The sequence below is a fragment of the Barbus barbus genome (assembly GCF_936440315.1).
Source record: "Barbus barbus genome assembly, chromosome: 19".
NCBI classification, from domain to species: domain Eukaryota; kingdom Metazoa; phylum Chordata; class Actinopteri; order Cypriniformes; family Cyprinidae; genus Barbus; species Barbus barbus.
This window is the reverse complement of record NC_136747.1, coordinates 204,204-348,382: the sequence shown is the minus strand read 5'-3', so window position 1 is coordinate 348,382 and position 144,179 is coordinate 204,204. Positions and strand designations below refer to the sequence as shown.

At 40.2% G+C, this 144,179-nt stretch overlaps 6 protein-coding genes across 7 annotated transcripts in view; 4 read left to right on the top strand and 2 right to left on the bottom strand.

The window, feature by feature from the left end:
- kpnb1 (karyopherin (importin) beta 1) overlaps window positions 1–12,240 on the top strand; it is a 32,170-nt gene extending 19,930 nt beyond the window's left edge. The window contains exons 19-22 of one of the 2 annotated variants that reach the window (XM_079442501.1): window positions 6,768–6,873; window positions 6,949–7,063; window positions 7,990–8,151; window positions 10,544–12,240. In XM_079442501.1, the coding sequence (XP_079298627.1) occupies window positions 6,768–6,873; window positions 6,949–7,063; window positions 7,990–8,151; window position 10,544 (384 nt within the window). In that variant the 3' untranslated portion in view covers window positions 10,545–12,240. The remainder of the gene's footprint in view (window positions 1–6,767; window positions 6,874–6,948; window positions 7,064–7,989; window positions 8,152–10,543) is intronic. The other variant, XM_079442502.1, reaches the window with a different exon arrangement.
- Window positions 12,241–17,221: 4,981 nt separating this feature from the next.
- Window positions 17,222–20,437, top strand: LOC306885870 (uncharacterized protein). The gene is made up of 3 exons (XM_079442663.1): window positions 17,222–17,393; window positions 19,174–19,330; window positions 19,520–20,437. The coding sequence occupies exons 1-3, from the start codon at window positions 17,324–17,326 to the stop codon at window positions 20,220–20,222; spliced, it is 930 nt and encodes a 309-aa protein (XP_079298789.1). The 5' UTR covers window positions 17,222–17,323; the 3' UTR covers window positions 20,223–20,437.
- LOC306885869 (uncharacterized protein) lies at window positions 18,073–21,101 on the bottom strand. Its single transcript, XM_079442662.1, has 2 exons — window positions 20,591–21,101; window positions 18,073–19,121 (listed from the first exon to the last, which is right to left on the bottom strand). Exons 1-2 carry the CDS (start codon window positions 20,704–20,706, stop codon window positions 18,224–18,226), a joined length of 1,014 nt encoding a protein of 337 aa, XP_079298788.1. The 5' UTR covers window positions 20,707–21,101; the 3' UTR covers window positions 18,073–18,223.
- An 8,457-nt stretch (window positions 21,102–29,558) lies between these two features.
- Window positions 29,559–31,231, top strand: LOC306885215 (uncharacterized protein). The gene is made up of 3 exons (XM_079441606.1): window positions 29,559–29,681; window positions 29,803–30,082; window positions 30,178–31,231. Exons 1-3 carry the CDS (start codon window positions 29,590–29,592, stop codon window positions 30,826–30,828), a joined length of 1,023 nt encoding a protein of 340 aa, XP_079297732.1. The 5' UTR covers window positions 29,559–29,589; the 3' UTR covers window positions 30,829–31,231.
- A 15,549-nt stretch (window positions 31,232–46,780) lies between these two features.
- On the bottom strand, window positions 46,781–55,422 carry LOC306885386 (26S proteasome non-ATPase regulatory subunit 3-like). Its single transcript, XM_079441855.1, has 12 exons — window positions 55,129–55,422; window positions 53,907–54,097; window positions 53,051–53,188; window positions 52,643–52,779; window positions 52,378–52,568; window positions 50,677–50,780; window positions 50,492–50,606; window positions 49,469–49,588; window positions 47,993–48,096; window positions 47,761–47,916; window positions 47,084–47,134; window positions 46,781–47,010 (listed from the first exon to the last, which is right to left on the bottom strand). Exons 1-12 carry the CDS (start codon window positions 55,262–55,264, stop codon window positions 46,933–46,935), a joined length of 1,521 nt encoding a protein of 506 aa, XP_079297981.1. The 5' UTR covers window positions 55,265–55,422; the 3' UTR covers window positions 46,781–46,932.
- A 7,873-nt stretch (window positions 55,423–63,295) lies between these two features.
- On the top strand, window positions 63,296–97,999 carry LOC306885348 (uncharacterized protein). Its single transcript, XM_079441798.1, has 9 exons — window positions 63,296–63,548; window positions 64,314–64,466; window positions 77,716–77,821; window positions 77,945–78,065; window positions 78,219–80,258; window positions 80,638–80,806; window positions 80,899–81,061; window positions 97,266–97,398; window positions 97,498–97,999. Exons 1-9 carry the CDS (start codon window positions 63,487–63,489, stop codon window positions 97,659–97,661), a joined length of 3,111 nt encoding a protein of 1,036 aa, XP_079297924.1. The 5' UTR covers window positions 63,296–63,486; the 3' UTR covers window positions 97,662–97,999.
- Window positions 98,000–144,179: the final 46,180 nt, after the last annotated feature.

Genomic DNA, 144,179 nt, shown 5'->3' with positions numbered 1-144,179 from the left:
TTGGATGGTAAACGTTGGTGGACAGCCATTTTTAGGTCTCTCCAGAGATGCTCAATTGGGTTTAAGTCAGGGCTCTGGCTGGGCCATTCAAGAACAGTCACGGAGTTGTTGTGAAGCCACTCCATTATTTTAGCTGTGTGCTTAGGGTCATTGTCTTGTTGGAAGGTAAACCTTCGGCCCAGTCTGAGGTCCTGAGTAGGGATGCAGCGATTAACCGGTTCCGCGATTAACCGCGCTTTAAAACGTCACGGTTAATTAATCGTAAAGGTTCCACAAAACCGAGTGTTTCTGTTGCACGGAGCTGAACTGTTGCAGCTTGTGCAAAATGAAAACAAAGTCACGCTAGTGGTGCACCAGCTTAAAATTACGTGCTTATCAGAGACACTGAGGCTACTACACTAATTATATTAGTGACAGAGGGACCAAACAGTGAAGCTTTATTTCCACCAGAGAAATGTCTGTCGAAAGTGTGGGATCATTTTGGGTACACCAAGAAGTCATTTAAATATTGCCGTAAAAAACTAATGCTAAAGAGCGAATACATAAGGGATAATGCACTGCTAGCTGTACATTGAATGATTTTAATGCACAACATGAAGGCAAGAACCACCTGACGCGAAGCTACGGCTCGTTAGCTCAGCATTCTGCCCGCTTCAGATCAGAAAGAGATTAAATAGGAAGAACGAACTCGGAAGGACGCGAGAACACAGAACGCACACTTATGAGAACTGAGATGTACTGCGTTCCTGCTTAACTGACCGCATAGTCTCAGCATAAGCAGCGGCCAATGAACTATTACAAAATGTCAGAATTTATTAAAACATTTCATACTATATATATATATTACTATATATTACTTAATTGTATTGTGTTTTATTTTACAGCGTTATATGTTTTATTGTTAAGATTCATTTTAATATGCCAATAAAAATACAGACTTTCTCTGGGTCTTATAACTTTATTAAAATTAACCAAAACAAAACGATAAATGTTTACTTTCAACTTCAAGAGCTGTCAAGTATTTGTGAGAGCGACTTTAAAGCTGACAGGCTTCCGTACACCGGCCGCCCACAGCGTCTTCTGGGATTTCTAACGGCTCGATTCTCTCAAGTCTGCACTCGATGCATCCTCAGTTTCAAGAACATATCCGGGCACTTTCATGCATCCTCTATACTTGCGTTCTTGAGAATTGGAACTGAACTTCGGCGGTTAATGATGACGTAGAACGAGAACACAAGTACGCAAGATCACCGAAGAACGCATATTGAGAAACAGCCTGTGTCTCTCCAGTAGGCTATTTCATTTATTGAATTAATAAAAGTCACGGGCAGCGTTCTCAAGACGTTTGTCCTCATGAATGAATCCCCGATCTCACAAACCAAAACAATAGACATGATTTTCTCAGGCTACATGTAAAATAATATGAATTATTATAAAGATTATTCAAATGAATACGTATGGATGACAGTTGATTACAATAATATGTCACTTTATTTCCATAATTAGTAACAGTTTCCCCTGTGGGATAAATAAAGTTAATATTAGTTGTATATTAATAATACTTCATTAAATTTATTTACTATCCCTGTTGTAGTATTATTTATAAGTAAAAACCAACAAGATTTTTTTTTCACCATGTTTCCAAATTCTCTACCCCAGGTCCAAAAGAAATGTAAAGAATGTACAAACTGAAAACATTAAATACTTTTGTGATCTATTTCCATTTCTTATTTTCAAAAGAGAAATACTGTCATGGATGTTTACGGAGCAGCGGTCACCTTTTTTAATTCTAATGGGAGAGATGGACTTTTGTTTGTTGTTTGTTTATTATTATTTTGTGCTGTATTGTTGGTTACTGTGTCATTTCTGTTTCAAAAGCCAGCAATAAATAACACTTTAACATCTAAAGAGTGTTCATGTGATTTTATACATTATTAAATTTTAGGAAATGAATTAATGCATAATAATCGTCATAATCGTAAAACCGTGATTATTCATCAGACAATAATCGTACCAGCAAAATCTATAATCGTTGCATCCCTAGTCCTGAGCACTCTGGAGAAGGTTTTCGTCCAGGATATCCCTGTACTTGGCCGCATTCATCTTTCCCTCGATTGCAACCAGTCGTCCTGTCCCTGCAGCTGAAAAACACCCCCACAGCATGATGCTGCCACCACCATGCTTCACTGTTGGGACTGTATTGGACAGGTGATGAGCAGTGCCTGGTTTTCTCCACACATACCGCTTAGAATTAAGGCCAACAAGTTCTATCTTGGTCTCATCAGACCAGAGAATCTTCAGGTGTTTTTTAGCCAACTCCATGTAGGCTTTCATGTGTCTTGCACTGAGGAGAGGCTTCCGTCGGGCCACTCTGCCATAAAGCCCCGACTGGTGAAGGGCTGCAGTGATGGTTGACTTTCTACAACTTTCTCCCATCTCCCGACTGCATCTCTGGAGGTCAGCCACAGTGATCTTTGGGTTCTTCTTTACCTCTCTCATCAAGGCTCTTCTCCCCCGATAGCTCAGTTTGGCCGGATGGCCAGCTCTAAGAAGGGTTCTGGTCGTCCCAAACGTCTTCCATTTAAGGATTATGGAGGCCACTGTGCTCTTAGGAACCTTAAGTGCAGCAGAATTTTTTTTGTAACCTTGGCCAGATCTGTGCCTTGCCACAATTCTGTCTCTGAGCTCTTCAGGCAGTTCCTTTGACCTCATGATTCTCATTTGCTCTGACATGCACTGTGAGCTGTAAGGTCTTATATAGACAGGTGTGTGGCTTTCCTAATCAAGTCCAGTCAGTATAATCAAACACAGCTGGACTCAAATGAAGGTGTAGAACCATCTCAAGGATGATCAGAAGAAATGGACAGCACCTGAGTTAAATATATGAGTGTCACAGCAAAGGGTCTGAATACTTAGGACCATGTGATATTTCAGTTTTTCTTTTTTAATAAATCTGCAAAAATGTCAACAATTCTGTGTTTTTCTGTCAATATGGGGTGCTGTGTGTACATTAATGAGGAAAAAAATGAGCTTAAATGATTTTAGCAAATGGCTGCAATATAACAAAGAGTGAAAAATTTAAGGGGGTCTGAATACTTTCCGTACCCAGTGTATTTCAGTTATTGGTTTAGTAAATGTTCTTGTTATTGTGTAAAAATCTGAAGTATGTAACAAACAGCAACTACTAGTTTGTCATGCATGGTTCATATCTGAACTGTATTTACTATAGTGTGTCTCTAAGAATACATCCTGAATTCAATCAGTTTAAGATGTTATTCATGATTATAAAGTGACCGTATCTGTTCAGAAGACTTTAGGATTGCCTTCAACAGCTTGTGAGAGAAGCAACAATGCATTGAGCAGTGTTGTCATGGCGAATCTCCATACAGGATTGCTAAGAGCATACCTTCAATTGAGTTTGCTTTTGCATTTACAGGGATCATTGATGTGTACTTGGCTTATAAGTATGTGGCTTAGCAACAAACACAGTATAATGACTGATGACAGGCACTTGTGTTTACACAGCTGAATCAGTCCGAGTCCTGATCTGATTACTTCTGTTTTCCTGATCAAAGGGACATCTATCACAATGGACTAATTTCACAATAACAAGTACTACAGTAATTGAAAAAAGACCAGTGTCTCCACATTCTGTGTGCACTTTGTACTTTTTGTAAACATGTTACAATTGTAGACATTGTGCACAGGATGTGTGGTCACAGTTATGACTACTAATAAACTGCTTGGTGGAGATGAGGTTAGAAAGCATGATTCTTGCTGTGTCAGAAGCAAGACGCAGAAATTAAAATGATATGCTAGCCAGATGCCTTTTGTCAATATAAGGTGGCATTACCTGGAAAGTCAGTTTAATTGATCTTCCTTGCAGGAACTTTATTCTTGCACTGTAGCTGATTAATGCTGATTCATGGCTTTTATTTGGATTGGTATTTATAGTTCAACCAGTTTTCTCTTCTGTTTAAAGTCAATGCCATGTTCACTCTGTACAACCAGTCTAACTAGTGCTTCATAGTTTATAACTTCCCTTAAAATGGAGCTGAAAGTTAAGGTCATAAAGTCTTAAATTGTACAAGAAAGCCTTATGATTTCAAGAGGTCTTAAATTTGAGCACGGAAAGACCAGAATTGCGATATGCTCAATGCTTGAATTTCAGCGCGGGATTGCGGGGATCGCGCATAACTTAAACCATTCCCGCAAGTTTAACTTTTATAATGCGAGAAATTCCCGCACAAATATATTTGCTTCATCTCAGATGAAATGCATCTACAGACGTGAAAATAAATAAATGACTGGTTCAAACAGCCTGTCTTTTTTTTAAACCAGCGCTGCACCGGCCTTCTCTGTCGTTGAGTCCTGTAGCAGAGCATCGGCGTGTTCTCCGCGGCCCGCGGCGCACTGATGCACACAAGGCTGTGTAACGCGCTCTAATATTCTGAGTCATAATGAGTTGCTTGTGAAGATGTTATCGGCTTCCAAATTATATTATTTTAATCCCGAAATTCAAACATCAAATGCTGTTTTGCTCTTTATAGTGTGTGAGTGGATAGAGCGCGCCCGCCGACTCAACACAGCAGCAGCGAAGCGCGAGTAAATCATCATCTCCTTGTCTTAAAATGCGCATTTTATCGAAAGTTAACATGAATGAACATAAGAAAATAGACTCCTGTTCACTGATCGTCATCATCTCTCACGTAACGACCCATGTTTCAAAAAGCAAAGAACTGAACTGATCTGAAACCCATGAAATACACTGAAATTGAGAGACCTTAATATATAGTTCTTAATGTCAGTTTGAAGGAGAGCATGGTGTATTTTGTATAAAGTTTTTTTTTGTTTTTTTTTTTTAAACAAAGAAATTGAACTTAAACTGGAATATACAAATACAGTGATTCTTAATATATAGTTTTAATACAGTTCTTAATGTCAATTTGAAAGAGAGCATGACAAATTGTTAATTCTTTGAAAACCAAGATACATTAAAAACTGTAGACATAAATGAAGATGATTAATTTAGCCCGATGTGTCAATTTATTTTCTCCCCCCCCCCCCCCAAGAATCTTTAAATCCCCCCATGTGACCCATGTAAGGGGGGAGTTCCCCCCCAGTTTAAAAACCCTGAATGTGGGGATTAAACTTGACTTCAATAAATGCACATGACTGCATGTTTAGGTGCAGCTGCTTGTTTACTGCCGCTGTATTTCTGCTGTTCTGAAAACACCTCCTGCTGGCAGAGAATGAATGTGCATCTTCTATTAGCCTGCTGTTGTGAGTGGGGTATTCCTGTAATAGGAGAGGCTGCTGTTTCAGGAGCGCATTTCTAATAAGGTCCTAGAACTGCAGCCTCTAGTATTGCAGGAATATAGTATTGGGTTGATTTGTTCAGACCAATGTGAACATTGACCCATGTTATTACCCTGCAAACACGCGGAGCTGTGAATGTGAACTGGTGGATGGATGAGAACATAAGTAGTGCTGCTCATGCCTGTCCTGGAGCGTTTCAGACTTCTCTTACTGGACTCACCTGTTTTCTGAGACCGTGCTGGAGCTGCAGGACAGCTTTGAGAAGCTCTGCTCAAGCGCACATGCGTTCTGTTCTGTCTGAAATGAGTTTCTTGTCTTTTGTTTCTCAGTTTCCCTGCATGCTGAGAGATGATTAATTTTGTGTGCTGTACTGAAAGCCTTGCATCGAGTCTGTTCGTTACAGATACTTGACCCATAAGCAGACATGGTTGAACAGGATACTTGGGTTTTCCCTTGTGTTTAACAGCATAAAATTAACCTTTAATGAAAACTATAAATATGAATACGCTTCAGAGCATGCATCATATAGGGCTATTAAAATGACTGAAACTACATTTGAATTTTGTACTTAAATATTATCAATATTATCTCTATTCTAATTTAAAAGGCATAATTTCAGTTTGGGGTAAAAAGCTTTTGGCTTCTCTCCTGAGGACACAAGAGGGCGCATCAAGCTAAATATTACTAATGCACAGTTATTCAAACAATAAAACACGACTATCTTTCAAAAAAGTGCATAATGTTTATAAACCAAATATAATTAAGTTGCTTAAACTATTAGAAACAAAACAGCATCACGTATGTAAAGCTTAATACAAAGGATCAAAAACCAATCACAAAGTACTTTTTCTATTTAAAAACATGAGATGCAGTGGGATGGGAAACTGCCATAAAGTCTGGAGACGTGTTTTAAAAGTTGCACTTGCATTAATTTGACATGCTTTCTAAACATGTGGCTCTCTTGAGTGAGACGCGAGTGCAACGCTGATAGAAAATGTGATAAATATGCGTTCTGTGTGAACGGCTTGGTTTCAGTTTTGACTTCTCCGGACTGATGTTCTGATGCAGCAGCGGATCCAGGGCTTCGACTGGATAGGCTAAAACAAGCATTAAATGCAACGACACCTTCAGCGTCGTCACAGATAAAGCTGCCTGACGCACACCTAACATTAGAATGCAACGCTTTTGCATTCGAGTGTGGATTTATATTTTAAATTCGAGACACATTCAAAATTCCAATTTTTTTTGACAGCCCTAGCATGATTGTTCAGAGGATGTTGATTTATCCCTGGGGTCGTGTGGATTACCCTCACAATGGCTGCGAGTGCGTTTAAGCACTGGCATTTGGGAGTCTTGGGTGTTCTGAAATGCTGAATTGAGTTTGCCTGAGTTAATTGTTTGAATCGGCACGTCCCTGAAGTTAAGCCAGGCTGCCTGCTGTCTTGCAGACGGACTATGATATGGTGGACTATCTGAACGAGCTGCGAGAGGGCTGTCTGGAGGCCTACACTGGGATCATCCAGGGCTTGAAGGGAGACCAGGAGAACGTGCACCGTAAGTTCAGCTGGACCTCCTCATGCACTCCAGTGTTCAGTGGGCTCATGTTATAAACCGTGCTTCCTCCTGCAGCCGATGTAATGCTGGTACAGCCTCGTGTTGAGTTTATCCTGTCCTTCATTCACCACATCGCTGAGGACGAAGACCGGTCCGACGGAGTGGTGGCCAATGCTGTCGGACTCATAGGGTAAGAATTTCTTGCTTAACAGATCACTAAACCATGTTACTCTACTGGTCCAGCTGTGGCAGAGCTTAAGATTGTTACCTGCCCCGTCAAAATAACTTATTAACCCATGTAACCACCTTATCTATTACAGTGTTTCAGTTTGACACCAACATTTAAATACCAAAGCAGCATCACAGTTCTCGATCCCAGTTTTGGTACCACAGCAAAAACTACTAGTCTAGCCAAATATAAAGTTCAAACGCTAAAACTTGTAAACTGTCAGCTATAAAATAAATACAACAGAACAAAGATATAAATGATTGTTTAAAGTGTTTGAGGTTTTTCAGGTAGGTCTGCTAGTACTCTCGTCCTGTAGGATTTCTTTCTTCTGCACTGAAATACTTGGGTTAGTTGATCGTTTCTGCTCGTTACTAACAAAACTCTAGGCGTGTTCTGCAGATATGTTCATAGCATTAGCTAGCTTGGATTAGACTTTGAATAAACCAATGTATTTCCATTTTTCTTGCACAGAGAAAATCAGAGATGTTCACAGCTTTCAAACATAACTGGATTAGTCTACTTCATGAATGAGTCCTCAGCTTGCGTTGTGTTAGCCAGTGTTATCACGGTGTTTAACCTATTGGGCCATTATGCTTCAAAGTTGAGCTTGGTGACCAGAGAACGAGTCTCAGCAGCTGTCTGCATTTCTCCAAAGATCGTGTCAGGCTGTTGACACTGAATTCATGCTTTCTCTGCTCTCGTGTGGATTAAAGTCATTGGGTTTAGAAGGACGGGAATGACTACATTACACTTTTCCATTTGTGGGCCAATGCTTTTTAAAATGGCAGCTTGTTCATTGCTCTGGTATAGGTCTTCTGTTGCTCTGGCACATAATCAGGTTGATCATTTCTCTCTCCCCCCCCCCCCCCCCCCCCCCCTCCCTAAAGTGACCTGTGTACAACATTTGGCAAAGATGTGATGAAGCTGGTGGAGGTTCGACCTCAGATCAACGATCTGCTGTCTGAAGGCCGGAGGTCCAAGACCAGCAAAACCAAGACCTTAGCCACATGGGCCACAAAGGAGCTCCGCAAGCTGAAGAGCCAAGCTTGGTATGTGATGCACCTCACGTAAACCTCACCCGAGAGGTCACATTTGACCCCTAAAGAAGCATGTTTTGCACTGAAATCCTTACGGCCTGTTCACACCGGCACAGAGTCAGATTTCTGCGTGTCACTCGTCTGTTGGCAGACAGGGTTAGTGAAACTGCAGTTTGAGGAGCGCTTCAGGAGGTGGAGCTCTTGACAGAGAGAGCATGCTGACATGCTATGCCTAGTATTTCTCATTACTGCCCTTTGTTCACTTTTGGTCTGGGCATGTTACCCAAAGCATGACTCCTATTGGTTGGCCAGTTTTATTAGTCGTGTGACCAAAGATTAAATTACTATCCTTTAAGGCAGGGGCTTTCAAACTTGACCTAAATTATTTACTTGAAGTACCCCCTGAGATCTTAAGTAAATGATTCAATATTTGAATGGCACTTTTGCATGTTTAACTTTAAAAACATTTTTATCAGTTTTAAAGTTTCAGTAATATTTACAAAGCTATTGCTTTTATTACACAATTTATAAAAAATCATATTACAGTAATTTATAATGCATAACGTTTTTTCCACTTTTTGTTTTTAATAAAAGGTTTCCTAAAAAGATGATAATTTTTATACATTTAAGATTTTACATTTATATGACATTTTGTAAAAACCTGTAACATTTCTTTTTAATGTAATTATTATTATTATTTTGTATTTATTAATTGACTAATGGTATACACTCGTAGGCATGCCATGTATAGGGTGGCCACCTGGCAATAGATCTGTTGCGGGACACGTGTGAGACGGATACATTTACTACAGTTATGCTATGTAAATACTGATGTCATATGTGCTTATTTATGATTCTGAGTGCGCACAAGTAAGAGAGAGAGAGAGAGCGTGTCCGTTTGGTGAGAGTGAAGAGAATCCCCCTGAGGGAAGAGATTTGTGCTCACGCATTACAATGCGCTCTGGACATTTGTCATTAAAATAACGCCATAGAAACCGCCTCAAACAACCTAGTAAAATAAGACGTAAAATAAGAATCTTTTTTTTTTTAATTGGTTAAAATTTATGGAGAATATGGTGTTTTTCCGTGTGCGCTTGACCATTTCCGTCGGTGGTGCTAGATCACTTGATGAGGTCTGCACGTCCTTTGTGTGAAAACTAGGCTACGTTAACCATGTACCAACTCACGAATTCCCTCGCGAACCCCACTTTGGGAAACCCTGGTTTAAGGAGAGGGGTTCTGCTTGTGTTGGTCTGTTCATTCACGTTAAAATTAGTGCATATTTACGCTGGAGCAAGGCTTGGCCAGCTCACGCACAACTGCTGCTTCTGTGGGGTTTTTTCTTGAAGAATTGTGTTTTAGACACAGAACATCTAGTTGAAATATTATTGCTGCAAACAGTCCTGGTGTGAACAGGCCTTTATTGCTCCTGAAATTAGTTTAGATAACAGAATAAAAGTGAAGCCCATTTGTTTACAGGTAAGAACGTACGTGTTTTTATGAAGTTAATCTAACATAGTGACTAATATGTGCCATTTTTTCCAGACGTGTCCTGGCCAAGATTTCTCTTGCTTTGATTCAAAGTAGAGCCCTGCGCGGGACTGTTTTCTTCATCCCGCTCCCGCCCGCCGAATTTCTGACCATTACCGCCCGCTCCCGCAACGTGTGTGTTACACTCCCACCCGCTCCCGCAATATGTATGTCCACTCCCGCCCGCATCCGCAAAACTCTGAGAATTTATTCCTGCACGATAATAGAGATGCATTGATTTTGTCTTCTCCCGTCCCGCGGGGAAAAAAAAACCGTATTTATTGCTATTATTAAAGAGATTCATGTTTGTTTGTTTCCCTGACCTGCATGTATTCTGACGCACTGGTAGGGAAGAGGAATATAGCCTGGGCTATCGGGGACATCTGAAACGCTTAGGCTACCGCGCGTTTCTTTAGACTTCAAGTACTTTGATTTTGTTGACAATGACATCATGTCGCTAGGCTACCTCCCGATCCCGCAGTGTTTTTTTTAGCCGCCCATTCCCACCCGCAGCAAAGTTCAAACCGCCCGCTCCCGTGAGATTTGCGCTGGGTCCCAATCCCAATGCAGCCCTCTAATTCAAAGTACCTCGAGCGTTTCGAAAACTTAAGGAACCGATGTCATACACTGAGTGGTCTGCACACACAAGCAAAGCCAAATCCTATAAATATTTTAGGCAATATAGAAATCCTGGCCAGGATGCGTCTGGGAAAAATAGCACGTATGATCACCCTAATCTAACATTTTACCTTTATTGAAGGTCTTCAAACGCCCGAGTCTTCCACAAACCGTGTGGTTTTGCTCCGTGTAACGCACAGAGTCGGTCTTTTCAGCTGTGTGTGTTCTCCATTGTTTTCTTTTGGTTTGTTTTCAGATTACCGGCCGTGGAAATTCTACCCAGAATAATGGAAATCAAACCCACTGAGGTTTCTTCTGTCTTTTACACATAGACGTCAAAGCAGAAGTGACGTGTGCGCTGAGATGAGTGTCTGAGAATGAGTGAGAAAGAGTGAGAGAGAGAGAGAGACATCACACCACCTTCAGAGTTCAATTCCAGCAGCTGCCAGCAGAAAAACTCAGCGGCCCACGACCTTCACCTCATCAAGCCCTCTTCTCCATGTGTCTCTGACCCCACTAATAAATTACTCCACGTGATCCACTTTCTCTCTTTGAAAAGCTAGTGCATCATATTAGTACACGCCTGTCTGCATTCAGCTGGAGAAAGGACCGCTGTGCATCTGCAGAAAACCTCTTTGGGTAAGACTGCAGATGCTCCCTATCACGCAAACCATTTGTCAGAAGATACGAACCGAGAAGGAAATGATGCTGCTGGAGTTTCTAATGGCGTGACTGGAGTGTGAGTGTGTGAATGAACGGAGGGGGTCGCTGTTTCCACATCCCCTCTTACTATTTCAACCAATAATAAATAAACATGATAAATTCAGTGAGATGCACTTATATAAACAGGAGAGCGACAAGTAGTCAGGGGTGGGCAGCACTAGGGTGAACTGGCGACGAGCGTTCATCCTGCTTTCTCAATTGCTGCGGTATATATATTTTTTTTTTCCCCCTCCTTTTTAAAAAAAATAGGATTAAAAATAAATGGTTCTGTTATTAGTATGCTAGTGTGGATGGTGCAGATAGACGGAGCTTTCTCCTGGGAAGACTATTGCCACTCGAGGTGCAAGTTCTAGCAGAGCGATCTATGTTCAAGGGGTACAGGAATTAGACGCTTCCACTTCCTCCTTTATTCTCCTTCATTTGTTTTGCAGGAAAACGAGTGCCAAATCCATGCGGATACCAATGGACTTGAGCTTAATGTTAACACGTAGAAGATGCGAAATAAACATGTCAACGATGTCATAATCTGATTTGCATTGATGTGCTTTGGTTGTATTTTTTTTCTTCTTGCGGCACTTAATTTGGAGTCATTCCACCAAGCTTTTAAAAAAAAAAAAAAATGAACCGAATCAGACGTTTGTATGAGGTTATATTTTTCCATTGATATGAAAATAAAATAAATTGAACCTTTCCGGTTGTACTTCTGATGCGTTTCCTGTGTAATGCAAACAGCCGTCGATTACTTCCTTTCCTAACTTCAGATCAAATGGCACTTAACGTGTTGAAGAAATGGCCTTCTGACGGTGGTGTGGGTCACTTGCTGGATGTCTCTTCCCCTTTCTCCACATGTATGTGGGTCATGTTGATGTTCAGCATTGTTCTGAAATGTTCTTCATTAAGTTTCTGAACTAATGAGGACGTGATGGGAAGCTTTCCAAAAGCAGGTCGATGCTGCAAGAGCTGTTCGCCCACAACTGAAGAATCTGCCTTGACCAGAACCAATCAGTGATGATTCTGAGGTGCTTTATCCAGTAGTGAGATTAAAGGCAAACAGCTTTTGCATGACTGATATTATATAAAAGAACCCGATGTGAAAGTGGTGCGGTGTACTTGTTGATGGATTCACCTTTGCAATGTTCGCATAATACAGATTGTGAACGCGCAAGCCACTTAATGCTTTTACAAGTCGTTTGAAGTCAATAAACGAGCGACTTAAAAGCTTGGTGTTTCATGCTGTTTTCTGCGTTCTTCATTGCCTGCTGGCTGTTTGAATGAAATGTGGAACCAAGGTCTTGATGAGCACCAGTACTACCTTGCATTTGGGAAAGCTTTGTAAAACATTCTTTTGTTTGAATAAAATCTGTAAACCTGTAGAAAGGTCTTACAGATAATTCAGGTAAGTTGATGGGGCTGTAAATGTGATCAAATTGACCTGCTGCTCAAACAACTTCATGAGCTTTGTCTTTGCAGTGGCGACGCAAGCAGGAGTTTATTTCAAAGCAAAGCATTGTTGACATCTCTTCTCTTATGCACTTTGAAATCATACAAAATAAATCTCAGCACCACTGAGCTGTCGGGGAGTTCCAGAAAGCTGGTTATGTGATTTGCCCTGACATGTTTACTGTCGAGCAAGCGGATAACCTCAGGTGTGTAATATAACATGCCTAACCTGCTCCAGGGTCAGTTTACTACAGCGCATGCGTGTCTCGAAGATGAGGCTCCCGGTGGCCATGGACAATTTTGTACAATATATTATTTCTTATATTAGTATAACCATTGCTGTATGACATAAATGTGCATTTATTCATATTGTGCACACATTTGGTTAAGTATTTAAAAAATGGTCAAAAAAAGGGAACATTTAAATCACATATTAGAACTTGAACTAAATATACGTTGAAAATCTTTACTTATACATTGTGAGTTTGGTGAAAACCCGTCAATGAAAACTTGAAATTACACGCTGATCGAATTGAATTTCATCTCAACATCTCCAAGTGTAAGTCAGTAGCTTTGTAACCTCACTCTGACCAGGTCTAGACATGCTCCTGATGTGATGGCGGATGGTGTTCTGTGGGATCAGACCCTGTGCTGCTACTTGGTGGCTTCATATGCTTCGATACATAGTGTCCCAGAGGTTCTCAACTGGATTCAGATCTGGGGAATGTCAGAATCAGTTAATAGCATCAATGCCTTTGTCATCCAGGAACTGCCTGACCACATGAGGCTGGGCTTTGTCGTGCACCAGTGTAAGCTCTGACAGTGGCTCTGAGGATTTACCTAACAGCAGTAAGGCTCGCACATTGAGGTCTGTGCAACTGAGCCCAGGTCCCACTACAGGAGGTCAGACCCTCATGGAGTCTGTTTCTGACAGTTTAGTCAGAAACATGCACACTAGTAGCCTGCCGGAGCTCATTTTGTAGTGCTCTGGTGGTGCTCCTCCTGTTCCTCTTCGTGCAAAGGAGAAGATACCTGTCTTGTTGCTGTTCTACAGTCCTGTCCAGCTCTCCTCATGTAATGGCCTTTCTCCTGGTATCTCCTCCATGCTCTTGAGACTGCTGGGAGACACGCCAAACCTCCTTGCAACAGCAAAACACAAATCGGTCAGGAAGGATAAGGAGAAAGCAGTTGTCTGTGGCAACGACCAGCAAATCATTCTCATTTGTGTAAGGTGACCAAATGTGCCACTTCCTCGTTCAGCCCAATATTTCTAAATGTCCTAAAATAATGATCAAAGTACCACGAGAGCGATTCAAAGGCATAAGAAGCCATCTGCTCTGCTCTCTCGCGGTACTTAGATGTCATACAACGGTCGATCAGGACAGAACCTGGTTATTTCTGGCAGAAACCCTGGGCAGAACGTGTTCCTGGGAAGTGGCACGTCTGGTCACCTAACTTTTGTGGGATGCTGTTGCTGTTGCTGGTGCTCCTGTGGTCACATGCGTTTGCACTAAAGCAGGTGAAACTGAATTTCCACTATGCATTTTAAAGCATTTCACCCCTTAAATAAATCAAAAAAGAAAGACCAAACATTCATCAGAAAAATACATCATTGATCATAACCAAGACATGAGTCCACGCTACCTTACAATACACTTCTTGTAGGGGGTAGAGGATATAAAGGGATCGTAAATAAACACTGATGAAGCAGCACCCAGTGGTTAATATCCATATTAAGAATCCAGTCACCATTCCAAAACCAGCATCAAGGAACAATCAGTCTAAATGAGTCCGGATGAAGCAGGCCTTACACATTACAATACTCCTAGTTAATGGTTGGTACAGCCCATGCACCCATAACAGAATACCCTCTGTATACAATCAAGATTAAATGGTAGTTAGACCAAACATGAAACATTTCATATACATAATACACAACCCAAACCAACCAACAAAGCCAAAAACATCACTTACACTGAGCTGAAAGAACAATGGTGTTCCTCAGCAGCTTGAAGAAGAGATGAGCTCCTACTCTGCATACTGTGTAGACTGGACTTAATCTCAGAAACGTCCTGTAGAGTTTAGTTACAAATACAAGTAAGATAAAAAATCACACAAAGTAACACATTTATTGACAGTATTTTATCACTATACAAGGGTGTAAATCAGCCACTGATGCTCTGACACAAGGTGCTCCTCAGGGTCCTTGGTTCATTACATGTACCATACATCCTGACGAATGAAAATAAACATAAGAGTGCAGGTTTCCATTGTACCAAATATTCTGGGCTCAAATATAGTGTTAGGTAACTACGATAGTGTTCAATTTCATAGCATACACATGTGGAGCATATATTCAGTGTTACAATCTGTTCCAAAAAAATATTAAGCAGCAACACTGATAATAAATCAGTATATTATAATGATTTCTGAAGATCATGAGACACTGAAGACTGCAGTAATGATGCTGAAAATACAGCTGCAGATCACAGGAATACATTACAGTTTAAAGTGTATTAAAATAGGAAACGCATATTAGAAATTGCAATAATATTTCGCAATATCACAGTTTTTTTTCTGTATTTTTAAAATAAATACAGCCTTGATGAGCAAGAGACTCCGTTAAAAAACAAGGTCAATTATTTATTAGGTTTATAATATAGCCCTAACATAATATAATATCAAAACAAACTAAAGCATTCAAACTGACAGAATAGAAAAAAACGTGAACGTGAATTCTGCTATAGTTATCTAAACATTGCTATGAAGTAGAGGTCTTCATGGGTCCAAAGATTCGTACCCGAACCGTAAACGTGCTGCACGGAACCGACCCGGACTCGTATTTTATTTGAAAGTGGAACCCAAACCTGTGCAGACCCAAGAAATGCCTTAAATGTACTACCCGGACCCGACCATTACTCGAAAGTTAGACCCGAAGCCGGCTGGGAAGACACAGAGCCAACTGCACCTGATCACATTGCACAGCAAACTGCTATTAAGTCAATAAACAAGTTGCGGAGGAAAAAATCCCTTGCTACTGTTAGTAGCCTTCTCCCTGACAGCGACGCATTCAGTCCTCCAAGCCAATACATTTCCATCCATGTTAGACTGTTCCTCTCTCTTGCCGACTGAAGGAGCCTTCTTAATCCACTCATTAAGCTTATTTGCTGTCACGGATGACTGATGCAGTTTTTTCTTCATCTCAAGTCAACTTTGACTGTTGTGTTTACCTTATAATAACTTTTTGTTGGTTGTAATAAAGACTCGGAGCAATAATTTTTTAGTAGCCTGATAACCTGGATCGAAAAGCCCCTGAAAAAGAACATCAGGTAGGTCTTTTCCTCTTCCCTTTCGAGGGGGTAGGGTTAAGCTTTTGTTGATTTTGATTGCGTCCATTGTCTTCATTTGTAAGTCGATTTGGATAAAAACGTCTGCTAAATGACTAAATGTAATGTAAATGTAACCATCACAATCTCCTTCCAAAGCGCAGCCGATGGGGTACAGCTTCTCCAGATGTACAGCTCAGCTAAGGAGCTACTACTGACAGAACAGAAGCCTTGTTTAAAGCTTGGAAAATGGAGGCTGAGAAGTGGTCCATTTATTGGCTTGGGTGGCCAGTAGACCTCCATAAGAGGGGTTAAGGTGTCTGGCAATCGAGGACTCGATGTTGGGCCAGCGGGGGTCTCAGACCACAAGCTGCAATGTCTTTAACCTCTAGGCCAGGGGTTCTCAAAGTCTACATTCAAAGGTCCAAATCTGAATTTTCATCAGTGTCAAAGGTCCGGAACAATTGGTTATTACAAAACGTGTTTTTAATAAACATACATAACATATAACAAATAAACACTCATTTAAAAAAAAAGGTTCCCTTTGCATTCAAAATACTTTAATAACAAGTGCAAAAGTGGCAAAACAATTAATTTAAGTATCAGCAGTAGAAGTCGACCTATAATGTTTTTTCTCTGGCCAATATTTAGAAATCAGGGCAGCCTATGGCCGATATATGATGCTGCTTTTTGGGGCCGATTTTCTCTTTTTTCCCTTTATATCAAAAGAGAGTTTGCGTAAATGGTTATTGCAGGGCACAAGATAGTAAGAGTAGTAGTAGTAGCCTAATTCATAGTAATAATACATGGCTCAAAACTTAAGCACCTTCTCAAAACAGTTCTGAAGCATGCTTTTTTGTTTCTGTTTGCTGACAGACACCAGTGTTTCCCGCAGACTAGCAAATGCAAGTTGATTCTCTGCCAGCAGGAGGCGCTGTTGGAGCGTGATATATAGCTGTTTCCCCGGTAACGACTGTAATCAAATAAGCGCTACTTTATCAGCCATTACAGGAAAGACCAAATGAAAATTGACATCAAAGCTTTTCTGAAGAAAACGGACGGTTCTTTTAAAAGATACATTCATATAAAAACACCCGCGCAGCATTTTATTCAACGAAGTACAGCTGAGCAGCGATCGTTTCCGCACAGAGTCTATTTTTGCTGTGCTGCACCGCAGTGAATTAAAGTGGCAGCGCATTGCTCACATTAAAATAAACACAGATTGAAAAGAAACTATAATAATTGCATCATATAAGCATTTATAATTGCAGTTAATGTGTTCTACAGTTAATAAATTACAGGGTCAAGAAGTAAAAAAAAGTAAAATCAGTATAGTCCCAAGAGTTGCAAAATGCGATCAGATATTACTATTTTTTCCCTCAAGAAATACATAATATATATGTTGGGGAGGGGTTTGGGGGGAACACTCGCTGGCAATCACGTGACAGGCTGTCGGACAGAAAAGTACTCAAAAAGAAGGTGATATGGATGACTCTCGTCTCATCGTGGAGGTGGACAAACACTAAATTCTTTATGACCCGCAGAATATGTTGTACAAAGATTTGAATGCCAAGGAAAAGGCATGGGAGGCAATTTCCTCGGCTATTGGTGTCGATGGTAAGTTTTAAAATGTTTGTTTCAAGTGCCGTTTACATAGGCCTATATTTTTCCATTGCTTGACTATGAATCTATAAACCTAATGAATATAAGAAAAGTTATTTAGGCTATATTATGGTTTTTAAACTAGAATACAAATATATTATTGCTGTATGTTGTTCTATTTAAACTTGAATACTTTACTGTTTTTTCATCTGCAGTCCCTAGAAAGATGGTAAAAAGTCTGCCTAAAAGGGAGTAAAATTACATAACAATATAAAAATGGCAATACATTTAGTAATAAATACTAATATGTTAAAAACTATCTATAAAAACTATAAGTAAAAACTATCTAATTGTAAATCAAAATGTATAACCCTATATGTATGTATAACCTACAGCCAGCCTTTTACACAGCAGAGGAAAATAATCGTTTTGTTGTAGATAATTGACATGTACTGACAATAATTAATATATTACAATATCTACATTGATAGATGTATACATGTGTTAGATTAATGTTTTAATTACAAAAACAAACTGCAAGAACAGCTGTTTATTGACATGCCTGATAATCTAAATATATTTTCCTATTTAAAATTATATAATACAAATTATCACTTTATTAAAAAAAGAAATATATATATATATATTACACATGGGTGGGTGTTCTTACATTACAAAAGAACTGAGACAAGAAGTGGTTAAATCTATTTATTTGTTTGATTTTCTTTCTAAAATATATGACAGGTTGTTTTTCACTCAGAAAGTAAAACTATTTACAAGTCAAAATGTTCTGTACACTCAACACAGTTGTATTTTCCTGTCTTTGGAGAAGCTTAATACAGATCTTAGATCATTTGTTCTTGCCAGGACACTCTGCCTTCTGTGGAGTTGAAAAAAGTGCAAAGCCTCTGGCGAATGTCAAAGGCTTCCCTGCATCCCCTGTTGCCACCTCCATTTCTCACACATGGTAGCACTTCACCTCTTTCTTCAGACTCCTCCAGCCACCTTTGGTTCTCTGAAGGATTCAGGAGGTAGTTGTGTAAGATGCAGGCTGCAGTGACCACAGAATCAGCATTGGACGGATTCACGTTCATCTTTGTGTGGAGCACTCTCCATCTAGATGAAAGAATGCCAAAGGCACACTCAATTACCATCCGTGCCCGAGACAATCTATAATTGAACACTCTGCGCCATTGTGGAATTTGTTTCCCAGGAAATGGCCTCATCAGATATGTCTTCAGGGGAAATGCAGCATCTCCCACCATGGTGAATGGCATCGGACCTTGTGCCCCAGACCCTGGCAAAGGGCAGTCTGCAGGCACAGCCAACTTTTTGGCCTCCATTGCTCTTCCAAGTGCTGAACCACTATATACTCCTCCATCACTTGTTCTACCATAGTCCCCCACTTGTAGAAAAGTAAATCGGTATTCAGCATCTGCCAGCGCTAAGAGAACAATAGAGAATGTCCCCTTGTAATTAAAATACAAGCTCCCAGAATGTGCTGGTGAGACTAAGGTGACATGCTTTCCATCAATTGCACCTATGCAATTTGGAAAATTCCATTTCTCCCAAAATTTGGTGGCAATATTTCTCCACATTTCCTCAGTTGGTTTTGGGAACTGGGATGCCATCATTTGCCTCTCAATAGCTCTGCATGTCATGTGGACAGATTCAGCCTCGGTACTTATCCCAAGCCTATATTGGAATGCTAGGCTGCTGAAACTCTCCCCTGTGCCAAGGTATCTGAGAACAAAAGAAACAACAATGTATTAAAATATATATGCACTGTTTTCAGTGAATGAATGCAAGCCTAGATGGAGACTACTGAGAGATGCCTTTGTAAGGAGTAAAAAGCCAAAGAAAATGCCTAGTGGTTCTGTTGGTGGTACTGTGAAGGAGTGGAAATATGAACGGGTGATGTCTTTCCTGTTGCCTCATATGCAGGCCAGAAGGTTAGTAAGTTTGTAATGTTGACAAAATAACTCACCAATTAATTGGGGAAAACAAGAATTGTTTAAAGAATTTTGTATTACTATTTTTGGAATGTTGTTATACCGTATGTTTTCAAAATGCATAACTAATTTGTTGTTGTTATATTACATTGTAAATGTAAATTAATATAACGCCTGTTGTTATTTCAGTTCAAAAACCACTTTGCAGCTAGAGGATGAACCAGTGGATATGAGTTTGGCTGAGGAGGATGTGGATCCAGAGATATGCCAGATAAGCAGACCATACAGTCCCCTTACTGTTGTACAAAGCTCTGCAGCAACTGTGCTGGAAAGTCAAATATCTTTAACACCCACTCCACCCCCAGCCACCTCTACTCCTCCATTATCAGCACAAATAGTTGACACCCCTGCCCATCCCAGAGTGCAGGCAATAATGAATGAAGGTCGACAGAGACAAAAAAGGAGAAGAGTTGCATCACCAAGTCCAACAGAACAACAGCTTCTGGATATTATAACTCAGCCAACAACTACAGCTCCACCTCATGTACCAAGACAGGAGGATGAGATGTACTATTTTGCCCTCAGTTTAGTGCCTAAACTAAACAGGCTTCACCCAAGGAACCGAAATAGGGCACAAATCCATATCCTCAACTACCTTGCAACTATGGACTTAGAGGACGAAAATCAACGACATCAAGCCACACAAGCCGGCCCTGTGTTCTCACATAGCCAGCCCGCACAAACAACAGGATTTCAGTCAATCCACCCCACCACTTCCTGCCATGAAGTCCAGACCCATCACCTCCACCGTATAACACCTTCCCCAACTACATCCTACCATCAGCATGGATCAGAACAGGACTCCTCTCCTGTTTATCATCAGTTCCCTTAGCTCTATAAAGTATTTAGTTGTACACAACACTTAGTTTTATTGTGAATTATTAATAGGTTTGCAATATTTGTTCATTTAAATAATGCCAATAAGTTACTTTAATGTTATTTTTAAGATCTAAAGTGTTTTATTACTCTTACTAATATGTATAAAGTTTTACCATGTATGCATGACTGAGTTGTAATGTTTAGATATTGTACTTAATAAAGATATTTAAATATATATTGTGTTTCAGATATATATACACACACACATACATATACATATACATATATATATATATATATATATTTTTTTTTTTAACAAACATATAGCATTCTATTTATTAATTTATACATGGAATTAATGTGTACAAAATCTGTCCTTACCTCAGTGTAACAGCAAGCCTCTGCTTGGGCTCGATGGATGGACGATGAGTTGTGGTTTGCCTTGTGATGTCTGATCCAACCAGAGAAAGAACATTATCCATCTGTTCGGCACTCATCCGAAAGTATTTTAGGTGCCGGTCACTGTAAAGTCGTAGTTCTGAGACAAGATGGTAATAAGCACCAAACTGCCTCCTGTGCTGGTTGACTGAGTGAACCCAAATGCGTCTCTTTCTTCTCCTTTTTAGAAACAGATATAGCGCGATAGCTTTTCTTCTGTCAACAAATCGAACTACATATAAAACAAAGAATCATAATGATTAAAATAACTTTTCATAGTGTTTCAATGTCTTTAACAATGTCAGAGTTAACGTTTTGGATTTAAAATCAAAATTAATTACCCATTTTTGAATTTGTTGCACACAGAAACTGCGGATCAGTAGCGCACTGCAAACGTGTGATGTGTGAAAGCACAATGGCTCGTCATGCTTCCGCACCGCATACGCACACGAAGTATGTGTGAAACGGGCGTAAGCCTTTTGGAAAATCTATTTGTAGCGGTCAGGTTTGATATTGTGACAAGCCGCCACAAATAAATGTATACACTGGGCACTGCTATAAGACACATTGCCATAATATAAGTGATAGCAAAACAAAACAAAAAAATTGAAATATTAGCGGTGAAATGTCGCCGATTACGTCAAACGTCATACGCTCACTAGATGTTATGATGACAACAAATGTCATGAAGGAAAAGTTTCAATATCTCGCCTGCAATTTCGGACCTTCTCCAAAAAGACATAAAAAATAAGAATAAATAAACAAATGATTTACAAGTTTAACGTGCGTTTATCAAAGTAGGAAATATAATTAATGTTCTTGAAATATGAAATAGAAGCGGGTCCGGATTGAATTCCCTCCGGGTCCGGATCCAGACCGGAGTCCGGACTTTGAGAAGCACTGCTTTAGACCCACCAAGCCATGCTTAAGATCAAGCAGGTCCTTCCAATAATGATGCATGTGCTTTGCGCAGGCAGGGAGGACAGGAACGAGCTGTTTACAATCATATATGTCCCTCTCCTGATCAGCCGAGCTGCTAACTAGGGAAACTTGGGCAGACATTGTCTCAGCCCTCGAGTAAAGCGAGGTCCTCATCCTTGCCTGAGCCAGGTGTCTCATAGTCAAGTGAGGAAATGCCAGGCAGGAGTTCCTCGAGTACACCCTCATTAGATGGGTCAGCCCAACTGAGAGCAGGCTTGCTCTGGGAGAACCCCAGAGATGCAACACTTTCACCAGCTCCAACAAGTCCTACTGTTCATCTGTGCTTTGGACCGAAGTGACCTTAAGCCAGTGATGAATAAGCTTTTTCAGAAGAGCATGGCCCGAGAAGAATCGAGGGTGCCTTGCAGAGGCTGATCGAAGATATGTGAAGTCAGCCAAAAAAACAGTAAAGCTGCGTATTTAAGGCTGCGTTTACACTTGGCATTAACGTGAACTGTATCCGGATGTTGACCATATACACATTGAAAAGACAAGTGTAAACGTGCTTCTGATCGGAATGTTATCCGATCAGCGTGTCCTGGTCCAGAGGTAGTCGAGGCTGCATTGTGATCGGTTCTCAGTGTAATGTAAACGCAATCCAGCCGTCATGTCTGCATCCGCAGGTCAACGCCACACAAAACACCACGCTGTGGAGCGCTAGTGAGACTTTGATTTGTAAAATATCCCGTGACTGAAAATGTTTTTCAAAAGAAAACCCACCACTCCAGGTCGACACGGCTATCCTCTGCAGAATCATTTTAATATTGAGTGGGGAAGACAGATCTGATCGGTTATCCCGGTCGAGAAGTCAGTTGATGTCGCCGAGTGTAAATGTGCCGTGTCCTGATTGACTGATGATGCAATCTGCTTTATCGGTTCAGAGTGATCACATGCTAATGCCAAATGTAAACGCAGCCTAAGAGGTCACAAGAAGCGAGTATCAGCTGCGGAAGGGTAACGTGTGCATGTGTCTTTATGCATTAGGTAAGGGCTTGATCCCTTTCCTGGCATTGGACACATGCTCCTGTCTGTCAAGCCACACTTGGTGCAATAAGATGCTTCTGCAGAGGTCATCTTCCCATAGGTGGAGATTTGTGAGATATCATCAACTTGTTGAGCTTCGGATTATCAATACAAGGAAGACACGAGTGTAATAAAAGGAATTTTATAAATAAAAAAAGGATAGACAAGAGTAACAACTAGGGGTGGGAATCCTTAGGCACTTCACGAGCTGATTCTGGGAGGCTCCATCTACTTCCAAAACTATTCTAGATATACATCTTCTCCCCTAATTTCCTTCTGCTCGGCAAATACATCATCTTTACATTCACGTTTATAGTTGGAATCTCTGTATGACAGTATTGTCATCTTAAAAATAATGATGAAGATTGCTTTCATTACTTTTATGTTAACAACGTTATATTCAGGGTGAACAAGCTCGGAATAAACATTGAAAAGCCACAAAGAAAAATGATTAAGAACGGAACTTCTCAATCCACAACAGATTATTACATTTATTTTTATTTTTTTACCCTTTAACAAAGAAATGCCTTTAAAGCAAAAATAGTTTGGAGCCATAAAGAATGATCTTTAAAGCATATAAATAATAAAATAGCACGTGCCAGTGACCGAGTAATTTGCTTTGCTTGCTTGAGTGAAACTGTCAGGGTGCGATCGGAGCAGAAGCCTGTTTCTCCAGCTCTGGGAGAAATCACATGATATCTTTCTTCACGTTAGTTTGCACACAGACAACACCTTTCCCTGTGTCTTCACAAAATACTAAATGTTGCAGTCGATTTCAAATTTGATTCATAGTTTGTCCATCTTTATCCAAACCAAGCGACTTGGCCAGCATACGTGTTTATTTGTTCTACTTCTGGCACATTCACTGTTATTTGAATTGAATGCAGAATTCATTCTGGATTGTTGAGAATCGAGTCTGAGTTTTTAGAGAATTATACAATCTGTACAATCTCATGAATAACTGTAACCGCAGTTAATACATAATAACACTTAATTCATTGTTACACTATACATTTTAAATTCGGTTATAATTATTTTCAACAAGATATATAATGCATCACAACGCACATTAAGAATAATTATAATCCTTTATACCCTTTAATAACCCTTTGTAATACACTATACATAAAGGCTTTAAGTAAATACTTACCAAGTTTTTATCTGCCTTTGTCATTCTTTGTCTCTTTTACACCCACAACATGGAAAGAACTGTAAAAATGAGGGAATAGTACACTTAAAGGAATAGTTCACCCATAAAAATATGAATGAATTGTTAAAGTCGTTATTTTAGTTTTTTTTCACTGATGTCACATGGACTGTTTTACTAATGTCCTTGCTATGTTTCTGGACCTGGGAACATTGCAGTTACGTTACTGTCTATGGAGGGTCAGAGAGCTCTCGGATAACATCAAAAAATCTTAATTTGTGTTCCGAAGATGAACGAAGGACTTACGAGTTTGGAACGACATGAGGGTGAGTAATTAAGTGTTGTGAACCCCCCCTGTTTCAGCACTGGTCTTTCACACCTTAGCTCTGAGAAAGACTCGAGAAATGGGTGTGGAAAACTGGAAAACTGTGGAAAACTGGAAAACTGTGGAAAAGTGGGAGTGTAGAGGCTGGGAAGAGGGGAGAAACCAACCAACAAAACACAGGCCAACTCATTATACAGACAAATGAATATTAAAATATGAGCAGAGAAAGAAAAAAACAAACAACAATGGAGATAGGGAATAAAGAAATCTTGTCATTAGAGACTACTAACAACCATCGTGAACAAATCAAATATGTTTTGATTATTATTTGAAGTAGACAAATAAGTGGAGATATTGGTCTATATGAAAAATGAACAATAACAAATGACACAAATCACCTTAAAACAGAAAGAATAAAGGCATAGTTATGTTTTGTTTACCCTTCTTTGAATTTTTGGTCTATATCATTGTTTGTTATGTATCACAGTAGTCCGTTGCCATAGCAATTATGATCAGAGGTACCGCCATATAAATATGATCCATGCAGCGAGTGTTAAACTCATCATGAAACCGCTCGTTGTTACATATTAATTATTGTTACAGTCATGTTTACAGAAATGAACTGACAGCGGAGGAGCTCTTTCGTCAGATTTGAATTCTTCACTGTAATACAGCGCAGTGATTTAACACTGTGTCAAACAGGAAAATAGTTAGTCAACGATGCAAGAGGACAATAACAGAGTAAAAATCAGCTAAAGTCCATTAAATGATTCAGTGATGTTATCATCCAGTTCAGCTCTCTTCCAATAGTGTCTGTGCAATTAGTCAAGGGTCCCCAACTGAGCAAGCCAGAGGAGACAGCGGCAAGGACCCAAAACTCCCTCTGTGACAGAATGGAGAAAGCAACCCTGGGAGAAACCAGGCTCAGTCGAGGGACAGTTCTCCTCTGGCCAGACGAAACAGCAGTTTGTGCTGAGAACTCCTCTGGTTCCCAAGGTCTTGTCCTGATGGCTGTCTAGGACACCGGGTCTTCAATGGGGATCAGTCTCTGGGGCTCTTCTAGTTGTCCTGGGGCCTCATTTATAAAATGTTGTGCAGAAACCTTAAATCTTAAATGTGATCTTACGATCATATCTCGAATACGTTTGATTCATAAAATGAACGTATGAACAGAAAACTATGTTGCTGTCTGGGCTGTTTCTTTCTTATTCCGAGGTCACTGTAGCCACCCAGATCCAGTCCGTATGCAGATCAGATGGTGGATCAGCACCTAGAGATGACCTCTACAGCCCTGAACATCAGCGGAGACCAGGGGCCTCATTTATAAAGTGTGTGTACGCACAGATTTGATCATAGAGTGTGCATACGCTTAAATCCAGTCAGGGCCGTGCACAGGGGGATGTCCCGGAGGCTAGAGCCTCATCAGCTGAGGTGCCCCTCTCACCAAACGCTATCACCCCAGCTCAAAGCGTTCAGTTACCGCTCCGCTGAAGAGCCACTGATTCCCCGAAACCACTCCGTGTTTTCCCGCGCTCTCTGGAGAAGACAGTTCTTCCAGAAGTTCATTGCATTACAGGTAGATGCTTTGCAATCCACATTACAGTCATTTAATACAGGAATTTGGTCGTTTGTTTTGTATTTCTGTCGGTAAGGATTTGCTCTCGGTCTTCTAAAAGTCCTAACAACTTGTACAGAATATCGATGTACTGCCCCCTTGTGGGAAGAGTTATTTGTGTTTTGAGTTTCTTGCGTTTTGTCCACGCAGAGCTTCCGTAGTTCAGTGATTCTCCTAACAGTCCCACAGCAAGTCGAACTCCAGAGTGTTAAAGTCTGTAAATTATTATTTTGGTCCCTAAAAAAGATCTGTCTGTAAGTATTTGTTTGATAGTGATCTTAGCTTCTTTTAGATACCAAATTTAGTCATTTTAACATGTTTTCAATTCGTAATTTGTAAGGAAATATGTGGCGCTAGTATTGTTAGCTTCCCTATGGCATTTTCCATGTATATTGGCATCGTGCTAGTCGCTCGCTAATGCGATCGTTTTTTGAGGTTTTAGTTTATTCTAAGCTACTTATTTTATATGTGCATTGTATATTCACCCTATTGAGATTGTAATATGCATTTTCTTTATTTCTGTATGTTACAGTTTTACAGTCTTTCCAGTAAAACACACCAACAAAACAAGATGCGTCCTGGTTCTTTATTGGAGATTGTTAGCTATCTGTAAAGCTAGTTCGCACACACTAGTAAAGGCAGAATAATCGACGTTCTTAAAATGTCTAATCAAATTATTGTATCCAATCAGATCTTATATGAATAACACCAAATTTTCTGTTGGCACACTTTGTAAAAAAAAAAAAAACAAGAGCAAAGGGAGGCTGCTAAAGGCAGAATTCAAAGCTCCAGTAAGCCAGCAGGTAAATCATCATATATAATATTTGATTAAAACCATATTAATAGGCCTGTAATAGTTAAGTAATATAAATGTTCTAAATGGACTGTTTATTAGTATATAATATAAATGTATCTTGTATAATATTAAATGATATGTCTAATACTTCCATTGACGATGGGCAGAAGCAGGTTTAACAACCCTTTAAAACTTCAATATTAGACGTGTCCATTCTCAAGCAAAGTCAACATGATTATATTATGATCAGATGAGCCAAGAGGTGGTAGTGACAGAGACCTATAAGCTCCCGGAATCGGGCCATAACATCTACCCAAAACTTTATCAGCACGAGTAGCACATGTAACATTCTGATAATATCCCTTTAAATATTTGTCCATGATACAGTTATTAAAATCACCTAAAATACATTTTGGTGCATCTGGGGATATATTATCCAGGACATATTTGACAGTTTCAAATGCCATATCAGTCTTGGCACGTGGATGAATATATACTACTACAAAAAACAGCTGAGGGAATTCACGAGGAAGATAGAATGGGCGTATCGAAACCGCAAGAAGTTCAATATCTGAATTACAAATCTTATATCGTATTATTGCTGTATTACACCAGCTTTCCTTAATGTAAATACACACACATCCTCCACGTTCTTTCCCCGCTGCATCTTTATCTCTATCCAGCCTGATAGGTGTTCCAAAACCTTCAGTCCGTAAGGTGCTATCAGCAACTGAATCATCCAGCCATGTTTCAGTGAATGCCGTTATATGCATGAAACTCACATTGGCTTGTAATTCATCCAGTTTGTGTCGAAGCGAGTGTACATTGCTCTAAAAGAATTCCAGGCAACGGAGTAAATCTTTGATGTAATGAGTACATCGTGTGCTATTCATATTTTTGGATGAGGAACCCTAACCCTGACCACCCTCCACTGAATGTGATTTTGATCTTCTCAACAGAAATCTCAACAGGTCATTCAACAGAAATCACCTGTTCAATATGACACAACTTAACATCAAAGTACTACTATTTCAAAAGGCAAATCACACATTACATTTCAAATGAGTGTCTATTCATTTCCTTACAATGATCTAACTATCAATTGATACAACTGCTCAAAATGATAAGTAACTGTTGCATTACTCTTAATGCATAGTTGTATGGAAACAGACAAACAATCTTCCATGTTTAAATCATGACAGTTTCAAGATACTGTAACGAAATTCATTGTCACCAATTAGCGTGGAGCATGAACCAATTAGACCACAATATCCATGGATCTAGCCTAATATTTTATCATAATGCTTCATCAGACACTGTGTCTATGGTCCCAAATACTGTACCACCTTTTCAGACTATTTACAGTATTGACAGTACGGCACTGTATAGATGCAGGCCCTTGTAATTGCTTGTCCAATTCTGCCAACTCGTTACTGATGATTGAGTGCACATTGTGGAATGAGTATATAAAGAGTTGATTGGGATCCAATTGCAAGAGCATAGTGATACGTAACATGGAGCCAGCAGGTGATCCAGGTCACAATGGAGGTCAAGCAGTGGTGGGAGGAAGACGAGGGAGACGTGTTGGTCAAAGGAATGGCAGGGGACAGGCACCCCTTCTGAGAGATGGTCGTGGGCCTCGTTTGAGAGGTGCGGGGGAACGTGGTAGAGGACAGGCACCCCTTCTGAGAGATGGTCGTGGGCCTCGTTTGAGAGGTGCGGGGGAACGTGGTAGAGGACAGGCGCCCCTTCTGAGAGGTGGTCGTGGGCCTCGTTTGAGAGGCGTGGGGGAACGTGGTAGAGGACAGGCACCCCTTCTGAGAGGTGGTCGTGGGCCTCGTTTGAGAGGTGCGGGGGAACGTGGTAGAGGACAGACACCCCTTCTGAGAGATGGTCGTGGGCCTCGTTTGAGAGGTGCGGGGGAACGTGGTAGAGGACAGGCACCCCTTCTAAGAGGTGGTCCTGGGCCTCGTTTGAGAGGCGTGGGGGAACGTGGTAGAGGACAGGCACCCCTTCTGAGAGGTGGTCGTGGGCCTCGTTTGAGGTCGTGGGCCTCGTTTGAGAGGTGTGGGGGAACGTGGTAGAGGACAGGCGCCCCTTCTGAGAGGTGGTCGTGGGCCTCGTTTGAGAGGTGTGGGGGAACGTGGTAGAGGACAGGCACCCCTTCTGAGAGGTGGTCGTGGGCCTCGTTTGAGGTCGTGGGCCTCGTTTGAGAGGTGTGGGGGAATGTGGTAGAGGACAGGCACCCCTTCTGAGAGGTGGTCGTGGGCCTCGTTTGAGAGGTGCGGGGGAACGTGGTAGAGGACAGGCACCCCTTCTGAGAGGTGGTCGTGGGCCTCGTTTGAGAGGTGTGGGGGAATGTGGTAGAGGACAGGCACCCCTTCTGAGAGATGGTCGTGGGCCTCGTTTGAGAGGTGCGGGGGAACGTGGTAGAGGACGGGCACCCCTTCTGAGAGGTGGTCGTGGGCCTCGTTTGAGAGGTGCGGGGGAACGTGGTAGAGGACGGGCACCCCTTCTGAGAGGTGGTCGTGGGCCTCGTTTGAGAGGTGCGGGGGAACGTGGTAGAGGACGGGCACCCCTTCTGAGAGGTGGTCGTGGGCCTCGTTTGAGAGGTGCGGGGGAACGTGGTAGAGGACGGGCACCCCTTCTGAGAGGTGGTCGTGGGCCTCGTTTGAGAGGTGCGGGGGAACGTGGTAGAGGACGGGCACCCCTTCTGAGAGGTGGTCGTGGGCCTCGTTTGAGAGGTGCGGGGGAACGTGGTAGAGGACGGGCACCCCTTCTGAGAGGTGGTCGTGGGCCTCGTTTGAGAGGTGCGGGGGAACGTGGTAGAGGACGGGCACCCCTTCTGAGAGGTGGTCGTGGGCCTCGTTTGAGAGGTGCGGGGGAACGTGGTAGAGGACGGGCACCCCTTCTGAGAGGTGGTCGTGGGCCTCGTTTGAGAGGTGTGGGGGAACGTGGTAGAGGACAAGGCCACGGACCAAGACAGCGGCAGCAACAGCATAGAGTGTCCAATGAAATTCGGGCAATAGTTGTAGACCATGTCATAAATCATGGCATGACAATGACTGAGGTGGCTACAATGATACAACCAAACCTCAGAAGGTCAACCGTGGCCTCAATAATCAGAACTTTCCACAATGAGAACCGGTAAGTTATCAGCATGCACTAAACATTATGCTACTCTCAATTGTCAAATGACTTCATACCAATGTGTATCACAGAATAGGTGATGTGACCAAGTGTCTTCTTACTCTAATGTTCCCTGTAGAATTGTGACCAGGCCAAATAGTGGAGGCAGAGGCAAAATTCTAACTGACCAACAAGAGCAGGCTGTGGTCGATTTGGTTCGGGCCAGAAATGATATTCGCCTTACAGAAATTCGCCAGCATATCTTGGACAATGAAGACATGTTCTATGTGGGATCCATAAGTTTGCCGACTATTGCACGCATACTGAAAAGGCACCATGTATCTATAAAACAACTATACCATGTGCCTTTCGAAAGAAATGCAGACAGAGTGAAGCAAATGAGGACTGAGTATGTTCAGGTAAGTACAGTTTCAAGATGGCTGTTGTAAAAACATTCCCAAAAATTCTACATTGTACAGTAATCTCTAAATCTCTTTCCAAAATGTATTTTTAGAGGGTGATGGAGCTGGATGCTGATGACGACCATCACAAATTCATATATTTGGATGAGGCAGGTTTTAATCTGGCCAAGACAAGGAGGAGAGGTCGGAATTTCATTGGCCAGCGGGCAACCATCCAAGTACCTGGACAACGTGGGGCCAACATTACCATGTGTGCGGCTATATCAGAAGATGGTGTGGTGGGACGCAGACCTCATATTGGACCATATAATGCAGCTCTCCTTGTCACCTTTCTTGATGAGCTCGATCAGGTTTGTAGAGCTGAAGGTGTGACCTATGTCATTGTGTGGGACAATGTCAGGTTCCATCATGCTCATGTGGTGCAAGCATGGTTTCAGGCCCATGCACAATTTACCACCCTGTATTTAGCCCCACACTCTCCCTTCCTTAACCCGATTGAGGAATTGTTCTCCGCATGGAGATGGAAGGTTCATGATAGGCACCCTCATGAACAAGTCACTCTTCTCCAGGCCATGGATGACGCCTGCCATGACATCACAGCAGACCAGTGTCAGGCCTGGATTGGCCATGCCCGAAGGTTTTTTCCAAGATGTTTGGCTAATGAAAACATCCATTGTGATGTAGATGAGAACCTGTGGCCAAATCCACAACACAGAGTTGATGACAATGTAGAAGTACAGTAATCGCTCCTGTTTTGTTTCTTACAGTACAAGCAAGTTGAGGAACACTGCATTTGATGTTTTACAGTACTGTTTTTTCTTTTCTATTTCATAGCTAATTACTGTATTTTTGCTTTGATTCAAATAAATCTATGTTGTGATTGTACTGTAGTGTTTTGCATCAATATATTACAAACTTTGTTCAATGATTCCACTGTGTCTGTAGTATTCTCTCTACTCCTGCAGTACTTTTACAGAGATGTATTTACTGTACATGTAGTACCATAATGAAACCTGTATCACCTATTTTGTTCTACTATATTTAATGATTGTACGAACAATGACAGTGAAACTATTGGTTGCTTGTGTGTGGGTGATCTATAGTTATGTTTCAATGATATTTCACAGTAAATTTGTTTTTTGAACCAATGATTGTGACTTCTTTAAAGATGTGAACGCACAATGCAATGTTTTGAACTTTAGACCGCCTGTGTTACAAGTGATAACCGTTTTGAGTTTTGTGTCTAGAGTTGTGAAAAATGACATCAAGGTTCTGAAAATAGTAGCAAAGTGATTCTAAAAAAACTGTAAAATTAGTTAAAACCTAACTAATTAAAAATTAGCGAGTGAGTGTGCGTGTGTGTGTGTGTGTGTGTGTGTGTGTGTGAGTGAGTTTTTATATACCGGGGGGGACTTAACCCTGAATACACACAGACTCATGGGGACTTGTGTCATGGTGGGGACCTAACTGAGGTCCCCACGGGTAAACAAGCTTATATATCACACAGAATGAAGTTTTTTTAAAATCTAAAAATGCAAACAATCTCCTGTGAGGGCTAAGTATTTTGGGCCAGAGCCCCCCTACCCTTTCTCCAGGTCCCTCACCGCCCCCCATCAATTAAAACAGTCTAATTGTCTTCACTGAACATTACAGTTGATTATTACTTTGTTTATAATAAGGACTGTTATTTTTACAGTACCATTCAAATGTATGGTGTCATTATGATTTTTTTTTTTTAATAGAAATGGTTAATTTAAGGATCCATTGAATTGATCAAATAAGACAGTGAAGTACTTTTTTACAGTGAAATATTTGAAAATAAGTGTAATAAGACTAATTTAAGCTTAGTTTTTAAGTATGTTGGTGATTTTCATTACAACAGCTTCAATGATGTTGAGATCTGATATACCTTGCCCCAAATTTAAAGAGACTTGATAAAAAAATATCCTGTTTAGAATATTTCCACATGCAGGGAAAAAAAAAAAAAAAAGTTTGGTTTGTTCTTCTGTTCCTGGAACTCTTGAACACCCTTTTACTGATGTCATGGATGTTTTCAATTAGCTTTCAGTGAAAAATAATATTTATCCCTTAGTTTTAGAAAATACCCTTTTTTTAAAGAATATATTGAATTTCCTTTTTTTCCTGATATAGTAGACATGGTAATTTTGGTGGGTAAATACCACATTTACACTTGAAAATGTAAGAAATAGAAGCCCTCTTTTAATATATTTCATAAATTCCTTGACAATATTTCAAAGTTTGCTTACAAATACTTCAAAGTACAACCCCAATTCCAGAAAAGTTGGGCTGTTTTGTAAAATGCTATAAAATCACGAATCTGTGATTTGTTAGTTCTCTTTAACTTTTATGACAGAAGTACAAAGAAAATATTTCCAATGTTTTTGCTGACCAACATAAATGCATTTTATAAATATAAACAAATTTTGATTTTGATGGCTGCAACACACTCCAATTAAGTTGGGACTGAGGGAAAATAAAAATGAAAAGGCTTTAAAATATCAAAATTTAAATATTTTGAAACAGCTCACAGTAAGCAGGTGGACAGGTAACATATGCCAGGGTATCATGTGTGGGTATAAAGGATCATCTCAGTCTCGGTCATGGCTCATCGCTTTGTGCCAAACAAATAAAAAAATCACATTTCTCAGTGCAAAATCACAAAGAATTGAGGTCTTTCACCAACTACCATACTGTGAAAAGATTCAGGGAATCCAGAGAAATCTCAGTCTGACTGTAGGGCAAAGCAGAAAAGCTCAGGTGAATTTGCATGACCTTTGAGCCCTCAGATGGCATTGCATGAAAAACTATCATGCTGCAGTGTTAAATATAGCCACATGGGCTCAGGAGTACTTCACATAACTGCTGTCACTTAACACAGTCTGCTGCTGCATCAAGAAATGCAACTTGAATCTCTTTTACTCAAGGAGAACGCTATCAATTTTATGCAGTGACAACACTGGATTCTCAGGACCAGAGACCAAAGGGACCATATTCATCAGCGACAGATTCAAAAGCACACATCTGTCATGGTACGGAGGCGCAGCAGTGCAAACAGCATGGGTGACTGGCATATGTGTGCCATTAACATGGTGTCACGGTGCACACAGCAGGGAGGAACAAGAACGGCATACGAGGACGTAAACTCAAATAGCATACTTTACTGACGACATCAAGACATGGCAGGACAAGGCAAGGCTGACACAGACAGGAACACCGGGGAGTAACGAGTAGACCAGACCAAATAACATGTCACAGACAGGACTATAAATACACAGGTAAAGTAACGAACACGGCTGGACAAGGATAAACTACTAATCACATAACAAGGACAGGAACCAAACCAAATATGGGCATGAAAACACAGGGAGCACGTGGAAACAAGACACACACAACAGAGGACTGACACATGGAGGCATATATTGGTATTGTACAGAGACATAGACTGCCATCAAGATGACGTCTTTCGTGGGAAGTCTATAGTTATTAGATCAAGATAGCGCTCTTTCTGCATGTGCATGTGACTGGCTGGCCAGCAGATCTGTCTCCTATTGAACATGAAAAGAAGAATCAGACAACGATGACCACAGATTGATGGGCATATCTAGTGAGATTGGGCAAAATTTTGCTCACAAAACTTTTAAGAATTAGTATCCTCAATTCCCAAACAATTAAACATTGTAATTAAAGGGAAACATGCCTATTTTGGAGTGCGTTGCAGCCATCAAAATCAAAATGAGTTTATATTTACAAAATAAAATTTGGCCTGTATAAACATTGGATATTTTTCTTTGCACTTCAGTCAATTAAATATAGGTTAAAGAGAATGAACACATAACATCTTTTTGATTATATGGCATTTCACAAAACGTCCCAACTTTTCTGGAATTGAGGTTGTAGAAAGATGAGAAATATATGCTTCTCATTTTCAAAATAGTTATTATTTTAGTGCAGTCCTGATTTATATCTTTCTTATATCAATTAAATAATTACATTTATACTTTTATCAATTCAATTAAAAATAGTGCTTTTGTCATTGAGGTGTGCCAGCTATAATAATAAAAAGAATAAATATTTCTTGAGCAACAATCAGCATGATTTCTGAAGGATCATGTGACACTGAAAGCTGGAGAGTAATAGAGCTTTAGCATGAGAGGAAAATGCATTTCAAAATTTATTCAAATAGAAAGGCATTCATGACATTTGATTTGACTGGACTTGAAATTTTATCATAATTTTCCCAAGAAGAAAAAAGCCACGTGAATATAAATTAGGCAATATTAATGTGCGTTGAATGAACTCTTTAGATATTTGTCAATCAGCAAACAAAAAGCATGAATTTTTCCAAAGAATAAAAAGCATCTCGTGCTTTATGGTGTCTAAATGCATATTGGTTTCTGCGAACACTAAAGTAAAGAGTCGCTCTGGAAATGAAACGCAGTCTAGTCTAGAAGCGGTATATTACAGTTTTTGCCCGTTGCTTGAACACATTTTGCAAAACTTCGCTCATTGTGCCAAAACTCTAAACACAAGTAAACATGACACAACACTGGGAAATATACCATTCACATCTGTGCCAAATTGAAACTCTACTCTCAAAACCTAAACTCTGCTATCAAAACCTAACATTCCTTTGTCAAAATGTAACTCTGTTGACAAAATGACACATACTTGCATCATATGCAAACACTTTCAGATCAGGGGGAACACACTAGTCTACTTTATATAAAACACTGCAGTCTTTGATTTTCAGTGTTTATTCAGAAGGCATATTTTCAAACAACCAAAAAAGCAAATAGGCCTACTCAATATTGTACATTGCAGTACCATGAATTCAGATAAAGCTAAAAAAAAAAAAAATTGGCGGGCATGTGGTTGGCGGTCATATACACGCCATCTCCAAGCCGAAAAAAATTCCTCTATAGGGTTTAAAAATGGTGAGTAAGGGGGCAAGTATACCACTTCAAATTGATTGTGGTTGGTGAACCAGGCCTGGACCAGAGCAGCCCGATGGAAACTGACATTATCCCATATCACCACAAACCTGGGCTGATCTGGTCTGTTCTGTACAACTATATTATGGAGAGCATCTAGAAATGTGAGTATATGTTGGCTATTGTATGGACCTAGTTTTGCATGATGATGCAGAAGCCCTCGAAGGCTTATGGTGGCACACAATGTGATATTTCCCCCGCGCTGCCCTGGGACGTGCACAATTGCCCTTTGGCCAATTACATTACGACCCCGTCGTCTTGTTTTGCTCAGGTCGAATCCAGCTTCATCAATGAAAATGAATTCATGAGGCTGTGCAGCTCCATCCATGGCCAAGATTCTCTGTAAAAAAAATAAAAAAAAGAGAACATATTACTGTACTACAGTGCTACACATACAGAACCCTCAGGTACCTGTGTAGCTCTCAGAATGGATCCATGTGGTACTGATATGGTACATATTCAGCTGCTACCGGATTTCACCAATACTGTATTGTAAATGTAAAGGACAGTTACACTTACCCGTACATATTCAGCTCGAAGTCCTTTGACCCCGTTACTGTTCCTCTCAAATGGGACTCTGTAGAGCTGCTTCATGGTGATGCTGTGTTTTCCCAAGATGCGTCTGATGGTGGTGATGCTCACATGGTTTATGTGGTTGAACACTTGCCTGTCTGCAAGTATTTTCTGTCGTAGCTGGTGGAGACGGATGGCATTGTCTGCCCTCACTAGGTCCACAATGGCAAGTTCCTGCTGTTGTGTGAACAGGCGTTGGCGTCCTCCCCCAGAAGGTCTTCGAGTCATTCTAGAGAAATACAACCACATATTGTCATCGGTTTGCTTATTTTTCTTACAGTACTTTACTGTATATATTGTATCATCCACTGTACAACACTGTACTTCAATATAAGTAATCATGGTATGTTTCACAAAAACTACCACTTTGGCTGCAAAAGGAGCATTAGCACCCTGCAATACCCTGTACACTTGATATGGTAATGTGATATACTGTACAACAGTGCTATAAAAACCATCTGAGTAGAGTAGAAGGTAGAGAGGTGAAGACATACCTGTATTCTAGTCGGAATGTTCTTCTTACAGATGCCACTGTGAAGCGGCTTAGATGTGGGTGGACTCTCTGCCCAGCTTCCCTCATAGTCAGGCCATGGTTGATGACATGGTCCACCAAAGTTGCTCTTATATCATCAGAAATATGGGTCCGTGCATGGCCTCTTCGACCTCTTCCTCCTCCTCCTCCTCCTCCTCCTCCTCTTCTTCCTCCTCCTCCTCCTCCTCTTCCTCCTCCTCCTCCTCTTCCTCCTCCTCCTCCTCTTCCTCTTCCTCTTCCTCTTGCTCTCCCTCCATCCATGCTTGCAAAGTTCTTGAAATGGCTAAACCGAGGGCTTTTTGTAGTTGGCTAATTGGTGTTCAGTTTTGCAAGTAAGTGCCTTCAGGTGTGTATTTGAGTGGTTGCAATTACCCGATGTGTTTTGTATTTTGGATACATGTGTTTTCCAAATGGCACCCTGAGATTTCATTTTTGAACGAAGTGTCTTATGTATGAAATAGAGTGTAGTATGCAGGACCATGTGTGTTGCATAAAGGAGTAAGTGTGTTGCATAATTGCAACTAGAGTGCAAAGCAGCGCTTTTGTTTAAGGTATGAGTACATGTGTTTGAGGTATGGTAACAAAAGCTTCAAGTTGTGTTACTTTAGTCTAATCATGGGTCTATAGTGTTCAAGCAACGGGCAAAAACTGTAACACTGCTGCACCGGGCGCCTTCACCAAACGCCCCCCAAGAACAGCAAAGCGCCCCCTCTTTCAAAAATACTGCTTCCAGCGCCCTCCGATGCTCTCCGTAGAAAACCTACGCCTATGAGAGTCCCCATAAGGATAGCGAAACAAGTGTGTGTGTGTGTTGTGTGTGTGTGAGTGTGTGTGTGTGTGTGTGTGTGTGTGTCAGTGTGTGTGTGTGTGTGTGTGTGTGTGTGTGTGTGTTGTGTGTGTGAGTGTGTGTGTGTGTCTGTGTGTGTGAGTGTGTCAGTGTGTGTGTGTGTGTGTGTCAGTGTGTCAGTGTGTGTGTGTGTGTGTGTGTGTGTGTGTGTGTGTGTGAGTGTGTGTGTGTGTGTGTGTGTGTGTGTGTGTGTGAGTGTGTGTCAGTGTGTGTGTGTGTGTCAGTGTGTGTGTGTGTGTGTGTGTGTGTTGTGTGTGTGAGTGTGTGTGTGTGTGTGTGTGTGTGTCAGTGTGTGTGTGTCAGTGTGTGTGTGTGTCAGTGTGTGTGTGTGTGTCTGTGTGTGTGTGTGTGTGTGTCAGTGTGTGTGTGTGTGTCTGTGTGTGTGTGTGTTTTACACAGACAAAATGTTTTTAAAAATGTAAGTGATATGCATTTTATGATTTATTTATTTTTTTCCTGAACAATATTAACAGTTATTCACAAAATGGAGAAACCATATTTGATCAATAATAAATAAGCTTTAATAGATATCCACACAGCACAACATCTGTCAATGTAACATCATAAAAATAAAACCAACAATAAATATTTAAAAGTCATATATTAAATAAACATCAAAAGTCGTATATTAAATAAATATTAAATACTTTAAATAAGTACAATTAAAACATCTATTTAAAACAACAGTTATTCCAAAGTTCAACTTAAACTTAGCAAGGATAACCCATTCAACCAGTGAGCATTACAAAACTACATTTCCACACAGAAATACAGCCAGGACTGGTGGTTTGGGTCAGCACTGGTCAGCTAGTTTGATGCAGCAATGTGGCGCAGACTGCGGAAGACGTCCTGAGTGAAGCTGCGCAGCTGCTGAAGAGAAAGATGGACGGCCACCTGGACCTGATAATCACCGGTGAGCCGTGGAGAGAGCGCTGTGAACTCTGCCTTCTGGGACACTGTGCTGGGAATCTGGGCCAGCTGCTGCATCTGAGCAAGAACAGAGGACAGTATTGGGTTATTCTTCTGTTGTAGGTAAGTTTGCTTCTGTAAGGGATGTTAAAGGGTCTGAAGGTAATACCTGGTGGACCTGAGCAGACAGGTCTCTGATATCAGCGAGCAGGAGGCTCAGCTCTTCTGTGGAGCTCAACAGCTTTCTGATGTCCTGCAGAAGTTCACGGTGCAGTTTCAAACCAGCCACAATACGGCTTCAACTCACATCCTGGTCAAAACACAAGCAGTCGCTAATATTTAAAGCCTGTATGTAAAGTTTGCCGGTTTGATTCTGGTGATGCATGAACTAGACACAGCTGTGCTGAACATATAACCTCAGAATGTGCTTCAGCTCGGGTTTAAAATGGTTTTTAATGGCTTCATCTGTATCTTCATTTTTTATGATATATATGTCCCTGCAGCACAAAAGCAGTCATCAGTAACACAGGTATATTTGGAGCAATAGACAACAATACATTGTATGGATCAAAATTATACATTTCTCATAAATATATCAAAACTTAATTTTTGATTAGTAATATGCATTGCTAAGAACTTCATTTGAACAACTTTAAAGGAGATTTTCTCAATATTTAGATTTTTTTTGCTCCCTCAGATTCCAGATTTTCTAATAGTTGTATCTCAGACAAATATTGTCCTATCATAACAAACCATACATCAATGGAAATATTATTTATTCAGCTTTCATATGATGTATATGCATCTCAGTTTCGGTTTTGTGGTCCAGGGTCTCATAGATGTACCATGCTTGCACTTCCCCAAGTGAGAGAGTGTTTACCATGAGGTCCTCTGACTTGAGCACCGGCGGCGCAGGGATGCCGAGGTCTGCTGAGATATACTCCAAGTGTTCTGCTTTTCTGGAGAGGGTCAGACCCTGCAAACAACACCGTTTCCATTATTACACAGAAAAACACCATGCACCATCAACCGACTGCGCCATCTAAACTAAACAGAGACTGTAATCAGAACAAGATCAATCTGATAAGAATTTACAGTTATCAGTGAATTCGTGAAGAATGGGTGAATTGCTCTCTAATGCATTCCCCTGAGAGTTATATTAGTTACCCATCAGGACCAGTTCTAGCGGATTATTCCTGTAGTAACAGCACGCATGCTCACCGAGGGCTGGACGCACGCCTGGTTAAACTCAACAGCGCGCGTCAGCTCCTGCGTCTGGAGCGGCGCGGCGTCCGTCAGCGTCAAACAGCACTGCCCCGCGGGAACTGAGCCGGGAAACAACGCTTTACTGATTAATAACAAATACACATTTACATTCTGTAATTATATCTCATATAGCTGTTCAATTACTATTCATAAAGTTTCCCAAGTCCATTTCCTAATGATCAAATCTATACTTACTGAGGAAAAACTCCATTGTGGTTCTTAGTGTATCGAATATTTAGCTGCATTGATTTACAGCATTCTAGTAGCCTATTTAAACCCATTGGGATTGTTTCATGAGCCGTCTCTTGCGCTTCAGGAGTATTGCGCAACCCAAGGAAAGAGGGACAAGAAAAGAGTGTGTTTCCGGCTCTTTGGATGGAGAAGGTGAAAACGCCCCGAGTGGAATTTGTTTCACGTTTCTTGGACTTAGTTCTGCTCTTGTGTGAATAAAGCAAGTGCTCATCAGCAAAATGCGCCTTATTTTTAGGGCGAATTTATATGGTCATAGGTGTAACACCTTTCTGTCCCGGATGTGATGGGTTTCTAATAAATCCTTGTACTCAGACAAATGAAACTACATTTATGTGTCTTGTAATAAGCCACTGAGTTATGCTTTGATTTAACCTCCCAACTTTTCTCTTTTTATCAAAATGTGATGTTTAGCTTGCCATGGCTTATTTTGTGTCAACACCATCAGACACCAAAAACACAAATTCATTTTCACTCACATTATGCAAGACCTAGATGTATAGTAAACACTAATTTGGACTGTGTAATCTAATGTTTTATCATTTCAAAACACATTCTCGTGTTAGCAGACAGATTACACTTTCACATGTGGCCAACAATTCCTCAACAAATATAAAATATCATAATCAAATATTATCAAATTATTCATCTGACAGAGGGGACAAATCTGACGGTGATGACGAAAACCTGAATTTTCAGTCATTTTAACTATCAAATAAACTGAATCAATCAATTACTAAACACAACAAACAGCGAGTATGTTATTGTTTCTAGAAGATTCTCGTGGAAGTGTTTTGAGATATCATTGGAACACAAATGATCTATTTCCTCTCATCTCAGAACAATACAGTGTCACAGATTTGATACAATAATGATAACATTAAATTGAAGAGGATAATTGTGTTAAATACATTCTAGTATTAATCCCTCATAACATTTTTAAATAATAATAGCAGTTCAGATTGCTGGACATGCTTTGACCCATGACTGAAGAATCAGTGACATACAGACTGATTTTCTTACATTCAGAGGATTTATTCTCATAATTGTAGAGCACATTACTGGCTAATGTTTTCTTTTGTCACCTTTATTTATATAGCCAGAGGAGACAGCGGCAAGGAAGCAAAACTCCATCGGTGACAGAATGGAGAAAAAACCTTGGGAGAAACCAGGCGAAGCAGCAGTTTAATTCCAGACAGCAGCACAGATCAGATCGAGACTCGTCTGGTTTCAAACAGAAAAGAACAGAATTAGGAATAAAGCTGGGATAAATCGTGTATTGATATAGCACTGATTTAGAGGCTTGTATCAGTGTTGAATCCAAGTGTTTCGAGCAGTTCAGTCCAGTTTGGTGAAGTTCAAGAAGAACCGGTTCAAAAGAATGATTCGTTCATGAACTGCACATCACTGATGAGCATTATTAGCCTACAGATGACGAGTGTTTACTCTTCCTCAAGGCATTAGTGTGTGTGTGTGTGTGTGTGTGTCCATTCTCTGTGCTTGCTGTGAAGTGCACTTCATCTAGAGATCACTAAACATTCATGTTCTGTTGAATATTGATCTTAACAATAATTACCATGAAATCACAATTAACAGCATAAATGACTCATTTGATTGTAATTTCAGCATTCTTTTTTAACATAATATTTAGTTTATGCAATATGAAAAGTTATAATTTCTTGAAAACTCCCTTTTATTCTTGATGCATATTAATGAACACAACCTTATTTTAAAATTCTGACAAAACATATGTATTTGATGTAGGGCAATCTACATTTCTTTGTTGTTCTGAAGTTCAGTCAAACACAATACATATTCTTATTGTTATGGCTAGGCCAGCTATATTTAATAGAAGTCCACAACGCAACAAGCAAGCCATTCCCTGAACTGGAGACAACCCCAAAGACAGAGTAAATGAGTCTGCTTTCAAAGGAACCTCTTCCCTCCAGAATGACACCTTTTTCACTGGTCAAGCCAAACTCAGGTGGAGTGACAGGCACTCACATCAGTGACCGCTCTTGGTTGCTGATCATGTGTGGATCACCAGAGACCTCTGACCACAACACCACGGGACCTCATAGCTGCAACGAGCCACCCTCCTCTTCCCCATGCGTGTATGTGTGTGTTCGTTTAGACATGTTATGATGCTTGTGTTTAGTTAAAACATTGTGCACAAACACGAGTGGATTGTGTGGTCACCGCTTGCAAACCAAGTGCTTTTTGATAAAGTGCTGTAGATGAGATGTTTGAAAAGAACTCTGATCAAAATTAGAGAACACTTCCAGACACCTAGTTATGTGTTAATGTCCTTGTATTGTGCATGCATTACTGATATTAATTATATGGCTCCGCGTTATCGTCTGGGCAGAACTATTGTTCCAGCCACCAAAGACAGATTCACAAATAACCTGCCTGATTTATCTCAACTGCTCTGTGTACCCATAAATACACATGAACTAGACGAAATGACTAGCAACATGGGCACTATCTTCTCTAATACATTAGAAGCTGTTGCCCCCCTCAAACTGAAAAAGATTAGAGAAAAACGTACTGCACCATGGTACAACAGTTATACCCATTCTCTCAAGAAAGAAACTCGTAATCTTGAGCGCAAATGGAGAAAAACTAAATTAGAAGTTTTTAGAATTGCGTGGAAAAACAGTTTGTCCAGCTATAGACAGGCTCTAAAAGCTGCAGGGTAGAGCATATCCACAAACTCATAGATAATAACCAAAACAATCCAAGGTTCTTATTTAGCACAGTGGCTAGACTAACTAATAAACAGACACCACCCGATCTAAATATTCCCTCACAGTTTAATAGTAATGACTTTATGAATTTCTTTACTGATAAAATAGATAACATCAGAAATACAATATCAAATGTAGATTCTACTGCGTCTAGTATTTCAGCTTCATTCATCGCACCCAAAGAAAAACTGCAGTGCTTTATAACTATAGGACAGGAAGAGCTAAATAAACTTATCAGTGCATCTAAACCAACAACGTGTTTATTAGATCCTGTACCCACTAAACTACTGAAAGAGTTGTTACCTGTAGCAGAAGAACCGCTTCTCAATATTATTAACTCATCGTTATCTTTAGGTCACGTCCCAAAACCATTCAAGCTGGCGGTTATTAAGCCTCTTATTAAGAAACCACAACTAGATTCTAATGAACTGGCAAATTACAGACCCATTTCAAATCTTCCATTTATGTCTAAAATTTTAGAAAAAGTTGTGTCTGCTCAATTGTGCTCCTTCTTGCAAAAAAATGATCTCTATGAAGAATTTCAGTCAGGTTTCAGGCCCAAACAGAAACTGCACTTGTTAAAATTACGAATGACTTGCTTCTTGCTTCAGACCAAGGCTGCATCTCATTGCTAGTATTACTTGATCTTAGTGCTGCGTTCGACACTATAGACCATGACATACTCATAGATCGATTACAAAACTATACTGGTATTCAAGGGCAGGCTTTAAGATGGTTTAGATCCTACCTGTCCGATCGCTACCACTTTGTTCATTTAAATGGAGAGTCATCACAATTATCACCAGTAAAGTATGGAGTACCACAAGGATCTGTCCTAGGTCCTCTGCTATTTTCAATATACATGTTGCCCCTTGGTAATATTATTAGAAAATACGGGATTAGTTTTCATTGTTATGCTGATGATACTCAACTATATATCTCAACAAGACCAGATGAAACTTCTCAACTATCTAAGCTAATGGATTGTGTAAAAAATGTAAAAGATTGGATGACCAATAATTTCCTCCTATTAAATTCAGATAAGACAGAGATATTACTTATTGGACCAAAAAACAGTACACAGAATCTCTTGGATTATAATCTACAACTAGACGGATGCACTGTCACGTCCTCTAAAGTCAAAAATCTGGGTGTTATATTAGACAGCAACTTGTCCTTTGAAAATCATATTTCCCATGTTACAAAAACAGCATTCTTCCATCTCAGAAACATTGCCAAGCTTCGAAGCATGCTCCCTGTTTCTGATGCAGAAAAGCTAGTTCATGCATTCATGACCTCTAGACTGGACTATTGTAATGCACTGCTAGCTGGTTGTCCTGCATCTTCAATAAACAAGCTATAGATAGTCCAAAATGCAGCGGCTAGAGTTCTTACAAGGTCAAGAAAATATGATCATATTACCCCAATTTTACAGTCTCTGCACTGGCTACCTATTCAGTTCCGTATCATTTACAAATTATTATTACTTGCCTATAAGGTCCTAAATGGTTTAGCTCCTGCGTACCTAACTTGTCTTCTACCACGCTATAATCCAACCCGCTCCCTAAGGTCGCAAAACTCTGGACTTTTGGTAGTGCCTAGGATAGCAAAGTCCACTAAAGGAGGTAGAGCTTTTTCACATTTGGCTCCCAAACTCTGGAATAGCCTTCCTGATAACGTTCGGGATTCAGATACACTCTCTCTGTTTAAATCTAGATTAAAGACACATCTCTTTAGCCAAGCATTCACATAATGCATCTTATAATCTTGTACTGCAGTTATATCTGATCAAATGTACATTATTATTATTCTTTAGCTTGGGTTGAACAAATCATTTTTGCTGAGATGGAACAGCAGCTACGCTAATTATGTCTCTATTTGTTTCTCTGTTGATTAACATCCCGTGGTAACTAGCAATTACAGAAGCTTCAGTCTGGATCCAACCCTTAAATGATCTGAGATGACCGAACACCTGAGAAAAGATAATGCCAACCCCTCAGAGGACCTCAGAGGATGCCAACGCTCAGACAACATACAGAATTACCAAATGACCACTGGAACCAGTTGAGACCTTACAATCTGACTTTGCTGCAGTTGTAATTGAACTGCTGGTTAGTTTGGCCAGAGGAGAACTGCCCCCGACTGAGCCTGGTTTCTTCCAAGGATTTTTCTCCATTCTGTCTCTGATGGAGTTTTGGTTCCGTGCCGCTGTCGCCTCTGGCTTGCTTAGTTGGGGACAATTCATTTCCAGCGATATCGTTGACCTGATTGCAATTTTTTTTTTTTTTTTTCATACACACTATTTCCTTTTTTTGGGGGGGATATTGTGCAGTTGCTTTGACACAATTTACATTGTTAAATGCGCTATATAAATAAAGGTGACTTGACTTGAATGTGGCACCTAGTGCTAATTTCCTTAATTATATGACAAACCCTATTTAACTGGCAGTATTCCTCTAATTTTCTGACTGAAACCCTGTGATTTCTAGAATATTTCAGCTTTACAATGACATTAATTCATTCAAGCCTCCCAAAAAGGCTGGGGAACAAATGCACAAGACGACAGGATAATGCAGAGCCTCTCAATGAGGAATCATTTCAACACTGCAGCTGGAATTGTTCTCAAGCTAAGGATCTGTCTCAGGAAGTCTAGTGATGAAAGCAAGTGTAATTTATTTAGGTCCGATGGAAATCATTTTGTTCGGCATCAAACTGGGGAAAGACTGAACCTTGAGTGTGTAAAGTCAGTGAAAGGTGGAGGAGGACGTGTCATGGTTTGGGGGATGTTTTCTGCATCAGGAGTCGGGGCTCTTATATAGACACATGGCAGGGTGAATGCAAATGTTTATCAGAACCTCCTTCAGCAACATACAGTTCCTTCCCTGCGAGGATCTCCCAGTCAGTTAGAATTTGTCATGCAAGACAATTCCCCATCACACAGCAAAATGGGTAAAGCAGTTCCTGGAAGCTGAAAACATTAAAATAATGAAATGGCCAACCCAGAGTCCTAAACCCGATTGAAAATCCTTGACGACAAAGTCATTGCTAAGAAACCCACTACAGTCCCCGAATTGTGGAAGAGACTGGAAGAAGAGTGAACCAAGATCACAGCCGCAGTGTGAGAAACTAGTGATATCCTGCTGCCGCAGATGTGCTGAAGTCATTCAAAGCAAAGGCCTCTATACTTTCTACTAATTTTTCACAGCTGTAACTCTCCAAAATTTTAGTTGTAATCGTCTTTCATGCTACAGTGGTTACTGTTCTCTAATTGTGATCACTGTTTTCCACAAAATAAAGGTTTTTGTTGAAATACCTTGGCTATTTTGTCAAACATGTTAGTAGAAGAGTGGTATAGCTGATATTCCTATACATTTTGAGCAATGAAGAACAATAGAAAATGTCAGAAATAGGAAGATTTTTCAGAACAAAATCAAGTGTTCTGTAATCCACTCATTTTGATCTCCACTGTTTTTCAATAATATAACATCTAAAACCAAGTTATTCAATTTTGAGTGTTGTTGTCCGACCCTGAAAAGGAAACATTACTAAAGTTGTAATGAAATGTTTTTCTCCACTGACCCATCAGTGGGTTTCCCAGACAAATGTAATGCACTCCAAGATGATTAACTTGCACTATGAAAATGGTAACCTGCACCTGGTTTTAATTGAACCCATATTCTTTTGTAAGTGTTGTAACCCTTTTTGTCAAAAGATCAGTAAAATTAAATCATGCTTTTTAGCTGACTCTCATTATCCCACATTTTTATTTTGCTCAAAAAAGTGTACTGAGAGAGAAACTGAACATGCTTAATGTGCCTACATCTACATAAACCGGGTCCAGTTTCCCAACAGATCTGAAAAGCTGTTCTACATGTGAGGGTACAACGGATCGCAGCTGTGTCTGAGGTATAATAAAATGACTCTTAACAGGGGTCAAGGTTACTGGGTGTAATTTTCTTTAACTGTACTAAAGCATAAAATACAATAAACATTTGCAGATGTTAAGGAGACATTCTAGGTTCACACACTGGTTTCCCTGAACATCAACACTGCATCAGTTGTTCTGCTGGGATGTCTTTGTTTGGATCTGTGTGACTCCGCCCACCGAGAGCAGTGTGATTGGTTATTAAGGCACACCTGATCCAATAGTAAATAATACAGATCCTCTCATCTCCCCACAGCAAGAATCCTCAGCTCTTCCTCAGTTCTTCACACCTGGAGCACAGATGCAGTTCTTAACATTCATCTGTTCAGCGCTTATGTCAACCACACATTTAACTAAAGTCTTTCATTTTAATACAATGAGCAACAGACAAGCATTCCATACTCTGTCTGTTAACCACCTGGCACTTTATATCCAGCCAGTCAATAACACTCGTTCCAAACTATCCTCACATTACATTATGAATTTTGATCATTTGATAAAACAAGACGATGCTTTTCAATTCAATTCAAAACTTCCTAACAAGACACTATTGTGTTTTTGCAGCAAACCGCATTACTCCTATGATTGTATAAAACTGATGCATGCACTGGTGAAAAAACAACAAAGCTGGAGAAATTCTGCTGTTGTTTATAATGTTATATCACACAGTATGTTCATGGATTATAATAAGAGTAAAGCTAAAGAATCCGGGAGGAACAGACGGACAAAATCCAAAGAAGAGAGACCGAAATAACACAAAAGAAAAGGATGAGCGACTGCAGACTCATGGGAAGCTGTCATCATCATCTTCTGCCATCTCTTTGGCAAACTCCAGATCCTGCTGCTCCCGCTCTCTTCTCTCCTGTGAACACACAGACAGTGTTTCAGCTCCAGCGGACGCTCTGCGTGTGTTAGTGTGTGTGTGGCGCTCTTACCTCAACAGACTCCAGGTCCTTGTTGTACGCCTTTGGTGGAAATCTCATGGCCTGCACAGAAACACAGAACACCACTTACATCACTCCCTATTGCCTTATCTAAAAGTGCTCTTTTTCTTGCTTTAAACCCATATGTGCCGACTCTGAAACACAGCAGACTTTAATTCTATGCATTTATGGTGTAATTAATTTCCATGTTCATTTTTCAGCTTATATTTATATATGAACTTCTAAGTAAAGTAAAGTCGTGACGTATTGTCAAGTATGGTGACCCATACTCGAAATTGGTGCTCTGCGTTTAACCCATCCAAGTGCACACACACACACAGCAGTGAGTAGTGCACGCACACACACACACACAGTGAACACACATCCGGAGCAGTGGGCAGCATTTATGCTGTGGTGCCCGGGGAGCAGTTGGGGGTTCGGTGTCTTGCTCAAGGGCACCTCAGTCGTGGTATTGAGGGTGGAGAGAGCGCTGGACATTCACTCCCCCCACCTACAATCCCTGCCGGCCCAAGACTCGAACCCACAACCTTTGGATTACGAGTCCGACTCTCTAACCATTAGGCCACGACTTCCCCTCTATGCTTTGCTAGTTGAAGTAGCCCAGGCTCAGGTAACATGAACACACCAGTTCATCAATGCCTTTATTGGTCGAATCCCAGAAACCCTACCTTGACGGACATGTTGTGTATATCCAGACAGAAGGAGATGCGCTGGTGGAAGGCCAGCTGAGGCTCTCGGGTGGTGTAGATGTCCATGGTCTCTTTAGACTGGACGTACCCTTTCTCGTGGTTTATACTGGCCTCAATCACACCGTCACGGATGGCCTGGACAGACAGAGATGGTCACATGCTTCACCTCATTCCTGATGAAGACCATCAGACGACTGAGAGCGAGCCTCACCTTGGCCACGATGAACTCGGCGTCTTCAGGGCTGTCCAGCTGCAGCTTCTGAGCGATGTCGGCCAGAGAGATGCGCGAGTACGACAGGCTGATCATCCTCACCCCTGCGCGGGAAACACAATCTGTTTGCACAAGATTCCAGCAACAAGCAATGTGTGTCCACACCGCGACACAGTCCATCAGATATCACAGCCAATCAGAGGCGTGTGGGGCGGAGCCTCTCTGCTAGCTCACAACAAAATGGATACGTTTAGAATCTAATTCAGAAATATTAAACCTTTTTAACAATTAAAAGTACATCCTGAGTGACTGATAACATTAGGGAATACACTCGTTGTTTCAGTTTTAACGGACATCTTTGCTGTAATTTATTTTCAAGATCTGAGGTAAACTGTCTGTTGTTGCTTTCAGTATGGCTGAAAAGTCACGCAAAATGATATTTAAACTCACATTAGACACATTTAACATTGATAAAGCACATAATCAGTACCTGAGATATCACGGTCGTATAGTTTGAACGTTGTTGTTCCAGCCGCGCCGTCGCGGAAATAAAAAACATTTCTAAAACAGAAGTTTCACGTGTCGCAAAACCTCTCATTAACATGGAAAGGATAGCTTTTATCACGAGTTAGGACACAGTGTTAGATGAGATTAGTTTCTATGTTTGGTGGCAGGACCAGAGAGGATGGGGGTCTGGGGCCGATGAAAGAAAAAGACCAGAAACTAATAACAGTGCTTAATTTGGCCTGATAACACTGAAGTAACATCTGCAGAGTTCACAGCTGTGTGTTACAGAGCTAAATTAAAAGCGGAGACTCGTCATCTCTTGGGATTTTGTGAGGGCAAACCAAGCCAGTGCTGGTTTTACACAAGGAAACGGATCAGCAAGACTATTTCAGAAACTATTTCATTTGTTTTCTATTATTAGTTAGTTATTTTCAAGTCTTTATCCTAGAATACAAAGTTGAAGACTGTATGTGCTTTAAGGTAAGAGTCAGATTTATTGATTTATTGGGATTATACTCTTAGTAAAACACTTTATTTCAGTAAACACTTTAACGGTCACATGCATTAGACTTTAAACATGCAGAACGTTTTCGTAAGGCGTCATACCCTTCAGCAGGTTTTTTAAAAAGGTCAACAAATTCAACCCATGACTAATCATAATTTATCCAAAGTTTCAAGTTTGTGTTCTTTTAATTCAGCTAGGAGGTCACACCGTGATCTTCTGCTGGTCACACGTCTTTACGAGCTACGAAACCCAAACTTTAGAATGCAGTAGAATAGGAAACGACTTCGCTTGAGTTTGTGTTTCCGGCCTCCAGTGTTCACATCAATGGGAAAAACAAAACCAGGCAGTGTGAGGCATCTTTACTCTCACTCACACAAAACACGTCGAGTCGGAGAGATTCAATCAGTTTTGTGTCAGTAAGATGCCATGACGAAGGACTGAAGGTTGAGATGAGCAGAACTCACCGGTTTTGATGACGTTGTGTCTCAGACGGATGATCAGCGTGTAGGTGCCGTCTGCCTGGAACTTCTCTCCAAACTGATCCAGCGCCTGGTTAAACTTGGCCAGATTTCCAGTTCTCACCGCTACACAGGGCAGAAACCACAGTTACTGTCAAATACTGTCCTGAGGAAGCAGTCAAGCATTAACACAAGAAATTTAATAATATAACTACTTTTAAGACAAACGCAAAACAGTTTTCTTGTTCATGTAAACTCTAGGTCCAACGTACATGTTTCTGTCTGAAGGCCTTGATGAGCAGCTTCAGGTGTGTTTATAATTAGGGTTGGAGCTAAACTGTGCAGGACAGGACCTTCTCAAAATATTAAAGACATATATAATAAAGTATCCTGCTGCGTTCCAGTCCTCCAGAGATGTTCGTACTTACGAGTTGACCAGTCGTAATAACAACGTCAGGTGCGTTCAAGTCACTTTGGTCAGAACAAGATGGCGATTTAACTTCTCTACATGAAATTCAACAATTTTTTAAAACTCTACATTACAAAATGATGAATAAAGAATGTGCATCATTGTGCTTTTAGCTTTTTTCTGTTTTTACTCAATTTATGAATCATTATATGTTCTATGGTAATTATACGATAATATACTATTTTGAATATGTAACTCATTTTATTTTACATTAAAAACAATGAATCATTTTGTTCATTTCAACACATTTACCATCAATACAGACGTCTTTGGCTGCGTCCATTGCATCCCACACGTTTTGCCACTGATGCCCCCAACTCAGAAACTCAGGGCTTAAAGAAACTTGAGTTTCCCATTCATAACAACAACTTTGTGTTGGTGTTCATGTGTTCAACTCGTAAATTCGATCTATGCAACATGACTTGAACACACCATTTTGTAGGGCTCTGGTAGTGCTTAACTGAATCCACACAGAGGAAACTAATGTCCTCAGCTGAACTGCTTTAAAGCAGAAATGGCCTTCCTCATGTGCGATGCGGTGTCTGTGGGGGCGGAGTTACCCTGGGTCAGCAGGAAGTAGGGCATGAGGGACCTCTTGAGAGACGGCTGGCGGAACTGCAGGCGGTCAGGGATCTCCCCCAGCAGCAGCTCCACCACGATCAGCAGCTTATGCACCTGACGGACAGAGTCGACACTCAGACACGGCCCTACAGCAGCAGCCAGGCACACACAGAGCCACACTCACCGTCTGCTTGAAGCCCACGGCCGTGTGCTGAGGCGCTTTACGCAGGGCGTTCGTCAGAGTCCTCCTCGCCTCAGAATACTCCAGCTGGATGGCCTTGATCCGCCCTGACAACGTGCGGGGCACACACAAAAACACATATTGTGATAGCAAAGCACTGAGTATGAGCTGGGATACAGATCGTTAGTGTTAAGTGTAAACACAGATACAACTTATATTACATCACTCCTGCAATTTGCCTACAATACGCCACACAATCAATCCCAAATCACAGCAATCAGAAGAGCTCTCTGCAGGCGCTCAGATGAAAACATTTGACAAAAACACATTCAGGACGCGAGCGACGTCACAGAAACAGAACGGTCATCAGGACAGGAGTGACAAAACTAATAATATAACAACACTTATTAATATATATGGCATTCCTGCCAAGTTCAAGCACTTCCTCACTGGATCCTGCAGCAGTTTAATAATGGACTCACTATAACACTATAACTCAGGAGTTTGGGGTTTTGTAATCAGATGCTGCTGGCGCCAGAAGAAGATTCAGTATTGCTGGGGGTATAAAAACAGATGATTTAATCATAAAATGACTATTGTTTTGTAGTAATAAGTGCAGTTATTAATATTACATGTTCAATTAGTGTTTATACAGATTTGACAGTAAAGCTGTAAGCTAGAGTTGGGAAGATTACAAAACTTTTATTAACAACAGTAATGTGCTAAATCTAGTAATAATATTAAAATCTAATATTTGATATTGAAAATGTATATATTCTCTTATTAAATGTACTGTTATTCTTCTATATGAAACTGACTAACAACTTCAGTGATCATGTGTGATTTAGTCTTTCAAACTTCATACATAAAATCTGATTTCTTGATAATTTGATATTTTATCATTTTAATATAATAAGCAAAACTAATAAGCCAATGCTCTGCTGCCTTCTACTGGTTACAATGATGATTTGATGCATTTTTTGATTTTACATAACTGTTTAGCACAAAGTATATTTTGGTCATCCTATTAAAAATAACATTCAGACTGGATCATTTTAGAGATTTAAAGTGCTGGAAATAATCGTGTGAAATACTTGAGTCACTGAAAAGTGCTTGAATTTCTCTCTCCAAAGGTTGTACAAACCCTGAAATGAATCGATTCATTATTTTTTCCATGTAAAGCCTTTGAGTACCCAGAAAAGCGCTATATACATGCAAGACATTATTATGATCATTATTAAATTGCACTCTTTCTGCCTCAACAGTACGGTTAGTTAGTTACTGCTTCTGGTTTCTGACGTACGTCAGCACTGTTTATAACAGAGAATTCGGAGCAGAATATGAATGCATCTCACTGGATCTCGCAGCGCTGTGCTGTCGCCAAATCAACTCTGGTTCCACAGTAAAGCTCTTCTGAGCTCAGACTAGTTGTTTGCGTCTTGGTCCGAGCTGATAAACGGTCCAGCAGCTCAAACGATTAGCGTCATTTTTATGCTTTTGTTTCGCTTGCCGTTTGAGGTTTCTCATATGCAACAGAAACAGCAGCACTGACGAGCTGAACAACACGGCCGCTCACAAAGCTTAGTCCAAATCTGTTCTCAGTCTGGAGCCAGATGCCAGTTGATTTGAAGCTAGATGTGAAGTACTGACTAACGCGCAGCAGCTCAGTAACAGTAAACAGCACAGCCAGTGGTCTTCACTCACCGGTGTAGTACAGATAGCGCGCCCACTCGTTGTTGTTGGCCAGCTCAGGGAAGATGGATTTGGACACCAGCTTCTCCGCCTGGTCGTACAGGTTGTACTGCAGGTAGTTGCGCAGCAGCAGGTTGAGCAGCGTGGCCTGGCCGTCGGCATCGTGGCGTAGCGTAGCCGTCCTCAGGCGCGTGTGCAGGAAGCTGGGGTCGTGAGAGAGGAGAGTGAGCACCACAGCTGAACCTACAGTGAAGCGTCACGAGGAGAACAGCCTCACCTGCGCACCGTGTCCAGCTGGCTCAGGAACTCGTACACGCGGGAATGGTAGTAATAACACTTGGCAGCCACTATGTCCAGAGCCCGGCGGTTCTGAGAGCCGATCTTCTGCAGCAGGTCATCAGACACTTTCTGGGCCTGAGCAGGACAGAGGTTTCACTGGATAATCAATTCATCTGTCGAGTATTTCTCAGATTAAACACACACACTCTGAATGTTATTATCTGTATAAGAGACCGTGACCCGACTGTGCCTTCATGTGCTGGACTACAGTGAAATGAGTTTGAATTTATTTGATTCATACTTCCCATCCCTTCTATGTACACATGCACAGTTAAGAATAACTACTAAAGCAAAGAAAAGCTGAGCATTATCACTGAGCAGATGAGCTGCAGCGGAGTCTGCTGACCTCGGTGTAGCGCTTGTTGTTGGTGAGGTAGACCACCATCAGCAGCTGCAGATAGGCCTCCACCTCCGGGATGAGCGGCGTGGCCGCAGCTTTTCCAGTGCGAGGCCTGAACAGCACGTCTCCTTCACTCTCCACCGGCTGAAGCACAAACACACCAGTTACTGTAACGTACAGCAACATACAGAGGAAACGCATCATCTGCAATAAGCTGACTGAAAACAGCACGAGCGTCACGCGAGCTCCAGACTAACCTCTGAGATAGCGGCACCTGCACCTGATTTAAGCACTGAAATAATTAGCGACTATTAATGATATTAATGAATAATATTAGAAGTTTTATCTTTTGGAATTGCACATTTGACAGTAGCAGCAGCTTGAGCTGGTATACAGATGCTAATTTATTTTCATTAGCAGAAACGGTAACATCTGTGAAAAACGGTAACAAACTGATTTTTATAGGGTAATATTGGTCTTCTATAGTATCATATATTACCAGATCATGATAACCTCAGGTAAGATCACTGCGCTGAACTCCAGCACTTCTCTCAGCGCTGCTTAACAACGGTCACATTTACTCTAAGATCATGCTGCGCTTTTTTGGGCCCAACAGCGGTTTTAAAACGCAACAGAAATGGCCCTGTTTATCAGTTAGTCAAACTGGTAGTGGCACCTCTAACAAACATCAGCCGCACCGGCAGGAAGAAAAGTTGCACTTAGTCACAGTCCAGCGCCCTGCATATCAGTCCATTTACCGTCCATAGCACTCTATTTGATTTGAGCATACAGCCCAACTTCTGATTTCAAAAGCAGCTGGAAGCGGTGTGTGCTGAGGAACAGAAAGCTGTGGGTTTGGTACCTTGTCCAGGAAGCCGAGCAGGAACTCTTTGCTGGCAGCGTTGGACGTGAAGTATCCGGACACGGCTTTCTGCAGCACATTGGGATTGAGACGGCGGCTGGTGGAGGGCAGAGCTCGCAGGGCGCGGAGAACGAAGCGCGGCTCCTTCCCCTGCACGGCCTTCTCGATCTGCTTCACGTGCTCCTTGATATCTGCATCAGACAGACACACTCAACACAGAGCTTTCCTCACAGGTCACCCAGATCAGCAGGTCATCACGCTGGACAGTAGTAGCACTCCAGACCATTTCTTGATGGTCTTGTCTTGGTCTCAGACTAATTTGGTTTCAAGAACACAACTGTGGAGATATCACTAAATTGTCGGATTTATTTACAGCCATCATTAATGTGGCTGGATGTAAAACTTCCTGCTTCAAATGCAATCAATAACTACTTAAACAACTCAATAACAAAAATAAATCATTAGCTTTGTATCAGTGGATGTGAAAATGTTTTCCTCAGAGATTGAAGTGTTTAGTCGTTGGATGTAATAATCATCGTTTACTCCTGACATCTGAGTCGCTGAAGACACAGAGGATTACGTTTGTTTCTGAAGGAAATGCGCTCATGATCTGCCTAAATGCGTTTATGTTCCCGAGAATCATTCGTGATCCAGCCTCATCTACAGAAGAAGTGAGTGTAAGGGTTTTTTATGAATCTTTGCGAATCTCCTTTCCTAATAACGTGCTAGTTAGCCAGTTCCGTGGCTAAATGTGGCTAAAGTAAACAGTCTCATGAGAACTGTTGGTCACGCCACGGAAGAGAGGGGCGGGGTCAGCAGAGTCATTAGCATTTAAAGGAACATGCACTAAAACGGGTGGCAGTGAACAGAGCTGTGTTTAACAGGGTAAAAAGGGTGTTGTTTACACTACCACTGAGGAAGTTTAACTAAAGTGTGTTATAGACCTTTCATTAAAACCATAAAGAATCATATCAACTTGTGGAAACGGGCATCTGATGACCCCTTTAAAGGCATTTCTGACCTGCATGCTACACTACAGAGAGTTTTTAACCTAATCTAACCCTAACCTAACACTAATCTAACTCTGAATCAGGTCAGTTCCGCTTCCGAGAGCACGAGGAGCTCGTTACTGTCAGAAACACCAGCGCTCGTCTGCTCGAGTCAAGACTGATATATATGATGATAATAATGATGATAATAATGATGATAATGAGTGTCAGACCGTCGAGCGTCAGCTGGTCCATCTCTCGCGGCGCGCGCTGGTCCTCCTCCTTCATCTCCACATCCTGCGGCTCCGCGCCGCTCTTCTCTTTCTCCGCGCGGGGCTTCTCGCGTCGCTTAGCCGTCGCTTCTTTCATGTCGCCGCTCAGATGCTGGAGCTCGGTCAAGAAACGCCACAATCACGCATGTAAATAAGAAGTCGCTGGAGCTCTCGAATTCACGCCGAAGATGACTGGCAATTCTGACGGGCCGCGGTGCATGCTGGGACGCTGGTGCTCTTCCTCGCGCGGTTTCCGTGTGGCGCTGAGGAGAGTGCTGCCATCTAGCGGCCAGCGCCACCCAGAGCACTGCATGATGAACAATACCGACCCGGGCCTTTATCTCTGTTTAACACAATAAACTTCTCTCTGCCACTCTATCAAAGCATATGATGAGCACGTGCTGCTTTATGACAGCTTCAGAGCCCTGTGTCCACAGCAGTGTTTTCTTTTCTTTTTTTATTGCAGTCTTAAAACTAAGAACATATAAGGTCAGTAACATATAAATTACATCAAAATAAAAACAATAATGTATAAATACAATAAACGAAAACAATAAAAAATACGTATACAGGCAGTGTATTTTAATTTGTATTTTAAAATGAGTAAAATTAGTTTTTGTTTACATTTGTGAATGAAGAATACTCCATATATAATGAGTAAATTAAAATATACCAAATTTTGAAGTCAACAGTATACCCATAAAAAATAAAACATCCTTCTCTTTGAGTTGCAATTCAATATTTGTAACAAAAATACCAAATCACACACAAATAATTTTGCATATCATAAAATAAATGGATAGAAAACTTGAAGTCAGTGTCTTTACTAAATGGATCACCTGTTTTACAGGATAAATGATGAACGCTCTTAAACATGATGCCTCTCTCATTTGATGTGTGATACAAACACGTCTCAGGATCTTAGATGACATCTTGAAACGGTGATCTCCAGAAACCAATGGCTAAAGCAACATTTGGCAAATCATTCTAATATATTATTATTTATTTCCCTGTTATATTTATACCTTCCAGTTTGAGATTTGAAATCTACATTAGTTTTTTTTCTTGTCTGTATCATATTTCCTAAGCTCTGAGGCAATGGCATTAATTAGCATCATATACTCCTTCACAGGTATATAACATTTACAAGTTTTCTAGAAACTCTAAATAGGTGTTAGGATTATGAACTTTTCTGTTACGTCTTCCTGTTTTCCATTATATGGTTTTGTTCCTGTTTGGTTTAGTTTATTTGCTGGTTAGTCATTATTTGTTAACGCCCTTCACCTGTTTCTCATTAGCTGCATTATTTAAAGTCTTGTCTCAGTTCAGTGACTGTTATGTGTGTTGCTCCCCGGAGTTATTTCCTTCTGTTCATGTGGATTGTAATATTAAAAGACTTGTGGTCATAAACAGGAATAACACTTTCCAAAGTGCTGTTACAGCTGCTGGTTTCACATCTGGTTCTACTACTGTTTTTGTATACTTAATAATATTCTATACTTTTGTATAAAAATAATGGCCATTGTCAAAGTCATTAATTTGTGTCAGTGTACTTCCACTAAAATAATTCACCGTGGACGAAGCAGAACCCAGCCTGAGGTCATCACATGTGAGTGCCGACAACCCTGAGCCCAGTCAACCACCACCCCGCGACGCGAAGCTGCCCGAGCCCACCGAGACAGAGAGCCAGAGCCTGCCGCGGTCGTTACCATTACCATCTGGAGCGACAGCGCTGACGGTGTGCCTCAAGAGTCTGACCAGGTGCGAGAGCCGACAGCGCAAGCGACGGTGGATACAGCTGTGGAGATCGTGGGGGCTAAGGAAAGCCTCGCCCATTGCGCCACTGCTGAGGGTGAGCCAGAACTGGATTTGTGGGACTTAATAGACTGGAATGCGGAGTTACAAATATGCCCATTATCTGTGATATAATTTTTGTAAGAAATCCCACCCAACCTCCCTCTCCCACCTCCTCTCATCGATCAGTTTCATTAATCAACGTTCATTCTGCTGGATCCTGTCAGCCCCTCTGCTCACCCTCAGCCCACCATCTGTGGCGTGGGCTCGCCATGGGTCTGCCCATCTCCAGCTCCACTGGCGCTGAGTCTGGAGGATCCCTCGACTCTGCCTCTAGCCTTCGAGGACCAGACTCCGCCTCAGTCCTCCACCATGCAGCCCAGCGGCTCCACCATGGCTTCCAGCTCCCTCGTCTCCACCGGAGCCCGTCGGTCCACCAGCTCCACTCGGCTCCCTTGTCCCTCCGGCTCCGCCTTGGTCAGTCATCTCCCTACCTCAACCTTGGGACTGCAGTCCTCCAGCTGCACCTCATCCCTTCATCCCTCCAGCTCCGTTGGGCTCCTCCTTCCCTCCAGCTCCACCTCAGTCCTCTGTCGCTCCAGCCTTCTGGATCTTCACCTTCGCTTTGGTCGCTGAAGCTACCTGCTCCACCTTGGGTCTCCGGATCCTCAGCTTCACCATAGCTCTTCGGCTCTCTGTTGCCGCCTTGGGCTCCACCTCCACCTGCTCTGCCACCGCCGTTCGGCTCCCTGGAGCCGTTAGTCTTTCTTCCCCCATGGCTCCTCCCTCCGTCGGCTCCACCGCTATCATAGCTGCGGTCTGGGACCTGTCTGGCTCCTCCCACTTCAGCTCCCTCCTGTCGTCTTCCTTGCTCCTTCAAATGTCTGCTCCGCCCTGGTACCTTCCATCTCCAAAATGGCTCCTTCCTCCGTCATCGCCACCGTGGTCTTCAGCTTGCCTTCCTGCCTGTCCTCCCATACTCCCTCCCGAGGGGGAGTACTGTTAGCATTATGAACTTTAGTTTTGTCCTTTTCTGTTACGTCTTCCTGTTCCTGTTTTTCCTTATATAGTTTTGTTCCTGTTTGGTTTAGCTCGTTAGTTTATTTGCTGGTTAGTCATTATTCGTTAACTCCCTTCACCCGTTTTCCCCCTCATTAGCTGCATTATTTAAAGTCTTCTCTCAGTTCAGGTGATTGTCAGTTGTTTGATGTTACGTGCGTTGCGAGTTATTTCCTTCTATTCGTGTGGATTATAATGTTAAAAGACTTTATTTTGGATCATCCTCATCCTCATCTCATCTTCTTCTTTGGAGTTCCGTAACAAGAGGTAAGCACATGACCATTACTATTCAAAAGTTGTGAAACCAACAAAACAATGGGTCTCATTCACTAATAAGTATTTATACGCACATTTGAACTTCTCATGAAAACGTTCCACCTAATTCACAACACGAGCTTGTTCTTAAACTGGTTCTTCTGTTTGTGTATCTGGAGTCTTCTAAATAAGCGCCCACGTGCACAAGGTTAGTGATTAGCATAATACACGCCCAAATATGAGGTGTGATTTGTGCACTTTTTTGCGATCGCGAAGCAAACTGAGAGGTGAACGAACGTGTTACGCTCGCCAGGCGTCTGGCCAAAATCCCATAGTAATCAGGCGTCAGACGTAAGATACGAGACGTTAGACGTCACGGTCACGTGTTGGAGCTGCGCTCAAAGTGCACGGCGACGGAGCAGAGAAAGGATTCTTTTTACTTTGCGTCTGGATAACGTACGTGTGGATAAACCTCTGGATATTAGCTTAATACTTAGGCTAAATTCTATTATCTTTACTATCAGTGTTCGAACTATACCGTGGACTTAGGGGGAAGGGGGAGTCCACCTTTTTGTATTTGTTAAGGGGGGGATTACCGATTACTATGGTTTCGGCTATTAAAATAGTTCAGTTTTGTGTGTAATGGCAAAATCATTATATTTCGTTTCGTTTTTTTATCAAGTTAATTTAGAAAAACGTTTGGAGCATTTTTGTTTGTTAAATAGACTATAAGTTTTAATTTTTTTAAAGAAATGACCAAGCGGCCAGCTGCATGAGCTGATCATAGCCTGATCAAAGGTAAGAGTAATACCAAAGTCTCTTTAAGACAAGTCATGTCACTCAGCGGCCATCTTTGAAACGCCTCTCGGGCATCCAAGAGCAGCTCCTATCTCTTTGTATGGGGAACCATCAAATTCTCCAAAACGGTTCACTAAGCTTACGATTAAATTTAATATTTGAAATCACCAATGAAATCGGACAACAACTGTGTCATAAATGTTGCTTCTTTTGCTCAAATAGCGTTATAAAAAGCTTATTTCTCAGGCTAGATCAGCCAGTGCGCATGCGCAGTCCTGTTGCAGTGTTGCAACTATGGCAGCTGAGAAGATCATTCTGTGTGTTCTTTTTGAAGAATTTTTGGAGCCTGATAAAATCAGTATAAATAAATTTTTAATACTGGAAAATACGCACAATGTTACAGTCACTGCCCTTGCCATCCAGAATAAAAGAGAACATCCCAATCGAGTGAAGGGATTCGTGGAAACTGTGGTTCCTAATTATTGTGATCCAACATTTGCCTCTCATTTCAGAATGAAAAGAACTTTTAGGTGAAGAGGTTATTCCACTTCTTACCTCCGAGACTGTGTTATGATCTATATGACCTTATTATTTTTATTGTGAGTATTAGGCTTATCATTATTGCTGATCACTGTTGTTGTGCTATGATATTGTAATATTTACCATTATAGTTACCAGTTATTTTGCCTTTAATGTAAATAAACATGTGCAACAAATATATGTTACATTAACTGCCGGACACGGAGGTAGGTGTAAAAGCACAGGATTTATTTACAGGATCAGTGGAACCAGTGAAAGTGAGGTGAGTAGTGATCTTCAGATCTCTTGCTGGTGACGAGTCGTGCTTCTAATTGTGGCTTTGGTATTTACAGATACTTGACGTGGAGATGATGTGGAGCGCTGGAGAGCAGAAGTATCCACCACAGCGTAGGACGGTCTGAAGACGGGGAAGACAACGAGGAGGAGAACAGGAGGTAAGTATCAACAGGTAAGGAATTCAGAGGTAATACTCAACAGATGGAATCCATAGGGAGAGAGTCCACGTTGCAGGAACGAGATCGGACCACTGAGATGGCTGTGGTGTGTGCTTATATGTTGGACTTGATGATGGTGGTGATGAGGTGCAGGTGCGGGTGATCAGTAATCAGGTGCAGGTGAAAGTGATCGTGATGACGCTGGAGACAGGCCATTCTGTGACAATATACTTGCTCTTGCGAATTTATTTTGATGTTAATTACATTTACTTACAAATTCATCATCATTATGTTTATATGCTATGTTACTATAAAACTCTTACGACAAACATGTCTTCTAATATCTTCAGTTATTGCGTATACCGAGCTGCAGCGGACACATATTAAATGACTTCACTTGGACCCATTGTGCGATCTGTCTCTTTAATACCACGTGGTTTATATACACGTTGCTGCTGATTGGGCTGACATTTCTGACACACCCACCAAACAAAAGAAAATGTATCTCAAACCCCGTTGCATACTGTTTCCAGGAAACATGTCGTTCAACCCGGAAACCGGAGCAAAACGTTGGGCCTGAAGTTTGAACATTTAGATAGATTCGATAGATGTTGATGACGTTTCTAGCATGATTAATATGTTTTTAGCATGATTAACCTGTTACTAGAATGTTGCCAGCATGATTAGCAAGTGACTAGCATGTTGATAGCATGATTAGCATGTTACTAGCATGTTCATAGCAGGATTAACAAGTGACTAGCATGTTGCTAGCATGATTAACAAGTGACTAGCATGTTTCTAGCATGATTAGCAAGTTACTAGCATGTCACTAGCATGTTTCTAGCATAATTAGCAAGTGACTAACAGGTTGCTAGCATGATTAGCATGTTGTTAGCATGATTTGCATACTACTAGCATGTTGTTAGTATGTTTCTAACATGATTAGCATGTTGCTAGGATAGATAGATCGATAGATGCTAAGTACCGCAGAGTGGTTGCTAGGGTGTTGCTATGTGGTAGCTAAGGTGCTCTGTATGGTTGCTAGGGTGTTGCTATGTGGTTGCTAGAGTACTTGGAGTGGTTGCTAGTGTGCCTGGGACGGTTGCTAGGGTTTTGCTATGCAGTTGCTAAGGTACCTGGGGTGGTTACTAGGGTGTTGCTATGGTACACAGTGTGGTTGCTAAGGTGTTGCTATGCAGTTGCTAGGATACCCGATGTGGTTTCTATGGCCGTTGCTAGGGTACCCAGGGTGGTTGCTAGGGTGTTGCTAAGCAGTTGCTAGGGTAATCAGGGTGGTTGCTAGGGTGTTGCTATGTGGTTGCTAGGGTATTCTGGGTGGTTGCTAGGGCCTTTGCTATGTTGTTGCTATGGTACCTGGGGTGGTTCCTAGGGTGTTGCTAGGCAGTTGTTAGTTGTCACAGATCGTTACTATGGAGTTTTATAGAGTTCTTAGCATGTTCTTAGCCTGAATTAGCACTTAGCTAATGACTATTAGCATGTAGCTCTTCACTGCTAGCATGACTAGCATGTTTGAAGTCTGGTTTGCTAGCATGAGTCAAAAAAACCAACTCCCATGTCTGTACGTTATTCTGATGCAACGATATAGGTCTTGCTAGACGGTTGCTAGGGTACTCTGTTTGGTTGTTAGGGAGTGGCTTGGCAGCTGGCAATGATAATACTCCAAAGGCTGCTTGCCAGTATGAATGATATAAACCAACCCCCATGTCTTTATGACATTCAGATTTGAAGATATACCTCTTTGGGTTTGGGTTGCTAGGGTGATCGACAGTGGTTGCTAGGGCGTGGCTAGGAAGTGTCGATGGTGAATCATGATTTGCTGCTTGTGGCCTGAGTCAAACAAGCCCACCCCCATGTCTCTATGAAACTGTGATCTAAAGATATCCATATAGGCTTTTATAATGGCAGTCTATGGGATCAGTTGCTAGGGTGCTCTAAATGGTTGCTAGGGCGTGGCTTCACAGTTTTATAATGATCCTGAGAGTCTGATTAGTTGGCTGAGTAAAATGAGCCCACCCCCATGTCTCTATCACATTGTGATGTAGCGTTATGTTCAATGCAGAATCCCTGTGTAAATTACCCGAGTAGGAAAACCGTGTTCTGTTTCATGGGCCGTCCCTCACTATAGTGTGTCAATGGGGCAACTTAATGAACAATACATTTATTACACTATTTATTCATCTTTAGTTGTTCAGTTCATGTTAGCTCACAGTGCGTTATCTAATGTTAACAAGCACAACCTGTGATTTTAATAATGCATTAGTAAATGCTGAAATTAACATGAACTAATAAAGGCTGTAGAAGTCTTGTTCATTCATAATTCATGTTAATTAATGCTGTTAACTACTGTGAACTAATGAACCTTATTGTAAAGTGTTTCCAAATATGACTGGCTGACAATGTTTTAAGTTGTTTTTAAATGTAAAAGCAACGTTTTAATGATTTTATTAGCAGTTAGCCTACATTAGAACACTTGTTAACCTCCTGAGACCCAAGAGAAAAGCTTTAGGAAACAATCAAACTAATTTCATGTCTTTACATTGTTTAGAGCATTAAAAAAAAAAAATTAAAAAAGAAAAAACAATTTAAAAATTATATTTCATTTATAAGTCATGCTATGGGACTCAATTTGTTTAAAAACAAATAAAAGGACATGAATGAACTTGCACAGGCAAAAACAACAGATTTTGTTAAATCACCAATACATTTTTAGTTTTCAAGATTTTTTTTTTGTACCAAACTTTGCATAAAGATGATTCTCAAACCGGTTTTATCATTATATACAATGTATCTATGAACTAAATCTAATTTGCATATTAATGTGTTTTGGGGTAACATGTAATGATAAAAGAAGTGTAATAATGGGAGTAATAATTGACAAGATTTTCCTAATAATATATAATATTTCATAGAATACTGAAATATAATTTATTCCCCTGTTCATGTGTTATGTCTCCCCAAACCCGCTGTCAGTTTCAGTCTTCATCTGAGCACATGTGTGAAATCATGCTTCATGATCATTTTTGATTAGAAACCCCATTACATTTTCCTGAGATGTTGATTTATGACACACAATTTAAAAATTAGACAGATTTAAATGAAAATTACAAAATGTTATCATATTTCCATCAGAGTGTGACTAAATTAATTTCAGACACGGTCAGGGTGGACCATCCAATCAGCTGCTGTCTCTGAGCGGCTCTGAATGAGCTCTGAACAGGACACCAGACACACGGCGGTGGATGTACCGTCTCTCTCCGGGACAGCAGGCGGCGCTGCAGCGGCCGGCCGGAGCGGAACACGGCGAATGGAGGGAAATTTTATTCTGGATGACCACAGAGTGCCTTGATAAACAGCGAGGTTCAGGACGAAGCAGAAGAAAGCATAAGAAACGCTTCTGCATGCGGAGACGCGTCGAATAATGAGCGGCAGCGCGGGTTTAGAGGCGTCGCTGCTGGACGCGCTCAGTGACGCAGACGCCAGGTAACTAACCTTAACCTAGTTATCATCTGAACATGAACTATAGATCATATCTCCATCTCGGGCAGTATATCCTGCTTTGACAGAAGTATTGCTGATATAAGTCCTGCAGCTCAAAACAATCACTTCAGAAAACTTTTACAATATGTTCTGTCCGTTTTAATACATTTTAAATAATAAGTTATAAACATGAAAGCTTAATATTAGTGTCCCTGCAGCACAAAAGCAGTCATGAGTAACACAGGTATATCTGTAGCAATAGACAACAATACATTGTATGGATCAAAATTATACATTTCTCTTTTATGACAAAAATCATTAGGATATTAAGATCATGTTCCATGAAGATATTTAGTAAATTTCCTACCATAAATATATCAAAACTTCATTTTTGATTAGTAATATGCATTGCTAAGAACTTCATTTGAACAACTTTAAAGGAGATTTTCTCAATATTTAGATTTTTTTGCTCCCTCAGATTCCAGATTTTCAAATAGTTGTATCTCAGACAAATATTGTCCTATCCTAACAAACCATACATCAATGGAAAGATTATTTATTCAGCTGATGATGATGTATACATCTCAGTTTTGAAAACGTGACCCTTCTGACTGGTTTTGTGGTCCAGGGTCACATGTTGAGAGTGTATGCGTGTGTTGTCTGGCTGAGCCTCTCATCATATTTCATGTTCACACCGTGCGGGTCAGTTCAGACTGCTGCAGGGGTTCACAGAGCTGATATGAGGATAATCCTGCCGTTGTTCTGCAGGTGTGTAGAGTCTCTCCTGCGTCGCGGTGCGAACCCCAACAGGATCATCCGGGACGGAGTGGCAGCGGTTCATTTAGCTGCAGGTAAAGAGTCTGAGAAAGGACTGCGCTGCCTCAAACTCATTCTGCAGCACGGAGCGGATCCGAACCTCAGGTCAGTTACACCAGTACCTGGCAGATATTACCTGATATCTTCTGATTGGTCATTCATTGTATAACTCAACACTAATCTGGGACCGTGTTTCCTAGTCGTGCGATTTATCGTGCAGTGCTTCCTACACAGATGTGTTGTGCTCATGAACCTTCTTTCCAGGGTCTAATCATCTAATAATCAAAGTTATTAATTGTATATTAGAATATTCTTGATCACTCAAGCGTCATCGACTGCGCTCAAGGGATCTGCCCTTGTGTTGTTGTAGTTATGACTTTTAAGAATATCAAATTAATAATGAATATGAATTCAAGATGCCCTGTTGAAATATGTGAAATGCATGGTTTATTTTAAATAGTTTTTCTGTAAAGATACACCAGTCTTACCATATTTTAAATATAGCATCCTGACTATACATAGGCAGCGATGCACACAGGTAAGGGGGGGGGGGGACATCTTTACATGCTCATGTATACTTACTTTAAGATATTTTATTACCTTACGCTCGGGACAGTAGATGGATTCGTCTCTTGCCCGATCACGCCACTGCAGCGTCATCGTGAAATGTTATCATTTGCATGTGTTAATTAAAGCCTTGTTAATTTAAAAGTTGAAGCGATTAAAAAGCATTTCTGCGTGAAAGACAGCTCCACTGAGTAGTACTCGCTCGCGGCGTTCTGTTCTGTGTGAACCGCCGCATCTCTGACGAGCGGCCTGAACGGGCAAATACTTACGAAAGTATGTCAAAATACCCCTCTTGGCAAGTAACTTGTTGCTTTAACAATGATTAGTCTAATTTATACACTGGTACAGATGCACCCATCGACCGGACATATTTAGTTTATTTCAGGCTATCTCTGCCCGTGCTTGCACACACATTGCACTGCAATCATTTTCTCAAATGCCATTTGTGTGAAAATGTAACGTTATTATTATAATTAGTCTGTAAACGGCCGTTAACAGAGGCCAGAGACGCTGAAGACGAATGCAAAGAGGAAACGCATGCTGTAGCAGTCAGATACAAATCACTGTTCACACAATGTGCGAAATATAGGAAGAAAATCCAAATATTGACTCTTATATGAATGTTTGTGAGGGGAACTGGCTGTTTTTAGAAATGCAACAAAGAGTGAAGAATATGCAAATGCTATTTAATGTGATTTTTCCATTTCTGTACCCCAACATCTACAAACATAAAAACCTAAAGCATTATTTCATTTCTATATTTGTGCTATTACTTGTGCTATACACTTTTAATAATGTTTAAACGTTGTATTTGTTTATTTCTGGCTAGTGATTTTTTTTTTTCTGTGATATCGAAATTGAAATTTATTTGCTATCTAAAATATTGGTGTCATATAAGCTTATTTATTATAGTAGAGATCAAAAACAATGATAACAGCAACTATTTTATTTATTTTTTTGTGTCAGGGCCAGTGAAAATGTTGGCAGGGCCAGTAAAAATTTGAACCACTAGAAAAAATCCTTAGCGTTGATGCCTGATTTGGTCAAAATCCCATGTTATAAAAGATGAAGTGCTATGCAGGCTATTTAAGTCAATATTGGCTGATGCGGACCTAAAATACAAATGTTTGCCCTCTCTCTCTCTCTTCACCATTCCCACATCTCTGACCTCAAATATTAACCTTTTTAGACATAGTTTTACTGTCTAAATAAAAAGTTCTTTATTTCCCCTTGTAAAGTCGTGACGTATTGTCAAGTATGGTGACCCATACTCGAAATTGGTGCTCTGCGTTTAACCCATCCAAGTGCACACACACAGCAGTGAGTAGTGAACAAATGCACACACACACACCATGAACATACACCCGGAGCAGTGGGCATTTATGCTGCAGCGCCCGGGGAGCAGTTGGGGGTTCGGTGTCTTGCTCAAGGGCACCTCAGTCGTGGTATTGAGGGTGGAGAGAGCGCTGGACATTCACTCCCCCCACCTACAATCCCTGCCGGCCCGAGACTCAAACCCACAACCTTTGGATTACAAGTCCGACTCTCTAACCATTAGGCCATGACTTCCCCCAAGACTAAGACCCCCCTAAGGCAAATCTCACAGGTGACCTCTTTTGATGTAAAATAGGTGAGTTGTCACTGAAAGGTGAGGAGTTTACATCTATGTATAGGGCTTTGCTGGTTAGTGTGAGGTGGATATGGCTAGTGCTGGGTGATTTGACCAAAAATCTGTATCAGGTTTTGGGTTGTCCCTGACTGAGCCTTTATATCAATCAGAATGCATGGAACAGTTGCAGAACCACTGCATTTTAATCACGACCCAAACAAACCTGTTACATGAGCAGTTTTTGATGTAAAATAGATTATATAATTTCAAAATTTGATGCAAAACCTGAATGGTCTGACCTTAGCTTTGTAAAATGATGCTACATAAAACATGCCTGAACTCAACTGAAACAGCAGACGGGCTGAATGAGATGCAGATTCACTCTCTGACAGCAGGTGGCGCTGCTGCTTATAAATAGCACATTAATATGCATTAAACAGAGACCAGAGAAAAAGAAAATACCATCTAAACTTTTCTTCAGATAATCCCACAGTTCAGTATTTCAGATTTTCTACAGTATTTTAAATAAAATATTACTGTTAAATAGTAAAAAATATTACTGTTGCTTCTGTTAATTTTTGTTTAAAAAAATGAAACCATCCCTGATCAGTAGACAAGTGAAATTATGCATGTATTAGGCTAGTGCAGATACTAGGCCTTCTTTAATTATCATCAAAATTACAATATAATATTACAATAAACTAAATATAGCCTGTTTAGGAGACTACACAGCTCAAAATTCAGTATGAACACATGGGAGTCTAGCCTAAAGGAACACGACTTATAAACCAACATGTTTTAAGTTGGTATTTATTTATTAATTTATTTATTTAGACTGTATGTGTAAATTAAAAGTATGGCGAACGTTCCCGAACTAAATGAAGATAAATGTCTTGGCGAATGATGTGTTTCTTTGAACCAATCAGATTAGAGTAAATGGAGAGTCAGCTCATTTGATTGGCTGTAAGGTGGCCCCGCCCTCTCCCTCACGCTTGCAGAACTCAGTTAGTGAGAGAATCTGCCGAAGCTGTGAGCGCAGAGAAAAGAAAGACGGAGCTGTACATATCAGATTATTTCAGGAATGTTTTGCCCTACATACACAAGTCATTTAGACATTTGACAGTCAGTTTTTTACACATACAGATTGGTTTTACGCAGTCAATCCGTTTTGCAGTTCTTTAAACTGTTGTTCTCGCTGGCAAATCACTGTTCACAGTCTTGCAGTGCTTTTGACCGTATTTTGACGAAAAAACCGTGCCAAAAGTGTAAGCGTGGAAAAATGGAAGTCAGAAGAATACAGATCATATTTATTTTGCGCTAGCATGAAGCTGCAGTTTCACAATACATGAATTACACTTACAAGTAACAGTAAAATGCTGCAAATCACTTTTTCTTGCGCTTGAAACTAGGGATGCACCGAATGTTCGGCAACCGAAAATAAGTAAAAAGGCAGAATAAATTTTGCCGAACAATGACGTTTTTAATGACGCGATCAAATAGTAACCCGCGTAGAGTGAGAGGCGCGCGCTTTATGCAGCAAACATGTCAGCAGTGTGGAAGCACTTTAAAGTGTCAGAGAAAGAGGCAAAAACGGCCGTTTGCATACACTGTTCTGCTGAATTGTCCAGAGGGGGTGCATCTGCAAAAACGTACAGCACTTCAAGTTTAATTTATCACTTAAAATCAAGACACCCCGAACATCATGCAGAGTACGAGAAAGACACGGCGGCGGCTACGGCAACAGCAGCGAAAAGGAAAGTAGCTCCTCCCAGTCCTAGGACACCCACTCCATCTGTGGCTGACTTCTTAGAAAAGTCAAAAAAGTTTGCCAATGACAGTGCCAAAGCTAAAGGTATTACTAAAAGGATAATGGAATTCATCGCATTGGATGATCAACCATTCTCTGTTGTAGAGGATGTTGGATTTCGCAGGCTTATAGACCATATTGAGCCCCGTTACACCATGCCTAGTAGACGGCATTTCTCAGACGTGTGCTTACCTGAGATGTATAACGTCGTTTCAACTCACGTCCATGAGCTCTTGGCTACAGATATTGCAGCCCTCAGCTTCACGACTGATGTTTGGAGCTCGGATGTGAGCCCCACTAGAGGGCTGCATTGGGATTGGGACCCAGCGCAAATCTCGCGGGAGCGGGCGGTTTGAACTTTGCTGCAGGTGGGAATGGGCGGCTAAAAAAAACACTGCGGGATCGGGAGGTAGCCTAGCGACATGATGTCATTGTCAACAAAATCAAAGTACTTGAAGTCTAAAGAAACGCGCGGTAGCCTAAGCGTTTTAGATGTCCCCGATAGCCCAGGCTATATTCCTCTTCCCTACCAGTGCGTCAGAATACATGCAGGTCAGGGAAACAAACAAACAAACATGAATCTCTTTAATAATAGCAATAAATACGTTTTTTTTTTCCTGCGGGACGGGAGAAGACACAAAATCAATGCATCTCTATTATCGTGCGGGAATAAATTCTCAGAGTTTTGCGGGAGCGGGTGGGAGTGGACATACATATTGCGGGAGCGGGTGGGAGTGTAACACACACGTTGCGGGAGCGGGCGGTAATGGTCAGAAATTCGGCGGGCGGGAGCGGGATGAAGAAAACAGTCCCGCGCAGGGCTCTAAGCCCCACCAGTATGCTGAGTTTAACTGCGCAGTGGATCGACACAGATTTCAAGATACAAAAGATTGTGCTTCACTCACAAGAGTTTAGAGGGTCCCATACAGCTGTAGCCATATCCGAGGCGTTCGCCAACATGTTTGACACTTGGCGGATCGACCGATCTAAAGTGCATGCGGTAGTCAGTAACAACGCAAGAAATATGGCTAAAGCCATGGAAGATAGTGATCTGAAAGGCATACGGTGTATGGCACACACAATTCAACTGGCGGTCAACGAGGGATTGTTGAGTCAGCGCAGTATAGCAGATGTGATAGCGATAGCCAGGAAAATTGTTGGCCATTTTAAACATTCACCGCTTGTCTATGCGCGCCTACAATCTATCCAAGAACAGTTCGGAACGCCACAAAAACGTTTCCAACAAGATGTGAGCACAAGGTGGAACAGTACATATTATATGCTGGAAAGCCTTTTTGCGCAAAAGCGAGTCTTGGCTACATACATAGCAGATCATGACTTGCCCGCGACATTCACCGCATACCAGTGGGTGTTAATCGAGAACGTTCTCTCTCTTCTCGCCCCCTTTGAGCAGATGACAAAAGAGATAAGCTCATCTGATGCATCTGTGGCAGACGTCATACCTTTACTTGCAGCACTAAAGCGTCTTTTAAACAAAGAGGCTGAAACAGACCACGGAGTGAAAACAACTAAAAGTGCGCTCTTAGAAGCTGTCAGCACACGATTTAGTCAGGCGGACTCAGAACCCCTGTACTGCATCGCGACTGTGCCAGGGCTCCAAACTGCGACTAAAATGGTCGCATTTGCGACCAAAAATATTAATTTGCGAGTGAAGTTTTTGCTGAGGTCGCCACTGGCGACTATATATAATTTGCATGAAAGGACTTTTTTCCCGATTGTTTTGCGCTCACATCTTTTGTTATGTTCACGTATTAAACTTACATAAGACGATGCGCATCAAAGTTTTACTGAAAAGAGTTTCAAACAGTCCTCGTCTCTGCCGCACACAGTCTGCTGAACGCAGTGAGAGAGACCTGAAAGGGCCTGCTTACACCTGCTCACTTCATGCATTTTCTCTGATCGGATATCTATATGATTTGTTAAAACGTTTCCCCATTTACACTTGGCCACATAAATGTGTCTTCGCAAAACGGATATAAATCCGTTCTTCAATTCCCGCTTCATATGCAAATATAACGGAGTTCACGTCAATGAAAGCAATGGATAATTTTATTAATTATCAGCTAATTTCAATATCAAGAGAGCGCGCGGCATCAGCACTGGAAAGATAGGCTAGTCTCGCTACTTTTAATGAAGAAGATTGTGTGTTGAGCGTCTGCGACTTACTTTCAGGTTCATTCAGTTTGCGCGTCGCTTGCTGAAGAAATACTCCGCTACTCATCCGCGGTGATGCCTGTTGCATTGCGCTGTCATATCTGACTATAACATGCCATATAAAACGCTCTCACACGTCTATTATTTTAATATTATGGGAGGAGTAAAATTACCATATGTGGTTTCAACAACCAGATGCATTTACACTTGTCCGGTTTCGCCCAGACCACCTCCTGAAGTGGTTCGAACGATTGGATTTATATCCGTCTCGAATGCGTTTCGGACGGCATTTACACCTGGTCTTTTCAGGATCAGATAGCTATCCGATCAGGAAAAAATGCATGAAGTGACCAGGTGTAAACAGCCCCAAAGTGCAAGTGCAGAAAAGCCGTGTCTATTTCGTGCACAACTTGAACAAACTTCAACAGGTAAAGCTGTCAGCTCTGTGGATACTGGCAATATCGTCAACAATTCTCATTTATAATCATTACTACTATGGCTTCTTCTTATCGAGATCTTAGTCTATATGCTGTGTTCTGTTAATGCATGGACTTCCTGTTATTTGAAGCGCACTTGCCATCCAGTAATCGCAAAAAGCTTTGTGCTGTCTTACTTTTTAATAAACAAAGTATCAGCTTTAAAATGCTAGGAAATTCAAATGATGCGGTTTGGGTGCTCTTTAATGCGGACCACAAGCGCACACTTTGGGTAATATAAACACCAGTACCCCGCGTCCACACGGTCCGTGTATGCGTCCGGATCGCGCGAGCGGAGAGTATCGCACTTAATGCTCAGGCGCGATCTCTTTAGCTCCTCAGTTAAAGCAGCAAGTGAACCCATTATATATTTCCATTTACTACTATAGGGAAAACAAGATGGCGCCAGCATGTTGCACGGCAAGCCGTCGCGTCCTGAGTATTTCAGAAATTACTTATGTTTTTATGATTATAATGATATTGTCTCCGCTTGCTGCCTCATCCGTGCTGAGATATGATCGATCAACATTGTTGGAAATTAAAGCTTCAGTCAACTTTGATGATAGCTACTTTATTGATGGTGGCCAAACTTTTAACTTCTCCAAGCATCTGTTGTCCATACCGCCGGAGCTATGTCGTCGACATTGCGGCTCCTATTCTACAAAGAGGCGCCGCAAAGGATGAGGAAAGCGCAGCGGATGGTTGGCGAAGAATGCGAGGAATGCACGTGCGGTCCGGGCAAATGATGCTTTGTTTCTTCGGACGTGGCTCCTGTCAGTGTATCCTGATCAGCCTGTGCCTATTCTTCGGCCTCCGTTGTTACAGACTCACAGGCGGAGCGGACAGACGGCACATCCTTATTTAAAGGAACTAAAGTATTCAGCATTAGCCCAGTCACATTCACTGGACCTCATTGGAGCTAAAGCTGCACTTCTGAATGTGAGGTCAGTGAGAAATAAAACATTCATACTTCGGGACTTTGTGGCATCTAAGGATTTGGATTTCCTGTTCCTAACTGAAACTTGGCTTGAGCCTGTAGATACCTGTCTTCTTATCGAGATGTTGCCTGCTAACTATAATGTTTTAAATACCCCCAGAGTCACTGGTCGAGGCGGGGGTGTGGCCACGCTCTTTAAGGACAGATTTAAATGTAGCCTTGTACCAGTGGAGAAATATTCAACTTTTGAATTACAATTGATTAAATTAGAACTAACCTACACTGTATATTGTGCACTTATCTATCGTCCTCCTAAATATGATAAGGACTTTATTCAGGACTTTTCAGACTTTATTTCTTCTATTGTTCTGACCACCGACAACCTTTTAATTATTGGGGACTTTAATATCCATGTGTGTTGCTCGTCACACCTTTTAGGAAAGCAGTTCTCTGATCTTATTGACTCTTTTAACTTAACACAGTTTGTTTGTGATGCTACTCACAGGCATGGGCATACTCTAGATCTGGTTTTATCCATGGGCTTGTCAATTAGTGAAGTGGCCATGGAGGATAATTATATATCTGACCATAGACCGGTCTTCTTTAATTTTGATCTACCTGCTTCCGTATCTAAAAGCCAATCTGCTGATTGTTATTTCCGTCCTATAAATGAGTCGACAGCAAATTGTTTTGCTGAGGCATATGCTAAAAGCCCAGTTTCCTCTATTATAGAGTCTTCTGGAACTTCATTGGACACACAGGAGTTGACTGTTGTTTTTAATTCTTTGTGTCTGGATATTATTAATGATGTTGCTCCAATTAGACTAAAAAAGCCTAATTCTCTGTCTCAGCCATGGTTTAATAATGAATCACGTGCTCTCAGACAAGCATGCAGAAAAGCAGAACGTAGATGGAAGAGAGACAAACTACAAATTTCCTTTGAAATGTTACAGGAATCTCTTAATAAATACCAGTATGCAGTTAAAGCTGCTAGAACAAAATATTTCGCTGATTTAGAACTGCTCACTGCCCTAAAGCTCTGTTTAGCACAATAAATACTGTGCTAAACCCAATTATAGTGTCTCCTATTGACTCTATTTCACATACCTGTGAGGATTTTCTGAACTTTTTTATAAGAAAGATTGAGTCAATCAGAGAAGTTATTGTGTCTTCTTACAGTGTTCAAGCAGCCTCTATGTCAAGTTCTTGTATTTTTGATTGCTTTGATTTTGTCTCTCTTTCAGTTCTGGAGGGCATCGTTAAACATATGAAACTGTCATATACTCCTTTAGATCCTATTCCTCCTTACTTTTTAAAGAATCTGTTTGAAATTATGGGCCCTAGTATATTATCTATTGTGAACAGCTCCTTAAGTAATGGTGTTGTCCCACCCTGTCTTAAGCAAGCAGTGGTCTTTCCCTTACTTACAAAATCAGGTCTTGACCCCACAGAGCTGAATAATTTCCGCCCTATTTCTAAATTACCATGTCTATCTAAAGTTTTAGAAAAAGTTGTTCTTTCTCAAATTACCCCTTTTTTAACTGAAAATGATATTATGGATAAATTCCAATCTGGTTTTAGAGCTGGTCACAGTACAGAGACCGCTTTGGTAAAAATTGTGAACGACTTACGGATGGCAGTTGATTCGGGTTTGGGGGTTGTTTTAATTATGTTGGATCTCAGTGCTGCATTCGACACTGTTGATCACTTGATCCTTTTAAAACGTTTGGAGTGTGATGTAGGCATAAAAGGAACAGCTTTAAAATGGTTTCATTCATATCTGCATGATCGAACATTCTTTGTTAATTTCGCAAATAACTCATCTTCTCTGGTTCCTTTAAAATATGGTCTTCCTCAAGGTTCTATTCTGGGCCCTACACTATTTTCATTGTATATGTGCCCACTTGGATCTATATGTCGTCGCTATGACATTTCCTATCATATGTGTGCTGATGACACTCAGATATATTTACCACTTAAAGTTGGGCACGAGCACTCGCTACAGCCCCTGTTACTCTGTCTGGAAGAGGTTAAAATTTGGTTGTCTAAAAATTTTCTTCAGCTTAATGACAAAAAATCGGAGATAATTTTTTTTGGTCCACCAAAATTAAAAGAGATGATCTCTAGTAATATTGCTCCTTTAGAAATAACTGTAAAAAACAGTGTAAGAAACCTGGGTGTTATAATCGACTCAACTCTCAGTTTTGATAATCAGATAAAGTCAGTAGTAAAAAGTAGTTTTTACCAACTTAGAATGATCTCCAGGTTAAAACCCATTCTTAGTTTTAAAGACTTAGAAACCGTTATTCATGCATTTATTACTTCGAGATTGGACTATTGTAATTCTCTTTATGCTGGGATCTGTCAGCGACATCTATCTCGTCTGCAAATTGTGCAGAACGCTGCAGCCAGGCTCCTGACAGGCATGAAAAAAAGGGATCATATTACTCCAGTACTATCCTCTCTTCACTGGCTACCAGTTCAGTACAGGATCGATTTTAAGATTTTATTGATGGTTTTTAAAGCACTTCATAATATGTCCTCAAGTTATATCACCAATCTTTTAGAGTACCATACATCGGCTAGGACACTGAGATCAGCAAATAAACTGTTACTGGCAGTTCCTCGCTCCAAAAAAAAATCTAAAGGTGATAGAGCATTTATGGTCGTGGCTCCCAAATTGTGGAATAGTCTTCCACTTCATATTCGGCAGGCTCCATCCTTAGAAGTTTTTAAGTCTCAGTTGAAAACTCATCTTTTTACATTAGCTTTCGGAGAGGAAAGACTTTCGTAGAGACATTTTGTAGAGGAACTACTTTTTCTTTTTTTTCTTTTTTCTCTTTTCTCTGTGGGTTGGTTCTTTTTAAGTGGTTTATTTAAAATTATGATTGACTTTTTTTGTATGTTTTCTTTTAAATTGTGAAGCACTTTGGGCAATAAAATTGCGTTAAAATGTGCTATATAAATAAATAAAAGTTGAAAGTTGAAGTTGAAGTATAGTATGAAATGAACATGATCAAAAGGTAGGCAATAAGAAAGCCTATAGTACAACTTACTGAAATGATTTATGTAAAAGCTCATTCAGTGTTTCAAACTGAGGAAATGTATAAAGCTTGTAAACATTGTAATACATTTACCTCAGAATAACCACTCAGTGTCCATAAACTCATCAGTCAGCTAGAAAAATAACTATAAAGAGGAGCGTTTTGCTATATTTATGCGCTGTTGCATATTAATATTTTTACTTATTGTGTTGTACATGATTCAACTCCTCCTATAAAATTGCATTTTACTAATGAAGAAAAACAGACTGAATGTGTGAAAGACGTGACAACATTTATAGGATGCACTGCACTCAGTGGCCAAGTGATGCTTATGGTCCATGATATTGGTACAGATTCTGTGTAACGAACAATTCTTTGTGACTGTATATTTCAAGCTGTAAAAGACATTTAATTCACACTTTAAGTGAACCTTAGTCCCTCGGTCGACCTGATCATCTACAAGATGGATTAAAATGCTGATAAAGCCTAGAAAAGATAAGACATAAACACATGACAAAATGATTGAAATGTTAAAATAGGGGGGAAAATAAAATGATAATAATAAAATAAACCACTTTTATTCTGTGGCACCTAAAAAAATAATTTGGCGCCTAAGTTTTTCTTTTATAGGAGCCAATGGCTCCTTACTCGATTTTTTTGTCTGGAGCCCTGTGTGCTTGATCCACGATATAAAGATCATTACTTGGATGTGGGGGAAAAGCTGCGCACACGAGAAATGATCCAGGCCGAGTTGGATTTGGGAAAGCCGCTAGGTGATGGAGACGGTCCGGTGATGCACAGCGCAGGAGATGAAAACAGCGCAGAGAGTAAACGGGCTCGTACTACAGATGAGCCGCACACAGTCTCGCTGTCTGACATGTTCGATGAGATCCTCCAAGAGAATAACCCATTTGCAAGACAGAGGACAAGCTCAACCGCTCAACAGTTAGATGGTTATCTCTCAGAAGTCCCCATCCCCAGGAGCAATAACCCTCTCGAATTTTGGAGGACCAATCAAGGCCGCTTTCCCGACCTGGCGCAGATGGCACGCAGGTAGGCTACTTCTATGTGCAATTAATTTAAGATTTTATTTATATTTTGGATTATGATAACACTTTATAAGTAGTTTCTATTTTTAACATTAACTAACAATGAAAAACCCTTATTAAAAGCATTTATTAATCTTAATGTTAACATTTACTAATACAGTATTAAAACTAGGTATCACATTTTTAATTTTTGAATTAAAAAGTATCAAAAGTGGTAGGCCTATTTATTAAAATTGTTAATGCACTTATACTAACATGAACTAAATATTTTTTATTATCTTACATTAACGAAGATTAATAAATACCATAACAAATGTATTGCTCATTGTTAGTTAATGCAATAATGTTAACAAAAGGAAACATTGTAAAGTGTTACTACCTATATTTTATATTATGCATTTTGTGAAAATTTAACTATTTTCAGTGTAGTAAAATAGTAGGCCTACACTGGGTTTCAACCATTTCATTATCTTGAAGACATTGTTCGTTTTGAAATGAGCAACTGCAATAAACATTTCAACTATTCTGCAGGTACTTGTCTGCTCCATGCACAAGCACCGACAGCGAGAGACTGTTTAGTGCTGCATCTCATGTCATCGATGAGAAGAGGAACCGACTTTCATGTGAGAAAGCAGAGAAGCTACTTTTCATAAAGAAGAACCTGCCACTTTTCCTGAAGAAGTAGGCTTATGTCTAGGACAGTTATTCATTTGTTGTGGGTTCATCCACATTTTTTGCACTATTCAATGCACATTTGTTGTTGTAGACATACAGAGTTACATTCTTTCAGCAGTCAGTTATAGGCCTAACATAGGCTATTCAAGAAGGGGGGCTTCAAAGATGGCCAAATAAAAATATTTTTTTATTTTACTAATTTATTTATTTTAAGTTATATTGTGCTTTGCTTGTATAATATCTGCTGGAATGTTAAAAAAAATGTTCAGTGTTAAATAAATATTTTGAAATTGTATTTTTGTTATTTGATTTATTTCTCTGAAAAGCAACACAAAATAGTAAAAAGCTAATTTTTACTATTTAATTATTGTAATGGTGAAAAAATTGGCAAAATAAATGGAAAAAAATGCGCAACACCGCGTTCGGTATTCGGCCTTCGGCTTTCGGCCAAGAATTTCATTTCGGTGCATCCCTACTTGAAACGTGATTTACACCTTTACAAAGCGTCTCTTGCGCATGCACATTTAATTTACGCTTACAGTCTTATGTACACTTTCACAAATCTTACCCTGCGCATGCAAAACTTTATGGCGTCAATTTACCTTCATAGTATATGACTTTCTTCTTTCAGACGAATCCAATCGGACTTGTATTAAAAATGGTCCTTGCTCTTTCAAGCTTTATAATTGCATGGGCGGGTGTTTTTGTTCAACAGTCCAAAAGTAGTCAAATGATATAGCTCATATTTTTCCATGTGTATGAGATCTTTCATTCTTCAGGTCAATCATTTATTCATGAGAAAATCAGTTTGAATAACTTTGTCGTAGCATCCTTTCAGACTATATTTGTATCATTTTGTTAATTTATTGTTTATTTATTAGAATTTGAAAGATAATATCTATATTGTTTGGTAAGTGAGATCTCTGATTTTAGTCCTTGCAAATCAAAAAATTAGTGCTTAAAGTCCTTGAAAGTGTTTCTCTGTTACCCTGATGTTTCATTGTTGTTGTTTTAGGACTACTGATGATCTGACTCCTTTACATATTGCTGCATCTTGGGGGTGTTTTCAGAATCTCAGATTACTCCTTAGGAACGGCGGAAACCCAAACCTCACAGATCAAGTAAAACATTCAGCGCATTACCATCTCCAGTACTGACCTGCTCTATTGATCTGTAGTTAAGCCTGTGTTTTATATCAAGTTGGGACCTTAAAAATTGTAAAGTGTTAACTGCTTTATTTCTAGGATGGGAATAAACCGTCTGATCTGGCAGAGCAGGAGGAGAACAGTAAATGTGCAAGTCTGCTTCAAGAGTATGAATCCCATACATCCAAAGAGGAGAAAGACATGCCCAAATTCAAGTATTGTAAGAATGCTTGTTGTTATTATTTGGGTTAATTATCAGGCCTCATGCTCTAACAGAAGTGTGCCGTTAAAGTCAAAGATAATAGTGTTTTATCTATCATTTGTGGAAGGAGAACTAATTATACTACCATAATATTGTCTTCCTTTTTTCTAGCAATCCTCTCTGGACAGTCCATGAGTGACAGTTCGTTCAGTCCAGAAACTTCAGCGCTGCTTCCCCCTGGAGCAGAGCCATTGAGCAGCACACGTCTGTCCTCTTTTTCCAGCACTTGTAGAGTCAGTGGAAAACCTTTGAACAGAGAGAGTCAGGCCTTCTGGCTCTCAGATATGTCAGATCTCGAGTCACATGATGCTCATGTTTGGAATAAAGATGAAATGTGTAAGGAATTACCGATGCTGTCTAGTACTTGTCTCTCTGCTGTGGACAATAAGAACAATCCAGGGGTAGTGTCGACATATCAGCATCAAGCCGCAGATAGTGACTGTGATGTTTCTCAGAATATCCCTGTTTTGTCTCAACGGGAAAACCGGAAGAGTGTCACCTTCAAGGGGATTAATGATTATTTACCTGTTATCAGCCCAGCTGATCATCAGCAGTTCTTTCTCGACCAGTCGAGTGACCTTACATCGGATCTTTCTCAGTACCCAGATTTCCTAGACACTAAGCGTATGGCAACTGTGTTACAGAATCAGGGAATCGATGTCACGTGTCCTGATGATGTATTCATTTTTTCCAAAGAAGTCGACACAGTGGCGGATGAATTTGATAAGACTGTTGTGGGGCCTGTACAACTTGATGATGATGATGATGATGAATTTAAGAGCATCATTCAGCCCCACATCAGCAGTGGATCCAGCGAGTACAACAGCTGTGGCAGTGACCCATACCAGAGCCCCAGCACTGAAAACACTGGAAGTCCACCTTTGACCGAACCCTGTGGCCACAAATCAGATTTGACTGTAGAGCAGTGTAGCTTCAGAGTTAAAAATCAAAGTCTTACTTCTGTTGATGATGGAAAAAGACAGCTAAAAGAAGAACTCAGGAGTCATATTGAACAATCGAGTATATCCGCAACTGGCCGACATGCTGATAAGGTTGAGGTGATCAATACCGAAACTGATTGTATTCCAAGTCCATTTGTCACTGGGAGAACAAGGTCCAGATTGAGTCGTCATTCGGAGAGAATGAGCCAAAAATTAGCTCCCTTTCAAACCAGCTCTTGCCTCTTTGAACAGACGCTGCCCACCGCTACACGCTTGCGCCGCAACACAGTTAAGTCGCCTTATGGTACGTCAAAGCACAGTGTTGATAAAGACAAAATGGACGATGTTGACTCACAGTTGAGCTCTCTCAAGTTATCTGTAAGCTCAGATGGGCAAAGCCAAGCTGACACACTAATCTTATCCGACAGCATGGCTGACACGGTGTTAATTCCTGAAAGGACTGCTGAATCACAGTTGGTAGCGAGTGTGAGTGAGGTTGGTGATGAGGTAACCACTCCTGAACGCTTGACTGATATGCAAGAAGTGAAGAAAACCGCAACAGGAACCCCACAGATCTTCCCTACTGCTGTAGGAGACAAAGAGTCCAATATTATGTGTGGACTTGCCTCTCTAGGGTCTTTGCCATTTCAGGAAGATAACTCAGAATCTGCCTCCAGCTTGATGTATGAATCCCCAAAAGCACAGAAGAATCCAGGGCGCTCTGGATGTACTCCTCGGTATAGCATGAGCCGACTGTCGAGCCGCTCGCGACAGGCACTGGCAAACCTTTCTTGCACACCTGCTGGACAGCCCTTAACTACTGATACGGATGAGCCTGTGGAATACCTTTATACTGACACTGAAGAGGGCCATGAGCTCATTGAGACCCATGTTCCCCCAACGGCCAATACCTCCTTCAGCTCTAGCATAAGCACCAATAACTCTGAAGACACTCTGCTTTATGATTGGCGCTCCCTTCAGCTCGGGTCTACTAGTCCAGACCGCAGCACAGAAAGCTATCGTCCCAAACAGGAGAGTGATGCTGGGGTAAGTGGCCTGACTGACAAGGACCTTAGAAGCAAGTTAATTGAAATGGGAGAAGATCCAGGACCCATAAACAGTCAAACCCGCCCACTGTACATACAGAAGTTAAAGAGATCCCTTCAGAATACGCCTCACAGCCAGAAATCAGTCGCAGTGAGCCCCAGTGGTATGTATGCCAAAACATAAAGCATTAGTGAATTACATAAAGCCAAGGCACTCGGTAGGTGGCTATGTGGTCCATTAGCTTTTATGTGTAGGCCCCCAGCATGCCTAGTTATAAATGTGTAGTTATATAATTGGCCTTCAAAAGCCACATGAATAAATCATTTTTAATTTTGTGTATGGCTGGTTGCCATTCTCATTTACAACATGAACAGTAACTGTTTATCATGAAAATTAATGTCAAATGGGCCTAATATTTTGTATCGTATTTGATGATGATAAACTGATTGAAGGGTTCCTCTGTAATAAAAGAGTAGAAGATCAGTGATAGCATACAAATGTCATGCTTCCTTGTGTTTAAAGAGCATTTATTTCTTTCTCAGCTGCAGGTTACAGCCCAGAACTTGAAAATGTGCTTCACAGATTCGTACTTCCTAATTGTCAAGCAGATGAGCTCGCTCTGTGTGAGCAGTTTGACAAGCCAGATCAGAATAAGAGATGGCGTGAGGGTTTCATTAAATCCAGCTTTAACTACCTGCTGCTTGACCCACGGTACATGGTTTCTCTCACAATGTTTTGCCTTTATTTGGACAATGGCAGTTTCTTTTGTTTACTAATATTTCTTCCCTGCTGCTGTTTTATAGAGTGACGAAGAATCTACCATATCGAAGTCAGTCCATGAATCCTAAAGAATGTTTTCAGACGTTCATCAGTGCTGTTTTCTATGTTGGAAAGGGCAAGCGTTCTAGACCTTACAGTCACCTCTATGAAGCTCTGGAATATTTCAAAGGAGATAAGACCTCCAAGGTTAGATCTGTTTTTATTTGATTATTCTTTTTGATATTACCACTATTCCAAAGTTTGAAATTCATCCTTCTGTTCATCAGAGTTGTATTTTATTCATCAAAACAAATAATAGTGTGAATTATTTTTGCTATTAATGTTTGATAGAACTTCTTTTCTATTTTAGACAGCCATTAACATTTACTAGGGATAGGTATTGTCTCTCATGATACGATACATGTCACAATGGATATCTGCAATGTTGCATCTCCTTCTCCAGGAAGCCTATATGTAATCTATAGCTATTTATAGAAATGTATAATAGGTGCTGTTGTTAATTTGCCTCATTTTATTCTCAATATTTGTGTTAGCCTGAGATGCAGGGTATTTTTTACTGTCGCTATTTGTTAAAGGGTTAGTTCACCCAAAAATGAAAATTCTGTCATTAATTACTCGCCCTAATGTCATTCCAAACCCGTTAAGACCTTCGTTCATCTTCGGAACACAAATTAAGATATTAGTTACTGACTGACACATAATTACCATCTTCTGCCATTTTGGAGAGTATCCACTGAACGTAAACAATGTAATTAGCGCTGTTTATGTTCAGTAGACAGCGCGCTCATGCTGAACGTAAAACAATGCTGATTACATTATTTACGTTTAATGGAGACTCTCCAAAATGGCAGAAGACAGTAATTCGGAGAGAAGAATTGTTGAATAAATATCTGGTAGCTTCGTAAAATTACGATTGAAACCCTGATGTCACATGGACAATTGTACTGATGTCCTTGCTATGTTTCTGGACCTGGGAACATTGCAGTTGCATTGCTGTCTATGGAGGGTCAGAGAGCTCTCGGATTTCATCAAAAAATCTTAATTTGTGTTCTGAAGATGAACGAAGGTTTGGAAGGCTTACGGGTTTGGAACGACATGAGGGTGAGTAATTAATGACAGAATTCAAATTTTTTGCTAAACTAAAGCTTTAACCCTCTGAGCCCGACAAACGCGAATACGCGTTTTGGGGCAGATTTTCCTGATAAGGCAGAAAAGAGCTTGAATTACTCTGCCATTTTTGATCGTTCAGATAAGAGCAATACACCATTCGAATCTGTAAGGGGTCTTCTTTTATTTGTATTCACTCATAATAACAACTAAACTTTGTGCTTTTGAAGAATAAAGAAAACAAACAGCGTGCGCTCTCGGTCTTCTCCGTCTCCGCGATCTGTTTTCAGAAATGCGTCACTAAAATGAAGTGTAACTCAGCAAATACTCAACACAGAAACATGAGAGTTATCTCTATATGAAGCTTGAAGTGTCTTCTTTCAAATGAAGTAAGTCATATCGAAAACAAATATTCTGTGATGAAGTAATCCGTATGAAACCAACACGATGTCCAGTCTGTCCCGTCTAACTCATTATTTTTAATGAGATCCCGCCCCCTCGTGTTCACATGCAAATAACCCGTGACCCGCGCGCGCGGAGCATAAACAAAGCGTCACAGTGCCAGTGAGGAGTTCATCGCTGCTATACTGTTACTTTCTGGAAGAAGACGCGCTGAGTAAAGGCTGGATTTCCCTCAAAATCGATCTGATGAGTAAGTAATGTTTATTTTATTTTCTGCATTAGTTAACGTGTTATTGTGACATAAACTTGAACACATTACTAGTTGGGTTGTTCCCAAACTACAACACGATAAATGCTACGCATCTAAGAATGTTTAGACCATGTTTATTATTAATAATCTGTTCACAAATATATTTTAATAACGTGCTAAACGATAACAATTAGTTCTCAGATATAAAATATATGTTTTATAGTACGAAGTATATCCTTTTATAGTACAGAGTCTATGACTGCAGAATCATATCTTTTATACTATAAAATCATACATGATGTTCAGGATGGCTATAATTCCTGACTAAAATGTTTGAAATCCAGTAAAACATTGTGAATATGATGGGCAATTCATTGTATTTAAATTTCTTACGGCGCGAGTATAAAACAATAAAAGTAATATGAGAGTACATTGTAACATGATGAATGCTACGAGTCTGAGTATGTTTAGAACATGTTTATGATTAATAGCCTACTCTGTTCAAAAATAGATTTTAATAACGTGCTAAACAATAATAATTAGTTTCTCAGATATAAAATGTTTTTTTTTTACGATAATACAAAGCATGAATGAGTCTATGACTACAAAACCTATATATAGATAGATATATATATATATATATATATATATATATATATATATATATACATATACATATACATATACATATACATATACATATACATATAGATAGATAGGTAGGTAGGTAGGTAGATGCTCCTGATATAAACATGCTCACAAATGTTTTTTCTCTTTTTTTGGTTGTTAGTATTTTATTGAATCAGACACCTGCACCACAGATGATGAATCCTGCTGACTTTCAGTCTCTTCCAACTGTTTTCCTCTGAGAGCGCTGCACTAACATCAGAAGAAATCCATGGAAAGTAGCAGAAACACTTACATAACACATGCAAATATCAGGTATGATTTATTTGCTTCACTTGTTGAACAGAATCTGTTGCAGGAACGAGTCAAAGTCTGTTCACATCTCTGTGGTTAGATCAGTGCACAATAATGTGTCTTTGACCTTCATTATGTATGTTTTGATTATACTGTGTTGTAAATAAAATACAAATCATTTAAAAACCCATTTTTTCAGTCTCCTCACACTCTCTTACCTGCCTCAGTGACAGTCACACTGATGGGCCATTAGCAGCTTTAGGGGAGGGCCCTTTGTCTCTCAGGTGAGAACCACTTAATATTCAAGCCCATTACCACTCCCTCGCATATTGGATTTCGAACACAAAACATGTCTTTAAAAATTTAAATCAATGTATTGTTTTCTGTGAGCAAATAAACAAGATGATTTTCACATAATTGTGAAGTAAATATTCTAGCCTACAAGATCTGGTTCTCAAAAGTCTTGTAAACAATTGTTCTGTATGTGTTTTATGGTCTTATTTCAGTGACTTCAAAATGTTAGTTTTTCACTAACCACGCATAAACGTTGTTTTCTCAAAAACACAATCATGTACATAAATGCTGCTAACATAACATTGTAGCCCAGTTTGTGCTGTTTACAGTGTTATTAGACTTTAGCCATTTATATTTTTATAAGCAACTGAAAAAAGCACAAATGTCAGGGCATGTCGAAAGTTCTCCAGGTCCCCAAAACACCCTCAGGGCCCAGAGGGTTAAAGGATTAGGTCACTTTTAAAAAAACTTTTGCTGATAATTTGCTCACCCCCATGTCATCCAAGATGTCCATGTCTTTCTTTCTTCAGTCGAAAAGAAATTAAGGTTTTTGATGAAAACATTTCTCTATATAGTGAACTTCAATGGGACCCAAACGGTTCAAGGTCCAAATGACAGTTTCAGTGCAGCTTCAAAGGGCTTTAAACGATACCAGACGATGAATAAGGGTCTTATCTAGCGAAACGATCGGTCATTTCAAAAATAAATTAAAAAGTTTAAGTTTTATAAGCACAAATGCTCGCCTTGCTCTGTTCTGTGATGCGCGTTCGTGACGTCACGGTTGACTTAGGCGGAAGTACCGAGTCAGTGTTTACAAATGTGCGGAAGGAGGACCATAAACACATATTCAAATGTCTTTGTGTCAGTTTATCGTTTAAAATGCCCATTTGTGCGTATCCTGGGTGTTTTAATATTAAAAAGCCTAAAAGAACATTTTGGATTTTACGTCAACCGTGACATTTTCAACGCAATTGCCTATTACGTGACGTCACTGTAGGGGTTTATTACATTTTATAATATTAATACGTAATATAGTTTAATTTAGCTCAAAGGGAATCATTTATGATTTTATAGGGATTTGAACAGAATCAGTGTTACGGCGATTCACTGAACGAGCCGTATGACAAACTCTGCACTGCATATTAAAATCCAAATATAGTGAAAACACTAAATAGCACAGTAACGAAATCGACAGATTAAGGCATTAACTTGTGAGCAGAAAACACAAGATACTTCTCTTTTAAAATATAAATCAGATTTTATTTATATAAACCTAAGACATAAACTAGTCTAACACATGAACACAAGCATTCACACATTCACACGTTGCAGGAAGAGAGAAAGGGAGGAAACAATGAGTGTAAGAGAATGGAAATGTGGAATCCCAAGTTTACAGCAATATGTGCTATTGCATAGACCTGAACAACCATCAATCACTTATTTAACCCTCGCTTTGAGTTTCTCAATGAGGCTAAAATTTACATTAAAGTCACCAATTCAGAACTTGGAAGCGTTGCTTGCTTGCCTGTGTTACGGGGTTTCCTTTGTGTAGTCGTTGCAGACGGGGTTCCCCGAAGTGTCTGATTGGCTGGAAGTTCAGTAGTCTTTGAAGTGACGTCTTTGGGCGTTGGCTTGCTGGACGTTTGAAGAAGTGCAGTCGAAGCTGGACTTTGAATCAAACTTACATTAACACACGAAACTCCACGGAAAGAAAAGAAACTAAAGTAAAATAATAAAATAAAATGATGTAACGAGACTAAGTTGTTTTCCTTCTCATTATGGCACATGAGGCCAGAGCACGCGGTGAGAGGGACCAGGGTACGAGAGTCAGAGAGGAGAAGGGTACGAAGAGTGATGTAACAGAGAGAGAATTTTACGATGTCCTGAGGTTTTAAACTCAGCTTCTGGACCGTCCCATCTGGACGTCTTGACCAATTAGAAACTGTCCTTGCTTAGCTAGGGTGTGTTCTTCACATCATAAATCAGCTTGTTATCAGTCACATGGTCCGAATTTTACAGGCTTTGGCAAAGTATACCTTTTTGAACATGATTTCATAATAAGACTATGATGCATTTGACAAAGAATTGATTGGAAGAAACATTCACAGCATGGATTTTCAAGCTCATACATACTAAATATGCAATATTTATCTTTAAGGCTCGAGCTATTCAATAATGATTAAAAATACATACATATTATTTGATTAAAACATGATATGTGGGTACAACATAAAAATGTCCTTTTAGGATGATTTTATGTGCATATGAAAAAGAAAGTTTTGTATAGTTCTAAGGAGAACGAAGGCATGTTCTTTTAGACAAAGGAATGTTGGTTTGGTCTGTCTTCTATGTGGAGACACGCCCGAAAGAGTCTGTAGCTAATGATTTTCTATCACAGGTTTACGTGTGAACATCAGTCTTGATTACTTGCAACAAATTTGACAGTCTCCTTCTTGAATTGGAATTATCAATAAGTTGTTTGGTGACAGAGGCTTGCTAGTTGGGATTTGCTTGCTCCAAACTAGATTTATGACGTCCTGTTCCTTAAGGCCTCTCTGCATTCCAGCTCCTCAGGTTTCAATGTTCTGATGCATCTTAAAATTGTCTGATTCAGTCTCTGATATCCTACATCACGAACGCGCATCACAGAACAGAGCAAGGCGAGCATTTGTGCTTTTAAAACAAACTTTTTAATTTATTTTTGAAATGACCGATCGTTTCGCTAGATAAGACCCTTATTCATCGTCTGGTATCGTTTAAAGCCCTTTGAAGCTGCACTGAAACTGTCATTTGGACCTTGAACCGTTTAGGTCCCATTGAAGTTCATTATATGGAGAAATGTTTTCATCAAAAACCTTCATTTCTTTTCGACTGAAGAAAGAAAGACATGGACATCTTGGATGACATGGGGGTGAGTAAATTATCAGCAAAAGTTTTTTTAAAAGTGAACTAATCCTTTAACACTGCAATAGCTTACACGTCCATGTTGAACATGCTTCATGAATGAAAAGTACATTTACATATGATAAGCAAGAAAAGCATGGAAAAGCTATTTTTCTCTCATTCTAAAAAAAACACAAAAACAACACCCATGTAAATTAAAAAATTGCACAAATCGCATAAAACGCATATGAACAAAGTGCAAATGCTAAATAAATCCCTTATTTCACATTTATTATGTGGTATTTAAAGCTTGTACAGCTATTGGATAAAAACTGTGAGTCAGTTGGGGGGTTGGAAGGTCCTAGGGGTGTGGGGGACTGGGGGGGGGTCAAAGAGACAGAGTTCAGTGTTGCATGGGGTGAAAGAGGGGAGGGGGGGCAAGGATGGGAGGGAGTTCAGCTTCCTGACAGCCTGATGTATGAAGCTGTCCTTCAGTCTGCTGGTCCTCGCCTGGAGACTCCGCAGTCTCCTCCCTGATGGCAGCAGACTGAAGAAGCTGTGTGTCGGGTGGGTGGGATCACCTGCAATGCTTTGCGGGTGAGACGGGTGCTGTAGATGTCCTGGAGAGAGGGGAGAGGGACACCAATGATCTTCTCAGCTGCTCTCACTATTCGCTGAAGTGACTTGCGGCAGGATGTGTTGCAAGCGCCATACCACACAGTGATGCAGCTAGTCAGGATGCTCTCGATGGTGCCTCTGTAGAAGGTGCACATGATGGGGGCCGGGGCTCTGGCTCTTCTCAGTTTGCGGAGGAAGTAGAGACGCTGCTGTGCTTTCTTGGTATGTGTATGTTCACTACTGTGTGTACACTTGGATGGGTTAAATGCAGAGCACAAATTCGGAGTATGGGTCACCATACTTGGCCACACACCACTTTCCCCCACTTCCCTTTCCCCTAATGTTTACTGGCAACATCATTGTAGGGTATTCTGTTTGTTAGTATATAAATATACCAGCTGTCATCTGGTTGTCATCAAGTTTAACTGAAAATTTCATACCAGTATCCTTCTTAACCAGTATTACCATGGCAAGCTTAGTGTACAACAGAAATGAGCAGATGTCTGTGCAATATCACTTAAAAGTCATGATTCAAAATTTAATTTCACAGTAACTGTAATCCTATATGTATGCTATGTGTGTGGCCTGACCTGCCAAGGAAAGGGATGAGTCCTAAAAGGATAAATTGTCATTTTTAAAATATATACAGTGGTGTGAAAAAGTGTTGGCCACCTTCCTGATTTTTTTTTTTTGCATGTTTGTCACACATTAATGCTTCAGATCATCAAACAAATGTAAATATTAAGATAGCACAAGTAAACACAACATGCAGTTTTTAAATGAAGGGTATTTTTATGAAGGGAAAACAAAATCCAAACCCACATGGCCCTGTGTGAAAAAGTGTTTGGCCCCTCGTTAAAACATACCTGTGGTTTATCACACCTGAGTTCAGTTTCTTTAGCCACACCCAGGCCTGATTACTGCCACACCTGTTCTGTTCGCAATCAAGAAATCACTTCAATAGGACCTGCCTGACAAAGTGAAGTAGACCAAAAGATCCTCAAAAGCTACATATCATGTTGAGATCCAGAGAAATTCAGGAACAAATGAGAAAGAAAGTAATTGAGATCTATCAGTCTGGAAAAGGTTATAAAGCCATTTCTAAAGCTTTGGGACTCCAGCGAACCACAGTGAGAGCCATTATCCACAAATGGAGAAAACATGGAACAGTGGTGAACCTTCCCAGGAGTGGCCGGCCGACCAAAATTACCCCAAGAGCGCAGTAGGGATGGGCGATATCTTATCGTTTGCGATATACCGTTGAAAATTCTCCTCACGATAATAACGATAAGTCTAGTTGATGACGTAGTTTTGTGCGCGCCCGATTCACTGTTCACGTGCCGAGTGAAAACAAGCATGGCGGAAGGCGGACGTGAGGCTGACAGTGCATTCACACCGGACTCGACTTGCGCGAATAAATCATTTTGGGCTTACTCGCTTCTTTCGCGCGTGAAATTCACTGCACAACAGACGCGAATTCGCGTCTTGAGCGGGGCTTCTGCCAGGCGCACATGTATGACTGCCACAGAGAGCATATGTATAGAATTTCGCTCTAAATGCTCAATTCGTGCTGCGTCATTCGCGCGAATTGCGCGGCAGGATGTCTATTTGCGTCTTTGCATTGACTTAACATGTAAATCACTCGCGCTTAATGCTTCATTCGCGTCTGGTGTGAACGCACCACGAGGAGGAGCTTGTTGTTACGCGAGGAGCTACCTCCACAATTTGCAACTGGTTTGGTTACAGAAAATCAGATGAGGAGCAAACTACCGTAATATGCAAAGTGTACAGAAAAATGGTGGTTACAAAGAGTGGAAACACGTCCAATTTGAATTTGACATAAAAGATGCCATACTTTTAATAAAGTTAGAAAAATGCCATTACAAAGGTAAAAACAAAATTCCCTGTAAATCACTTTAAGGAGTCAAATATCACCTTGTAATGGGAAGGTTCATTTTTGATCAGAATTGTTGATTATTGATTTGAAGGTGCTGCTAAATTTTTGACCGTGCTCCTAAATATTTTAAATTAGAAGCACAAGCACTCCTAAAAAGAAGTAGAGCCCTGAGAAATATTTCTCATGTATGTGACGAGCCCCAATTTTAAGTTTTCTTTTTTCAATTATTATTATTTTAAGTTGTTTCATTATCAGGAAAAAATGCAAGTGATCCGCGCGAGCACCTCACTGTCATGCATGCACATTCTTTTCCGCACAAACACTTGCATATGCATAATAGTCTAGACTCTAGAGCATAGCCTCATGAACTTGTTTTAATAAATCGCTTATGCATTAAATAAAGATACAAAACAGGTTGTTAAATATGCTGAATATATTGTTCAAATATTTATAAAATGTGAAACTGTAGCTAATCTTATTCGCAGTCTAGCGTTTTGCATCTGCATAACATAGTGAATTATTTTTAACATGCAATGATACAAAATAAAACCAAACAAGATTTGTAATGAAGAAAAAAAAATGTAGACAAATAAGAATGATGTAGCCCACATCTCTTGAGCGTCTCACACAGCATGCGCGTGAACACGCAAAATCTTGCTCTCTGCATGAATGCAACGCAGATGGCGACATAAGTTTGTTTGAAACACATAAGTTTAGATAAGATAATAATATTAACAATGAACATTATATGACATTTAAAATAGTTTTGGCGATTTTTCCTTCAGTCCGCCTGTGCATTTCTGACCCAAACAGCAAAGCAGTCTAAATCTCTGCGATGTTCTCGTTAAATATGCCATTTCTGAGCTATTACAATGAATTAATTTCTAAAATGTTATGATATGGAAAGCCTGAAACAGATCACAGCAGTATAGCCATACACAGGCTTTCAGTCATCAGCAGCGTGGTAAACCTGTGCCAGTAGCCTGTATGCGTGTGTGTATGTGTATATGTATATATATATATATATATATATATAATATATTATCGTCATTTGTATCGTTATCGCAATAAATACCTGAAATTATCGTGATACTTTTTTTAGGCCATATCGCCCATCCCTATAGCGCAGCGAAGACTCATCCAAGAGGTCACAAAAGACCCCACAACAACATCTAAAGAACTGCAGGCCTCACTTGCCTCAGTTAAGGTCAGTGTTCATGACTCCACCATAAGAAAAGAGACTGGGCAAAAATGGCCTGCATGGCAGAGCTCCAAGACGAAAACCGCTGCTGAGCAAAAAGAACATAAAGGCTCGTCTCAGTTTTGCCAGAAAACATCTTGATGATCCCCAAGACTTTTGGGAAAATACTCTGTGGACTGACGAGACAAAAGTTGAACTTTTTGGAATGTGTGTGCCCCATTACATCTGGCGTAAAAGTAACACAGCATTTCAGAAAAAGAACATCATAGCAACAGTAAAATATGGTGGTGGTAGTGTGATGGTCTGGGGCTGTTTTGCTGCTTCAGGACCTGGAAGACTTGCTGTGATAAATGAACCATGAATTCAGCTGTCTACCAAAAAATCCTGAAGGACAATGTCCGGCCATCTGTTCGTGACCTCAAGCTGAAGCGAACATGGGTTCTGCAGCAGGACAATGATCCAAAACACACCAGCAAATCCACCTCTGAATGGCTGAAGAAAAACAAAATGAAGACTTTGGAGTGGCCTAGTCAAAGTCCTGACCTGAATCCTATTGAGATGCTGTGGCATGACCTTAAAAAGGCGGTTCATGCTCAAACCCTCCAATGTGTCTGAATTACAACAATTCTGCCAAGATGAGTGGGCCAAAATTCCTCCACAGCGCTGTAACAGACTCATTGCAAGTTATCACAAACGCTTGATTGCAGATGTTGCTGCTAAGGGTGGCCCAACCAGTTATTAGGTTTAGGGTCCAAGCACTTTTTCACACAGGGCCATGTGGGTTTGGATTTTGTTTTTCCTTCATAATAAAAAACTTTATTCAAAAACTGCATGTTGTGTTTACTTGTGTTATCTTTGTTTCAGATCACCAAACAAATTTAAATATTAATCAATGTGTGACAAACATGCAAAAAAAATCAGGAAGGGGGCCAACACTTTTTCTCACCACTGTATATGTATGTGTGTGTGTGTGTGTATATATTTATACGCATTTATGTGTATATATTTATCTCTAATAGTATTGATCTTGGAAGTAAAGTAGTTCATAAAGTCATTACTGCTGTGCTCTTGGGAAATACCAACACCTGTTGATGCTTTATTTTTCATTAATTTAGTGACTGTATTGAATAAATACCGGTGGGTTTTGTTTGTTTTCTTCTAGAAGAGACGCTCCATTTTCCGGGCTGCTCTCTTTAAGGTGCGAGTGTGCTCATTATACCACGGAGTCAGACTGTTTTCTTTGATCTTCCTTAAGCTTAAAGGAGAAACTGTATCTAAAGTGCTAGAAAAGAGAGTTCATAGTTTGTGGGGAAGTCGTGGCCTAATGGTTAGAGAGTCGGACTTGTAATCTGAAGGTTGCGAGTTCGAGTCTCGGGCCGGCAGGGATTGTAGGTGGGGGGAGTGAATGTCCAGCGCTCTCTCCACCCTCAATACCACGACTGAGGTGCCCTTGAGCAAGGCACCGAACCCCCAACTGCTCCCCGGGCGCTGCAGCATAAATGGCTGCCCACTGCTCCGGGTGTGTGTTCACGGTGTGTGTGTGTGTTCACGGTGTGTGTGTGTGTTCACTGCTGTGTGTGTGTGTGTTGGATGGGTTAAATGCAGAGCACGAATTCCGAGTATGGGTCACCATACTTGGCTGAATGTCCCTTCACTTCTGTTACAACATCAAGTTTTTCTGCACTGTTGGATATGCTGAGGAATTGAGATAAATCAGGAAGATTACTTACAAAGCAGTCTTTTGTGGTAGAAGTGATGGTTCTACCATACTTGTAACAAGGAGTAGAATTTACAGTTTTAGCTATATGGAGTTTACACAAGACTAGATAATTATCTGAGATAGCTCTGCTGCAGAATTTCAACACCACTAACATCAATTCCATGTGACAGTATTAAACCTAAGCCCCTTTCACACAGAGATTCTGGAAAATACACGGGTAATGTGTTCCAGCAATTGTTCCTGGGTCGTTAGATTTACTGCATTCACACTGCCAGTGATTTTCCGGAATCTGTGCGTGCGTTCACACACAACCCGTAAAGATCCTGTAAAGACACGTGTCATTTCATGTGATGTGTATAATGTGCCACGAACCATTTCACTAAACTGGCGAACGAAAAAAAAAAAAAAAAAACGAAACTGGCAAACGATTTCAGCTTCAGCGCGGATAGTGAGGGGCTCCGATCGCTGCTTAATTCCAGTTTACACATTTTTCGTTGTGTGAATGTTGATCTGCCTTCAAAACACCCGGTAAAAGAGTCGCATGATAACGTGCGTCATCAGCCTTTACGGCATTTATCCGGCTTTTGTTCACACAGCACTCGTTCCGGGACTGAACCCAGCAATGTTACTAAGTCCCCAAGGTCGTGGTTGCGTTCACACAGAAGGCACTCTGGCAATTTTCCGGGACCAACGTGCAGTGTGAAAGGGGCTCTAGAGTATGATTTCGACAATGAGTAGGTCCTGAAACGTGTTGTCTAACCCCAATAGAGTTCAGAATGTCTATGAATGCTGATCCTAATGCATCTTTTTCATTATCGACAAAATTAAATAAAAAATTTTCTCCGTGGTATCAAATGGTATCGAATATCGATATTTTTCAAGGTATCGTATCGAAGTTAGAAATTCCAGTATCGTGACAACACTACTATGAATATCCCACTTCAGGTCCTGAGAGATGGTGGTGCCCAGGAATCTGAATGACTCCACTGCAGTCACAGTGCTGTTCATGATGGTGAGTGGGGGGAGAGCAGGGGGGTTTCTCCTGAAGTCCACGATCATCTCCACAGTTTTGAGCGTGTTAAGCTCCAGGTTGTTAAGACTGCACCAGACAGCCAGCTCCTTAACCTCCTGTCTGTAAGCAGACTCGTCACCGTCCTGGATGAGGCCGATCAGTGTGGTGTCGTCTGCGAACTTCAGGAGCTTGACAGAGGGCTCTTTAGATGTGCAGTCGTTGGTGTAGAGGGAGAAGAGCAGTGGGGAGAGTACGCAGCCCTGAGGAGCTCCAGTGCTGATGGTTCGAGTGCTGGATGTGAATTTACCAAGCTTTACTAACTGCTGTCTGTCTGTCAGGAAGCTGTTGATCCACTGACAGATGGAGGTAGGGATGGAGAGCTGGGTTAGTTTATTCTAAAGGGTGTCTGTGATGATGGTGTTAAAAGCGGAGCTGAAGTCCACAAACAGGATCCTCACATAAGTCCCTGGTCTGTGATGTGCTGTCTGTATTTTGGCAGTTTGCGGGAGAGATTTGCTTTATTAAAGTCCCAGAGAATGATTAAAGCAGAGTCTGGGTGTTGTTGATATGTGTCTGTGATCATATCAGCGAGTTTCTGTAAAGCTGTGCTCACGTGCGCTTGCGGTGGAATGTAAACACTCACGAGAATGAACGAGCAGAACTCCTGCGGCGAATAGAACGGCTTGCAGTTAATGAAGAGCCTTTCTAGATCTGAACATCACCTCTCATTGATGTGAAAGCACGGCCCACTACCGCGCGATTTTCCCGTTGATGCCACGTCCCGATCTGCTCTGATCAGCTGGAAGTTAGCCAGATGGAGCACGCTGTCCAGTATGTTGCCATTCAGCCAGGTTTCTGTGAAACACAGACCAGCAAAGTCAGAAAAATCCTTGTTTGTCCGAGAGAGCAGAAAGAGTTTGTCCGTTTTGTTGAGTAGAGCGGAGATTCGCCAGATGTATGCTTGGCAACTGCATTCGAAATCCGCACTGTCTGAGCTTCACAAGCGCGCCAGGTCGCTTCCCCCATCTGCGCATCCTCCTGAAGCGTTTGACCAGAGCTACGGCTCCGCCAACTACAAGGTCCAGAAAAACGTCAGAATAAATAGTCAAAATCCGGTAAAAGATTTTGTAGTGTGTTCTGCCGAATGTTCAGCAGATCATCCCTGATAAAACTGATCGTATTTGAGAAACAAAAAACTGGAAAAACAAACAAAAGCAGTACAAACACTGAAGAGCAAAGCACAGTAGCTGCCATCTGTGGCGCCATCTTAGTTTCATTCAGGTGCATGTGTAATAACTGCGTTAAAATGTCCAGTGAGTTAGAAAACATCTGCTGCAAGAAAATTAAAAAGGCAGGGGGATGAAAAAAAACTGTGTTTCTTTGACGTGGTGAAAACTTGACGCTACAGCAGCACTTCTTTTTCGTCGTCGTCTTGTCTGATGCACTCTACCAAGCATTCTAACCACAACCTCGCCCCTCTCCACCCCCCCCCCCCCCCCCCCAACCATTCAAATTTCCGTAGGCAGAATTTATTTTAATGATATTCTAATGGGCTGCTTTGTGACCTCACAAAACCCGGAAAACAACGGTGTAGTCCAAACGAGCCGTTCGTTGTAGTTTTTGAAAAGTTTAAAAACGAAATATCTCCTTTGGAGTGGACTTTGAGATTTGTAACTTTGTTGATATTTTTTATGTCCAAATTAGCGCATAAACACAGGTGATTAATTTTTCAGTTTAATGCGTTAAAAATATTTAATGCCATTAACGCAGGGGCCGAGCCTAGGGTTGGCCACCCCACTCACAACTGCTGCTTCTGTCAACAAGTGCATTTATTCAGTCACAGAACGTATTTACGTTTACATCAAATGGGCAGGCTTCAGCGGCAGGCGCGAGTCAAACGAGCACGGAAACAGTACTGTGCTCCTAGCGCGTGATCTTCGCTAGCGCCAGCGTGTGCTGTAGCCTGTATCATTTCATATCAAAGCACAAAATAACTGACCACGACATTGCATGCACGTAGTTTAAGTCATGAAGTTACCAACAAGGCGATTTAAAGCTGCCTTAAAACTGCATGCATGTAATATATTTTATACGAGTCATATTTAAGAACATGTTTCTGAAATGGTTTTCAAAACTCAAAACTGGAGCATCCCATCACTGTCTCCCTCATCTAACACACCTGATTCAACTCGTCAGTTCATTAATAGAGACTTTAAGACCTGAAGTGGGTCAGAAAATACTTTATTTTTAAGGATTTTATAGAGAAATCAGTATTGGTATCAGTGATACTGGCCTTCAAAAAAGATGCCATTAAGCAAATATTAAAAAATAGACTGTCTTTATGGTGTTTGTACATTAATTTGAAGATTGAACGTGAAATTGCAATATAAAAGTATATTTAAAAACTTTAATATTAGGTGGGATTAATCATGATTAATTGAGATTAATTTCAGAAAAATGTGCGATTAATGAGTTAATATTTTTTACTTGATTGACAGCACTAGTTCAAACATACCACACTACACACTGACTAAAATTCAAAAAGTGAAAAAGCATAATAGGACCCCTTTAAGAAAACAGGGCTCTACGCCACACTGGACACCCTACAGTTTGCATTTTCACAACAGCATTTGTTATTTAATATCAGATTATTATTTAATAACAGTCAGTTTTAATGATGTAAATCTTATTACTAACTGTACCAATTACTGCAACATTACTGAATAAAAAATATTTGGCAATACTACATGGCATTTTTTTTCACAAATCATTAACAAATTTGTGTTCTGTCTCTATGAAGGATGTATCTAAAAATGGCCAAAATAGTGTAAAGAAAATAGAAAATAATAAAATATTGAATTTATATTTGAAGCACTCTGTTAAACTTGTAACGGACAAAACATTACTTGGTTTTATTTAACTTTCGTTCCTCTATTTTTGTTGATTTCATAGTGTGATGTATTTGGGTCACAGGTAGTACCTCTAGGAGCAGCTTGAGGGCTCTATTGCCTGGTGGTAACCGGGCATATAAGCTCCATCACAATAGAGTAAGTCAGTTCGTTTGGTAGAGGGAAGCCATTTGGTTGAACTCGTGCTACCAGTTTGCTCTTTGAAAGTCCTTGAGCTCAGCTGTGAGAATGGTTTGATTTTTGTTTACCTGACAACATGTCTGTATTATGAAGTTATTGATGTCAGCCATTTGCTTTCTTTTTAGTAAGGACTTTAATTGTCTGTCTACACCTGTCTGTTCTTCAAATGATTCCTTTCTTCATGTGCCATTGATCGGATGCATCTTAAATCACCTCTGGAGACGAGGTATATTATCTACAACGACGTTCCAGGCGGGTAGTGAAAGTAGCGCGTGTGGGTTCATCCAATGCGGCACACAGGACAGCGACACGCCGAACGCCAACGACGCTGTGGGTTTATAGGATTAATAACATTGCATCACACTCAAATATCTGAAAACATCGTCTCATCTCTCATCTATTCTCGTACTTCGACTCATCATTGAAGTTTATTTCCCCTCATTGACTCCGTTAAAGAACATTTAATTGACTTGGGTTTTTGCACCTCTATATATACACTTGTGGGAAGAATAAATTAGGATTCAAAGATCATTTGTGTTGTGAAGAGTATATTAATCAGTACATGTATAAAATCTGTTGAACCTCTGAGTAACAGCTTTAAAGAGATCAGGTGTTGCAAACTGCTTGATTCATACTTTTCCAATGTTTTTATGAACTTTTTGAATTGTGAGAATCCCTGTAGAATTAACTTTCAGTGAAGGGACAGAAGGTTTCTTTTAAATATTTTAATTTGTTTTGAAGATGAGCAAGAGTCGTATGGGTCTGGAACGGCATAAGAATCATCCAGTGGTGCTTAGAAAACAATCTAATCAAAAGATTAATTTGATCGTTATTGCGAGCGAGTTGTCTTCACTACGTTTCAGGAAAATATGCAGTTCCTTCGTTATTTAGAAGTGGAGTAAAGAATATAATCCTTGCATCTCACTGTCACTCATGCTTTTTAATATGATGTAAATAATAAATGCAGTCATGGTATTTTTCTCTTTATGTCTCCAGAAACTCTGCTCAAAGGTGCAGCACATCCTGCAGGTCTGGAATGCTGGACACGGAGTGATATCCCTGCACTGTTTCCAAAATGTCATTGCTGTGGAAGCCTACACACGTGAGGCCTGTATGGTGGATGCCATCGGTAAAGAGACGCTCAGCTGGGCTGCTTGGATAGTTATAAACATTCTTTGCCGCACAAATTTCCATCTTAATGTCTGTTCACCTGTTGATCTATTAATAGGGCTGAAGATGCTCACAAACCAGAAAAGAGGAGACTACTATGGTGTGGTGTCAACTTGGCCTGTGCGGAGGAAACGGGAGTTAGGGGCTCACCTGATGTACAGGGCGATGCAGATCTTTTTGGCTGAAGGAGAACGACAGCTCCGACCTGCCGACATTAGATGAGCCATGGATGCTGTGGCATTACAGAAACCATTCAGAAATTACACTTTTGTTTACCATTCCAAAAACATTACCAAACATGTTGATATAGTAATATCAATAAATATCAACACATTATAATCTGTGCAACTGCAGTGAAAAATAGCATTACTGTAATAGTAAAAAAAAAGGAGAACATCAGCTGTTCTGTTTCTAAATTGTATGTACCTTGTTGCTTATTGTATTGATGTCCTGTTTTAATGCAAATAATAAGCTACATGCAATGTACATATCTTAGTAGTAGATTTTGTGGTAGATTTTTAATACATATGTAGTTATTACATAAATAATTTTGACATTCATTTGAATCTTTATTCATTTTATGAAATTAAGTAGATATAAAATGACATTTACAATTAGTTTGCTGTCTTGTTTTAGCTTCATGCGAGTTGTACAATAGAGCTGGATAAAAGCTAGGCTGATTAAGCTAGTTATACTTAGAAACAAAGCCTTGCATAAATAAAAAGTTAGAGAAAATCTTTGAGTTTGATTATTTTAATGGAAGACCAAATAAAGGATAAAAGTAAAAACGCCAAATGAGGTATATTATGTCCTGCTGTGTGTTTTTTAAAATAGTTTTATTCCCCTCTCCCATGGTTTTTCTGTATTCTTTGTCTCTCAACAGCAGCAAAAAGAGTGTGTGCTGTTTAAGTTGCTATTTATATAGTTTGTTAAGAAGGTCTGAGTAGTGCTTGGAGTAATTAGGTATTTTGTTTTATTTTTTAGTTTTATTGTATTTTTGGTCGAGGTCTTCACTGGGGATATATGTCCCCGGGGCTCATCCAGGTGTCTGGCCTCCGCCGACGATCAGGGCCATAAACATCATCTCCCGACGCCGATCCACCATCTGATCAAGACACGGACTGAGAAACAGAATAAGGAAGAAATAGACAAATAATGTAGATGCCATTCTTTTACAATGTAACAAGTACATGTGTTATGGGGGGGTGTTCCCGGTTCTGGTTGATTTAATTAATGCAGCCTAAAAATCCTTTAACGGATTTGAATAATAGAAGCGTATTAGTGAGTTATGCGAAACTATGTTAAAGAAATGTGTCTTTAATCTAGATGTCAGTGCAACACAGGCTGTGGCCCGGTTATGTGCCCAAGGTTCCTACCACTCCCTTCAGGGACCAGGTAGTAAACCTACAAGCGCTGCCCCTGGAGGAGGCAGACCCAGCCCTAGCTTTGCTCTGTCCTGTACGCGCACTGCAACAGTACGTGGATAGAAGTCAGAGCTTCAGGACCTCAGAACAGCTCTTTGTCTGTTACGGAGGACAGCAGAATGGGAAGGCTGTCTCCAAGCAGAGCATGGCCCACTGGTTAGTGGATGCCATCACCTTGGCCTATGAAGCACAAGGAACTCCTGTCGGACAACATCTCCAGGACGCTACGCTCCATCTACGCTCCATTTGAGCCAATTCTCAAATAACTGTTATGATGACTTTTGTTCTACCCACTTAAAAGACATAAGTACTTGCGTTGTGCAATCTATACAGACTGTGTCTGTTCCCCGGGAGGTCAAAATATAAATTTAATGCAGGATCTAGAAGAAAAATCTGATCGTGATTAAACCAGAAAAACGCAAAATAAATGAACAAAAACATTTTTTAAAGCTTGGGCTCCTAAACATTAGATCACTCGCACATTAGATCATGAATATTTTGGTCTAAATGAGTCTACTCCACCAAGCTACTGTTATAAACATGAGCCCCGTCAGACTGGTCGTGGCGGCGGTGTGGCAACAATATATAGTGATATTCTCAATGTTACTCAGAAAACAGGATACAGGAGGTTTAACTCATTCTAAATACTTCTGCTTAATGTTACACTGTTAGATATGCAAAAGAAATCTCTCCTATCTCTTGCTCTGGCTACTGTGTATAGACCGCCAGGGCCATATACAGATTTCCTAAAAGAATTAGCAGATTTCCTCTCAGATCTACTAGTTAATGTTGATAAACTGCTAATTGTCGGAGATTTTAACATTCACGTTGATAATACAAATGATGCGTTAGGACTTGCGTTTACTGACCTAATAAACTCTTTTGGAGTCAAGCAAAACGTCACCGGGCCCACTCATCGTTTTAATCATACGCTAGATTTAATTATATCGCATGGACTTGATCTTACTGATATAGATATCGTACCTCAAAGTGATGATGTTACTGATCATTTCCTTGTATCGTGCATGCTGCCTATTACTGATATTAGTTATATGGCTCCGCGTTATCGTCCGGGCAGAACTATTGTTCCAGCCACCAAAGACAGATTCACAAATAACCTGCCTGATTTATCTCAACTGCTCTGTGTACCCATAAATACGCATGAACTAGACGAAATGACTAGCAACATGGCAGAGCCGGCCCAAGGCATAAGCGAACTAAGCGGCTGCTTAGGGCCCCGTGGCCACCAGAGGGCCCCCATGAGTAGTCTAGATGAAATGACCGTTTATTTTATTTTATCTTATATTCGTGATATATGTCAATGGACAGTGGTAATTATACAAAAGTGAAATATTAAATAATTAAATATTCTATACATATATTTTTTTATTATTTCCATAGCGACGTGTCATGCAGGTACAATAATGAGCATGTTGATAATAACCTATGAGCCGGACGCCGCCGTGTGGATCTGTCGGATTAACATAACGTAAATTAAACATGGCACAAATTTGTGGCACAAATCAGAGGTGCGTTTCTCAAAACCATTGTTAGCCAACTGTGGTCGTTATTTCCACTGAACTCTATTTGTAACGACAGAACTTGCGAACATAGTTGCTTTTGGGAAATGCACCCCTGGTCAGATCAGTAAAAATTGCCATAACTTTCCTGGGTATATATTTTTGTAATAACAATAAGCTTCTGTTTCATAAACTGATAACAGCTTAACATTATTTACCTCAGCCTACATTTTGCGTCTTTGCTATTATATTCCAATATCATTATGCCTCAATTAGCTAGATATAAATTAAGAGCTGTTGTTTTATATTTACAGATGCTCTCTGTTGTGATTAATATTTATTATAAAAAGTATGACTTGTAATAAAAGTACAACTTCGATTAATATTTATGTTGTTAAAATAACATTCTGTTCTGTAAATGCATTGTCTGCTGGTTTATTTAGCTACTTTTCAGCACATTAAGTATGCCACTTAATACTTTACCCCCGGTTTCTTGTTTCACAGACAAGGCTTAAACCCAGTCCTAGACTAAAATGTAAATATGAGCTATTTCAACTGAAAGAAACTTGCACTGACTGATCTTAAAACATGTCAGTGCTTTTGTTTTGTTTTATGATGAACACCAGTAATGGTTTTTTTTCTAAGGCATGTTTATAAACATCACTTAAATGTCCTAATTGAACTATGGTTTAATCCTGGTTTAGTCTGTCTGTGAAACTTTGACCTAAGACTTTGAATGTTAAAGTGAAAATTAACACTTGACCACTGTTGTAAGTTTGCAACTATTACAATTATAAATCACAGAAGGGTAAAAACATGCAGTATGATGTAAAAGGAAAGGGAAGTGGTGTGTGGCCAAGTATGGTGACCCATACTCAGAATTTGTGCTCTGCATTTAACCCATCCAAGTGTACACACAGTAGTGAACCCGGAGCAGTGGGCATTTATGCTGCGGCGCCCGGGGAGCAGTTGGGGGTCCGGTGTCTTGCTCAAGGGCACCTCAGTCGTGGTATTGAAGGTGGAGAGGGTGTTCGTATTCACTCTCACCCCCTACAATCCCTGCTGGACCCGAGACTCAAACCCACAACCTTCAGGTTATAAGGCCAACTCTCTATCCATTAGGCCACAACTGCCCCCTAAGCAACACAGCTACAACAAACACTGATAATGGGTGTGTTAGATTTATAGTGTGTGAATAATCAAGCTTTGACAATAACCAGTCATATTGGCGGCACCAAGGGGCCCCCAAATAAAATTCTGCTTAGGGCCCCATAGAGGCTTGGGCCGGCCCTGCAACATGGGCACTATCTTCTCTAATACATTAGAAGCTGTTGCCCCCTCAAATTGAAAAAGGTTAGAGAAAAACCTACTGCGCCATGGTACAACAGTTATACCCATTCTCTCAAGAAGGAAACTCGTAATCTTGAGCGCAAATGGAGAAAAACTAAATTAGAAGTTTTTAGAATTGCGTGGAAAAACAGTATGTCCAGCTATAGACAGGCTCTAAAAGATGCCAGGGTAGAGCATATCCGCAAACTCATAGATAATAACCAAAACAATCCAAGGTTCTTATTTAGCACAGTGGCTAGATTAACAAATAAACAGACGCCACCCGATCTAAACATTCCCTCACAGTTTAATAGTAATGACTTTATGAATTTCTTTACTGATAAAATAGATAACATCAGAAATACAATATCAAATGTATATTCTACTGCGTCTAGTATTTCAGCTTCATTCATCGCACCCAAAGAAAAACTGCCGTGCTTTACAACTATAAGACAGGAAGAGCTAAATAAACTTATCAGTGCATCTAAACCAACAACGTGTTTATTAGATCCTGTACCTACTAAATTACTGAAAGAGTTGTTACCTGTAGCAGAAGAACCGCTTCTCAATATTATTAACTCGTTATCTTTAGGTCACGTCCCAAAACCATTCAAGCTGGCGGTTATTAAGCCTCTTATTAAGAAACCACAACTAGATTCTAATGAACTGGCAAATTACAGACCCATTTCAAATCTTCCATTTATGTCAAAAATTTTAGAAAAAGTTGTGTCTGCTCAATTGTGCTCCTTCTTGCAAAAAAATGATCTCTATGAAGAATTTCAGTCAGGTTTCAGGCCTCACCATAGCACAGAAACTGCACTTGTTAAAATTACGAATGACTTACTACTTGCTTCAGATCAAGGCTGCATCTCATTGCTAGTATTACTTGATCTTAGTGCTGCGTTTGACACTATAGACCATGATATACTCATAGATCGATTACAAAACTATATTGGTATTCAAGGGCAAGCTTTAAGATGGTTTAGATCCTACCTGTCCGATCGCTACCACTTTGTTCATTTAAATGGAGAGTCATCTCAATTATCACCAGTAAAGTATGGAGTACCACAAGGATCTGTCCTAGGTCCTCTGCTATTTTAAATATACATGTTGCCCCTTGGTAATATTATTAGAAAATACGGGATTAATTTTCATTGTTATGCTGATGATACTCAACTATATATCTCAACAAGACCAGATGAAACTTCTCAACTATCTAAGCTAATAGATTGTGTAAAAAATGTAAAAGATTGGATGACCAATAATTTCCTCCTATTAAATTCAGATAAGACAGAGATATTACTTATTGGACCAAAAAACAGTACACAGAATCTCTTGGATTATAATCTACAACTAGACGGATGCACTGTCACGTCCTCTAAAGTCAAAAATCTGGGTGTTATATTAGACAGCAACTTGTCCTTTGAAAATCATATTTCCCATGTTACAAAAACAGCATTCTTCCAGCTTAGAAACATTGCCAAGCTTCGAAGCATGCTCCCTGTTTCTGATGCAGAAAAGCTAGTTGATGCATTCATGACCTCTAGACTGGACTATTGTAATGCACTGCTAGCTGGTTGTCCTGCATCTTCAATAAATAAGCTACAGATAGTCCAAAATGCAGCGGCTAGAGTTCTTACCAGATCAAGAAAATATGATCATATTACCCCAATTTTACAGTCTCTGCACTGGCTACCTATTCAGTTCCGTATCATTTACAAAATATTATTACTTGCCTATAAGGCCCTAAATGGTTTAGCTCCTGCGTACCTAACTTGTCTTCTACCACGCTACAATCCAACCCGCTCTCTAAGGTCGCAAAACTCTGGACTTTTGGTAGTACCTAGGATAGCAAAGTCCACTAAAGGAGGTAGAGCTTTTTCACATTTGGCTCCCAAACTCTGGAATAGCCTTCCTGATAACATTCGGGGTTCAGACACACTCTCTCTGTTTAAATCTAGATTAAAGACACATCTCTTTAGCCAAGCATTCACATAATGCATCTTATAATCTTGTACTGCAGTTATATCTGATCAAATGTACATTATTATTATTCTTTAGCTTGGGTTTAACAAATCATTTCTGCTGAAATGGAACAGCAGCTACGCTAATTATGTCTCTATTTGTTTCTCTGTTGATTATCCCGTGGTAACTAGGAATGACAGAAGCTTCAGTCTGGATCCAACCCTTAAATGATCTGAGATGACTGAACACCTGAGGAAAGATGATGCCAACCCCTCAGAGGATGCCAACGCTCAGAAAACATACAGAATTAACAAATTTTGCCATAAGTTAAACATATTAAGGTTCTGCAATATATGCATATATTGTGGAAACCTAATTTCCTGTAGAGCTGCTTTGCAACGATTTGTATCGTAAAAAGCGCTATACAAATAAATTTCAACTGTCACTTTCTCACACACACACACACACACACACACACACACACACACAAACAGGCCCTTCTCTCTCTGTAACTCACACACACTCATTTAACTCATCTTTTAAGTAACCAATAAGTAATGACCTATGATCTTCATAACCACACCCTAGCAACCACTTACAGCACCCTAGCAACCACCCCATAGACCTCCATTGAAAACAGATGTGTTCGGCCTGAAGCAGCGCTGCGGATCAGTGTATGTCATGTTACCGTGAGAGCTAGAGCTCCCGCGCTGCTTCAGGCCGAACACATCTATTCTGTTTGAATCAGTTTAAGTAGGATAGGCAGCTGCTTCACTATATTTGCAGCATATTTGGTAAATATTAGTTGCATGATGTGACGCATTATTTACTACTTTGACGACATGGCATTTTATTTTGGGGAGTGATGGAGAGAGGAGAGATGTTTTTCTTGTGTTTAACGCTCAGGTATTCCTTATAGCCATGTATATCATACTGCTTGGTGATCAGAAGTGCCCAAACAACTTACAATTTACTATTTTAGTTCAGTAATTTAGAAGATATTTTATGGAACTAAATAAAAATTGACCAGTGAGTGTGCTTTAGTGCTGGGATTATTTAGTGTTTGGAACTATTGGTTGACCCACAACAAGCACTATTCCTGCATTCTTCAATTCCTATGGAAGTCTATGGGATTGTTTGCAATTCAATGGCTCTGCTTATTTTTACAATATCAATGACATGTTAATATTTAAGCTTTCGAACAGAGACTGCATTTCACTATAGAGCAGATTGTCTCTAATGTGAGATGTTTACAGTAGAAAAAGTTTTTTCCCAGTGTAATCAATTTTTGCAATGAAAGTTACATTTAAATGAGTTGTGAGTGTGGTGTTGAGTTTTATGGGTGACACTCTTGTTTCTCTGTTTCAGAATACTGTTTCATGAGCACTCCTTCCTACATTTTGAGGTAAGAGTTTAATTAGATACATGGCCACAATTACAAAATACTTCAGTCTCAGATTTGGCTAATCCCACCGGTCACAATAGTGACCGTAAAAAAGGTCTAAAAACCTTTCTTACTGACAGGCATCTGAGATCGGCTCGATTTGAGAAAGGGGAAATGATTCAACAAAAATAATTCCAAACACAGATACAGCACTGTTCTGCATCTCTGAGCAACATGACGGTGTTTTGTTCCTGAATGAATCAACCGTTTAAACGATTCGGTTCAGTCGCAATGCATCACTTATTAACACTGACTTGATGCCACCTACTGGTGGTTTTAATCTCATATTTACAGTATTTTTATTTATTTTTTTAAATTTCAAATATCAGTATTCAGCGTTTTATAAATCAAAACTTCATTTATTAATTTGTAACTGCAGGTTAAAGTATTCCATGTCCCTCAGAGCTGCATTAACAGAGGGTAAATACATCTATTCCACTTCAGATGCAGCTTCTGTGTTTCCTCTGCAGGGCAAAGATTCATTTTGTTGATACTGATTTCATTTATTTGGTAACAGCCCAAATGTCTTATTATACTAATTGTCTGATTAAACTGAACTCTAATTAAAAAATAAAAAATGTAAGTTTGAAAATTCATATATAAAGAAGTAAATATTAGCATTTAATTTTTAAGTTTAAAATAAAATAATTGTATTTGTAATTAATACTCCCTTTTTATTTGACAATACAACAATATTATCACACTTATTAATTATTTTTTTCATTCTTTTATTTAAAACTAAAAATCTATCTAAATAAACTAAATGTGTTAATTATATTTATAACTCAAATTAAAAAAAAAAAAATTCTCTCTCCGGGCAAGTAATTGTTATGCTTGGACAAGTAAATGACAAATGTACTTGTCCGAAGGACAACCACACAAGAATGCTTAATGTCAAGCCCTGGCACATACCAAAGAGTACCGAAACCGTGACCCTAAAACCATGATACAAACCGAACTGTGACTATGTTGAACCGTTCCACCCCTACTACATATAGATGAAATGTAATAATTAAGATTTAACGTGCAAAGAAGTTATGCTTGATTGGGTTTAGTAAGTTTTCATTGTGTTGTCATTGTTATTTTTCAGACTGATGGATCAGAACACAACCTACATTTTCCGCTGCACTTTTCACCTTGGTCAGTATTAAACAGTACAATGACATTTTCATCACATTACCATAATTGTAGTTCCTGTGAACTAATATGTCTGTTTCTGTTTCTTTTTTAGGTTCCTTGTGTTTTGGATTTTTCTACAGAGAGCAGTTTATTTGTACTTTCTGCTTGATACATCAAAACAACACACACACACACACACACACACAAATATACTTAGGCTGTTATTGTAGGTTTTTAAATTTTTTAATAGAGCAGTTTATTTAGATTATTTTAATAGACAGTTGTTTTATTTATTTAAATTTTTTAAAGATTTTTTTATTTTATTTTAATCTAATTTATAAATTGTAACTAGGTATTTTTCTGGTTTTCCTTGTTCTACATACTTTTATTGGGGTTTTTTCTTGGGGGAAAAAAAAAAGTTATTGCATTTTACAAGTTATATTTACTGTGTCTCTTTCACTGTTGTTTAACTGTATTTGTCTTCCTGATATTACTACAGGTTTTATCTTTTCAGGCTCAACAGCTGTTACATCAGGAGAACTTTCAAAGTATGGGCCTGTTTAAGTGAGAATGTCCTGTTGAATGAATTTGACTAACAAATAGGTGTATTTAAATATGTCTATTAGTTGCATTACTCTTGATGATTTTGCATTATTTTTGATGACTTTTGATTAAAAAAAAAAGTTACTTTTGATGATTTGAGACTTGAGAGTAAAGTCTCTACTTTTAGAAGTTACTTAGATCACTCAAATAAATTAGTCAGATATATTGTCAATAACTTTTTTTTTTGTCTCATATATTTTTATCTTTTGATATTTGAAAAGATGCCGCGGAGAGGAAAGAGATCACAGGCTCAACAAATGCGTCGGCGAAAGGAAGACCTTGATGAACAGACCAGACTCTCCAAGATTAACAAGGTACTATTGATATCTGTGTCTTGGATAGCAACATGCTCCTTTCAGGGCCACTTAATGTTTGGGACTAGGGCTGACACGATTCCTCGATTAAATTTAAGTGCTTGATTTTCTTTCTTTTTTTTCTTGAAATCCTTGATTACAATTTACCCGTGACTATTAACTGGCAAAACTCCAGAAATTGCACATTCCCCTGTTGAGGTTTCCATAAACTGCATTATTAATCCCTTATATGGACAAAGGCATCCAGATAGGCATTGCATTACAAATTTGGAAAGATGTTGGGCATGTGTTGCTATTTTAAATTCAAGTTTTATAAGTGTGTGTTATAAGTTTTTGTAATCACACTAATTTCCGTTAATCATACAGCCCTAGATTAACCTCACATACAAACAAAAAGCAATAATGCTCAGATCACGCAAACAAGCAGCTCTGTCACTCACACATAGAAAACTGTATCGCACACGTGCTACTGTGGTAAATTCATTCATCGCACAGACCAATTTTTATTTTTTTTTAACCACAAAAAATGATCTGCTTACTTGATTAATTGTCAAAATAACTGTCCGATTACTAGATTACCAAAATAATTAGTGGTCACAGCCCTAAATTAGTTAAAACATCTCAAAATGCACCTGCATTGTTTTGCATTTTGTGACTTTCAGTTGAATAAAAAACAATTTTTCCAGTCATATCTTTCGCCATTGTAGATTTCTTAAAAATGGTTTTGCAATATCGTCTCGTCTTTCTCATGTGAACCCATATGTATCATTTATGTGCATTGTCACACCCCTAATAAAACTTCATTTACGAGCAACAAAATTTTATTGGGGTGGGCAAAGTAAACTTTGTACTGTATTTTAATGCTTTAATAACAGCAAATTTGCTTGGTTTATGTAATTATGTAATGTTACTAATATAATGCTCTGAACATTTCAAGAAAATATTGATAAAGTATGTGCACTTGGTTTTTTGGGCAAATGCCCAAGACAAATGCCTTTTCTTTTCTTTAGTTTTCTCCCCCCCAGTTCTTATTTTAAAAGTGTTTATTCAAATGCCTTTGTCCACAGATTCTATTACACTAAGTTTGACCACCAGCCTGATTACATGACTGATTATTTACAGGTTGAACAGGCAAGCACTAGTGCTGGTGAAGCTCAGTTTTCGGGTAGCATGTATGCAGAAGGTGGTGATAGTGCACCAGAGTTTTGTCTGTGCAGGCATCTCATTGAGTGATGTAAGGTATGATGTATTCTCAAGAAATCATCAGTGCACATGTGTAGCACTAACATTTTTGGCCAACCACAGTGAAGGAATTATGTTCAAGATGCCTGACCTTGATAGGGTTTTAGAGGAGGGGGATGCTTTGTATGTTGGTATTAAAATTCAGCTTATTGCTGAAGGAAGATTTCATCAAGACCTTCTGACTATGGAGGAAGTACCGCTGAGTGTTTCAACTTTTAACACAGTTACATCTGTACACCACCTCTCATTGATGTAAAAGCACGTCCCAATCTGCTCTGATCAGCTGGAAATTACGCAGATGTAGTACGCTGTCCAGTAAGTTGCCATTTAGCCAGGTTTCCATAAAACACAGAGCAGCTGAGTTAGAAAAATCCTTGTTTGTCCGAGAGAGCAGAAGGAGTTTGTCCATTTTGTTGGGTAGAGAGCGGAGATTCGCCAGATGGATGCTAGGCAACGGCATTCGAAATCCGAGCTGACGAAGCTTCACAAGCGCGCCAGCTCGCTTACCCCGTCTGCGCGTCCTCCTGAAGCGTTTGACCAGAGCTATGGCTCCGCCAACTACAATGTCCAGCAAAACGTCTGAGTAGTCAAAATCCGGTAAAAGATTTTGTGGTGTGTTCTGCTGAATGTTCAGCAGGTCATCCCTGGTAAAACTGATCATATTTGAGTAACAAAAAACAGGAAAAACAAACAAAAACAGTACAAACACTGAAGAGCAAAGCACAGTAGCTGCCATCTGCGGTGCCATCTTAGATCTATCTAAGATGGTCGTGGTATAGTGACTATATATATGGTCTATATATCAAAAGATTGTAATGCATGGCCACTTAGAAATTCCGTATTACATCTGTAATACAACTGCAAAATTCAGTTTAAACTTTGTTTAATGAACTAAGAAAAATATAAAGCTAAACAAAATGTCAGCAAACAAACATTTACAAATATCATTACTGTTCACAATTACATCTTTTAAACCAGGTGTTACAGTACATAAAATCAAATCAAGTCACCTTTATTTACATAGTGCTTTATACAATTTGGATTGTGTCAAAGCAGCTTTACAGAGTCAAACAGGAATATAGTTTGCAATAGTATGCAAGAGGACATTAACAAGTCATTTTTCCAGTTAAAGTCAGTTCATTGGTGATTCAGTGATGACATCATCCAGTTCAGCTCTCTTCCAATAGTGTCTGTGCAATCAGCTAAGTATCCCCAAATAAGCAAGCCAAAGGCGACAGCGGCAAGGACTCAAAACTCCATCAGTGACAGAAATTGAGTAGAAAACCTTAGGAGCAACCAATATTTGCATTTAATGTAAATATTTAATTTACATTAAATGCATTAAATGTCACATGCGTGTAAAATAATGTGTATTTCCATCACAGGTTTAGTCTTAAATTTCACAAAAGGTGGTATTAAAAAGTCTGTACACACCCTGATATAATTCTGAATTCTTTTTCTCCCCTTTCCTCAGTATTGTAATGTATAAGCACACAATTGTAAGAAAATGTCAGAATTGTGAGCTGACATTTTTCCTGTCAGAATTCGACAAATGCAACTTTTTATCTCACAATTCTGAGAAAAGTTTGATTACAACATATGTCATAACCATTGCTGTTAATAGTGTTCATTGTCTGTTTGATTACGTCTTTAATTGATTTTTACGCTACATCTCTGCCATATGTACATCAATTTGACATCGTCACCACTGATAAGCTACTACTAAATATAATGTAGAAACTTAATTTTCTGCAAAGCTGCTTTGCAACGATTTGTGTCGTGAAAAGCACCATACAAACAAACTTGAATTGAACTGAAAAAGTCACACTCATGCATTTAAATACAGTGCCACTTTATATCTGATTTAAAACAAGCAGAAATCTGTAAGAAATGTAATGATCCATAGACAATACAAATGATGAAAATGAGCTTTTATGTCGGAGCAATAGCCTTGAGACCCATGTTCTGACATAAGAGAGGAAGTTGTGTACGTTATGTCAAAATATTGATTTATTGACCCTCATAAAAATTCCATCCCCCCACCCATAACTGGACACCTGTTCGGACATCTGTTTTGTACACCCCCACCCCGTATAAGTGGCCATCTGGTTATCCACCCCAGTGAACTTAAGGAATTTATGGCAATATGTGTGAGGCCAAAGTTATGTGCTTTAAACTTTAAATTATGAAATTGTGTTAAATGGGATAAAGGGAAGTTTTTATTAAAGTATTTTCAAATACATATCAAGAAAAAACACATACAAAGACTGTTTTTCCCTACAAGTCGAGACGTGGTAGTGTTGTTAAAACAGTTTTAGGAAAAACGTAGAAAATAAAACAAAAAAGCATTAGATACACTAGTTTCTATCATTAGAATTTAAAACTAGTTTGTTTGACAAAGTTAAATAAAAAGAAGGGTTGAGAGCGTTTGTTCATCTAAAACAAAATAGCATCGGACTCGTTAGTTAAAACAATAAGATATATTTGTAAAAATCGTACCAGGTTACATATGTAACCCAGGTTCCCTGAAGGGAACGAGAGCTGCGTCAAAACGCATATGGGAACGCCACCAGCATAACCGACGCTCTGAATATCGTCTACAACAAGTCCAATGGAAGGGCGAGGTGTCACGGGCAGGGTGACGTCATGACCAGGAAGTATATAAGCACGTGAGGCAGAGCCCGCGTCAGCTTCATGTCATGAAGCAAGCGCTGGCAGGGATGCCGGAAGTATGGCTTCAAGATGCAGCTCTCGTTCCCTTCAGGGAACCTGGGTTACATACGTAACCTGGTACGTTCCCTTCCAGGAACTTCGAGCTGCGTCAAAACGCATATGGGAACGCTATACCAACGCTGCCAGACTGACAAGTCCCTGCCTGAAGTCAGGCCAAGAGGACAGAGGAGCCTGGAGTGGCTCGGATGTCGAGGTCGTAAAACCCGGGGGAATGTCAGGGGCGTGGACCACCCAGTAGCGTCGCAGATGTCCTGTATCGGTACACCTGTCCAAAAAGGTCTTGGAGGCCGCCATACCTCTGGTTGAGTGCACTCTGACTCCCAACGGATGGGCAAGCCCAGAGGCCTCGTAAGCAAGATTGACAGCATCCACCATCACTTACTAAGGGTGGGCTTCCTAGCCCTTACCCTCTTAGGCGGACCAAGGCACTCGAGCAGTCGGTCCGACTTCCTCCACAGGGCAGCTCTGTGGATGTACGTGCCTAGTGCTCACACTGGACACATACAGTTGTGCTTGTCCTGGCCGGGTTCCCCGAAGGGAGGACGACAGAGGCCTGGAGTACGACTGGCTCTGGTATGACCGTTAGAGCCTTCGGTACGTACCCCATTTTGCAGGGGTAGAGAAAGACTTTCGCCAAACCGGGCACACAGTCGACATCAAAGGGGCCGCAGACAGGGCCACAACCAGAAGACGGTCTTGGTGGTGAGGAGTCTATCTGTTATCTCCTCAACATGCTCAAAAGGTGCTCTGCACCGAGCCTCGGAACCGCAGCCAGGTCCCACGTGGGGGCGCAAGATCATACAGGAGGCCTCAGCCTCAGCGCACCGGAGGAAACATGTAACTAGGGGGTGTCTGCCCACTGACTGGCCACCGATAAGGGCGTGGAATGACAAACAGCTGCCACGTAGACCTTAGTAGTGGAGTGGGTTAACCCTGCGGAGAAACGGGCCTGCAGGAACTCCAGAACTGTACTAACTGGACAGTTGACTGGGTCAAGGTGGCGGTCTCCGCACTTTAACGTACAGTTTCCTCGTGGCGGGAGCTCTGGATTGAAGAAGGGTCTCGACAACCCCGGTTGATAGACCGGAGGCTATGCGTTGCGCCCCCTCAGAGGCCAAGCCCACAGCTTCCATACCTCAGGGCGGGGGTGCACGATAGTGCTCCCGGCCTGTGAGAGGAGATCTCTCCCGATAGGTACCGGCCATGGAGTGCCGTCGAGGAGAGAAATCAGGTCTGAGAACCATACTCGGCCCGGCCAGAACGGTGCTACTAACAGTAGACTGACTGCGTCCCGGCGCACTCTCGCCAGAACTCCCAGGAGCAGAGCGATCGGGGTGGAAGGCATCCAGACGGAGCCTCGGCCGCGTCTGTACCATAGTGTCCAGTCCCGGAGGAGCTGGAGGAACTAGAGAAAACCAGAGGGGACATTACGCTGACTCTCGAGTAGCGAAGGGTCCACCTGTGCCTGGCCAAACCTCCCACATAAAGATGCCCAGGACTGTGCACAGCTCTCAGTGTATAGGAGCTTGCCCTGGGACCACACAAGGATCTGGTGTGCCAGCTTATACAAGGGGCGCGACCGCAGACATCCTTGGTGGTTGATATGAGAGACCACTGCCGTGCTGTCGGTGCGCACCAGCACGTGGTGACCTGACCTGCTGCCGCATACCCCCTACCCACTAAGGATGAAGTAGTGTGCAGAGGCTTAGTTTCATTTCATTTATTTATTTAACCAGGAAGGTCCCATTGAGATACAATATCTCTTCTACCAGGGAGTCCTGGTCAAGATAGGCAGCAAAGGACACATTTACAAAGAAATAAACATCACCACACAATAGACCAAAAAAAAAAAAAAAAACCCAATACAAATCCTAATCAGTTATTAAAACATGTACACTGTTCTATATAAACAGACTTTAAAATATTTTTAAACATAGCAAGAGATGGTATAGACTTCATATGTAATATACCTTGTAATTCATTCCACACATATGGAGCATAATTAGAAAAAGCAGAACGACCTATCTCTGTATGAAAGAACGGCATCTTAAGTAAAAATTTGTCTGTTGATCTGGTATTATAAATATTTGTACAGTACATCAACAACCTAGATATATACTGTGGTAATTTACCCGCTAAAGCTTTTAAAATAAAAATCAACATATGTTTTTTTCTCCTTAAGCACAAGGAAGTCCAGTTTGTCATTTCAAATAAATTACAGTGATGTGTACGGACACTTGTACCAGTGACAAATCGTAAAGCACCATGATAAACTACATCCAGTTTTTTCAAAACCTTCTGAGGTGCATGCATATAGATTATATCACCATAATCCAATACTGATAGAAGAGTACTTTCTACTAAACGTCTTCGAGCATCAAAGGAGAAACACTTTTTTAAACGAAAATAAAAACCTAGCATTGGTCTCAATTTCTTTAAAAGACTATCTATATGAGAACTGTAAGTCAATTTATCATCGAGCAAATCACAAAATCATTTAAGTGGTGTGAAGCGTTTGACAGATACAACAACATAAAAGTGAAATTGTTTCACCCTGAATGGTGTGTGACCAGTTGGAGAGGTGTTCACGTAGTGCCGCCTACATTCTACAACCATTAAAAATAGACCCCTGGCAGGACTCTCAGAGGAAATAACCTTCGACCACTAACGACAGCAACATGTCCCAAGAAAACGTTTCAACGGCACCTAGTTGTGTAGGCGATGACAACGCATGCACTGCATGGACGTCTACAGACAACCTCACCTGGTTGGACAAATTTTGTAAAGAACTGGGATACCATAACCTTGCATTCTTGGCGAAGTACGGACCGTCTCAATCTGCTGCGGACGATGCTACAACCTCTGATACCGTCTTGGACAATGTCGACGGATGTATCGGTGTAACCAGTCATAAAATCATTAAAGCCGTTGTCGGGATCATTCTGGAACATCTGGTAGACAGACAGTTAAAAAAAGATTGCTATGGTTGTATGGTGGATCATCCATCGCAAACGCAACATTCATGTCTCTATGAGGCTCCTGCGTACTTTTTTCTCGGGTGTTTTGAAGAACTAAGGAATAAAGTGTGTAAACCTGATCTAAAACACATTCTGTCCCGAGCATTGAAACTGTTTGGTTTATCCCCACACCTCCAAAGGATTCAGGGTGTTGTCGATGCTGTTCTGTGTGAGCTCAGGGATTAAATGTTCATAGTTGGAGAATTGGCTGAACTCAGGACAACGCTTGTGAAGGAAACCTGCGAACAGGCTGTTTATGACGCTGTTGACAACTGGAAGAAAAGTGCACCTGCAGATTCTGACTAAACTGGGAACATGGGAAACCTCTGCAACACGACCTGCCTGACAAAACTCTTATTTAAACAACAAATTAAGAGAGAATACATTTATTGTATAAGATTATTGATAATGAGAGTGATTATTATGTGGATAATAAATGTTTAATGAAATAAAAAAATCAAATGAGTATTGTACGGTGTATGTCGGATGAGTGGAACATTATGACGCGTCAATGTATTGCAAAGGGTTATGATACCCACACGACTGTTAAAAACATTCTTGAAATTATGTCTGAATATGAAGAAAGTGTTAAAATTGGTAACATTTTGTGTCTTTGTACTTATGTATCCGATGTGTGTGTGATGACGTTGTCAAGAAAAGAAGCGACGGATGTGTGTAAAATTTTTGATGTATTAACCGAATAAGTAAAGTCGTGACGTATTGTCAAGTATGGTGACCCATACTCGAAATTGGTGCTCTGCGTTTAACCCATCCAAGTGCACACACACAGCAGTGAGTAGTGAACAAATGCACACACACACACACACACACACACACACCGTGAACACACACCCGGAGCAGTGGGCAGCCATGCTGCGGCGCCCGGGGAGCAGTTGGGGGTTCGGTGCCTTGCTCAAGGGCACCTCAGTCATGGTATTGAGGGTGGAGAGAGCACTGGACATTCACTCCCCCCACCTACAATACCTGCCGGCCGGGGACTCGAACCCGCAACCTTTCGATTACGAGTCCGACTCTCTAACCATTAGGCCACGACTTCCCATATATATGATTGAGAAAAATATTGTAATGTGTGTGAAATTCCTTCAGTATCTAGATGTTGACCAATCATATTTAATGTTTGACTATTGCTTCTACATCTGTTGTAAATAAAAATCCTTGACACTAACAGCGTTTGTCATTATTTTCTGAAAAAACACTGGAGTAAGATGTCTGAATTAATGAAAAAAAGTGTACTACAATCCTTCAGATCCAGGATCTTTGGGGGGTAAAGCAGGAATACAGGAATAAAGTGTTACAGGAATACAGAGTAGCTCTGAAGGATAAAGAAGTGACGGATTGGTTAGCATCTCAGGATGCCTATACATTACACAGAACTGCACCTGTCAAATACAAGTGCAATAGGGTAGTGGTGTACGGGAAAGATGCACAGTTTCAAGCAGACCTGGTTGATATGTCTGCTTATTCAAAAGAAAACGATAATATAAAATTTTTACTAACGTGTATAGATATCTTTAGTAAGTACGCATGGGCCCGTCCGCTGAAAAATAAGATGGGGACGGAGGTTACCAAAGTGTTCGAATCTATACTCAAAGAAAACCGTGAGCCGCAAAAATTACAAACTGATAAAGGCACCGAAGGCACCCCGCCAATGTACAGGTTACAAGACTATGACGGGGATGTTATCGAAGGATGTTTTTATGAAAAAGAATTACAAAAAATTATTGTGAATCAAGATAAATCATTTCAAACAGAAAAGATATTAGATCGAAAAAAGAGGGGGAAACAGATGTATCGTGAAATGGTGGGGGTGGGCGACTAAATTTTCGTCATGGTTGCCAGAACGGGACATCTTGGACATACAGAATTCCTTTAAAGTAACAACGAGTCTGTCATAAGCATCATTCGTGAAAATCTATATCATGAGCGAAGGAGGATTTTACGTTACGCTTTCTTGCAACACGTCAATGTACGTGTATCCTGACAACCGTATTTCTAATTACAAAACAAGACTTGCCAGAAGTATGAACCTCAAAGGACAATGGGAGGTCGGCTTGATCGAATTTTATTATCCTACATCCTGGTACGCGTTTAATGAGGAGGATGCGGCATTTGTTATCAACACAACACCCGATCGTCACAAAGAGACTGAAGGCATGATTATCTATATTAAAGAAAAAACCTTCAAAACATATCTAAAGTGTGTAATACCTTAAAACCAGGATATTACGAGGACGTGCTGTTTCTGGTTAGAGAAATAAACACAAATCTACCTCCTAGAGTGAGCCTCGGTTAAGATTACGTCAAAAACAGGGTATTTCTAAAAGCTCAGACGAGCACATCTTTGATATTTTATGGAAAGTTGGCTATTATTTTAGGTTTAAAACCTGGTGTGTCTCTAGGTTCTGTAACTCAACCTCTCAAAGATCGTTCTGATGACGCACCCGTCGTGACGTATGCACCGCATCAGGCCGACATAAGAGGGGGATTGAATAGCATGTATATATACACAGACATGATCAAATATCAATCAGTCGGCGATTCGTATGTACTGCTACTGAGAACTGTACATATAGAGGGTGCAGCTAACGACATCATTAGTTTTAGATTCGATAAGCCACATTAAGCACCTGTGAATAAGTCTAATATTACAGTTGTGAAAGACTCCACTTTAGACCTGTGAAATAATTTTTTTGTTTTTAACAAAACTACAGGTCCTTCTCAAAAAATTAGCATATTGTGATAAAGTTCATTATTTTCTGTAATGTACTGATAAACATTAGACTTTCATATATTTTAGATTCATTACAACACAACTGAAGTAGTTCAAGCCTTTTATTGTTTTAATATTGATGATTTTGGCATACAGCTCATGAAAACCCAAAATTCCTATCTCAAAAAATTAGCATATTTCATCCGACCAATAAAAGAAAAGTGTTTTTAATACAAAAAAAGTCAACCTTCAAATAATTATGTTCAGTTATGCACTCAATACTTGGTCGGGAATCCTTTTGCAGAAATGACTGCTTCAATGCGGCGTGGCATGGAGGCAATCAGCCTGTGGCACTGCTGAGGTGTTATGGAGGCCCAGGATGCTTCGATAGCGGCCTTAAGCTCATCCAGAGTGTTGGGTCTTGCGTCTCTCAACTTTCTCTTCACAATATCCCACAGATTCTCTATGGGGTTCAGGTCAGGAGAGTTGGCAGGCCAATTGAGCACAGTAATACCATGGTCAGTAAACCATTTACCAGTGGTTTTGGCACTGTGAGCAGGTGCCAGGTCGTGCTGAAAAATGAAATCTTCATCTCCATAAAGCTTTTCAGCAGATGGAAGCATGAAGTGCTCCAAAATCTCCTGATAGCTAGCTGCATTGACCCTGCCCTTGATAAAACACAGTGGACCAACACCAGCAGCTGACATGGCACCCCAGACCATCACTGACTGTGGGTACTTGACACTGGACTTCAGGCATTTTGGCATTTCCCTCTCCCCAGTCTTCCTCCAGACTCTGGCACCTTGATTTCCGAATGACATGCAAAATTTGCTTTCATCCGAAAAAAGTACTTTGGACCACTGAGCAACAGTCCAGTGCTGCTTCTCTGTTCAAAAGTGGCTTGACCTGGGGAATGCGGCACCTGTAGCCCATTTCCTGCACACGCCTGTACACGGTGGCTCTGGATGTTTCTACTCCAGACTCAGTCCACTGCTTCCGCAGGTCCCCCAAGGTCTGGAATCGGTCCTTCTCCACAATCTTCCTCAGGGTCCGGTCACCTCTTCTCGTTGTGCTGCGTTTTCTGCCACACTTTTTCCTTCCCACAGACTTCCCACTGAGGTGCCTTGATACAGCACTCTGGGAACAGCCTATTCGTTCAGAAATTTCTTTCTGTGTCTTACCCTCTTGCTTGAGGGTGTCAATGATGGCCTTCTGGACAGCAGTCAGGTCGGCAGTCTTACCCATGATTGCGGTTTTGAGTAATGAACCAGGCTGGGAGTTTTTAAAAGCCTCAGGAATCTTTTGCAGGTGTTTAGAGTTAATTAGTTGATTCAGATGATTAGGTTAATAGCTCGTTTAGAGAACCTTTTCATGATATGCTAATTTTTTGAGATAGGAATTTTGGGTTTTCATGAGCTGTATGCCAAAATCATCAATATTAAAACAATAAAAGGCTTGAACTACTTCAGTTGTGTTGTAATGAATCTAAAATATATGAAAGTCTAATGTTTATCAGTACATTACAGAAAATAATGAACTTTATCACAATATGCTAATTTTTTGAGAAGGACCTGTATACGACTATGGACCCCGAATGATATATTGCTTATTACCGAAACCAAGCGGGTAATGGGTTACCCGGTTATGCCGGTGGTCCTGTTATGTACGGGTCCAGTATTGGTGGAATTTTCAAAGCACTTTTCAGAACCACGCTACCTCTGTTGAAAAGAGGTTTTAGCATAGCAAAACCGCATCTAAAAACCGCTGAGAGAAATATAGCTAGCGACGTAGTAACCACAGCTCTATCTAGATCGTATAACGATAATAACAACGACGTCCAAAACGGTAAGGGATTAATGGTTATGTCATGCGGATCTTTTAAACCGCCCGGAGTGCGAATGCGTAGGCGGAGTGGTCACGTGAAGAAAGCTAAACCCGCTAGTAAGAAAGGCACGGTCGCAAAACGCTCACGACGTTCCCGTGCGAAACGTGTAAAGAAAACTGTCCGGTGCAAAAGACCGCTCTATACTATTTTCTAAACCATGTCTCTATTCCACAACATGTCGGACAAATGTATAAAATCCAAGTTAGATCTTGCTTTTTATCTGGGCACACGATATCGCAAACTTTGACCATGCACATTTTTACAAACTCTCCCTCATTAAAGGGCCGGGCAGCTTTGGCGATCTCTGCTGTCACAATGAAACTAGCCTTTACAGCAGCCTCACTTTGGGATTTTGCTTTGGTGAACATAGTTTGCCGTGAAGCCAGACTTCTTTTCATCTCCTCCACCTTTTGGAGCTTTTGCTTTTCGTCCAGATCCTTATACTTGTCCTGGTGTTTTGTTTCATAGTGTCGTCGTATGTTATATTCTTTTGTTACAGACACGTTGGCTCTACACACGAGACAAACAGGTTTGTCTTTTACGATGGTGAACATATAATCTGCCTCCCACCTGTCTCGAAAGCTCCTGTTTTCTCCCTTTCGTTTGGCCATTTTTTTGTGAGGGGTGGAATAAATTTGAGTGAGGTGACTCGTAGCTTTGCTAATGCGTTGTAACACAGAGGAGGGGGTGTGCGTTGTAACACAGAGACTGACGCGCCGGCGGCAAAGCGTTAGCAAAGCATTCTGGGATTCGTAGTCTTAGCGGTGCATGCGCTATATACTGGCGTGGCGGGCCAGCTTTAATACATTATTGGAGATGATCTCGCGGGCCAAATAAAATTAGATCGCGGGCCAAGCCTGAGTTTGACATGTATGCTCTAGGCAATCGTCTAATAACGCAGAGTTCTAGTACTTATCCTTACAGGTGTTTGAGCTAAGCGTTGATAAATTTCGGAAAAGATACCCTCGAAAGCATCTTTTCAGCAGGATTGTTTTACAGAGATACGCCGGGTCACATGGACACTACCGACCCTGCTGGAGAAAATACGGGGTTAATGAAACGTGCAGCGTTTACCAACGCTAGCAACATTGTAGAATTACTAGCCCCTATTCATAGCGACCTTTTCTTTCAAGAAAAATTAATGTTGAACGGCGTAGCTATAAAAATATGGATGACGAGAGGTAAAGACGAGTTCTGTCTGATGCAAGATGACCTTATCGCTTATAAACTCAATATTGTATCAGCATCTCTTTTTGTGAAAAAAGTTTCGGTTTCGCCGGGTGTACGGCTAGGACACGCACAGGCTCTTTTATCAACCACCGCTAAATATCCTATAGAACGCATTTGTCTGAAGAATTTCTCTATCCCTGTAGGGTCTCGTGTGTCTAATCAAGAAAATATTTTTCTCAGTTCACTGCCGAAATCCATCATTTTAGCAATGACGGAAAATTCTGCTTTTTCAGGGGCTTACGATAAAACCCCTTTGCTTTTAAACATTTTAATCTGGAATTTTTGGCTTTATATCGTGTATCCAAATACCGTCCAAACCCCTACAGCCGGAGTATGAGAACGGATCTGCCGTGAGGGACTTTTATCAACTCGTGTTATCTAACGGAAGACATCTTAAAAATCACCCTCTGGCAATAGATCGTCAGGATTTTCTCAACGGATACACCCTTACGGGTTTAATTTATCACCCGATGAAGATTGTTCAAATCACGTATCTCTAATCAGATCGGGAAACATTAGATTGGAAGCCCGATTCAGACAGCCTCTCACACAGTCCATAACTATTATCGTATACGCAATTTTTGATTCGATCGTTGAAATATCCAATCGAAGACAGGTGCTGGTCGATTATTACCGAGACGTTGAAATTAATACAGTCCAACTAACAGCAGTCATGGAAAAAATTGTACACAACACATATTTTTTAGGAGTGCTTCCGTGCGATTACCTCCCCAAAACGCTGTTAAAGAAATTACCGGCCATGCTTATTTTTAACACAGATCAGTCCACAGAACCGGGTCAACACTGGGCGGCCATCTGTGTACATAGACAATGACCGCGTTAGTTGTTTTTTTGACAGCTTTGGCGGAGACCCTAATGATCAGCGTTTTCCAAAGACCGTCAGAGATTTTTTTAAAAACCGGTTAACACGGTTCAGTGCTTCACGATCAAGTCTCCTATTTAAATCACGTTCGTGGAACAGTTCCTGAGGTATTTCATGTTGTAATTCCTCCTCTTCCTTAGTCTCCGAATCGCTGAAGGATACCTGATCCCAAGCGTGGATCATGGAATCAGTCCACGCTGTTAGACCTCGCTTGTCATGATCTTGTTCTGTAAAAATAATAACAATAATTGTTTTATTCATTTATTATATAAAAGTCGAACGTAAACGCGATAATATGATTTTCTGTTTTAATACGTACCATTATTTTCTGAAGTCCTTAAGCGACTAGTGCTCGGCGTGTGATCCGTCTCCTGTTCGGTAATCTCACACGTTTTACAGCCTGCCCGCAATAACAATAGCTTTCCCTGTGACGATTTGAAAGGGATGAGGGGATGTAGCAGTTTACGCAGAGGCAGTATGGTACATTTAATAAGTCTGAAATACGACTCGACCGGTTCAAAATCTTTTAAAATTATTTCAGGATGACCGATAGGGTAAGTTTGACTGTACAAAAGGATACAGCGACGTAAAGTCCAAATATGAAACGCATTCGGCCTCTGTGGTTTCATGATAAAGTTTCAGTGCATTCGTGCGGCCACTGAAAAGCGATTCCCGGGGGTTCAGTCGTTCAGGGGCTGTGTAATTACTCCTAAAAGCTAGAACGGGTCTCTATCGTGTGCGCACTCTCGCAGGCCGTAGACGTGTGAACTCTTTCTGCTGAACACACGCCGTGGGAGGGGTCGGGCTGTGTGAAGTTGTTTGTTTCATGACGCAAGTCTGTTCTCACCACAACCTCACGCTGCACGTTCTCTGCAGGTAATATTATCACACCGTTGTTGTCATCAGCGTGGTCGTCTGTCAATTTAGTAGATACTGTTCATAACATTCTGGAACTTTTTAACGTGTTAAGAAAAAAAAACTAATGTCTGTATAACTCTCCTACGTCATCACCGCCAGCGACTAGTTGGGCTTCATCAACTGTATAAATGATAACGGGTGTTATTATTATCATTGTTATTAGACGTTAAACTGTTCAATAAAAAAAAAAAAAAAAAGTGTAAACACTTACATATATCTTCGAGTATCTGCTCTAATCCCTCGTCAAATTCGATATTCGTAAAAGTGTCTGGAGATAATAACAGCATATTGTTAAACAAATACGTATTAAAATATTTAAATACCTTCTGTGAACAAAACACGCTTACCGTCGTAATTGTCAGCCATTGGGGGAAGTCGTGGCCTAATGGTTAGAGAGTCGGACTCGTAATCGAAAGGTTGCGAGTTCGAGCCCCCGGCCGGCAGGGATTGTAGGTGGGGGGAGTGAATGTCCAGCGCTCTCTCCACCCTCAATACCACGACTGAGGTGCCCTTGAGCAAGGCACCGAACCCCCAATTGCTCCCCGGGCGCTGCAGCATGGCTGCCCACTGCTCCGGGTGTGTGTTCACGGTGTGTGTGTGTGTGTGTGCATTTGTTCACTACTCACTGCTGTGTGTGTGTGCACTTGGATGGGTTAAACGCAGAGCACCAATTTCGAGTATGGGTCACCATACTTGACAATACGTCACTACTTACTTACTTACTATTGTTCCACCGATCGTTGAGGTATATCGTTGTCGTACGAGAAGCAGAGTTTACAGATAATGAACACGCTATAACTTTTGCTTTTTAACGTTTCAGAGAGTGGGCGTTTTCTGGAATTGTATCCTAAACCCTGATAACAGTCTGGAGGGGGTGATCTAATACCACAAATCTTTAGTATGGTATAAAGTTAATTTGTGAAATAGTACAATCAAATATTACGAAATCCGTTTTTAAACATAATTAAATGTATTCTATAAATAATACGCTCATTCCTTCATGATTACGATCGTTTTCATTATTTTACATTTTAATATCAGTCACGCATCTGTTTACATAATAAGGCGGCAATATAGATTTACGTCACATTTGTTAAAATAAAAAAACTCTGAATCTGTTTATATGTATAAATATATATATATTTTTTTTTCCGTTCGCGACCGTTATATGTTCATTGAGATTCTGACTTTTGTTATAAATCTCATCAAAATCCCCCCACGCAAATTCATCAGACGTAGTTAGCCGTCCCCCGCATCTTCATCAGTTTACTGAACACAGCTGGATGTGTTTCACAGACGCAAATGAGTTGAACCCCCAGAAACTTTACATGTTTTACAACGGACCTCTTGATCAGATACGGACCGTTCACTGATCATACGGCCAGACGCACAGCGCCCTTCTCATTTCACACCACTGCGTGAAACAAAATATTTACATTTCGCAAGGTGTTGAAGAAAAGTTTAGTCGTCTAATTATGACTGAAATATAATATAAAAGAGTAAATAAAAGGTATTAAGTGTGAATAAATAAACTAAAATAAAATAAAACAACACTTTCCTGAGGGTTAGATGTGAATGTTTAAAAGAAAAACATGTGTAACCTTTTTTTTAAAGTGAAAAAAAAGCCTGGGTTATATAGCACGGCAGAAGTCTTAAGCTTGACAGAAATCAAAGGCCTATTAAAGGAATTAAGTGTGAATAGCTAAAAACAAAACAAACAACTTTTTCTTTTTTTTCTGCGTGCGTTTGTTTAAAAGAAAATTTGTGTAACCTAATTTTAAAGTGAAAAGCTTTAGGATGAACACTCAACGGTTTCATTAATTAAGAAACGCTAAAGATTTATTAAAAATAAGTTAAAACGTTACTTTGTTTAATTCTTTTAACAATTAAATCTTCGCGTCGGTCTCTCCTTACAGCTTTGGGGCGGTGATGTAGGTGTGGCCTGACAGCGTTCGTAAGCTCATTCTGAGTCAGACACAGAAGTGAGAGGTTATCTGACGGACGGTGCGTAAAATAGATTGCTCTTTTAATTTTCTAAGTTGGGACAAAAGCTAGCTTTTAAATTGTATCTTATACTATCTTATGCTATTGTTTTAACGGTCTGATATTTTTATTTCACATCACGTTAAGATAAGTCAACTCTATTTTCTTTAACTTTGTATCTGTTATAAACTCATACTTTTTTAAAAAGTATGACACAGATTTTTACAAATATATCTTATTGTTTTAACTAACGAGTCCAATGCGCTTTTGTTTTAGATGAACAAACGCTCTCAACTCTTCTTTTTATTTAACTTTGTCAAACAAACTAGTTTTAAAATCTAATGTTAGAAAAATTTATTTTCTATGTTTTTCCTAAAACTGTTTTAACAACACTACCATGTCTCGACTTGTAGAGAAAAACAGTCTTTGTACGTTTTACGTACATGTTTGATGTTTTTTCTTGATATGTATGTGAAAACAATTTAATAAAAACTTTATCCCATTTAACACAATTTCATCATTTAAAGTTTAAAACACATAACTTTGGCCTCACACACAATGCCATAAATTCCTTAAGTTCACTGGGGTGGATAACCAGATGGCCACTTAGACGGGGTGGGGGTGTACAAAACAGATGTCCGAACAGCTGTCCAGTTATGGGTGGGGGGATGGAATTTTTATGAGGGGCAATAAATCAATATTTTGACATAACGTACACAACTTCCTCTCTGACATATGCTACAGCTGTGCACAACGTGACCAGAGTTCAAGTCTTGGCTAAAGGTTTAGGCTTTTCAAGCCAATGTCAAAGTTTGTTCACAAATTTAGCCTCTAGTTGTGTTATTCAGTGGTGGACAAAGTACTCAGATCAAGTACTTGAGTAAAAGTACAGATACGTATAATAAAATATTACTCCAGTAAAAGTCAAAGTACTGCTTTTTAAATTTTACTCGAGTGAAAGTACAAAAGTACTAATTTTTTTATGTACTTAAGTAAAAAAAGTACTGATAGATAGATTTATTTTGCAATTTTATGTACACTACTTAATTTTATATTAGAACATTTTTATAATCCTACTGCCCAAAATACCTGTAATTTTCCCAAAATGACCACTATATGGAGTCAAGATATATTTGTTGTTGATATGGACTACGTTGATAAGAGTGATGTAGTGATGTTCTCTGTGAAGCTTACACTGTGATGTAACTTACCTGAGAGAAAACACATCTGACCGTCTAATTTTCCCCAGTAAGAAAAAAAGTGTTTTAAAACTTCTTGTTTTGCAGAACGTCAGTTATATATGACATGAGAATTAGGCCTGAAGTTAGGAAGAACATTTTAAGGAAAATATAATTATATGTTAATGATTTTTTTCTTCTCAAACCTCATCTGTGGTGTAAAAACACCCCTGGCCAAATGCCCCCAGAGGGCATCACTTCCCACTCTGATAATTACTGTAGACTGTGTTCTGAACATCACATCCTTTCTTTTTCCCTCAGATGGAATCTATCTAGGTGGCTGAATAAAAATATTTGGACTTTATATCAAAAAATTTCCTCAACTTAGCACCAAGTCAAGTCAAGTCACCTTACTTATATAGCGCTTTTTACAATGCAAATTGTGTCAAAGCACTGCACAATATCAAAAAAAGGAAAAAAAAGTGTCAATAAGTTTGAATAGTGTCTTTGCAATAAGGTCGGCGATATCGCTGGAAATGAAGCGTCCCCAACTAAGCAAGCCAGAGGCGACAGCGGCAAGGAAACAAAACTCCATCGGTGACAGAATAGAGAAAAACCTTGGGAGAAACCAGGCTCAGTCGGGGAGCCAATTCTCCTCTGGCCAAACAAACCAGCAGTTCAGTTCCAAACTGCAGCAAGTCAGGTTGAATGGGCTCAGCTGGTTCCAGTGGTCTTTTCCGATGGCTGTCTAAGTGGCGGGGTCCTCAATGGGGATCTGTCTCTGGCGTTCATCCAGGTGTTTGGCCTCTGCCTACGATCAGGGACACATACGTTATCTCCCGGCGCTGATCCTCCATCTCAGGTGTTCGGTCATCTCAGATCATGTAATGGTTAGATCCAGACTGAAGTTCTGTAATTCCTGGCTACCACGGGATGTTAATCCCGTGGCAGAAACGTAGAGACAAGCAGAGACATGATTAGCGTAGCTGCTGTTCCATCTAAGCAAAAATAAATTGTTCAACCCAAGCTAAAGAATAATAATAATGTACATTTGATCAGATATAACTGCAGTACAAGATTATAAAATGCATTATGTGTATGCTTGGCTAAAGAGATGTGTCTTTAATCTAGATTTAAACAGAGAGAGTGTGTCTGAAACCCGAACGTTATCAGGAAGGCTATTCCAGAGTTTGGGAGCCAAATGTGAAAAAGCTCTACCTCCTTTAGTGGACTTTGCTATCCTAGGTACTACCAAAAGTCCAGAGTTTTGCGACCTTAGAGAGCGGGTTGGATTGTAGCGTGGTAGAAGACAAGTTAGATACGCAGGTGCTAAACCATTTAGGGCCTTATAGGCAAGTAATAATAATTTGTAAATGATACGGAACTGAATAGGTAGCCAATGCAGAGACTGTAAAATTGGAGTAATATGATCATATTTTCTTGATCTGATAAGAACTCTAGCCGCTGCATTTTGGACTATCTGTAGCTTGTTTATTGAAGATGCAGGACAACCAGCTAGCAGTGCATTACAATAGTCCAGTCTAGAGGTCATGAATGCATGAACTAGCTTTTCTGCATCAGAAACAGGTAGCATGCTTCGAAGCTTGGCAATGTTTCTAAGATGGAAGAATGCTGTTTTTGTAACATGGGAAATATGATTTTCAAAGGACAAGTTGCTGTCTAAAATAACACCCAGATTTTTGACTTTAGAGGACGTAACAGTACATCCGTCTAGTTGCAAATTATAATCCACGAGATTCTGTGTACGGTTTTTTGGTCCAATAAGTAATATCTCTGTCTTATCTGAATTTAGTAGGAGGAAATTATTGGTCATCCAATCTTTTACACTTTTTACACAATCTATTAGCTTAGATAGTTGAGAAGTTTCATCTGGTCTTGTTGAGATATATAATTGAGTATCATCAGCATAGCAATGAAAACTTATCCCGTGTTTTCTAATAATATTTCCAAGGGGCAACATGTAAATTGAAAATAGCAGAGGAACTAGGACAGATCCTTGTGGTACTCCATACTTTACTGGTGATAATTGAGATGACTCTCCATTTAAATGAACAAAGTGGTAGCGATCGGACAGGTAGGATCTAAACCATCTTAAAGCCTGTCCTTGAATACCAATATATTTTTGTAATCGATCTATGAGTATATCATGGTCTATAGTGTCAAACGCAGCACTAAGATCAAGTAATACTAGCAATGAGGTGCAGCCTTGATCTGAAGCAAGTAGTAAGTCATTCGTAATTTTAACAAGTGCAGTTTCTGTATTATGATTGGGCCTGAAACCTGATTGAAATTCTTCATAGAGATCATTTTTTTGCAAAAAGGAGCATAATTGAGTAGACAACTTTTTCTAAAATTTTTGACATAAACGGAAGATTTGAAATGGGTCTGTAATTTGCCAGTTCATTAGAATCTAGTTGTGGTTTCTTAATAAGAGGCTTAATAACCGCCACCTTGAATGGTTTTGGGACGTGACCTAAATATAACGATGAGTTAATAATATTGAGAAACTCTTTCCGTAATTTAGTAGGTACAGGATCTAATAAACACGTTGTTGGTTTAGATGCACTGATAAGTTTATTTAGCTCTTCCTGTCTTATAGTTGTAAAGCACGGCAGTTTTTCTTTGGGTGCGATGAATGAAGCTGAAATACTAGACGCAGTAGAATCTACATTTGATATTGTATTTCTGATGTTATCTATTTTATCAGGAAAGAAATTCATAAAGTCATGACTATTAAACTGTGAGGGAATATTTAGATCGGGTGGTGTCTGTTTATTTGTTAATCTAGCCACTGTGCTAAATAAGAACCTTGGATTGTTTTGGTTATTATCTATGAGTTTGTGGATATGCTCTGCCCTGCAGCTTTTAGAGCCTGTCTATAGCTGGACATACTGTTTTTCCACGCAATTCTAAAAACTTCTAATTTAGTTTTTCTCCATTTGCGCTCAAGATTACGAGTTTCCTTCTTGAGAGAATGGGTATAACTGTTGTACCATGGCGCAGTACGTTTTTCTCTAACCTTTTTCAATTTGAGGGGGCAACAGCTTCTAATGTATTAGAGAAGATAGTGCCCATGTTGCTAGTCATTTCGTCTAGTTCATGCGTATTTATGGGTACACAGAGCAGTTGAGATAAATCAGGCAGGTTATTTGTGAATCTGTCTTTGGTGGCTGGAACAATAGTTCTGCCCAGACAATAACGCGGAGCCATATAACTAATATCAGTAATAGGCAGCATGCACGATACAAGGAAATGATCAGTAACATCGTCACTTTGAGGTACTATATCTATATCAGTGTAGCACCCTTCTCCCTTCAAGTTAAGTGGGAGGGGCCCTGGGTTAGTTTAATTTTTAGATCTCTAAGTAGCCTCTGAATATTATTAATTTTATTTCAATAAACCCCTATCTTCTCAATTAGTGTGCTTAATAATAGACTAAAATAACCACAGAGTCTGAAGTAAAATATAAACTTTTAGTTGTTTACTCAAATCAAAAAATCAAATAGCAATTGGAGATAAAATAAAACTTAACCCTTTAAAGTTTTACAATAAAAGGATCTTTCCTCCTTCAAACTCAAATCAACAATTTACAAATGCAACACTGTATTAATATTCCGTATCACTCTGGTGATTTAGATAACAGATAAAGATGGATAGTAAATACACAAAATGCCCCAAATATCACCAATGCGTTGATTAGTACGCATTGAATAGTACCTATTTTTGCATTTTTCTCATATCTCTCCAAGATTTTAACTTTAACTTCAGCAGATCAGCACAGTGCTCAGACAACACATTTTTTTTGGGGAAACTTAAGACTTTCTCCCAGCAGTTTACATTCCAGAGACGGAAAAACACAGCTGTCTACATTCAAACAGACTAGAGAAAATGCCTCTCGTGGAATCTACTTGCTGCATGAACTGCCACAAACTTCTACAAAGGATTGCGGTTCTTGAAACAAAGTTACTTACTGGACTTCCAAAACAGGCGGAACACACAGCAGACGGTCATCACGGACCCCCTCAGCATACAGCTGGTGAGTCCTCTGAATCTCAAAAGTTTATACAAAGTGTAGAGGAAAAAGCCGAAACAGATCGACAGACAAATCGATGGCACAAACAGGGAGCGAGACCCAAAGGCAATCGAGACATCAGATTATCACGAGTATCTCGTATTGCTGCTGTAGCATCCTCTACCCCAGATACGGCTATGACAAGACTTGTAAACACTGGCATTCTACCACCCCCTATACATCTTGAGAACAGATTTGAAGCATTAATGAATGTGGGTGAGAAATCTGCAAATGTGACTAAACACGGATCGAATCAGCCAGCAGCTAACATCGCTACTAACAGGCGCTCAAGGTCGAGCAGACAGCGGCTTTCAGCTCAGAGCGCAGCCGAGCCCAGGACTCTGATAGTGGGTGATGCTATTATCAGAAACATCAGCAGCAGGACTACAACTACATACTGCCTTCCTCAAGCAAATGTCTCTGATGTGAACAAAGAACTTCGGAACATTCTGATGAAGCACAAGACTGCAAATCGAGTCATCATCCATGTGGGGAAGAATGATATTCGGAAGGAGCAGTCAGAACTCCTTAAGAAGGATTTCAGTGAACTCTTTGAAACGCTTCAAAATCTTGAAGTTCAGTCGTTCATCAGTGGACCACTCCCAGCAAGGGGAACTAACATGTTCTCACGGTTGCTTGGGCTGAATACATGGCTACAAAGAACCTGCAGTATAAAAGGAGTCAACTTCATCGACAACTTCAACCTTTTCTGGGGCCACAGACAACTGTTTAAACTAGATGGCCTCCACCCAAACAGACTCGGTGCAAGAGTGCTTAAGGACAATATCTATTTCTCCCTCCGTCATCCTTCAGCGGTGTGTGCCAATCTACTCGGCCTGAATGGCACACACACACCTGGACAGTATATGAGTGACCACAGGACTTCATGTCAGCTTCTGAGTCAACATGATAACACCACGCAGCCACAACAAGCACTGCTCATGGACATCCCAGCTGAGCCCTGCCCACAGAGCTCATCACATGCAGACTGTGACGTACTACAACAGCTCCAAGACTCAGCACCCAAGGACGACCTTCTGGAAAACAGCCAGGGAAGCCAGAACGACATCTCACAGCCAGCGGAAACACCAGAGCCAGAGCCCTGCTCACCAGATACACTATCACTCTCCCCAGAATCTCCACTTCTAAGCTTCTCACAGAAAATGGAGGAACTGGTGTATGCTGGGACCAAACTCTCCCACTCTTTCGCTTCAAGCCCCCAGATATCAACTAAAAAACGGCGGGCCCCACAACCACCAAAGACTGCAGGCCCAGCTCACCCTCCTCCTCCTGCGAGAGCTCTCCGGCCGCTGCCACAACGTCAAGGCCCAAACCCCTCTCCATCTGGTGTAGGTGAACCAAAAACAACTGATAACAGCTCTCAGTGATATGTGTCGGGTCCCCGCTATATTAGCAGCAACATTCACAAATGTTTACAGAACAAGCGGGAACCCAGTGTGCCTGTAGCCTCCTCTATCTCTGTTTTATTAAGCAATAGAAAGTCTAAGACCTTCTCAAGCCGTACGGCTAACCCATCTAACCTGCGGCCTATAATGCATCAATCTAAGATTGCTGTAGAGACAAAATGTAATTCCATCAAGTTAGCATTTTTAAACATTCGCTCACTTAAAAATAAATCATTTCTGATCAACGATTTAATAACCACAAACAACCTGGATTTTATGTTTTTAAATGAAACATGGTTAGAAGACAGCTGCAGTGCAACAGTCCTTCATGAAACAGCCCCTCCTAACTTTAATTTTATAAGTGTCTGCAGGACTGTTAGGAGAGGTGGAGGTGTAGCTGCTCTGTTTAAAGATGTTTATCAGTGCAAGCAAATGTCATTTGGTCAGTATTCATCTTTTGAATACCTAGGTATTGTGCTGAAAGGTGCTCCACGCACCCTGTTTATCATTATTTACAGGCCTCCAAAATATTCTCCAGCCTTTGTTGATGATTTCACTGAACTGTTATCAATGATTTCCTCAGAGTTTGACTGTTTTGCTATTGCAGGGGATTTTAATATTCACATAGATAATGCAGAAATCAAAACTACAAAAGAAATTATAACTGTTTTAAACACTTTTGACCTGAGTCAGCATGTGCACGGACCCACACACAATCGTGGACACACTCTAGATTTACTCATCAGTAGAGGTCTAAACATCTCATCCATTGTAATCAAGGATGTAGCACTATCTGATCACTTCTGTATTTTCTTTGATATATTGATCTCGGTCACCACTGAATCTAGATCTGTCTCTATCAGAAAGAGATGCATTAACGAGAACACTAGTGCGCTATTTATGGAGGCAATATCATTAACACCAACCATTTCTGCAGACTCTGTTGATCTTCTCCTGGAGTCATTTAACTCAAAAATTAAGAATGTTATTGATGATATTGCCCCGATAAAGGTCAGCAAGAAGATGGGGAAACAGAAATCAATTTGGAGAAAATCAACAGCAGTTCAGAGCATGAAAAGACAATGCAGAAAAGCTGAGCGGATGTGGCGGAAGACGAAACTCGAAAATCACTATAGCATCTATAAAGACAGCCTTCATGCTTTCAATGTGGAACTAGCCACAGCTAGACAGACTTTCTTTTCAAACCTTATAAACAGTAACTTAAACAACACTCGCACTCTTTTTGTGACTGTTGAGAGACTGACAAACCCCCCAAGTCAGATTCCCAGTGAAATGCTCTCCGACAGCAAATGCAATGAGTTTGCTTCCTTCTTTTCTGAGAAGATCAATAATATCAGAAAGGCGATTGGCACATCCTCAAGTTATGCAGAGGTCACACAGATTCGACCGCAATTTCAAAAAGAAGTGACTATGTGTGTTTTTAAAGAAATTGATAACAAAATTTTGGAAGAAATAGTACAGCACCTTAAATCTTCAACCTGCTATCTTGACACACTTCCCACATCCTTTTTCAAAAATGTGCTTAACTGTTTAGAGGCTGATCTCTTAGAAGTGGTGAATGCCTCACTTCTTTCTGGGACTTTTCCAAACTCCCTCAAAACTGCAGTTGTTAAGCCCCTTCTGAAAAAGCGCAATCTTGATAACACCATGTTGAGCAACTATAGACCCATATCAAATCTTCCTTTCATAGGTAAGATTATTGAAAAGGTAGTTTTTAATCAGCTGAACAACTACTTAAAGTCAAATGGATACCTGGACAATTTTCAGTCTGGTTTCCGAGCACATCACAGCACAGAGACAGCACTCATTAAGATAATAAATGATATTCGCGTCAATTCTGATTCTGGCAAAATATCAGTGCTGGTACTACTAGATCTTAGTGCTGCGTTTGACACTGTCGATCATAACATACTTTTAGAGAGACTGGAAAACTGGGTCGGGCTTTCTGGGATGGCACTCAAATGGTTCAGGTCATACTTAGAAGGGAGAGGTTATTATGTGAGTATAGGAGAGCATAAGTCTAAGTGGACGGCCATGACATGTGGAGTCCCACAAGGCTCAATTCTTGCACCGCTCTTGTTTAACCTGTATATGCTCCCACTAAGTCAGATAATGAGGAAGAACCAAATTGCCTATCACAGCTATGCTGATGATACTCAGATTTACCTAGCCTTATCTCCAAATGACTACAGCCCCATTGACTCCCTCTGCCAATGCATTGATGAAATTAACAGTTGGATGTGCCAGAACTTTCTTCAGTTAAACAAGGAGAAAACTGAAGTCATTGCATTTGGAAACAAAGATGAAGTTCTCAAGGTGAATGCATACCTTGACTCTAGGGGTCAAACAACTAAAAATCAAGTCAGAAATCTTGGGGTGATTCTGGAGACAGACCTTAGTTTCAGTAGTCATGTCAAAGCAATAACTAAATCAGCATACTATCATCTCAAAAATATTGCAAGAATTAGATGTTTTGTCTCCAATCAAGACTTGGAGAAACTTGTTCATGCCTTTATCACCAGCAGGGTGGATTACTGTAATGGTCTCCTCACCGGCCTTCCCAAGAAGACCATTAGACAACTGCAGCTCATCCAGAACGCTGCTGCCAGGATTCTGACTAGAACCAGAAAATCTGAGCATATCACACCAGTCCTCAGGTCCTTACACTGGCTTCCAGTTACATTTAGGATTGATTTTAAAGTACTTTTACTCGTTTATAAGTCACTCAATGGCCTAGGACCTAAATATATTGCTGATATGCTCACTGAATATAAACCAAACAGACCACTCAGATCATTAGGATCGAGTCAGTTAGAAATACCAAGGGTTCACACAAAACAAGGGGAGTCTGCTTTTAGCTATTATGCGGCCCGCAGCTGGAACCAGCTTCCAGAAGAGATCAGATGTGCTAAAACATTAGCAACATTTAAATCAAGACTCAAAACTCACCTGTTTAACTGTGCATTTGAATGAGCACTGTGCTGTATGTCCGAACTGACTGCAATACATTTTATGTATAATCATTTTCTTTAAATTTATTTTAAATCATTTTCTATATCATTTTAAAATTCCTTGTTTTTATTATTCTTATTTCCATGTTTTTATTGATTTTAATGTCTATTTCACTTTCTTTTATGTAAAGCACTTTGAATTACCACTGTGTATGAAATGTGCTATATAAATAAACTTGCCTTGCCTTGCCTAGTATAGCCTACTCAAGTCCAAACGAGTCTTTGTTGTCTCAACACAACAGTTACGGCTCACATAAACATTCCCCAACAGTAATCAAATCACCCGGGTGTCAATTCAAATATGCCAATCTAAATAAAATAAATACCCTGTTGCAGGCCTGATACGATGCTGGGGTTCGTTGAGGCACAAAACAGGTTGCCGCTTCACTCAATGAGTAAACAAAATAAACAACTGTCTTACCAATCGTTAGTTCGAGCCGGCTTTCATGACGCACACACTTCCAGCACGAGAGGGATTTCGGTCCGATTAACTGACGGCAGATCAGCGAACTCGTCCAACGCTGCCAGAGGAACCACTGAGAATCCCTGGTATCTCAGGGCGCTATCTGGGATGTTTTCTATGGATTTGGTAACAGAGACGATTCACGGTAGTTTTCCACACACGCGACCTCGCGTCTCTCACGTGTGGTAAGCGCTGTTTCTTGAGAATCGCGCTACTCAGTCATTTGATAATCAAGGGGGAAATTACTATCCCCACACGTTCAAACAACATTTTACCAACTTTAACTCAGTTCTCGTATGGACAACTGTCCTAAAATGGTATCTTTTATCTAACTAGTACTCAGACACGATCGATCTTCCAGCCATCACCTCTTCTTCCCGGACGTTCCTTTTTCTCCCCGCCCCCAACATTTAACCAATCCCAGCTCTTAACAGTTGCAAGTACTTTTAACTCAACACATAATCATACATTTTCCTTCCTTTTCAATGAAAATAATATTATACAAGGAAACCAATACACATACAATACATGTATATAAATAAAATATTAGAAAATAATATTAAGGAAATATTACTAAACCAAATGAATATCCAAACTATATGAATAAATTTAAACCGGGCTTCATCAGTAAGATCAAGTCCATGCGATATAATTAAATCTAGCGTATGATTAAAACGATGAGTGGGCCCGGTGACGTTTTGCTTGACTCCAAAAGAGTTTATTAGGTCAGTAAACGCAAGTCCTAACGCATCATTTGTATTATCAACGTGAATGTTAAAATCTCCGACAATTAGCAGTTTATCAACATTAACCAATAGATCTGAGAGGAAATCTGCAAATTCTTTTAGGAAATCTGTATATGGCCCTGGCGGTCTATACACAGTAGCCAGAGCAAGAGATAGGAGAGATTTCTTTTGCATATCTAACAGTGTAACATTAAGCAGAAGTATTTAGAATGAGTTAAACCTCCTGTATCCTGTTTTCTGAGTAACTTTGAGAATAGCTCAAAGAGAACAGCAAGCTTGTTAGCTAGACAGTTAGCATTAGCTAACAATATTTACTTATTTTCAGTATGGTTATGAATAAACATTCATATCTGTCTGCTCGGCTCGATGATCTAACAATATAAAAATTTGTACTGTCGATAAACAATATAAAAACAGACGTCACATAGGGCTAAATGCATAGCAATTTAATAAAACTGCTAACTTTACGGCAGTGGGGAATATGAACGTGCATGAGTTATTTTATTTAATCTGTGTTATTTAATGTTTTGTTTTTTGACCTAAAACATAGAGACACTGACTTTGATCTGTGTGCATTCAAGCATTTCAGTGGGCTTAAATAGATCACCCTTTACAGCAGATTTAGTTCACAAACAACTGACAGTTTTGACTTAAATATGATTTTCAGTTACAATAATTAATCCTAAAATTCGACATTAGTAACTTACTTTTAGCAGCATCAGTTGCACTCACAAGATCTCCAGTGTTTACTTGTGAGTTGAGTTCACTGGAGACTCGCTCTAAACGGATCATTTGAATCAGTGAGTTGAGTTCACTGGAGACTCGCTCTAAACGGATCATTTGAATCAGTGAGTTGAGTTCACTGGAGACTCGCTCTAAACGGATCATTTGAATCAGTGAGTTGAGTTCACTGGAGACTCGCTCTAAAGTAAACGGATCATTTGAATCAGTGAGTTCAGTTCACTGGAGACTCGCTCTAAAGTAAACGGATCATTTGAATCAGTGAGTTCAGTTCACTGGAGACTCGCTCTAAACGGATCATTTGAATCAGTGAGTTGAGTTCACTGGAGACTCGCTCTAAACGGATCATTTGAATTAGTGAGTTGAGTTCACTGGAGACTCGCTCTAAACGGATCATTTGAATCAGTGAGTTCAGTTCACTGGAGACTCGCTCTAAACGGATCATTTGAATGTAAGTGTACACTTACACTTTACACTATGTGCACTATGGACACTTACACACACTGCTGCGTGTGCACAATCTCACAAAAAACTCAGCAATATATGTATGTTTACATGCTCATGCACTACAAATCATCCTGCTCTGTTCCCCAACCAGCTGCTGACTCAAATGTCTCTCTTTGCACATATACAGTATTTGTGAAGCATTCGTATAGTTTGTATTTTTTATCTTCTATTTTTTAGTTTGTATAGGGTAATATTTATGTGAAGCATTCGTATAGTTGTATTTTTTTATCCTTTTTAGTTTGTATAGGGTAAATACTTATATATAGTATACTTATAGTTAAATCTGTTAGTAGTGTATAGGTTTATAGTGTTTTTTTTACTTCATTGTTGTAATGTCTGTATTTATGTAGCACCGTGGTCCTGCGAGACACGACATTTCGTTCCACTGCATGTCCCCACATGTAGCGGAATGACAATAAAGCTCAACTTGACTTGACTTGACTTGAATCAGTGAGTTGAGTTCACTGGAGACTCGCTCTAAACGGATCATTTGAATCAGTGAGTTCAGTTCACTGGAGACTCGCTCTAAAGTAAACGGATCATTTGAATCAGTGAGTTCAGTTCACTGGAGACTCGCTCTAAATGGATCATTTGAATCAGTGAGTTGAGTTCACTGGAGACTCGCTCTAAACGGATCATTTGAATCAGTGAGTTCAGTTCACTGGAGACTCGCTCTAAACGGATCATTTGAATGTAAGTGTACACTTACACTTTACACTATGTGCACTATGGACACTTACACACACTGCTGCGTGTGCACAATCTCACAAAAAACTCAGCAATATATGTATGTTTACATGCTCATGCACTACAAATCATCCTGCTCTGTTCCCCAACCAGCTGCTGACTCAAATGTCTCTCTTTGCACATATACAGTATTTGTGAAGCATTCGTATAGTTTGTATTTTTTATCTTCTATTTTTTAGTTTGTATAGGGTAATATTTATGTGAAGCATTCGTATAGTTGTATTTTTTTATCCTTTTTAGTTTGTATAGGGTAAATACTTATATATAGTATACTTATAGTTAAATCTGTTAGTAGTGTATAGGTTTATAGTGTTTTTTTTACTTCATTGTTGTAATGTCTGTATTTATGTAGCACCGTGGTCCTGCGAGACACGACATTTCGTTCCACTGCATGTCCCCACATGTAGCGGAATGACAATAAAGCTCAACTTGACTTGACTTGACTTGAATCAGTGAGTTGAGTTCACTGGAGACTCGCTCTAAACGGATCATTTGAATCAGTGAGTTCAGTTCACTGGAGACTCGCTCTAAAGTAAACGGATCATTTGAATCAGTGAGTTCAGTTCACTGGAGACTCGCTCTAAATGGATCATTTGAATCAGTGAGTTGAGTTCACTGGAGACTCGCTCTAAACGGATCATTTGAATCAGTGAGTTCAGTTCACTGGAGACTCGCTCTAAAGTAAACGGATCATTTGAATCAGTGAGTTCAGTTCACTGGAGACTCGCTCTAAATGGATCATTTGAATCAGTGAGTTGAGTTCACTGGAGACTCGCTCTAAACGGATCATTTGAATCAGTGAGTTGTCGACTCGAGAACAGCTGCAATCGGATCATTCCAATTCGTGAATGAATCGTTTGTTGCGATTTGAAAAGAATATTATAATATTATAATCATTGAAAAGATTATAAGGAGTAACGATATGTTTTATGAAATGTAATGAAGTAAAAAGTACGATCTTATGCTTTGGAATGTAGTGAAGTAAAAGTAAAAGTTACTCAAAGTAAAACTACTCCAGTAAAGTAACGTACAGATACTTGAAAAATTTACTTAAGTACAGTAACGAAGAAGTTTTACTTCGTTACTGACCACCACTGGTGTTATTAATGTATAATGGATTATGTAGCTGTGTTTTAAATTATAGAAACAATACAGATACTCATAAGGGTTCATATCTATACTTTCAATAAATTAGTCTTTACATAGTTTCTGAATAATAATTAGGCTGGCTAATTTAGAAAGTTTTCAATGTCAGTATTGTTTGTGATCTTAAGATGTAAAGTGTATTTGTATTTTTTCTGTTTACACTGTTGTATGCTCCTTTGTTATAGGCCATGAGGAAGAACTCTATCATGCACACAGAGAATAGAGCTCAGTGCTGCTAACTAAGAGAGCAGCTGGAAAACTGGAGGAGAAGAACAGTTGAACACCTATTAATACAGACGACTGTATTATTTTTCTGCATGAACCACAACAAGCAAAGACAATGATGAGCACTTTGAGCAAACAACAGTCAGATGCTTGATTACTGAATTCTTCAACATGTGATGCTGAGCAGTTACTGCATGTAAAACTACTAATAATTTATGTGGATGCCATTTATAAACCTGTTAGATTTTGATGTTTTAGTTTTGAAATCAATAAAATTGTATGTTTTGACAATGTAATAGCTAAGAAATTTTTCCCCCTTTTTTTAGTGTTTAAGATTCTGGGAACAAAAATAAAAATACACTCTAAAAACTTTATAAGAATGTTAAGGAATAATGTTCTAATAATGTTATGACTAAACATTTACAGAAGATCATCACAGAACCTTTTTAGAGTGTTTTTAGAGAATGTCACCCTACCTTTTAGAAGAATGCTCTAAGAACAAAAATAAAAATACACTCTAAAAACTTTATAAGAATGTTAAAGAATACTGTTTTAACAATGTTGACACTAAACGTTTTTAAAATGTTTTTTGGATAATGTTATACTGTCTTTTGAGAGAAACGTCTGGGACTAAAAAAATGTGATTCGAAGTCTTCTCCACAGCATGGAAACATTTCAAATGCCCAACAGATTTTGCTTCCTTAACAAAATAGTTGAATATTTATGACACAATATAAAATTCTGCTCTCTATTTGCTTTAGGACAAGTTATCAGAGAAAACTAGCAGTCAATTTTCTATAAATAGCTTTTTTTTCTATCTCTGTTAATGTATCCCATGGCTGTATTCATAAAGCGTTAAAAAAAAAACTTCAATAAAATCCTGAAAATCTTTAAATGAACTGAGATACCAAATCTAATGTTAACTCTGTGTATTGCACACACAAACATTATTCACTTGTGTAATTCATATAAATTACATATATTTGCACTGAAACTGTATATTATTTCATTATCTTCATTTCTAAAGCTACAAATCAATCTATTTGTAAGTGCATATACACATATTAACAACATTAGAATGTAAATATGTACAGGCTCATTATATATGCAAAAAGAATGTTTAGTTGTGAAATGGGTTTTGGATTCTTTTAGATCAGGGTGTACAAACTCGGTCCTAGAGGGCCACAGTCCTGCAGAGTTTTGCTCCAACCAGCTCGAAAAACTCTTCCTGGAAGTTTCTGGTATGGCTAGTTAGAGCTTGTTTAGCTGCTACAGGTGTGTTTAATTAGTGTTGGAGCTAAACTCAGGATAGTGCAGGATAGTGGCCCTCCAGGACCGAGTTTGGACACCCCTATTTTAGATACTATCTGGTGGGCAGAAAATTCACACTAGAGACTGATCATCGGGCCTTAGCTTGGTTGGGCCACATGAGATGCTAATGCCTGTATTAAACACTGTTTTTTGTTTTTTTTATCTGGTCAACCCTTTGACATTGAGGTTTTATATCAGACTGGTCCTGAGAACTGTGCAGCTGATTTCCTCTCTAGGAGACCAATGGGACACCCTAAGGAAAGGGGGAGGAGATGTCACGAAGTCTGTGACCATGAGTGAACTGTGTTCACGTACCTCGTATCTCACACATGCACCGCACGCAGCATTAACACGGTTTGTTTGCTGGCACTGATATCATGTATACTCGGACTTGTGTAATGCCTTGGATGTTTTGATGTATTATGTGTAGGGCTGTCATTGACTAAAGATTTTCTGGTTGACTAGTAGTCATTCATTTTAAGCATTAGATGACTAATTGCACATTTATTAATAAACCATTTCAATCATTACAATGAGCCTTTAGTTGCCTACTGTTGAATTATATGTTCTCATTAATCATATAAATGTATGTTTTGCTATGTATTTAGATTATACTACTGACTGTTGTATGGCAAAAATGTGCGAGAGTTCATTGTGCGCATGTGTTAACAAACGGGACTTTTATTTTGACTCTAGTTAAAAATGTAAAAACTAAGTACTATATACTTGGTGTGTGATGCTTCTCCCTCGGGCATTGATGTTATACCAGTGCGTTGAGATGTAAACGAACAAATAAATAATACTAAGAAGTTATATCTGGATTATTATTTAATGGATGGATGGCAACAACATATTGCACATAGACATGACGGATAGAAATGAAACCTTAACAGGTTATGGGCCCAGGCGCGCCAATGCTACAGGAGGAAGATGGCAGAGGCTAGTTTTCGACGGAGACGAAAACAACTACGAACTATGGGAAGTAAAAGTTCTTGGTCATCTGAGAATAATGGGTTTAAAAGAAACAATACTGTCTACCGGGGATATAGACGAGGAAACAAACGAGGAGTGCTACGCTGAACTAATTCAATTTCTCGATGATAAAAGCTTGTCACTGGTGATGCGAGAGGCGACTGATGACGGCAGGAAAGCTCTGCAAATACTTCGAAATCACTACGCTAGTCAGGGAAAGCCTAGAATTATCGCCCTATACACTGAACTAACTTCGTTAAAGAAGGAATCTGATGAGACGATAACAGACTACATTATCCGAGCTGAGAAAGCGGTGACTTCGCTAAGAAACGCAAAAGAAGAAATAAGTGACGGTCTGATAATAGCTATGATCCTAAAGGGCCTGCCAGATTCCTACAAACCTTTCGCTATCCATACTACACAGAGTAGTGAAGAATTGACTTTTACCCAGTTCAAAAGCAAACTAAGAAGCTATGAAGAGACAGAAAAATTTGATGATAAATCCAAATCTGACAATGTGATGAAAGTGCACATAGCATCCGTGACCTGCTGCGGATGTGGAAACCGCGGTCATATTGCACGCGATTGCGCCAAAAAGGCGTACCTAAGTGGTGCAACTACCATAGAAGTTCAACACACAGTGATGAGACATGCCGCCGAAGAAAGGACGGACACAAAGATGAAGCAAAACAGGCTGCAGAAAAACAAGAGGAGCATGAGAAAGAACAAACATTTGTGTTCAAAGTCAGTCAAACATTTCTTCCAGACAATATTACGAAAAATGGACTAATGGTAGACTGTGGAGCAACATCCCACATCTTAACAGAGAAAAACGATTTCACGAAATTTGACGAGAGTTTCGACCCAAAATCACACTATATGGAGCTAGCGGATGGAACCAGGATGAACAACGTGGCATTAAAGCGGGGCGACGCAGAGGTGCTACTGCTGGACGTGGAAGGGAAATGCGTCAGGATCACTCTAAAGAAGGCCTTGTTCATACCATCATACCCACAGAGCATCATCTCCGTTCAAGCTGCTACAACAGATGGAGCCAAGGTGATCTTCCTGGAAGGACAGAATGAGCTGATAAGCAAGGATGGAGCTGTGTTCCGCATAGAAGAGCACGAGAGACTGTACTATCTGAAAACGGGAAATAACAACAAACAATGTGTTGATGCATCAGTTACTGATATGATGTCCAGGGACAAAGTGAGCCTAACTTGTGATGTTAAAACATGGCATGAGATCATGGGACATTGTAATGTTAGTGATGTGTTGAAATTACCTGAAGTGGTTGAAGGTATGAAAATCACAGGTAATACCAAATTAGACTGTAATGTTTGAGGGAAAGTTCATCAACAACAGAAATAGGAAAACTGACAAAAAATCTGGTGAGGCCCTAGAGTTGGTACACACTGACTTAGCAGGTCCCATTGAACCAACTTCTCAAGATGGATATAAGTATGCAGTTTCATTCACAGATGATTTTTCAGGGGCAGTATCTGTTTACTTCCTTAAGAACAAGAGTGACACTACTCTAGCGACAGAGAAGTTCCTTGCAGACAGTGCACCATACGGTAGAGTCAAATGCATAAGATCAGACAATGGCACAAAATACACAAGCAATGCATTTCAGTCACTTTTACGAGAAAATGGTATAAGACATGATACGTCATCTCCCTACTCTCCCCATCAAAATGGTACAGCTGAGAGACAATGGCGAACCATCTTTGAAATGGGAAGGTGTCTGCTAATAGAGAAGGGATTACCAAAAGTTCTGTGGCCTTATGCTGTCCAAACTGCAACTCACATCCGAAACAGATGCTATAATGACAGAATTAAGAATACTCCATACTTCACGTTGACAGGAAGAAAGCCAGACCTTTCTAAAATGTGGGTTTTTGGATCAGAATGCTATGCGTACAAACACAATCATAAGAAATTGGATCCCAGATGTGAGAAGGGAATATTTGTGGGGTATAGTAAAAATAGCCCAGCTTATCTGGTATACAATCCACAGACAGAAAAGGTGTCAAAACATAGACTGGTGAAATTCATTAGGAAGAGCAGTGCTGAACAGCAGACACAAACCGATGAAGATTACTTAGAAATACAATACAGAGACAGGACACAGGATAGTGGGAACAGTGGTGATGCCCCACAAAGTGAGGAAAGCACAGAGAACAGGGTCCTAGATGGAAACATGGAAAGTATTGATACAGACAATACAGAGGTGTCAGAACATGATGGAACTACAGAAAAAGTAGACACAGAAGACAACAAAGACAGTACAGGTCCAACAGCCACGGCTAGTCAAAAACATTACCACTCAAAAAGAGAAAAGAGAGCCCCAAAGTATTTACAAGATTATCTGACATACTCCAAAGATGACGTAACCAATGTGAGTGTTGATTATTGTTACAGGGCAGTGTGTGGAGTCCCCCAAACTTATAGAGAGGCCCTTATGTCACCTGAGGCTCCCGAATGGGAGCATGCTATGAAGGAAGAGATGGACTCACTTAAAGAAAATGACACATTAGAATTGACAACTCTACCAGAGGGCAGAAAGACAGTAGGGGGAAGATGGGTATATGCCCTTAAAGAAAATGCAGAAACAGGAAAAATCTTCAAGGCTAGGTATGTTGCAAAGGGATACAACCAAACTGAAGGCATAGACTACCATGAGACATTTGCTCCTACAGCAAATCTCACCTCAGTACGGGCATTAATGCAGATAGCTGCTCAGAACAACTTCTTAGTTCATCAGATGGACGTCAAAACAGCATACTTACATGCTCCAATAGAGGAAGACATATACTTAGAACAACCAGAGGGTTTTGAAGAAACATCTGACATAGGAGACAAGTTAGTATGCAAGTTAAAAAAAAATCTCTGTATGGTCTAAAGCAGTCTGGAAGAAACTGGTACGAACTTTTAAATGATCATTTGGAACAAAACAACTTTGAGAGAAATCAGTCTGATCACTGTGTGTATAGAAAGCATATTGAAAATGAGACAATCATAGTGATCATCTGGGTAGATGATTTGATAATTGCAGCAAGCAGTGACGATCAGCTCAACAGTTTTAAAGAAATAATGAAGTCCAAATTTAACATGAAGGATTTAGGGAAAATATCTTATTTTTTGGGGATTCAGTTTGAGCAAAAAGAGGGAGAAATTAAAATGAATCAGAAAAGGTACATCCTCAAAATGCTTGAAAGGTTTGGAATGTCAAACTGTAGACCAAAAGCTACCCCAAGTGAGTTAAAAGTGGAGTGTAATATGAATGAGGAAGAAAACAACAACGAGATTGAGAACCCCAAAGAATACCGTGAACTTGTTGGAAGCTTGATCTATGCAATGATCTGTACCAGACCAGACATTAGCTGGATAGTCAGTAAACTGTCACAAACCCTTGCAAAGCCTAAAACACATGACTTAGTAGCTGCTAAACATGTCCTGAGATACCTAAAAGGTACAGCTGACTACGAGCCGTGTTACAAGAAAACAGACAAGACTTTAAGTCTAATAGCATTCAGTGATTCTGACTGGGCATCTTCTGTAGAAGATAGGCGTAGCACTTCAGGATACTGTTTCAGCCTGACAGAACAAGGCCCTGCTATCTCATGGAAGTCTAAGAAACAGCCGACAGTGGCACTGTCGACCTGCGAAGCTGAATACATTGGTCTAGCAAACACTACTCAGGAAAGCATGTACCTAACTCAACTGCTAAATGGCATGGACAGTAGTGTTTACACTTGCACTACAATATATGGTGATAATCAGGGGGCCATTGCACTGAGTAGAAATCCAGTGAATAGATCTAGGTC

What these genes read in the sequence shown, in the direction of transcription:
- LOC306885870 (XM_079442663.1), top strand. Translation starts at nt 17,324, where the DNA reads ATGTTGTACAAAGATTTGAATGCCAAGGAAAAGGCATGGGAGGCAATT. An exon ending in CTCGGCTATTGGTGTCGATG is followed by an intron (nt 17,394 to 19,173) that starts GTAAGTTTTAAA and finishes CACTGTTTTCAG; the next exon opens with TGAATGAATGCAAGCCTAGA. An exon ending in CCTCATATGCAGGCCAGAAG is followed by an intron (nt 19,331 to 19,519) that starts GTTAGTAAGTTT and finishes TTGTTATTTCAG; the next exon opens with TTCAAAAACCACTTTGCAGC.
- LOC306885869 (XM_079442662.1), bottom strand. Translation starts at nt 20,706, where the DNA reads ATGAGTGCCGAACAGATGGATAATGTTCTTTCTCTGGTTGGATCAGAC. An exon ending in AGGCTTGCTGTTACACTGAG is followed by an intron (nt 19,122 to 20,590) that starts GTAAGGACAGAT and finishes TTTTGTTCTCAG; the next exon opens with ATACCTTGGCACAGGGGAGA.
- LOC306885215 (XM_079441606.1), top strand. Translation starts at nt 29,590, where the DNA reads ATGACAATGACTGAGGTGGCTACAATGATACAACCAAACCTCAGAAGG. An exon ending in ACTTTCCACAATGAGAACCG is followed by an intron (nt 29,682 to 29,802) that starts GTAAGTTATCAG and finishes TGTTCCCTGTAG; the next exon opens with AATTGTGACCAGGCCAAATA. An exon ending in TGAGGACTGAGTATGTTCAG is followed by an intron (nt 30,083 to 30,177) that starts GTAAGTACAGTT and finishes ATGTATTTTTAG; the next exon opens with AGGGTGATGGAGCTGGATGC.
- LOC306885386 (XM_079441855.1), bottom strand. Translation starts at nt 55,264, where the DNA reads ATGAAAGAAGCGACGGCTAAGCGACGCGAGAAGCCCCGCGCGGAGAAA. An exon ending in CCGAGTTCATCGTGGCCAAG is followed by an intron (nt 47,917 to 47,992) that starts GTGAGGCTCGCT and finishes CTGTCTGTCCAG; the next exon opens with GCCATCCGTGACGGTGTGAT. An exon ending in TACACAACATGTCCGTCAAG is followed by an intron (nt 47,135 to 47,760) that starts GTAGGGTTTCTG and finishes GTTTCTGTGCAG; the next exon opens with GCCATGAGATTTCCACCAAA.
- LOC306885348 (XM_079441798.1), top strand. Translation starts at nt 63,487, where the DNA reads ATGAGCGGCAGCGCGGGTTTAGAGGCGTCGCTGCTGGACGCGCTCAGT. An exon ending in GGAGCGGATCCGAACCTCAG is followed by an intron (nt 64,467 to 77,715) that starts GTCAGTTACACC and finishes TTGTTGTTTTAG; the next exon opens with GACTACTGATGATCTGACTC. An exon ending in TACCTGCTGCTTGACCCACG is followed by an intron (nt 80,807 to 80,898) that starts GTACATGGTTTC and finishes GCTGTTTTATAG; the next exon opens with AGTGACGAAGAATCTACCAT.